Source organism: Ambystoma mexicanum, chromosome 2p, assembly GCF_040938575.1.
Source record: "Ambystoma mexicanum isolate Mex_15411 chromosome 2p, UKY_AmexF1_1, whole genome shotgun sequence".
In the NCBI taxonomy this organism is placed as follows: Eukaryota; Metazoa; Chordata; class Amphibia; order Caudata; family Ambystomatidae; genus Ambystoma; species Ambystoma mexicanum.
In genome coordinates, this window is record NC_090923.1 from 757,782,809 (window position 1) to 757,926,987 (window position 144,179).

Here is a 144,179-nt window from a genome sequence, read left to right on the forward strand (position 1 = left end):
GATTTAAAGACGCAGGTCGACGAGCTGAGGGATGGTGGAGGAACAGCACTCTTGCTCCTACTTGATCTCTCAGCAGCATTCGACTTGGTCGATCACAAGGTACTCTGCAAACACCTGGACTCTGCTGCCCATTTCTCTCCTGAGGCCATCAAATGGCTAGAATCCTTCCTCAGCGAAAGAACAATGAGAGTTTTTTCCCCATCGGCCGCAGCTGACCCTACCCCTATATTATGTGGCGTTCCCCAGGGTTCCTGTGTCTCGCCTACCCTATACAATATCTTCACCAAACCCTTGTTCGATGATCTAGACCTTCTGGGTATCACCTAACCTAACTAAGCAGATGATACACAGATTCTCCTCCCGCTTTCTGGGGATCATAGGAAGGACACGGAATTGGTGAACAGGTTATATCTCATCGTTCAAGCATGGATGGCCACACATGGCTTGTGCTTGAATGACGACAAAACGGAGCTGATAATCCTGGGAACACATATGAACACCAAAAAATTAGGTCAGGAATTCTCCTCCTTTAATATTGATGGAAATCCTATCACGGTCTCCAAGGAAGTAAAAACCCTCGGTTTCTACTTGGATTCCACACTATCATTCGACAAACAACTAAAATCCTTGGCCTCCACCACCGCATACACCTGCAAACTGATAAGAGCAGGCAAGCCTTTCCTCTCCAATGACAGTTGCATGATCCTGGCTAGAGCACTCATCCTCTCCAGGATCGACTACTGTAATGCCCTTTACAGTGGCGCCAACAAATCTACCATTCAGAAACTTCAAACGTTCCAAAACAATGCTTTGCGAGCAGCGCTTGGCATAAACAAAAGAACACACATCTCCACCATTAGACGTCAACACAAATGGCTATCTACAAACCACAAAACTCAATTAAAAATGATCTCCTTGACACATAAAGCTCTTAACAACGCCGCCCCAAGCTACCTTACGAACAAAATACAAAAAAAACCTCCATCAGACCTATCAGAGCTACCAATACTAACTGTCTGGTAGTACCGAGATTTAAACTTACCACGGTTGGTGGGAATAGTTTCCCTGTGAAGGCGGCCAAAACCTGGAATCTACTACCCAACAATCTAAGAGCAGATCAGCCGTACCCACTATTTAGAAGGAATGTTATCCAATATCTTATCTCCAACGACCACTAGATATAGGTTTATAACATTCCCAGACCTGACACTTGTCCTCTGACACTTGTCCTCTGTCTCACGATATGTTACTCGTACCATCCCCTATGTAATTCATCGACCTGCACGATGATGGTCCTGCACATTTGTATAATATTACTGTATCCTGTATAATCTGTATAACTTGTATAATATCTATAATATCCATTACTGCATCTTGTATAATATGTATAACTTTTACTGTATCCTGTATAATCTGTAACAATGTAAGTTTTGCATTATCCTACCTGCTGCGCCCTTCTACCTATGGGTCTGGAGCGCATTAGAAATAAAATAAACAAACAAACAAACAAACAATGGAGTAAGGAGACCCCTGATGCTGATTTGATTACAGCTCAGAAGGGGAATCCAATAATTGGTAAGTTTTACCAACACATTGAGGACCCTGAGAACTTTCCCCTGACGGATAACGATTATATTGGGAAAGAGGACCTAAGAGTGTTGATGAAATGTCCAAAAAGGTTCTGAATCCAAGACGGTTTTTTGGTAAGGAAATCCCAAGCTGGTTATGATCAGTGGGTGGTCCCTACCTCATTCCGAAGCCTGATGTTAAGTCACGCCCATGATGCGGCCACCGCCGGTCATAGGGGGTTTCACACAACACTTTAAATCTTAAGAGAGGTTTCATACTGGCCACACATGGGGCAGGACCTCGACCAATACTTGAAGGGGTGTCTTGTGTGTGCACAGTTTCAGCCATCATCCCTCACACACCGTGTGCCTCTCCAAAAGAGGGGGATGACACTGCCATGGTCAGATTTGCAAATCGACTTTGTAGGCCCTGTAATTTGCTCGTCTAGAGGAAACAAGTACATGTTGACCGTTACATGCTTGTTTACCAAGTGGGTGGAATGTCTCCCAGCCCCAAACTGCAAGACAGAAACAGCAGCTGCCCTGATGATTAACCACATCTTTTCCCGTTTTGGTCTACCTCAAAGGATTGAGTCAGACAGAGGTAGCCACTTCACCAGTGAAGTAATGACAAAGATGTGGGAGATACTGGGGGTTAAAAGGAAGCTACACATTGCTTACACGCCAGCTTCTTCTGGAGCAGTGGAGAGATATACCGAACCATTGTGAGCATCTTAAAAAAGTTTGTGGCAGATTCTGGGCCAAGTTGGGATATCCGATTACCTCTTGTCCTAATGGCCATCAGATCTACCCCTTCATCTGCAACTAAAATGTCACCATTTGAGTTGATCACTGGACGCAAGATGGTGCTTCCCCAGCATTTGCTCTACAGGACCCAAGAGCAGACACTGATAAATGCCTCCACAACTCATGAGTATGTGGAGAATTTAAGGAAACACCTTCAACATGCTTTTGCCTATGCTCAGCGGAATCTAGAAAGATCAGCCGAGAGCATGAAGACCCACTATGATTTGAAAACTACCCGAAAGGAATATAAGGTGGGTGATCGTATCTATCTATACAATTTCCAAAGGAACCAGGCCAAACAGCGAAAATTCTTGCCTACATGGAAGGGACCGTTTGAAATTATAGACAAGATCTCCCCTGTTGCATACAAGATCCGCATCCCCAAAGGCAGTTTGGCAGAAGGGGAAGACAAGTGGGTACATATAAATCAGCTAAAGTGTTGCCATCCCAGGCACACCCTGCAGCAACTGGAGGAGTCCTCTGCAATACCAGAGGGGGTCGCTCCAGAGTAAGTCAGTTCAAACTCTAAAATATTCCACATATCAAAAATATAGTAACGTAATGCAAATGTTCCCTGTTATATATTGTTTTTAAAATCAGACTGCAAAATGCATTCGGATGTATAAAATGTACATTTTCGCCACACCATTAATAGTGGTGGAAAAATGTCTAGGAATGTGTATTGCCGCTTTTGCTTTATCATCCTAGGAGAGAGGAAACCATGGAGACTGACCAAGGAGGACGACCGGGGACCGGGAGCAGAGACCCGAGGGGCCCGGGGTACCGCCCAATATTCCCATCAGGACCGGCGAGGAGAACCGATCGATCCAACTGGGTGGAGGAAAAGATGCTGAACTGTGCCATCCACAGAATTGGAAGAAGATAATGGGGACATACCAGCGCAAGGGCTCAAAACCTCCTTTGCACCCGACTTCCCCTCGACTTGAATCAAAGCGTAGTCGGGCGGGGGGGGTTTGTCGAGGGTTTTGACCCAGGTTGAATCAATAGACTGGGTAGATGTGGGGATGAGCTGTCGCCGCCCATTATTCTATCCCAGAACAAACTAAATCAATAGACTGGGTGGATGTGGGGATGAGCTATCGCCGCCCACATTCACGCCAGAATAGGAGAACTGCGCAGTTGGCACGAGATCACTCCAAAGATACAACCTTCTTGTGGGGGGTTCCACATCACCACTCTACTGTAAGGATGCCATCAAAACAATGTTAAGCAAGGGTCCTATACTATCAAGCAAAAGACCACTCTATTGAAATGCAGTAATTCAAGACAACTCAAAACTGGATGCAGTACCGACAAATTCCCCAAGGCTGCGCTAGCGGTCTAAACTCTGACAGGGAAACTGTATTTAGGAGTTGCAAGAGGGGCAGGGACTTCAAAGCATGTTGGTTAATTGAAAATCTTAGCCACCTGCTGTTCCCAGAGGCCAAGAGGCTGGGACACCTTAACACCTCAGAGATTCCCACACCAGGAGGCAGGATATCACATGACCCTGTTGATTGATTGAGGAGAGACTTCCAGGCAGCCTGCTGGAGCCCACACAAAAGGCTCTTTCTGTTGAATGGGGTATGTTAATTTTGAGTGTTTCCTGTCAACAGCCCTCTGCCAGCAAGGAGAGACATGTGATCACTGACCCACCCAGACTTCTGGAGGCGGACCCAAACACTTTGGGGAGTTGAATTGCAACAAATATATATTTTATAGAAACAGTGATAACTTATTGTAACCAAATGACAGGAATGTACAACTTTGAGAGTCTTAGTTTGAAAAATGCCCTCACGATTTGAGTCGAAACTCCAATTTGTACCATGTTCTGGGGCAACACCCCGCTAATTATGAATATTGTAGACAATGTACTTAAGCTAGAGACATGGAACGTTACTGGGATATATGTGGAAGGGAAATGTACCTTTGTATAATTTTTGATGAAAAACCAATGTTGCAAAACCCACTAAAATCGAAAATAAGTTGCCATTTTGGAATGCAAGCTCCTAGAAATGCCAAAGTCGGGACAGGGACTATCTTTAGTAATATATGATGTGTGTATGTGATGTCAAACAACTGTGTACCTGGGAAATATGTATTTGGATCAGGAATAGATTTGTGTGCACATTGACCAGGGGAGTGTCATTTCTGCAGGTTATAAAAATGACATCACTCTGACACACTATCCCTTCCCAAATCAGGGACCAAAGAATCTATTGACCTATCAAATCAAGAGAGGGGCAGGCTTAGTGATGCTAGCCTCTCCACCCACTTTTTAAAACACATAAAAAGAGACTGCTGGGACAGGTAGGGACATTCAATTCCATTTTCTGCGGGACGCTCTGCCAGGAGACTCTAGACGTCACATCCATCAATCTCCAAAGACCAGAACTTTACTTCAGAACTTAAAGCAAGGGCCTAAACCCACAAACTGAGAACTCTTCTCAGCAGGCCTCAGCATCCTTAAAATCATTTGCAAACTATTCCACAGCCGGGCGAGCTGTTTGAATTCTTTGCCAAGAACAATTGTCAGAGACCAGACCAGAGATCCAGAGAACCACAGGCCGCTGTATCCAGAGAGCTGACCCAGACCGCTGTGAGCAGGACCAGAGATCCGGATCGCTGTGAGCAGAACCGGTGCCTGATTGACCCGCCGAGCAGAGAGAACCGCCGCCGGACGTGTTGACCAGATCCGTGACGAGGCCTATTTCAAATTTATATTGTGAGTACGTAGCAGAACTGTGCAGAACCAATCTCTTAGTTAAAATAATCTAATGCAAACTATTTTAACCTAATTAGAACAGCCTCCTAGAAATCGTGTTATCTGTCATTTGTAAAGCTGCACAACTGTCACCTGTCAATTCTGAAGCTGCAAGCTGTCACCTGTCATTTTGAGTTTTACTTTAAATCCGAAAATCTACCTTTATTAAATCATCTGTATCCGACCGACTTATACTCCCTATATACTCCCTATACTTTTTCCGCAATTGCGATTTACGCACTCGCGAAATTTACTGCGATTTGCGAATTTGGCTCAATTTCTCCTCTTGTCAAAATAGCAGCTCCATTCTTTCCTTTGTTAAAATCCGTTTGCAACCTGGTAATAACTCATAGAGCATTGCTAAAGTGAGCCTGAACTAATACCAACAAGCATCTCTCACTCACCCTGAACCTCTACAAGGAATTAAAAGCAATTTTAGCACCTTTTCACTTCCTTGCAAACCACATTAAAGTAATTCGCCTGTGTTTAAAACTCATCCCTGTTTTCTCTAAGCTTGCTGGGGGAACTGGAACTGTGTATTGCATTATAAAGTGTGATTTGTTGGGATTCTTGAAGACTGTGTGCTCTCCTTCCATTTCTTGTATTGCATGGGGGGGAGTGAATTGTCAAAAGAAAAAGTGATCATATTACCTTTTGCTAAAATCATAACAAGTTATTTCTGTACTGCATTTTATTCCACCTTGCATTTCCTTGAAACCATCAAGCATTTTCAGCTACCTCATCCTCTACACTACTCCTAAGTAACCAAATCAGTGTACCCCTGTAACATTATCCATTGTTGATCACGGTCGTATTCTGAAGTGTGATATCAGTTATCAATTTATTTATAAAGTGTGATAGATATATATTGTTGAATTGTCCAAATAAACCTTTTAAATTTGCAAAACAAACCTACTTCTTGGCTCAGTGGGGTCAGGGGGATTCTAAGAGGGGTGTGTGATACAAGGTTTGTCATCCAGAGTACTGAACTGGACATAAAAATACATCAATAAGGGTTTTCCTCAGCATCCCAGACTAGGCATTGACTTAGCTGTAGTGTTGTTTGAATATTGCTTACACTGCTGACCTCCACAGCTCAGCCAGTTTTGTGGTGAACATTGTTTTGGGCTCTTTTTCTTTCCAGATTTTGTATGCACACAAAACTTCATTCTGCCAAATGTCTGCTGGTGTTCAGTGAGATTTTTGAATATCCTGCAATGTTTGACATAGGCATTTTTAGCTTGCATTCAGAGAAACCAAGGTGATTTCAAAGGGCTTTTTAAGCTAACAGGCACTGCTGTTTTTCCTTTGGCACACATTCCACTCATGGCACCCCTGGCCCATCACGCTCGCACTGGTGGGTGGAAGGTTAGGCGACCATTTTGGTGTGCGCACAAACTGCGCGGTTCTCCTGGATTCTGGCGCACATGTGGACTTTTTGGCCATCTTGGATTTTCTAAGCCCACAGCACCAAATGTTGCAGCTTAATGACTCAAACGTGGGTCAATACACCTGACAACTCGCCACTACCAGAAAGCCGGCGTTTTAAAACCACCAGTGTCTTTGTAAAGTTGGACATGGAGCCCAAACTACGCCAAAGGAAGACTTGCTAAGAAGTCGATACAATTTAAAACTATACTCTGAAATGAGAATTGTGGGGATGACAAACTCTGCATCAGTTGGGTGCTGGTAGGGTATGGTGGCCCAATGGTCGCTGTTGAATGATTTGATCAATTATAGGGTCCAGTATGGTCATAGTCATTAATTTGTTTATTTTTGGTTAGTTAGCACCAAAGAAAACATCATTGTAGAAATGAATGACAAGTTTTTTGACATGGTAACTCGCTACACAGCCGACGCGCGTTTCAACCGAAGTCTTTTTCAAGGCCAATTGAGTTAAAGGGTGGACTTCAAAACTGGTCCTCCCAGATAAGGGCGCCAGGGGGGTTGGATAGCCGATCGTTGGCCGGGTCCAGCGAGTTTGTTGCGTGCAAGCGTTCACGGAAATCCGTGTGCAATTCTCACAAATGGGAACCCCAGAGTTGGTTCCTCGACAAACCAGGATCCAGGCTGCTGGTCAGATTCGGAAACAAGAAAAGAGGAGGTGGGCTGGAGAAAGGGAGTCCCACCACGATTAACTCCACCCTTGCTAAAACTATATTCTGAAATGACTTGAAGGAAGCAATTGTTTAATGTATGTATTAAAAATGTGGGTTATATTGCAAGAAAAGACAATTTGTAGACATTGGTTGCAGAGTTAAAAAGTGTTCCCACACTGGGATCAAACAGATTCAACACCTCATCTCTAGACAAAGAAGCTTCCTTCTGCCTTTGGCCAAGAGATTAACAGATTGGTGTGAACAGGAATTGGCCAAGACACCCTGGTCTGCTGACCTCAGTCAAGACAATAGACTCTTTCAATTGAACAGAATATGCTGATTTGGGTGTGCCTGAACAACTGCTCTGGAGGAAGGCAAGACATCTGATCTCTCTGAGTCGCAGCCAAGTTTCTAGGGGCGGGGACAAACCAATGGGTGTACTGCAGTGGAGGCAAATGTATGTTTTATTAAATTGCTTATAAAATATTGTCTCAAGCTGACAGAAATGTACAATTTGGGGATTCTTAATATGAAAAATGCACCCACAATTTGAGACGAAGCTGGACACTGTCAGATGCTCTGAGACCAAACCCCATAATTATTAATATTGTCACTGCTGGGTTTATGCTAGAAAGTTAAGAACTTCCAGTAATTTGTGCAGAGAGGGTGTGTACCTCCGTGTAAGATTTCGTGAAAAACCATATGGCAAAACACACTAAAAGCGCAAAATGTTGTCATTTCTGAACCCAAGCTCGTAGAAACATGTGACTTGAACCGAACTGTACCTTAAGCAACCTGTCATGCAATTTAGGTAATATTAACAAGTGGTGTATATTGTAATTATGTGATTTATGAAAAAGAAGATATGCTGCACGGACACAAAGGGGAGTGTCCTTTCCTTGAGCCATAAAGATGACACCGGATGACGTCAGGTCACAGTAAATCTTTTAACCTATCAGGATCCTCAGAGGGTTGGGCATAGAAAGTCAGCCTTCCCACCCTCTTTCAAAAGACATAAAAAGAACCACTGAGACCCAGATAGGGACATTCATTTTCCACTCTTCAATCAATTTCTGCGCAGCACTTTGCCGGACGACTTCAAACCCAGATAGATCTCTGGATAGATCCAGAGACCAGACTCCAGAACTCAGCTCTAGAACCTTAAGCAGGGGCCAAGCCCAAAAGCTGAACTCTTTTCAGGGGCCCCAGAATCCAGCCCCAGAATCCAGCAACCTAAGCAAACTATTCAACAGCCGGGCAAGCTGTTTGATTCTGGCTAGAACCATATCCAGACCCAGAAAGCAGAGCTGTATCTAGACCCAGAAAGCAGAGCTGTATCCAGACCCAGACCAGACCGCTGTGCAGTGCCGATAGCAGACCAGAAGCCCCGCTGTGGGCAGAACCAGTGCCAGAGACCGTCCCATGGCCAGAGAACCGCAGCCCAAACCTGACCAGATCTGTGACGAGGTCCATTCCCTTCCAAAACTAGGAGTGAGTATCTAGAACTGTCCAGAACCCATCTCTTAGTTTAAAGTAATCTTATTCAAACCATTTCAACCTGTCCAGAACTGCATAGAAATTGTGTGTCCATTCTGTGATTTCAAAGCTGCAAAAGTGTCATCTGTCATTCTGAAATCTTGACTTCATTTCTGAAAATCTACCTCTACAAAAAAAAAAAAAGTTTTTCCGTAATCGCGGTTCACGTACTCGGAAAAAGTGCTGCAAATTGCAAGTTGGCTCAATTTCACCACTTGTAAAAATAGCTGCTTCTTGCCTTCCACTGCTGAAATTCGTTTTCACTCTGATAAATCATTCATGAATCATTGCTAGTGGTGACCTGAACTAATTCAAAGTAGCTGTCACCTACCCTGAATCTCCTATAGGGAATTAAAATTATTTTTAGCATATTTTTCACTTCATTGCAAATCACAATCAAAGTATTTTTGCCTGTTTAAATCATCCCTGTTTTCTCTAAGCATGCTGGGGGAACTGGAATTTGAACTGCATTTGATTGTAATCCTGAAAACTGTGTGCTCTTCTTTCCATCTCTTTCTATTGCATAAGGGGGGGAATGAATTGTCACAGGGGAAAAAGTGATCATCTTATCTATTGTTGAAACCATATCAGTTTATTTCTGTGCTGCATTCTTTCCATCGTTGCTTTTCATTGAAACCATACAAAGGGCCTCATTACACGTTACCGCCTTACTACGTTTTACCAGCCGTTAAAGTAGGGTGCCGCAAAGGGACCTTGGAGCTAACTACGGTACCGCAATTTGCGGTACCGTAATTAGCGCCTTCCCCATTCCCATTTTGCCCTATGGGGCAAAAATGGGAATGGGGAAGTGCCTTGGTGAATGGGGAATTACCGCCCCCGCTCACCTTGGATTAGTGCGGTAATTCCGCCATCCACCAAGGCGGACACTGTAAAATACCGGCGGCAACTATGGCGCTAACAGCATTGATACTATGCCTCAGGAATGAGATGACATCAAAGCCTGCACCGACCCAAATTTAGAATCTGCACTCACAACTCCAGTAATGGAAAAGGGGGTGGTGGAGCAACCATGTGGCAGATGTAGGCTGCCACCAGTTCTTGATTTATCTTGTATGCTACTTAATACAAGATCCTTGGTCAAACATGCACTTGAGGTGGGCACCTATATTGATGAAAATAACATTTATGTGTGTTCAATAACCAAAACATGGGAGCACAAAGCACATGGACCATCCCTCAACCTCGCTATTCCAGAAGGCTATGTTATGTTTCGGAAGGATAGAGGGGGGAGAGTTGCATTGATATGTAAATCCTCCCTCACCATTTGGGAACTAAGCGATCATATTATGAATGGTATAGAGTCGCACCATCCCTGACTGATGATTTTATTATGGCTCTAATTATTTACTATCTATTTAAAAGCCCAATTCCAGTTTTATACTATTGGGGGATTCAAATGATTGGCTCGGTCATAAGGATGACGCCTTGGCTTCCGATCTGGAGATGTTTTTATCCAATCTGGGCTTTGAGCAAATTATTTTATGCCTACCCATTCTTTAGGTCATACCTTAGACTGGGTGGCCACTACGAAGATCTCAACCAGGGATTTCCAGCTTTCAGCCTGTCCTTGGTCTAACCATGTTTTTGTTCTTTTTACTATTAAGGCTGATCTTCCATTGAAATTTAAGGGCAGGAGCGTGCAAGGCTCTGTGGGAAGAAATCTTAAGTTGCTTACACGTGAAAGAATTGAACCTTTGCTATGACATACAATACATTTTTCTCCCGCAGATTCTGCTGCCTTGATGTCTAAAACTCTCCTATCCAATCTGGACAATAGCGCTAATTCACTTGCACCACCTAAATACAGAAAGGCTAGGACGGAATGATAGATAAACCCTGGTTTTCACCTGAGCTGAGAAAACTTACATCCTCCTGCCTCAAACTCATTTACATTTGGAAATCTAATCCCTCCCCAGGAACTTTGGCTGCCTATAAAGCAGCCAAGTTATATAAATTAGCGATTATTGACACTAAAAATCTAGAATTGTGAATGCGCAATCTAAGGTTAAGGAACTGTTTAAAATACTTAAGGAACAGGGATCCACCAGCCCTTCCACTTCTGCTCAATTAGTCAAGAATGCGGCCTGGTGTCAGGAAATTCAGGAAGGCATGCAATACAAGTTGAATGGTATTAGAACGGATATAGGTCATAAAAAAGAACTTCTTGTTACAGCCCCCAGTAAGCTTAGGAATAGAAGGTTCGAGAGATATCCGACCATTACCCAATTCAACTTCTCTACTATCTCGGTTGATGAGCTGGCCATAGTAGTGGAACAGCTTAGGGCCACCAAATGAAAAGGCAATTCCAGATCGGCCGTGATAATTAAAATATGCCCTCTGACTTTGCTGGAAGATATCTGCAAATTTGTTTACTCTTCCCTTACAGAAGGGCTGGTCCTGGCAGATCTAAAAAAGCATGGGTCACCAAATTTTTTTTTTAAAACCTGGCCTTCCTATTGAGGAACCTCTCAACTACAGGCCCATCACTAACACAACATTCCTGTTGAAAATTCTGGATTGTGTTGCGTAGGGGCAGATTGCACAACATCTGAATGATTATCCAGTTCTAAATAGTCATCAATCTGAATTCAGAAAGGGTTATGGAATGGAAACTGCATTACTAGAACTTAAATCCAGGCTTTTGGAACGAGTCGATAAGGGTAAATCCTCCATGTTGATGTTACTTGACCTGTCAACAGCCTTCGACCTGGTTGACCATTCAACTCTGGTCACCGGGTTGGAGGAAGTGGCCAATTTTTCCCCTTCAGCGATGCGCTGGATCACCTCCTTTTTGGACAATAGAGAGAGCAGAGTCTTTCATGAGGAAGCCGTAGGCCCCGCATCCCCGGTTTTAGTGCAATTTGGTGTCCCGCAAGTTGCTTGTACTTCTCCCTGTCTTTACAACATATTTATGGCACCGTTTTTTGCCATGTTGGAACAGGAAGGGGTTGAGTTTACCAACTATGCAGATGATACGCAGTGTGTCATCCCCTTGGTTGTGACCCATGCTAAGGATGATGCCAAACTAAATAGAATTATTACCACAATTGAGTATTGGTTGATGTGGAATAATCTGGCATTGAACAAGAAGAAAACGGAACTGCTGATTGTTGGCACTCAGTCCATGCTAGTCAAGCTTGGTCCCTCTGATAAACTTTCATTTGGGAGATGTCAAGATAACCCCTCTAAAGAAGGTAAAGACCTTGGGTGTTATCTTTGACCAACAGCTTAATATGAAGGCCCATGTTGGGAGCTTTGTATCTGTGGCGTTCTACTATATTAAGCTCCTTGCACACCTCAAACCATTCATCTCTCAGCCCAACACAGAAACCAAAGCCAGAGCAATAGTTGGGTCAAAAATTGACTATAGCTGCAGCCCTCTTGTGGGGCTCAACAAAACAGATAGTAACAGACTACATGTTGTCCAGAATAGGGCATTTAGGGTGGTCATAGGACTATCCCATCAAGATTACGTCTCAGCTGCGAGACATGCTCTGCAGTGGCTTCCCGTGGAAGCTTGCATTCTTTTTCACCTGTTGGTTATCACCTTCAAATGCAGACAGAGCCTTATGTCCTCCTATCTGCAAGACCACATTATTGAAAAAGTTCAAAGGTCCCTTAGATCTAGCAATCAGGAATATTTGTTGCTTCCAAGGTGTAAAACCATGAAGGCAGAAAAAGGAGCTTTTTATATTACAGCTCCGAAAGCCTGGAACAATCTACCATTAGATCTCAGAAATCTGAAAAACATATATCCTTTCAAAAAAAGGTTGAGCACATGGTCACTTGATTACTTTCTGCCTGATTTTGATTATGACTTCTTCTTTCTTTAAGTCTGTTTTTATGTCTGTCTGCACCCTGATGCCCCCAGATCAATGGTTTGCGCATTACAAATGAATTGAAGAAAAGTACAGTAAAGTGTGTTATCTTTTCCTTCAAGTAGGCCGGGTGCCTGTCCGAATAGGCAGCGATGAGCCATCGTCATTGCCTTAAAGTTAATTCTGTTGTCAATTGCAAGCCAATGAAAGTCTTTCCTGTCTGCAGTTATGTGTTCCCTTCTTGTTTTCCTCCTGACTACTCTCACAGCGTTGTTTTGAATTGTTGGGCATCGCCTATTGCATCCCTTGCTTGCACCAATCAATAGGGTATATCCATAATCTAACCTGAACAAAATTGTAGCGCTTGCAATGGTGGCACGGTTCTTTTCATCAAGGTAGGGCATAATGTGCTTTAGTGGCAAATGTAGTACTGACAATTTCTATTCAGGTTAGTCACATGCGTCTCCACACTCATTTATGATTCTAGATATATCCTTAGTGTTTTAACTTTTTCAATGACTTGGACTTGGGATTCTTTGATCTGGAAGGTCTTGTATTGAGAACTAAGCTTGGCCGTGCCTGATGTGATCCAAAAATCATCAGCTCGGTTTTGCTCCTGTTTAAGCACATCCAGTTGGCTTTCATCCAGCTCTCAATTGTGTTATATATGGTAGCCACTCTCTTGTTGTCTGTGTCATATTGTTCAATTAGTTCGACGACTAGCTGTGTGTCGTCAGCATAGTTTGTAAAGTGGGCTCCGATGTTGTCAAGTACTGTGCACTGACTCCTAATATATTGGCTAAACAGTAGAGGGGACAAGCTAGCCCACTGTGTAACACCACTTTGGATTGGTATTGCTCTGGAAAATGTGTGTTTATTTTCAATTGTGGGTTGTTTTAAACATTTCCTTTCCCTTTTCCTTTTCTCTCTTTTTAGACTGTCCGAGTATTAAACCATTTCTGATGGTTATTAGCCCTTACCAGTTTGCATTTAATTGGCGCCTTCTGGTCTACGAATGTGCAACGTTTATCAGGGTTCCCCCCTCTTTAGGGTCCCCCCCCCCTTGTTCAATATGTTGAGGGATATTGGGGTGATGGGGACACAGGTAAGTCTCTAGAGAAATTCAGACAGAAGTGTCTTCTATCTCCCTCGCCACAGCTTACCACCACGCAATGCAATGTTTAACTAAATGACAGAGCAGGTGATTCAGCACTACGCGGCAGCTGCACACCTATGGCACAGGCAACTTTTCTAGTACAGAGGGGTGGAAGCAAACGAGGAAACACAGGTCTGATAGTTGCAGTTGGTGTTGCTGGCTGTAGTTTGGCCACTTTAAACAAAACCATGCTATCCACTGTGGTGGGGCATGGCCTGCAGCTTCGGGCATGGTGGCAGCTTCTTCCTCCGCACCGCTGTGGAGGTTACTGTGGCAACAGAAGTGGCAGGTGACACATGCCTATAATACATCAGTATTTGCCACAATCAAATGTGTTTACGCATAGTTTAGTTCAAAATAACCGAAAATATATGTCCGAATGCGTGATTTGGCCGAATTCCAAAAGGTTCGGCCAAATCATTCATTCAGTGCTGGGGGCTGCGAGGGTGCCCCCCACATCCATCCCCAAAATAAAAATAAAAAAGGGCTGTGGGGGCTGCGGCGGACAATCTTGCAGCTGTCCCGTAAAGATAAAAAAGACACTCAACCATAGCTGTCCCGAAAAAATAAAACCGGCTGCAGGGTTGTCCCCTGCAAACCCCGCTCCCTATGCTATACAGTATAGTGAGCGGGTGTTGCGGGGGACACCCCCAGAGATGTCCCAAAAAAAAGAAAAAAGGAAGGGACCCTGCAGCGCTGGTTCCCGATCACTGAAGTAAAAGGGTACAGGCGTTGCAGGGACCAGCGATTCGGAGGCAAGGTAAGTAGAGGTTTGGGTGTTGGGTGTGCAGGGTTGGACTGGCCCTTTCGGTCTTTCGGCCCGTGGCCGAACGAAGTTGGAGTCCTTGGGGGCCGGTTTTTCAGACAGGCACCCTGGGCCGGTTTTCTTTTTGGTAATAGTTTTTTTTTTTAATTTGTTTTACGAACTTACACACTTTGTGTACAGTGTGCAGCATCCGCGGCGGCGCTGCCTGCGGGCGAGGGGCCCTGCCCAGAGCGGAGCTGCTCGCCTGTGCCTCAGGAGAGGGGGGAGGGGTTGGGCTGGGCACGGCAGCACACTAGAATAGCTCAGGAATCGGATACAAAGGAACTGTCAGTCAGACAGTCACTGCAGCAATAATTCATCAAGCAAGGTAACAACAATGTTGTTGTTACGTTGCTTTGATGATTGCCTGGGCCTGGCCACCGGTGGCGGGCGTGCCGCCACCACTCTACTGCAGGGGCCGGTGCTGTGCAGTGATTGAATCGGTCCACGGGCGGCCCGGCTGAGGTGCTGATTGCGCACATAATGCCCCACGGCCCCCCAGGGTCAGGACCTGTTTTACATGATTTTTGCATTGCTTAATTGTGCAATGTGCTGCACGTTGCGCAATAAAGCAATGCAAAAATCATGTAACAACTCCTGAACCTGGGGATGGGGGGCCGTGGGGCAGCAGCCTGCCTCAGGGCTTGGATGAGAGCTTGCTGCTGGGAGCCGGGCGGATTTCACACTACACAGACAGTTGCTTTCAACTTTGCAGGAAGTAACAACACATTGTTGCACTTCTTTGCAAAGTTGAAAAGCAACTTGTGCTTGGGGCTGGGGGGTCCGGGCTGCCATGGAACAACAGGGCGAGGGCGGGGGCCAATGAAAATTGGCTGCAGGCACTTGTAGCCTGCCCCAATAGACTCACACGTGCGTCACCACGTGATGACTGCAGTCTCTCTCTCCACGGAATCGGATATTGGGCCTCTAACCCTTGCAGAGAGAGAGCCACACTGAGCCAGCCCAGGGAGGCCCAAGCTGAGCCACACACTACTGCACACCAGGTCCGGGAGAGGACTCCGAGCCAGAGAGAGCAGACGCACCAGCAGCCAGTAGCAGTAGTTCTGCTCACAGGAGGACTGTCTGTGTCGGTTGGCAGCAGCACCCCACCAAGTCAGGAGGCCGCCAGTGCCCAGTGCCCACAGGACCAGCCAGGAGGACCAGCCGAGTGGAGGCCGCCGCCACAGCCGGCCCGCCAGTGCCAAGCCTGAAGCCACAGCAGCAGTACTGCACAAACAGGTAAGGTGGTGGACACGTCACATGGGGGCATCAACGCAGTCAACGCAATCTCTTGAATGAAACCGTGGCCGTGCCCGTCTTTATGTGGTGGTGTATGTCCGCATGTCAGTGTGCAATGAGCCGCTCTGGGTTGAGAGATGAGAGGGTCTGTGTGTGATGGGCGACAGGCATGTGAGTGAGTGCTGCTGCTTGTGCCTGTGTGAACTCGTGGCTTAAGCGTGTTTTGGAGCAGACTCAGCCCTTTGACCCTCATCTTGCTTGAAAGACCGCTGTGTGGTGTTGTTGCTTATTAACAGGCAGTATGGTAATATGCACTCTGTAACCGTGTTTGTGCTGTTATAACTTATTTGCAAAAAAGGGGAACGGTTCCCAGAGAAATGAGTGCAGGTTGGGGGAGGGGTGGGGCAATAGTTTGTATCTCAGCGACATCAAATGCCTGTGGTGAACACGACATATAATGTGCATGATAACCCGTGTAAGGGAGGGGGGGGCGTGAGCCTCTCGCCTAAATCGGGAGGATTGGCATGTATGGGACCACCCCAAACCGCTCGAAGATTTCAATGGCACCATTGAGCCTGACATGCTACCCACGATCCATGTTTTGTTAGCATCTGCCATAGTTTCAGGAAGCCTGAAGCTGGCCACGGTGCTCATGACACTGAAAGCCCCTTCACTGGATCTCAATGCTTTTGGTAAAAAAATGCTCCAATGGCCACAATTATTTTTGCATCCCGATATAACATTCTCTAATGGATGGCCACCTGGGATAGATGGACTCCTAACATTTGGAGTAGTGCAACAATATATTTCCACCGTGGTTCCACAGACGAGGAGCAGAGAAATAAAATGTGCATACTAGATTATACGGACACATCATAAAATCTACAAAAGCACTCATTATCTAACCTCCCAGCATCACGTTTTAAAGCAAGCGGAAGTTAGCAAAAGCAGAGTTGAGCAATCCGCTTTCTTGCCAAACAGTTAGACACACAAGACATAGGTATCTTCCTTGAATGATGAATGCCCCTAAGAAAGCATACATATATATATAACATGCTTGATGGTGGATTCCAGCCTCTAAGCGTGTCACTGGGTATCAAACCCAGGCTGCTCGATGATGGCTTGCTTCCATGACTAGCGCGTTGCCCCTGAGCTATCGATCCATTATTCTGGGCAACTAGGTAAAGATAGCTGTTCCTGCCGCTGGAGAAAAGCGTGAAAAATTAAGTTCCCTGGTTCGTTATGAATACATCCAATGTTCTCGTAAAAGATGCACACACCTCGGTAGTCAGGACCAGATTTGACGGAGGCAGCCCCATGACCTACGAACCTCTTCCATGTTAACATATCTTGCAAGATAAGTCGGTGAGGTACTACTTTATCATTTGACCAATCCACCAAAGATAACATGGAGGGGCTAAATGGAGCTTTGGGATTGTCGGCTCTAAGCGAGTTTCATGGTATACAACCTGAAGAGGCAAAACACCTAATAAGGGTCTTAAAGATGTAATTTCAGTTTTCCAAGATGTACAGCTGGGTGAGGACCCATACTCCTGCTACATAGCAAGCTATAACCGGCCAGTCTGGAATAAAAGGATTGCCACCAAACCTAGCAGAGACCATTAAAATATCAAGGCTAGCCTCTTCATTAGTCCTGCAGCTCATTGGACGTACTCTTCCCACATATTGTCCACAGCGCCGCTTACTCCTAAGTAAATAAAGCTGACAACACTAATTAAATAATGGATTCTATATAATATGTAGTAACTTTTTACAACCCCTTTGCCAAGTCATGACTTTCGATTTAGCAGTGTTAGCAGACATATGACACTGTCCCATGAAAGCAACGTAACGCCTACTACTGGAGTACTACCCACATGGTCGGACTGGGCCATAAAATTGTCTTGGGTACCAATAAAAAAGTGGCCCATGGTTGCAAATGGCTATCCATTCCTTTTGTGACATTGTTGGAATAGTAACCAATGGGAAGTGTTTTGATAAAGTGTGATGCAATTTATGCAATTTAAAATGTTAAAGAATATTTATTCAGCATCGAACGACCTGACGCAAATAGATAGGTTGTATAGTGCCTTGAAACCTCGGGCTTCCAAAAGCGGAACTTTCAGTGCCCTATTGCATGCACGCAAAATATGATGCTTTTTCTTGGAATAATTGGAAGTATGTATGCGTCCTTTCTGATCCTGCTTTCTGATCCTGCTAACACACTATAACTGACACCCCTGCAGCCCAGAGGCGCCCACACTATTCGGGGCTCCAGATAAACATGAGAAGTGTGAATACCCATGGGTGGCGGCGGCTCGCATGGCGTCATCTGTTCACACAGTATAAAAAGCACACAATTTAACTTAACGCTGCCTAATGCCAGCCACTTGCAAAGCACAACTGTTTGTTTGGATTTAGTGTTCTTGTGCTCCCTTCAGCTGAGGGTGATGGGGACCCGAGTTTGAACCCCCATCCAACCATTCCAGGAGTCAGGTTTGTCTATCCATCGCGCAAACAATCTTTGCTTTTGAAACGAGAGCAAATCGCTTCCATGCCAGCAGCCGCCTCAACTTCAAGGTGAGCAAAGTCTGGGCCATGATTGGGATTAGGTGTCAACCTGGGGAATAGCCGTTGTCAACTGAATTAACAATTGAGATTATGTTTATGTACTGTGGAATGTCTATGTTACTTGCGTATGCATTGACAAGTATTGAGCCATATACTGGTTGCGTGTCCACTTGCCAGGCACAGTCATAGTGGTATACTGTATTAACTGCCCATTGATGGTAGCAAGTGCAAAATGGTGCGAGCGAGTACCTGGGCATATCATCGCAATGCCTGAGTGTTTGATATGTGCACTAATTGTAGCACTTTATTGCAGCATTTGAACAGCTACTATGACACATCCTGGCACAACGAAATCGCAGGAGACAAGGGACACTCTGGTGACAACTAACCTAAGCTAAGTGCTGCCCTACCTCATGTGTGTTTATTATGTTGCTGTGCCTTTGTATACTGCTATAGTGATTTTGTATTTGTGTGTGGAGTCAGAAGCTGAGACGTGTGTTTCTATGAGTGTAACAGCTAGCTGGAAGCATGCGCAGTGATCAAAACCTCACCCTAACATCCCCAACCTATCCATAACTTCTCCCTAAACCTCATTCCGGTTTCCCTACCCCCACTCCTATCCAACCATTGTCACCCTACCCTAACCCTTCTTCCATGCTGGGGTTGCGGAGCCCTGTATAAGCATTGACTTGCAGCAGGTCCCAAAACCGCAGTGGGGGTGGTTGGTTCATGCCACTCCTGCGTCTTGCAGCTGTGGACGGACCCTGTCACAGAACTGCATGCAAAGTAATGTTATTTTATGAGTTGTGTTGTAATGTAACAGACACATGAACCCTCAATATGTAGCATTTTCTGTAAAAGTCATGAATTGACGCGATTCACGGATGATGGTTTGAGGGCCACTTTTTTTGCGGCGAGGGGTGGGCCACTTTTTTGAGGCGAGGGGTGGGCCACTTCTTTTTGGTGTCCTGGCCTATTTCTTGTCCCAGTCCGACCCTGGGGGTGTGGCAGGGTTGTGTTGGGGGTGTGGGCAGGGGTGTGGGTGGGGGTGTGGGCAGGGGTTTGGGCAAGTCAGAAATGTTCAGGGGAGAAAAAACCGAAGGTTATTTAAGAAAGTGGTCTTCAGTCTTTTTTCCCTCGAACATTTGTCACTCGGTCTTTCAACCCCAATCTTTTATTTGTCACTCGGTCTTTCAACCCCAATCTTTTACGCATTTCAGTTGGGCCCAATGTGTAATGATCGTCACCCTGCCTTGACACAGCTTGAGCACAACTACTGCAAACTACTCTGCACCTTTCCCTAAAACAGGAGGAGGTACTGCCACGCAGGGGGGGTGATGGGGGCTGGACTAGAGGGTATAGGGCAGTAACCTTTTGTTAGACCCCTTCTGTTGTTGCCTAGCCCTCTTCACAGGACAGGTCCACCAACAACAGCTTTCTCATAGAATATTATGAGCAATTATTTGACGTCTATTTTGATTGGTGTTTTTACACTGAGGTGCGATTGTTTTAAATTGCAATCCTCTGTGGCACCCCCACAGTGGTCTGAGTATTTAATAAATGACCCTAAATTAAAAGATATATAAATAAACTCTAACATGTCAACACCTATGTGTGCTGGTTTTGGGGGATTATTCTGTAGTAAAATCTCATTAAACATTTGGAAAGCCCAGTTCCTAGGATAATTCCAGCAAGTGCGAAAGTCGCCAACAATAATGTTTATTTTTGTTGAATGCATGCCTCAGTAATACAAGAGTCAATGAACCGTTCTGTAAAATCCATATTATTTCCTAGCGGATGATAGATGAAAAGCGAACTATGCAGCCCGATGATGTAGGATGCTGCGTTAACAGATTAGCAAAAGGGAGCCGCTAGTCTCATACACAAATAAACATTCTTCATAATTACGCATCGCCCCCGCAGCACCTCATTTATCTTCCAGAGCAACACGATGACATCATAAACCCGAGGGGGAGGTGGGGCACGAGGTCAAACTTGAGAGCAGAGGCGCTTAATGCCTCTGCCTGTGGCGCAGTATAAAACACCAACATACATTCATGTACGAGGCCTATTCCTGTTGAAAGTCAACCTTATATTCTGAAAGTTAGGTGTCAGAATTCTATATAAAATGCAGTGGCATACGAAACTTTCAAATAATTCCCTACTTTTTCATAGCACTTTATGAAATGGGTGTTTCGGTTGCAGGCTTGATTTTTTTTCGCTATGTTTACGTTTCCCTTTTTTGTGTGAACTACATCTATGGTATGCGTGCCTTGAGTTGCACAAACCCAACATGTGTTTAACCTGTGACTTCTCACTGACTTGGCCTACCTGACCCGCCATGGGCCAGTAAAGATAAGTAAGAGATCACACTTTGCTTGGAAGCACAAACAGCAGCCATGCACAGAGTCCTGTGGATCTCAGCGGTTGCCACTGCCACTTGCTCAGTTGTACGGCTCGAGTGCTTCCATGCCAAGAAAGGTTTGGGGGCAGGGTAGAGTTCCAAAGGAGGCTCTGCTGGGGATGATGCAGATGGACATTGAAGGGGTAGCTTATAAAGGCCTACTTTTGTGTCCGCAGCTACACTAGCAGTCCAAACCTTGAATCTTTTTTTGCATCTATCTGCTGTTGCCGACGCAGAGATGCCGCTCTCATGTCAAACAGTCACTGCTGACAGCATCACTCAGGGACTTGTGACTGGGATGTCACTCCTGAAGCTCGACTCACTGCCCAGATTCTCTGAATGTGAATGGATCTTTTCAGCCAACTAGTAAACACATGTTTTTCAGTCTGTGCTGCGGAGAGACTTTTCTTAATTCGTTTTGTTGGTTTTTTTTTTCTTTGTTTTAAGAAATCCACCTGCCATCCTTTTACCCTATTTTCTTGTGGTTCATTTTCCCTTTGTTATTCACAGTCTTTGCCTGGAGTAAACACGAGACTCGAGTGAGAACTGGTGGGTTGAACATCCTGATCTCTCAGAAAAATTGTGTACTAGTCCCTGTAATACAGATTTCAATGTCTTTAACTAATGGCGCATAAGCCTTAGTTTAAATGGCAACAGAGAAAATGTTTTTTGCAAAAAAAACATTTTCAGTTTTATAAACTCCAATAGAGTATGCTCCACCGTAACAGTGGTTACAGGCTACATATTTTAAAAATGGGAAAACCTGCCTTCTTTGCTCACTTTGCAACATGGATATCACATACTGAGGATGTGTATTTGTGTTTATTGAATATTGGGGTGCCATTTAAAACAGAAACTGTATACCTATGAAGCAATTCATGCAGCCAAGTCTATCCCTGGCTAGGGTGCCTTTGCAAAGTTTGAGGATATCTGCATGTGAGACACCTGTTGATGAGTGTGGTTAGGGTAATGGACATGACCAACGGAAAAAGACTAGATAATCAACATATTTTAGATCAACTTTACAGGCCAAGTGCCATTGCACAAAGTAATGCACATATACGCATACAGAACATACATTTGGGGTCAATTAGAAAAAAACGCTAATGTCAGTGTTTGGTGAGTAGTGGGCGGTGGTGCAGGCCCTTTAATTGGCCAAGAAGTACAGCATAAATCTGTTCCTGAACCTTTCCATATGTAATGCATTTCTAAGGAATGTATATTTGCGTTTATAGTGGTAGGTTTGTTACAGAGGAATATCACCTATCTAATACACCAGACTGCAACTATCCCAGAAAACTAGCTGTTTTTATTCCGAATATTTTTGTTTTATATAAAATAATGAAACAAGGAAATATAGGTGGTCCCCGATCTCACACTGGGGATTTCCTCTCAAAATCTAAAAATGTATTCAGACTTGTAACGGATTTTATGGCACGATACACTCCAGCCAGAGACTTCTTCTACTGACACTGAAGTTGGTGCACAATAACACACGCCTTTTTATTTGAACCCTGGATTCTTTCTTGAAGGGGCACCCAACCTGTCTCACACCCACCCTAACAAATACCCTGGCCCTCATTCCGAGTTGGGCGCAAAGGGATACTGGGCACCGTTAAGTATATTGTTGCCGGTAATCCCTTTGTGCCCTATTCCGAGGTCCCTTAGCGGGTCCCTTCCTTAACGCCTGGATTTACCAGGCGTTATGGACGGGCCCGTTAAGGGACTTCAGAGCTAATAACGGTACGGCAATTTGCGGTACCGTTGTTAGCGCCTTCCCATTGAGCCCTATGGGGGCTTAAATGGGAATGGGGAATGGCTTTTTCAATGGGGATTTACCGGTCCTGCAAAGGTCGGAATAGAACGGTAAGTCCCCATTGAACCAGGGCGGACTCGGTACTGGTATTGGAGGTAGTCATGGTGCAAATAGCGCCATGACTACCTCCAAACTCGGAATGAGGGCCCCTGTGTCTTAGTGGACCATGAACCAGGTCGGTGTCTAAAAAAGAAATATTCATTTATTTTTAAAATTCAAATGAAAAATCAAAGTGAAGCAAATTTTAGGGCAGCAATCACCAGTGTGGTGACAATACAATGCAAAATGTGAGAATACAATTAATTCAACTTTCCGACACTTCTACACAAACCTTAAATAGAAATGGAAGCAAAATCACTTTTTTTCACGCTCATAGATGACACATACGTTATGCATTCCCCCTGCAACACTCCCCCAAACACCTGCTAACTAAATTCTGTGTGGCTGGAAAGCAGTGGCAAGAAGAGGGAAGAAACGTTTTTTTTAAAAGAATTCGACCCACCACCCCAGAATGGGAGGCCAAAAACAAAAAATTAAAACCTTAAAATTGAGCAAAATTTCATACTAGGATTGCACCTGTTACTTAGAGATCAGTTTACATTTGCGGTAGGATAGATAGGACTGAATTTCGTTTGGCTGCGCTAAATTTTATTTTTTTATTTTATTTATATATTTATAACGCGCCGCAGCTCGCAAGCATCAGGGCGCGACAAAAACACGAAGTAGAAGAGATCACGGGACTACATAAAACAGAGAATAAAAGGATTCAGTATGAGTCCAGAGCTGAATATGTAACAACTACCGAAAAAGTAAAGTTTTCAGCTGCTTTCTAAACAAAAAGTCGTTACTTTCCAATCTAAGGTGGCCTGGAAGCTCGTTCCAGAGAGCAATTGCCTTGGTGGGAAAAGCCCTCCCGAGTCCAGTGGCTTTTACTCTGGTATGGGCAGCTTTGAGTAGCCCTTTTTTAGCTGATCTTAGACATCGGCTTGGTTCGTACCAATTGAATTCCTTTTTGAGATATGATGGGGCCGTGCCGTATAGGCAGCGGTGAACCAGCGTCAAGGATTTATATTTGATGCGCTCCTCTATGGCGAGCCAATGACGGCCGATTCTGTCTTGGGTGATATGGTCGCGCTTGGGTTTCCCGGTGATGGACCTAACAGCGTTATTTTGAATTATTTGGCATTGTTTGATGCAGTTGTTACTAGACCCAAGCATCAATGCATTTCCATAATCGAGTCGGGACAGGACAGTGGCTCTAGCGATGGTGGCGCTATTTTTGGCGTTAAGGTAGGGCCTGATGCGGCATAATAATCTATAAATATAATATAATAATAATAATAATAATAATAATAATAATAATAATAATAATAATAAAGCTAAAGAGACAAAGAAGCTTGCAGGCAACTGATCAGAGCACTAAAGCAATGTGGACACAAGTGAGAAGATCAATTTTGGGAGAAAAACAATGCAACAAAAATCAAGAGTGGCTAAAAAAAGTCCTCTTTAACACAGGCGTTAAACTGGCAAACAGGTAGCAGGCAAAATTGGAAATCGGTTTTTGGGATGGGAACAAAGACACAGAACAGATAGGATGCTAAGGGAAAAGGATTACCCTTATGGGATCATGATATGGGTTTTATTATGGGAAGTGTAAATCGGATTTTTTAAGAAAGCAAACTACACAGGCAAAATCAGTTTTGTAGCACAGTGATTAGTTCTACTGAAACTATATTTGAAGGCTATAATGAGTAAAAACACTCGACAGAATTGGTACTTTCTAAGGGAAAACAATAATGAACGTGAATTTTCAGTGGGGAATTAATTAATTTATTCTAAATGATACTAGGGACTTACACAGGTAACTGAAGAAAATAAAGAACACATATGCTAACATATGCAGACTAAACAGATTCCTCTAGGGAAAGGGTGAACAGGGGCTACTGGCAATTTGGAAAATGTCTAGGGTTTTTATGGGATTTGAATGGGATTTTTATGCGTTTTGAATAGTGTTTGAACAGGATGCATAGTAAGATAGCTGGATATGCATTTTTGGGGTACTGGGTGATAGGATACTGAAAGCTGGCATTCCCCACAGTTACAGTGAAATAACCAAATAAGAAACACTAATGGACACATCCCAGTAGGGAATGAGACCAAGACCATGTGCAAGTGAGGTAAAAGAAAAGACTTTATATGCAGTTAAAAAGGGGGACGCAGAGGACTCTGCTACTCTGAGAGCGCTCTGCCCAAGAAACGAAAAATATACATTATATTACAAAAACACTTAATCTATGACGTGTGCTATAGGGGATACAGTCAGTAACATTCAATGAATGAAGGGGTCTGGCCAGTATGTTGCACATACGAATGATGCTCCTGGATTGGTCGGCTTCAGATTGTAACTTGGTGGAGCACATGGGTCAGCTGGGCTCAACTGGGAGGGGTGTGGGTTCAGGCGGTGTCCACGTTGCCGTAAATTCAGACTAACATTTTCCCTTTTGGCCACACATGTCTTAGCATTTTTCATAAATCTCAAAATGCAATATATAGATGATTAGACGTTTGACCTGAACAATAAAATGTAAGGGGACATGGGTCCAGGTGTCTTATCTAACACAATATGTCAGTAACACATTTATCAAGTATCTCCTTAGATGTATTGTGGGTGTTTTTACTGGTTGTTAGTACAAGAAGAATATATGGCCACATGGGATAAGTGATAGAGGGTAACCTGGAGTGGCACACATGCGAGGGGCATGCAACTGTTACATCAAAAGAGGTGTGGGGTTAGGGGGCTTGTGGTCTACATTTCTCTAGACAGGGTCTGCTAGTGCAGAGACAGATTTGTGGAGATGGATGGTTTTTTCCAGGACCAGGCTTCTGTCCGGTCACACACATGGCAGTGATGTAAAAGGAAGAAGAGAGATACAGTATTTTGCTTGTTACAATTCGCGTCCAAGCTTCTGTGAGAAGAGGAGAGCCATGGAGACGGCAGAGGGGAGGAGGGGGTGTGGCATGCTGACTGTGCGCAGAGAATGAAGGGGAGAGGTGAAGGCCTGCATTCAGCGTTTACATGCGGCCTACTAGAAAATGGAGATGGTAGTCAACAAAATGGAGTCACGTGGCTCATAGGCCCTGCATAATTATGGGTCATTCAATAGTGGGCCCACACTTTGGCCAGCGGTACACTGCAAACAGTGGAATGAGCATATCATGTGCATTTTAAGGATTAAAGGGGGGCCTGGGAGACCCTTCCTCAATTACAATACTTACAAAGCAAGCTTGGGTTTGGTAATTTGGACAACCAGCAGGGTCTCTAGATGGCGGGGCCATGGATCTGGTCACGGGCAGTGGGGTCAAGAGCTCTGGTTACTGGGTCAGCCGGGCTTCCCTGGTGGGGAACAGTTGGGCAAAGTCTGGTCACTGTGGACAGCGGAACAGGCCAACTATGCAAAAGGTCTGGTAATTGGATTCTCCTAAAGGGGATCAGTTGCCTTTCCTTCTTTCTCCCTGGATTATTGGGTATGCCTGGTTCTGGATAGGTGGTTCTGCCTGGATCTGGATCTGGAGTCTTGGAATCTTGAAGGGTGAATTTTTAATGTTGAATCTCCCTGTGTCTCCGGTCTACTCCTTATATAGCCAGAATGACATCAGAGAATTTTACAATCTGGGCAGAAATACTCTGGACCTACCCCTTGCCTGGGATAGGCCAGGCTATGGGTGTCTCCTCATCCCTGCATGCTGATTGGTCAGGAGAAGTGAACTCAGCTTAAGTGTGTGTACTTTTATGACTCCCTTTCTCTCACAAGCCTATTTTTCACAAAAGTGGGTTATGGAACAAAACTTCATATTTACAATAATCACCATCATTAAAATCAGATGGGCAGATCCCACATTTTACAAGGAATCTGTCGGTTTGAACACCAATTCTGTGTGATGTTGCCTCGTCCTTGGGCATAATTTTGCCATTTTCAGGAGAAACGTTTTATCTAAAATTCTGAAAATGGCTACACATATGCATAATAGTATTTGGCATATTTTCCCCAAGTTTAATATCTGTGCCAGTTACGCTTCCCCCAGAATTGCATATTTTCTGCCGTTCCAGTTCCCCAGGTGATAGGAACAAGTGCTTAGTTTTTTTGGTTATGTCCATAACTCAGATAAAATACTGGCATAATATAACATTACTGCTTATTCAAGGCATTGGGAGAAATGTCTTAACATGAAAAAGTCTTTAAATCAAATGGGCTAGATTTGCTCAAAATGTGGGTGGTCTTTCCAACCCCTACAACAACTCTCTCTGCCAAGCTTGGGTGGCAACAAAGAGTTTTTTTATGATGTATTTTGAAGTTTTTGACAGTTCCCCCTTCAGAGGGGTACTTGAGGAATTTGCACCTTATTGTTATGCCCAGCCCAACTTGGCCTCCTTTGTTCATTCTAGCAGAGCAGCCAGTCAGTCTGACGAGGGTGCGAACTTCCACACTTTGGCACTTTCATATGCTCATGGGGGCTGGTCCATTTGTGGAAGGATTTATTTTCCCATGGTGAGCGGAGCACCTTGGATGTACCTGCATAGGCCAAACCTGTTCTGCTGCTTTCAACAGATTTTTCCCTTTCTTTCAACAGAAACCAAGTCTTTTTGGGATTACATATAATATACATTTCAGAGCCAACCCCATCCCCACATATAAAATACTGTTTCTGTGTGAGTAATGGTATTATTTAACATTTACTTTTCAAAATGTCATTTTCCTGCAAAAGCAGATTTACACAAGTTCTTTTTCTTTCCAGTTCGTTTCACGAAATGTGTTTCCCCCCCACCCCCCTCGCACACAGCTTCCTTTGCATTTACTTTCTGAAGTGCTTTTTATAGATCTGGTCAGTTTCTGGACACAGAGATATGCGTGAAAATGGTTTCTTGGTAATTGACACAGGCAAGAGAGAGTATCTTTGAAGTACTTTGCATGTGTTGATTTATTTCAAAAAGGTAAATTCAGGCCTTGCGGACTGGAAGCAGCAATCATTTGCTTTTCATGGACTTTACTGAAGAAACAATGCAATTATGGGAGGGATTGCCTTATTTGATGGTGGTCAAAATGAAATACATAGACATGGATGTGTTTTTAATAGAACCAAACTGTGTGATGTTAAAAATAAAAGTAGCACCAGTGTGATGCCGTTTTAAATGCAAGTCATTTTCCTGTGCATCCTTGAATATTTAAATGACAGAACTGCAATGCACAGCCATTCTGTTTTCTGTTTTTTGTTTTCTCTGGATTCATTTGAATGACAACGAAATGCAGCTATTCTTGGGGTGGCTGTGTTCAGCACTCACCCCATATGTGCTCATCAGAGCAAAGCACAGCCATTTTTGGGTGACTGCTGAAATGCATTTTTTGTTGTAGGGGGGTTCTGCCTCAGACCTTAAATGTATCCCACAGATCCCCCTCCCGCTCTGCTGCGACCTCTTGTTGAGGGAGAGTAGGGCAGAGTGGGGTTCATTTGACAGAGTTCTCTTTCATCAGAGAGCGGCACACCAAGATTTCCTTCTGTCTTTTGTTTGTATGGTATAGAGCGGCACACCCTTTCCTTCCTTCCATTTACAGATCCCCTGGGAGGTCCTCACTGGGCTAGGAGGGTAATGAAGTTAATTATTTAATAAGAGATAGAGAAAAACAGGTTTTAGGATATTTAAATGACAGTCTTCCAGGAAGGGTTACACAGTTTGTTTGCTTGTTTGTTTGTTTGTTTGTTTATTAGTTTGTAGGGCGCACCGAACACGTAGGAAACTGGGCGCAGTGGGAGAATAATTACAATTTACGCTTTCTAGGACATAAATATTTCTCAGCATTACCATCACACCAAGTATATTACTCAACCGGACAAAACAACCATTTGATTTTTAAAACACATTTTTTTTTATTATTACAGTAACACTAAGAAAAATAATCCCTGTTATATAGATATACCTATACACCTATATATATGTCCTTCTGCTTTTTATATTTCTTTCTTCTCATTCATCCAATGGTTCCTCTGTTTGATTTTCCTTTTGCTCATCAATCAGCTGCAAAGTGTGTCTGGGGTGACAACTTTTTTAACTGACTGATGTGGATCCATTTCTCTTCTGACATCTCTCCTTTGGGAATGCGGATCCTGTAGGGTCAGACCTGGGATGGTGACCTCCTCTCCACTTTTGAACTTCAACTGCCAACTGTAGCAATGGGGCGAACCGGAAGGCTTTCTTTAGGATTGCGAAGGCCCTTAGGGTGATCCTACAATGGGGACTGGGCTTGGAAGTTACTGGGATCCAAATTCATTTCGAGTCAGTTGAGAATGTTACTGCCTAAGTAGAAGGCCGAGGGAACACCTCGCACAACCCAACAATTATGCTATATGCTTTTACCAGGGATAGACATTTTTAGCATACAACTGCTAAGCAGAAGATATTTGGAATAGGGAATTTGCAGGCCCCATACCCACTGATAAACCGACTCAACAGTGCGAAGGGTCGGGTCTTTTGGGAGTTTCCTGAGTAATGCTTTGCTGATGAAGATTTCAGGCCAACTATGGCGAGAACAAGCTCCCTCCCCTCATTTAACTGAATAGGGAGGAACAGCTGTTCACCCTTCTTCTGAATCTCAGCCAGGCTTTGAGCTGGTTTTTCATCACTTTTGACTACAGGCCTTGGAATTTCAGATTGGGGATTCATATAAAATGTCAAGGTATTTCCTTCCAGTGTGGAATGCCACTTGAAACTGGAAGGAAGGTTGATTTTCAGTATTGGAGCGAAGTTCCCACCACCAGTTTGTTGTCCTACAGCAATTACTGTAATGTCAGATATTTGATTGTTTTGGAAATGGAACTCAATTTCGTCAGATTTTTTTTCAACCATGTGGCATGTGCGATTTAAACTGACAAAGTTGATGCTTTGTTTTAATTTTATTGGCCGGTTAGTCCAGGATCTTGTTCACACAGTCTATCAGAGGAGACAACCTCCAAAGGAGGTAATTTCCTAATAGACATGGGGTTCCCTCTGGTGTCATGACTATGACAGAGTGCTTCATCTTGTGTCACCCAATTTTAATTTCCAGATCTGCAGTCCCCTTGACAGGAATTTCATTCCTGTCGTAGTTCTGGAGTTGTCCAGGAAGAAGGGTGAGAGGGATCTGGTGTCTCTCCCCACTTCCTAAATTTAGCTGCTCAAAGGCCTTTTTGGACAGAAGACTGGCTTGGGATCCAGTGTCCACAAGTGCTAAAAATGCACATAGTCCTTGCACTCGGATGGGGGCATAGAACCTTCCTTCTTTCTCCTCCAAGGGGCAAAGGAAATGGGCATTTTGGGCAAGCTGGGTGGTTAGTTTCTTGATTTTGGACTTCGACACTATGGGATTTTGAACAGTTTTCTGTGTCAGAGTTTGGGAATCGGGAAAACACAATTTGACATTCTGATATTTGGGGAGTTTCAGCCTCACCTTTCTCTCTTGATTCTGTGCTGTCCCCCCTTTCTTGGAGACAGTCACCAGAATTAATTTGGGGAATTTGGGAATCCCCATTTCCTCCGATCCTGGGCTGCCCCCCATCCTTCTTGGAGGCAGTCACCAGAATTGGTTTGCGAAATATGGAAATCCCCTTTTTACTCAGATCCTGGGCTGCAACCCCCATCCCCCTTCTTGGAGGCAGTCACCAGAATTGGTTTGTCGGGAGGATCCCTCAGTTACTGTTACATTCATAGGATGACCTTTCTGGGGTTCAGGGATGGGAAATTCTGAATCAGTCCCCGCCTATACCCAGTGGGGTTATGGTCTATTTGGACCCACTTCTCCTTGGGAGGAATTCCCCCATCCTTGAAGGAGAAGACGTTCTTCCCAGAATCCTCCAAGGATTCTTCCCCTTCAAACTGGAGGACACTGACTTGCTCCACAAAATGGGCCTTTTTGGTCTCTTTGTTTCTCCTACCTACCCTCTGTTCCCTGGGTTGCAGATTTTCAGGGGCAGGAGATTTTAGCTCCAGTTCTGGGGTGTCCAGGGGCTTTTCATGGGTGAGTAAGGAAGCCTCCTCTAGGGCTTTGCATCCCCCTTTCTCCCATGCCTCCTCCTCAGGAACCAGTGGGTTATCAGGTTTCTTTCCCCATCATTGTTGCGGGGTGCCATACCCTTGGTTAGAGTTATTCTGAGCCGTCATGTTCATCTGAGGGTTCTGCTGAGCCCTCAACATGCAATCCAGATCTTGAGTGAAGCTCTGGACCTGGCGATCCAGTTGGGACACCCGCTCTGGCTGGTACGGGGGTCTTAGATCAACTCTGGGTTGCTCTCAGAAAGGGTAACTATCCCTTCTCACGGAGTAGCCTGGGTACTGGGGGTTCCCCTGTTAACCCTCCACCCGTGGCCTCCCCTCTCCCGGATTTGGTGGTCTGGACTCCTGAAAGTGGGGAGAGTAAGGAGGGTTGTCCTGCATGTTGGGGTTTGGAAGGTACTGGGGGAAGAAACTTAAACCAGGATTTGGAGGATTACTGCCCTCCTGTGGGAAGTTTGGAGGGAAGTTTCTTGGGGCTGTACTCGCCTGATTGGATACGTCCCCAGGCCAGGGGAGTCCACCCGTACCCCAAGATGGGTCTGTTGCCCTTATACCTAGGGCCGATGTAATTGGCTGAGTTAGGGGGCACATTTGTTGGGTACCCTACCTGACTACCACCTGATTGTGATTGATCAGTCTTCTTTGCCTCTTATTGGGTTGGCTTTGGGAAGGTGTATTTTTAGGCCCCCCCATTTCTAGGTCCAAAATGGGGGCATCCTTCACCTCCGCCACCTTGGCAGCAGCTGGGGTGTTGGTTGGTTTGGGGTTTTTGGTTGGATTTTTGTTTTCTACCAGCTTTTGGACCTCATAGATCTGGGTAGCTTGCTCTATTACACAGTGCAGGGTCCTGTCATCATGGAAATCTCTTACCAGCTGTGTCATGATATATTTTGGGGATGCATGAAAATAGGTATTTATGTATTCCCTACTATTCGTGCGCACTCGCCTAGTAGTTTGCGCAAATGTCCGTTTTAGCTCCTGAACACATTTTGTTGGGGCCTGATCCTCTCCACACTGCAGATTGTAGGCCACTTTGCGGGCCTCCTGGGGGTTTCTGTGTGTGGGGAAGTGCTTCAAGATGGCTGTCTTATAGGTGGACCACCTTGAATGGTTCTGGTCTTCCAGTCCAGCAAAGAAGCTGGAGTACTCTGGAGAGAACGTCCATTTGGCAAATTCTATGCAATTCTGATTATTTTTAACATCAAAAGAGGGCATCATCTGTTCATGTAGCTCCAGAATATTTGGCATTCTTGTGGTACAAGGTCATGAAACTCTTAATAGCTTTAATCGGTTTAATGGGGTCTTTCACCAGAGCTCTCTTTTGTTTATTAGCCTTCTCTTGCCACTGTACCTGAGTCCATTCGTTATCCCAGAGGCGCTCCCCTAATTCTTTGAGCTTGTGAGTTTCTCCCAGAATGATGGGGCCCCTGTTGTGCCTTGGGCTCTCTGTGTTATTCCCCTTGGACTCCCTCTTCTGCACAGGAGAGTAGTCATCTGACTCCTCCCTGATACCAGGGTTGGTGGAGAATCCCCCCCCCCACTGCCCTGATTAGGTGGAGGTTTTTAGTATACTCTTTTGAGGCCTCAACTCATATTCCTTTTTCTTTGCAAAGCGAACCAAGTGTTTCCTTTGTAGGTGAAGTTGCTGCAGGTCTAGCTCCCTGGATTTCTCCTCATAGGAGCTTTCATAGTCAGATGCCTCAGACATAATATTTTTGTACCTAAACATGGACGCCCATCCAGCAGACTCTGATGGACGCTGACCCATCAGCTCAATCATGCTAGGCCTATTTAAGTCTGGCTGCCTCATGGTTTCTGTCTCATGTGAACCTGTAGACATGAAGTGAGCAGTGTCTTGGGTATACAAAGTGGTAAATGGGTTTGAGTCCCTTGGTACAGAGGGCGTCACACTGTGATCATGGGTTGCCCTGACACTCTCTACTTGGGGTCGCTCAAGTTTTGATTCAGTCTAGCACTCTCTTTTTCTAACTTCCCAAGTTTCTCTTTGTCAGCCTCTACCTCTTGATAGTATGCAAAGACCTGAGTGTGTTGCTCTGCTGTACGGGCTTGGCTGACCTCTAGTACCTTCTCCTGTGTGGCTACCTGACTTGTGAGTCCACTGTTCTCCTCACAGAGGGCCTCATTCTCTTTGTGCTGCCTGTATTGCCTGGGAACACTGAGATCATTTATGTTGCAGGAGACACATATCCTGACTCTGCACATTTTCAGCTTGGGTGGTCTCTTCTAGAGCACATTCTACTTGCCTCATGTACCCCAATACATTTTCATATTCAGTTTTTAGGTCAGTCAGTTCCAGAAGGTCCAAACAACACCACAGTGCAAACTAGAAACAAAAAGAATATCACAGTGGACAAATTGATCCCCGCGATTCTCCCCCCTCTAAACTCATTGTCTGACAACTTAGACCCTAGCACACTGGTGCATGAATATAACAAAATCATGCTCACTACATTGGCCCCACTCAAACTGAGAGCAAGCTAACCTAAAGCCCATTTAAACAAGTTGTTCACTCCACAACTAAAGGACTTACGTCTTATGAAAAGGAAGTGTGAAACTGCCTGCAGACTGTGCCCTTCCAATGAGAACAAAGACAAGCTAACTACTATCTCTAGGCACTGCAAAAATGAAGTCTGCCTGGCAAAGCAGAATTCTTATGACAAACGTATTGCCAAATCCAACTCAAGTATGAATGAACTATTCACCATACTAAAAGAACTAGAGTCTCTGATTCCCATACCTGACATACCTTGAAACACTTGTATATAGGCACGTTACAAATGCCATATCATATCATATCATATCATATGTACCAAAAATAAGACCTGATGTTCAGATATTCAACACTTGTTAACCAATAAAATAAACACACGCCAAAACAAAATAAAAATAAAAAAGACACTTTGAACCTACAACATCCTTCTAATACCTCTCCTCCCAGTGATATACCCACTGCCCAGACTAACAGATTCCGCTTTACCAAAACATCTATTTTAGAGGTAGAGAAAATTATCTTATCTCTCAAACCTTCTAATTGCAAAGGCGACATCTGCCCAGCACAGATTATAAAAGATGCGGCTAGAGTCTGTCACCATTTTTTTCCAAATTGATCAATGCCTCCTTCTCCTCTGGCACCATTCCTGCCAACCTAAAACAATCATGGGTTCTCCCACTCCTCAAGAAGCAAACCTAAGACCCACTTATTCCCACTAATTACTGTCCCATCATGACGGTACCATTCTTACTCAAAATACTTGACAAAGTCACATATACCCAGATTCAAAAACACCTTGAACTGCATATGCTTCTAGGAGCTAGACAATCTGGCTTTCGCCCACTACACGGGACATAAACTGCCTTGATCGATTTAAAGACACAGATTGATGAGCTGAGAGACACAGGGAAGACAGCACTTCTCCTATTACTTGATCTCTCAGCTGCATTCAACCTAGTGGATCATAAGGTCCTATGCAGACACCTGAACTCAGCAGCTCATTTTTCCACAGAGACTATCAGACAGATATATTCATTCCTGAGCGAGAGAACCATGAGGGTGTTTTCCCCATCGCCCACAGTGGACCCAACCCTCATCCTGTGTGGCATACTTCAGGGCTCCTGTGTCTCCCCTACCCTATACAACATATTCACCAAACCCTTGTTAGATGATTTGGACCTTCTGGGGATCACCTACACTAACTATGCAGATCATACACAGATTCTCCTCCCTCTTTCTGGGGATCATGGCAAGGACCTGGCGCTGGTGAATGGGGTTTTCCTCATGATCCAGGCATGGATGGCCACCTACGATCTATGCCTGAATGATGATAAGACAGAGTTGATAATCCAGGGTACCCACTCGAACCTCAACAAACTAGGCTATGAATATTCCTCATTTACTATTGATGGAAACATCATTAGGGTAGCTAAGGAGGTAAAAACCCTTGACTTCTACCTTGACTCGACTATGTCCTTTGATAAACAAGTGAAATCCCTGGCTTCTACCACCACTTACACTTTTAAGCTTTTAAGAGCTGGTAAGCCTTTCCTGTCAAATGACAGTTGCATGATCATGGCTAGAGCATAAATACTCTCTAGGCTAGACTATTGCAATGCTCTTTACAGCCGTGCTAACAAAGCCATTATCCAGAGTTTACAAAACCTTAAAAATAATGCTTTAAGAGCTGCACTAGGTATGAATAAAAGAGTTCACATCTCCTCTACCAGTTGCCAACATGAATGGCTTTCCACTCACAATAAAATACAGCTAAAAATGGTCTCCCTGACCTACAAAACACTAAACAATACTGCCCCTAGTCACCTAATAGACAGTCTAAATAGAAGATTGTCTAGCAGACCAACAAGAGCCGGTAACGCTAACTGCCTCATGGTACCGAGATTCAAACTTGCCAAGACTGGCGGTAACAGTTTTCCCGTAAAGGCTGCCACACTCTGGAACTCCCTGCCTCATGAGATCAGAGTAGACCAACCATATCTACACCTTAGAAAGAACTATATAAACTATATCAACTCTATTGATCTCTAGTTACACTGTCGTAATGGCCTCACCTAGGCTGCCTTAGCCCATCACTGTAATCTAGTGAAATATGGAACCCAACTGTATATAACCTGTACATTTATATCTATACTGTGAGATACTGTTATACTGCCTTTGTAATTTTACCTGTAAATACATCTGTGTCGTACTGTGAACTATTTGTAACAATGTAAGCCTTGTACCTTTGTATTGCTGCGCCCTGTTACCTCTGGGTCTGGTGTGCATTAGAAATAAATAAACAAACAAACAAACAAACAATAACCACCATGTCGGGCTATATGTAGGCAGTGAGCCGGACCATTTTAAGCTGCTCCTCTTTAATATTTGGAGTCATATACAACTCAGTCAAGGCTTGATGTAACAGGTCTCTGTCCTTACACACATCCATGTTCATGGAGGTGACCTGTTGCATCATGTTGGCTAGCCAGGCTCCCTGCTCCCGTTCCACCCATTGCCCTCTAACAAATAGTTTGGACAGAAGGTGCCACCTAGCTATATTAATCTCTACAGTGCTCATTATGAAGAGTGCTGTTCCTTTATTTAATTATGTATGCAAGGAAAGATCTATACTCTGCCTTTATCTAGTTTAGTGTTAAGTTTAATTTTTTTGTACACACAAGCCTTATACCTAGGGTATACGTTTTGGGATGGTGCTTTTACAGTGTAACACAGTTTTCTAACCACTAAAAGTATCACTACATTCAATGAGTTAGTCTGCTGTGTTAAGGTGTCACTGGTGGAAACACTTATTTCAATCACGGCACGGGGCCCCAACGTGTAATGGATTTTATGGCATGGCACACTCCAGCCAGATACTTCTTCTACTGACACTGAAGGTGGCACACAATAACACACGCCTTTTTATTTCTATTTGTACCCTGGATTCTTTCTTGAAGAGTCACCCAACCCGTCTCACACTAACCTTAACAAATACCCGTGTCCTAGTGGACCATGAACCAGGCTGGTGTGTAACAAAGAAAACATTATTTTTAAAATTCAAATGAAAAATCAAAGCGAAACAAATTTCAGGGCAGCAATCAAAAGTGTGCTGACGATATAATGCAAAATCTTATAATACAATTATTTAAACTTTCTGACACTTCTACATAAACCTTAAATAGAAATAGAAGCAAAAATCACTTTTTTTCACACTCATAATTATATGTTATTTATATAGTGCCTTAATCCAAAGCGCTTTACAGAGCACATATTTACATACAAGATCACCCAACCGAAATTGGTACTCATTTATCGACCACGGAAGGATCAAAGGCTGAGTTTGGCTTGCCGGGTTTCGAACCTGTGACTTGCAGATCACTCTAAGATCACAGCAGTGAGCGCTCAACCCGCTGATCTATTTTACCGGCATAGATGGCACATATGTTATGCAGTACCTCTGCAAATCTCCCCAAACACCGGCTTACTAAATTCTGTGTGGATGGAAGTGACAAGCAGTCAGCAAGAAGAGGGGAAAATCCATTTTTAAATTTGACCCACCACCCCAGAATGGGAGGCCAAAAACAATAAATGAAACCTTAAAATTGAGCAAAATAGCATACTCAGATTGCACTTGTTACTTAGAGATCAGTTTACATTTGCGGTAGGATATATAGGACTGAATTTCATGTGGCTGCGCTAAAGAGACAAGGAAGCTTGCAGACTACTGATGAGAGTACTAAAGCAACATGGACACAGGTGAGAAGATCAATTTTGGGAGGAAATCAATGCAACAAAAATCAGAAGTGGCAAAATTGCAATTTCTTATTTCACACGGGCTATAAACTGGCAAACAGCTAAGAAGCTTAGCAGGCAAAATCGGAAATCGGTTTTTGGGATGGGAACAAAGACACAGAACAGATAGGATGCTAAGGGAAAGGGATTACTCTTATGGGATGATGATATGGGTTTTATTATGGGAAGTGTAAATCAGATTTTTTTAAGAAAGCAAACTAAACGGGTAAAATCGGTTTTGTTAGCACAATGATTAGTTTTACTGAAACTATACTTTAAGGCGATAATTAGTAAAAACACTTGACAGAATTTTTACTTTCAAAGTGCAACAATAATGAACGTGAGTTTTCAATGGGAAATTAATTAATTTATTCCAAATGATACCAGGGACTTACACAGGTAACTGAAGAAAATAAAGAACAAATATGCTAACATATATATATAATGACTAGGGTTTTTATGAGACTTGTATAGGATTTTTATGGCATTTGAATAGGGTTTGAGCAGGATGCAAAGTAAGATAGAGGGATATGCAGTTTTGGGATACTGGTTGATAGGATACCTTCAAGGCAAGCATGGGTTTGGTCATTTGGACAGCCAGCAGGGTCTCTATACGGCATGGCCATGGATCTGGTCATGGGCAGCGGGGTCAAGAGCTCTGGTTACTGGGTAAACTGGGCTCTCCTGGTGGGGAACAGCTTGGCCAAGTCTGGTCACTGTGGACAGCATAATGGGCCAGCTGGGCAAAAGGTCTGGTAATTGGATTCTCCTAAAGGGGATCAGTTGCCTATCCTTCTTTCTCCCTGGGTTATTGGGTATGCCTGGGTTTGAATAGGTGGTTCTGCCTGGATCTGAATCTGGAGTCGTGGAATCTTGAAGGGTGAATTTTGAATCACCCTGTTTTTCCCAGTCTACCCCTTATATAGCCAGAATAACATCAGAGAATTGTACAATCTGAGCGGAAATAATCTGGACCTACCCCTTGCATGGGATAGGCCAGGCTACGGGTGTCCCCTCCTCCCTGAGGGCTGATTGGTCAGGAGAAGTGACCTCACCTTGAGTGTGTGTACTTTTATGACTCCCTTTGTCTCACAAGCCTATTTTTCACAAAAGTGGGTTATGGAACAAAACTTCATATTTACAATAGTCACCATCATAAAAATCAGATGGGCAGATCCCATATTTTACAAGGAATATGCCGGTTTCAACACCAATTCTGTGCGATGTTGCCTTGTCCTTGGGCACAATTTTGCTGTTTTCAGGAGAAAAGTTTTATCTAAAATTCTGCAAATGGCTGCACATATGCATAACAGTATTTGGCATATTTTCCCCAAGTTTAATATCTGTGCCATTTATGCTCCCCCAGAATTGCATTTTTTCTGCTGTTCCAGTTCCCCAGGTGATAGGAACAAGTGCTTAGTCTGTTTGGGTTTGTACATAACTTACATAAAATACTGGCATGATAACATTGCTGCTTATTCAGGGCATTGGGAGAAATGTCTTAATATGAAAAGGTCTTTAAATCAAATGGGCTAGATTTGTCCCAAATGTGGGCGGTCTTTCCAACCCCCACAGCAACTGTCTCTTCCAAGCTTGGCTGGCAACAAAGAGTTTTTTTATGATGTCTTTTGAAGTTTTTGTCAGTTCCCCCTTCAGAGGGGTGCTTAAGGAAATTGCACCTTTCTGTTATGCCAATCCCAACCTGCCCTCCTTTGTTCATTCTGGCAGGGCAGCCAGTCAGTCTGTCGAGGGCACGAACTTCCACACTTTGGCCCTTTCATATGCTCATGGGGGCTGGTCCATTTGTGGGGGGAATTATTTTCCCATGGGGGGCAAAGCACCTTTGAAGTGCCTTCCTAGGCCAAACCTGTTCTGCTGGTTTCAAAAGTTTTTCAACAGAAACCAAGTCTTTTTGGGAATACATATAATATAGATTTCAGAACCATCCCCATCACCACATATATAATACTGTTTAAGTGCGAGTAATGGTATTATTTCACATTTTGTGTTTCCTAATGTCATTTTCCTGCAAAAGCAGATTTACACAAGTTCTTTTTCTCTCCTGTTCATTTCACAAAATGCATTTTTTCCTGCACACAGCTTCCTTGGCATTTACTTTCTGAAGTGCTTTGTATAGATCTGGTCAGTTTCTAGACACAGAGATATGCTTGAAAATGGTTTCTTGGTAATTGACACAGACAAGAGAGAGCATCTTTTCTTTGAAGTACTTTGCGTGTGTTGATTTATTTCAAAAAGTAAATCCAGGCCATGCTTAATGGGAGCAGCAATCATTTGCTTTTCATGGACTTTACTGAAGAAACAATACTGTTCTGGGAGAGATGGCCTTATTTGATGGTGTTCAAAATGAAAAACATGGACAAGGCTGTGTTTTTAATAGAACCAAACTATGTGATGTATGCAGGTTATGTACACAATATACATTGCAAATGCAGACTGAAAATAATTGTTATCTCTCATGTTCCTTATCGAAAAGTCAACTTTTACCATACATTAACTATGTTTTAACTGTGTGGGCTGATTAGTATAAATATAAAGAGTTTGTTACTTAGAAGTCCACTTAACTTGACACATGCACATTTTAATGATCTATTCTCAAATAAATAATGTAATGGAACAGGAGCGCATTATTTGTCAAACCTAATGCTCTCCAAGGAGAAGGATCAATTGACTTCTATATGCATTTGTTTAAAAAAATACACTTAGACATTCATTAATCAAAGTATTTGTGGCCTCTCAGATTAGGTTAGACAAATAATACCAGTAAAATGTGATTTTCAGGGCAAAATACTTACATTGAGATTTATTTTTTAATTTTGAATCCAGGCCGGTTTCTTAAATAAGCACAGCTGTTCCATCTTCGTTGCATTGATCTAAGTGGCATGTTAGCAGAGGAATACCTCCATTCATTTTCTTGATTTTAGGGTTATCTATGTATGCAGACATTTTTGTTTGTAGTTTATATGAATGTTTTATATTGTGTATAACATTTGAGATGTATTATTTTTTTATATTGATTCATCATGTATTAAAATGGTTGATGTATAGTTAGCAAATCGAGGGTCTGTTATTTTTGAGGACTCTAGAGTTTCCCTGGGGTCCTGGAACGTATTGATTGGGGACACACATTGAGATACCTTCCTTTCTGGTTATAGAATTGAAAAGTACACAAAAGGTACACACCGTACCTTACTTACATATTTCTCTGTTCATAAACGAGGGCTTAAAAAATACACACACCATTGTAAGGTATGCATACAAATAGATACATGCTTGCATAGATTTATATATTTACTTGCTCACTTTACTATGGTTTGTGCACTTTTCAGGCCATGCCCACCACAGAAGCACCGCCCCCAAATGATCCTCCCCTCAATTTCTTACCCCACTTAAACCACTGGTCCTCAGTGACAATCACAACTTGGAAAACCAGTTCTACCAACTGTAGTCCTAAAAAGCTTGTACTTTCCAAGCTCCCAAATGAAGATTCTTCGACTTTTAGTAAGTCTCGAAGGTCTAATGTTGACATCATTGGCACACTAAAGCATGTCAAAACTCTCATATAAGCTGTCCTTCCTTCAAATCTCCCTTGAAACACACCCTCACCCCTTACATACCTTGCTCTGCAGAGTCAGGCTGGACACAACAATGTGTTAGGTTTCCTTCACCTAAGGACCTAAAAAGGGACCAACTCTATTGTACCATGAGTATCAAACTTGTGTGCAATCACCCTCCTTTCAACCTCTACCCTTCAAAAGACATTTGCAACCCCAGTATCACATATTTCATCCATTAACATACGGTGCTTGTGTTCTACTTCATGGTTTGGCCCTGTTCTACAGCAATCCGGTCAGGGTAAGCAACCATTTACAGGGGGTGTAAATTGAACCCTATCGTCCATGAAAATGTTCCCTGTGTATCGCTCTTTCTAAAACACTTCACAGAGAAACATTACCATCATCTTGCTATGTGCCACCATAAAACTGAACTCTATCCTTTTAGAGTAAAAATGCATAAGTACCAAGACAAACATCTTCCACCCTTTTTCTCCATCCAGTGGTCAGAAGACATCCATGTCAATGAAGCCCCATTGAAGGTTGCCAGTTCCTGTGGTCTTAATGGATGGGTATGCACACTAGTAACTTTATCACTGTCCTGACCATTCTTAACAGTGTTCAAAGTCTCTATCTACTCCTGGCCAACAGCACTCATCCATCAGCCTTCATTTGGTTTTACTCATGCCAAAGTGGAGCTCATGATACAACTTCGGAATCCTGGTTTTGACACCCCTTTGGCGTATCAACTTAGTCCCTTTGCAAGGGAACCCAGTCATCTGAACTAGCTCATCCTTTACTCTGACACACTTCCCTCAGCCCTTTGATGTATTGTAGGATCCTCTTCAGCCAGTCTCCATCAGCCTAATGACTTCCCATATAACTGTATTACTTTCTATCTCCTTTTTTGACTCCTCCTTAGCTACAATATCTTCCTGTATTACAAATACTGCCTCATCATCCAATAGATGTCCTTCGTTTTTTCCATGTCTGTATACACAAAAATATTCCATGACAAAACATCAGCTACAACATTTTGCCTGCCAGACACAAGTTTAACATCAAACTCCAATCCTAGTAGATCAGTCACCCATCCATTTATACTGCTACAAAAGCCAGCCAAACCCTTGCCAGCAAAGAAGGCCATCAACAATGTATTGTCTTTTCTGACCAAGAACTTCCAACCACACAGGAACGTGCAAAAGTAGGTAACAACACACACACAGCTTAGAGATTTATTTTCAGTCACAAATATGTATACCCCTTCTCCCCCCATCAATGTACATGAAGCAAATTCAAAAGGCCTTTTCACACCACTCTGCACTTACAACAGGACCGCACCCAACCCAGTATCAATAGCGTTGGTCAGTACCGCTGTCAGAGTACTAGTGCTGAGAAATGTAAGTGCCAAGGCCGAGACAATTTTCACTTTAACATCATCAAATTCTAAATCGAAGTCTCTGCACCAAAGAAATTAGGCCTTTTATTTGCAGAGGCTCTTAATGGCCTTTGTCGTATCAGCCAGGTATGGTGCAAACTTGGAATAGAATTTCTACAAGGACAAGGAACAACATAACTTCCTGGTGTAGGTTTCTGCCATGTCCTTGACAGCCTTCATCAGGACACTTTTAGATCAATTCACTTTTTACCCCAAATAATCTTATATGCCAACTATCAAACTTCGCCTTGCCCTGAAACCTTCCAGTAATATCCATGGCAGCATCACTATATGCCTTAGGATAAACATTAGTGTAGGTCAGCTTTGTTCCTATCTAATACCCGTGGGTGCTTAGCCCTGGTGGGTGCTGATGTGCCGACTGCAAGGGGATGTTGCGAACCTGTCCCTATCCTCTCTAAACCACTTTCCTATTAGCTAAAACAAAGTGCACACATTTGGGGGTCGATATCTGTATTTTAATGTTTTCGCCTCCCAGCCGTGTGGCTTATTAAATTACAAATCAAAAAAACACAAGGTTTTATAAAAAGAGATTTCTATGTCCTACTTGTCACATAGAACTCTATTAAAAAAGCTCCCTTTGCTCTGTACAGTGTCAGGACTGTGGGATGCAAGGGGAGTTATGATAACAGTGAATTTCTTTTTGTAAGCCCTTTACTTAATATGTAGGGGTATTGGGGTCTGGGTTATCCACCAGATCCTGCTAGACAACAGTCAACCGGTTTCAGCGGGATTCATCAGTGGCCGCTTTCTTCAGGACGAATATTATTAAATGAAATATTCTCTTATGGATTCTTCACTGTTAGGAAGAATGCGGAGGATGTCTTCAGGTCTCAGACCAGCTTAGTTGCGTCGATCCCTAAGTCCTACAGGACAAACAACAAAAAGAGATAGATGGACTATCATCAGTCTCCGAGTACTATTAGAGACTGTTGGACATGTATTTACGTCATCATTCTGGGGTGAGGTGCATCTTACCTCTTATTCTGGCATTTGTTGGTTGTTCTCTATTGGAACACAGGTATAGATGTCTTGAATCTTCCTGTCAGATAGCCTGCGTCTCTCAATATTAATTCCTAAAAAGAGGAAGGAGAGAACGGGACGTTACAGGGCTTTGTATTTCCGAAAATGTACTATACGCTACAGCTTACAGTCTATATGGGCTTGTCTCCATTCTTAAACAGGTTGGTTTTCAACGTCCATATATATACCTGTGTTCCAATAGAGAACAACCAACAAATGCCAGAATAAGAGGTAAGATGCACCTCACCCCAGAATGATGACGTAAATACATGTCCAACAGTCTCTAATAGTACTCGGAGACTGATGATAGTCCATCTATCTCTTTTTGTTGTTTGTCCTGTAGGACTTAGGGATCGACGCAACTAAGCTGGTCTGAGACCTGAAGACATCCTCCGCATTCTTCCTAACAGTGAAGAATCCATAAGAGAATATTTCATTTAATAATATTCGTCCTGAAGAAAGCGGCCACTGATGAATCCCGCTGAAACCGGTTGACTGTTGTCTAGCAGGATCTGGTGGATAACCCAGACCCCAATACCCCTACATATTAAGTAAAGGGCTTACAAAAAGAAATTCACTGTTATCATAACTCCCCTTGCATCCCACAGTCCTGACACTGTACAGAGCAAAGGGAGCTTTTTTAATAGAGTTCTATGTGACAAGTAGGACATAGAAATCTCTTTTTATAAAACCTTGTGTTTTTTTGATTTGTAATTTAATAAGCCACACGGCTGGGAGGCGAAAACATTAAAATACAGATATCGACCCCCAAATGTGTGCACTTTGTTTTAGCTAATAGGAAAGTGGTTTAGAGAGGATAGGGACAGGTTCGCAACATCCCCTTGCAGTCGGCACATCAGCACCCACCAGGGCTAAGCACCCACGGGTATTAGATTGTCAACACATAGGGCGAAAAAGGTTTTTTATTAGGGACCTAGTGTTAGGAATAACTTTGTAAAATAAAATAGCCTTCTGTCACATATGTGTTGAAATACTGAGGTATAGATAGGAGGCGTACACCTATCGACTCCATTTCTGTAGTTACTTCAGCTTTGTTCCTAATCTCACAAAAACAATATCATGTGTATGTTTGTCAATGATAATGATAATGATGTGATATTTATCTAGCACTTATGCCTAAGCGCTTTACATAGAAATGTAATGTACAATAATTGTATAATATGAACCACAGTTGATGAGCATGTTTATAGGTATACCATTCAAACTTATCAATGCATACGGCTTGCACCTCTTTGGCTTCCAAACCCCTAACTCTCTCACCAAATACACATCTTCTTCTTCGTTCTCCTCTCACTCATTAGTGTGGCTTCCTTCCACTAGGCCATTGATCTCTCTGACACTATCCGTTGTAATGTTCCCCCAACAGCTGGCACAGTGTCCTTTTTTGTTGCAACTCTTGCCATCTTCACTCAACACTAGACATTCTGTGGCATTGGTGAGATGGTACCCACTGCCACACCTGAAACGTCTGTGGCTGTCCTGCAACGCCATTTTATGAGGGCCAGAAATGGCTACATTTTGTATTTTCCTCAGACCATTCTGTTCCTTCTTGCCACCAATCTAAGGGTCTGATTTCTCCATCTTATCCTCCTCCTTCCTCCTCCCCTGTCTTCTCCTGTTGGGCGACATTCAACACTCGTCACTGCAACCACTCTCTTCTCCCCATCACACCAATGTTTACCTAGTTCCTTCAGACACTGCAGCGTGTGCTCCAGTCAGTTGGTATTGGCAATGACCACTTCCAATGAGGTACAATGCTTGCTTCAAATTCCCACCCTCATCTTTTGCTCTCAACTTTTAGCAGAAATGTGTCACTTATCGGTTCATCATTGTCCCACACTGCAGATCTCCCCTCCAAGGACACTGGTGTGCCCCCACAGCAGCAGCACATATCCTGTGCAGAAGCTGCCACAGGCCCAGGCCCTGCCAATATGGCCACCGCAAAAGACACCACCATTCCAATGTCCCGCACTAGCACCATCCAGGCACTGGATTCGCTGATTGGCCACTAGCCAATAAAAAGCTCCAGCACCAGCCGACAGGTGAAGCCGAGCTGCGAAGGCGACCTGCAAAGGCACAAGAGCCTCTCTCCAGCACTGCTGCATTCCGCACTGCAGATACCCCCTCCAAGGACACCGGAGTGACCCCCACAGCAGCAGCACATATCCTGTGCAGAAGCTGCCGCAGGCCCAGGCCCTGCCAATATGGCCGATGCAAAAGACACCACCATTCCGACGACCTGCACCAGCTACATCCAGCCACTAGATTTGCTGATCGCCCACCAGCCAATATGAAGCTTCAGCACCAGCCGGCAGGCAAAGCCGAGCTGCGAAGGCAGCCTGCAAAGGTACAAGGGCCTCTCTGCAACTCCGCTGTGTCCTGCACTGCATATCTCCCCTCCAAGGACAGCGGAGTGCCGCCACAGCAGCAGCTGCCGCAGGCCCAGGCCCTGCCAATATGGCCGCTGCAAAAGACACCACCATTCCGACAGTCCGCACCAACAACATCCAGCCACTGGATTCGCCGATCGCCCACCAGCCAATAAGAATCTCCAGCACCAGCTGGCAGGTGAAGCGGAGCTGCAAAAGGCGGCCTGCATAGGCACAAGAGCCTCTCTGCAGCTCTCCGCTGCTCACCAATGCTGTCTTGCTCGTGCAACACCCTCCAACACCAGCAGTCACCAAGCAAAGGTAAGCCACTTGCTTCCCGGCAAGACCCTGACTCTACCCCTGCTGTCTTCGCAGACGCCTGTATGCTACCCAGCAGAGTGAGCACCACCGCTGCACAGAGCACACTCACGCCCAATGTCACTTATCAATAGACTCGGCCGCTGCAGCGCACATACGCATCCCCAGTTCTACGCCTCCAGGCCCAGCAACATCACAGCATGCAACTGCCTGGTAGGCAACCGCACATCACAATCACACTCGATCCCCATGAGGCACGTGAAAGCACCCAAGCCCACAGCACCTGCATGCAGGGAGCCTCCAATGCCTGTATTTGAGCAGGCCTGACATGCCAATTACACTGTAGTGACCTACAGAACCAATCCACGCACATACGCAGACACCCGTGCAGCTGCCGCATCTGTAACAAACTTTGACGCCACCAATTGCTTGCTCACCACCCCGCCTTATACTGCTGATTGCCCCAGATCTAAGGTTGCTTCTATACCAAAATTTGCCAATTGTAGCATTTCCAATGTCGTTTCTATTAAAAAAGCTGCAAAGTGTAGCATTTCCAATGTTGTTTCTATGCCAAAAGCAGAAAATTGTAGCATTTACAATGTTGTTTTTATGCCAAAAGTTGCCAAATGTACCATATCCAATGCTAGCCCCATGCTATATGTTGCTATCTACACTAACACCCTGCCTACACAGACCACACCCATGCCCTATGCTACACAGAGCACCTCCCCTAGGACCACCGACGGTGACAGTCCTAACAAGGCCCTTGCCTTCACCCAGACCTTATCTTAAGACGTGACCCTAGCTGTTACTACACTCACGGATACTGGTGTCCCCAACTTCCCATACACCACACTAAGCTGCGGCCTCATTAACGCATCTGCCCTCCCAGCACACGCCCTAGACATACATGACTTGCTCACCATCCACAATCTGTGCCTCCTAGCCATTTCGTAAACCTGGCTACATCAAGCTTCAGGCCCGCCATCGCACTAGCTCTGCCCCAAGGATAGACCATATTCAGACAAGACCACCAGCAGATCAAAGGGGTGGGGTATCCCTCCCCGTGGGGTATCCCTCCCCCATAGCAAAAGAATCAATCCCCATCAGAAAGATTGAAACGTCCTCAGAAGGCAACAGCAATTTCCTAGTCCTTAAACTTAACACATCCCACAACTATACTATTACTCTCTACATTGTCTACCGCCCTCCTGGCCTCATGACAGACTTTCAAGATGTCCTCACCCACATCCTCTCAGACAATCTGAAGACATTCTCCAAGGCCATACTTGCAGGTGACCTTAAACTGTGCTCAATGACCTAGGAGACTCACATGCTAAATCCCTTGCCAAAGCGTTACAACTCCTAAGCTTCAAACACTCCATCACCGACCCCACACACATCAAAGACGCACCATAGACTGGCTAGCTCACCACAACTGCCATCTGTCCCTCAGTGCCAACGCCCCCGCACCATGAACAGATCACCATGTCATCATTTTCTCCATCTCTCCCCCCGAGAAAGAGAAACTCTTCACTGTGCCTCTCCCACCAACATTTGCGAGGAGCTCCAGCAAGCTCACCAAATAATGGCTCCTACCACACATACAAATCCCAGCCCTTGAGCCTCCCTTCTCCAATGGCCCAGAGATACTTGCACAAATCTATAATTCCACAATGAACAGGCAGTAGAGGCTGTTGCCCCACTAACTGCGTGGAAAGCCAAGCCCCGGAAACCCTTGAACGCATGGTTCACTCCCTAGCTACTAGATCTCCGCTTGAAAAAATGGGCAGCCCTCACCCAGTGTCAAGCAAATCACCTAAACTCAGCTAAACCTAAGTTCTGCAAACTCACCAAGGAATACAAAAAAACAGTCGTCCTAGCCAAAGCTGCATCCTTCAACACTAGGATTGCCAATGCTAAGTCCGGCAGTAAAGAAATATTTTACATTTTCAGAGAAGTGGAAACTCTGCCCCCCACAGACCCTAATTAAAGATGAAACTTGGTTTGCTGACAATCAGCCATGCTTAACAAACTGGACTCCCTTCACAACATAATCCAGACTAACCAAGACACCCTGAAACCCCCCAACAAGCCCCTCAGAACTACCTCCACGTGTAGCTCTAATGACACACCACTCTTTGCATTCAAATAAGTCATTGAGCTAGAAGTCATTTCCCATATAAAGACCATCTAACCCTCCAACTGTAAAGGCAAAATATGGCCTGCCTCAATCATTTAAGACTGTGCATGCACACTTGCTCCATTCCTCACTGCCTTCATAAAAGCCTCCTTCACCTCTGGGCTCATCCCCTCCAGCCTCAAGGAAGCTTGGGTACGCCCCTTGCAAATAAAATAAAAAACCTTCTCTCGACCCTACCTCCCAAACAACTACAGACCTGCTACAAACACTATACAAAGAAGCATATCTACATGTCCAACAATTGCTTGAGTCAAACAGTATCCTTGTCCTGAGACAGTCTGGCTTCTGCACTGGTCACGGAACGGAGTCAGCATTGCTCAAACTCAAAAATCAGATGGACGATATCAAGGACACAGGTAAAACGGCGTTACTCCTCCTCTGAGACCTATCAGCAGCTTTTGACCCAATAGATCCCAAAATACTCTGCCACCATCTTTCATCATCGGCACACTTCTCCCCTAACGCAACTGCCTGGATCACCTCTTTCTTCCAAGGTAGAGCAAGGAGAGTATTCTCTTACCAGGCATGCGCCACCCCACCCACCATTCTGTGCGGCATTCTGCAAGGATCCTGCATTTCCCCCACACTCTATAACATCTTCACCAGACCACTGTTCACCATTCTGAACTCACTCGGCATAGCCTACACCAACTATGCCGACGATACACAAGTCCTCATCCCCTTATCTGGTAATGATGAGGCGGATGCCAAGACCCTTAACTCAGTCTACTCCACCATCGAGGCCTAGATGGCACAGAACTGGCTCTGACCTCAACGGGGACAAGACCAAGCTACTACTGATAAGACCCAAGGATACCTTGGAGAAACTGAATAACCAATACTCTGCCTTCACCTTTGACAACATCCAAATCCCAGTCTCACAGACCATAAAAACCCTTGGAGTATACCTCGATTCTACCCTCTTCATGTCCCGGCAAGTTAACGCCATCGCCTCCTCTGCAGCCTACTATACTAAATTGCTACACACAGCCAGACCATTCCTCACTACAGAAAACTGCCTGTCCATTGCACAAGCCATAATCGGGTCTAGACTGGATTACTGCAATGTCCTCTTCACTGGTACATCAGAAAGAAACATACTGCAACTCCAAACCATTAAAAATAATGCTCTCTGTGCAGCCTTAGGCATTCCCAAAAGGGATCACACCTCTTCCGCTAGAAGCCAGGCCCATCGGCTACCCGTTAGAGAATGTATCCTCTTCAAAGCACTTGCCATCACACACAAATGCATCAACCACACCGCCCCACCCTACCTCACACAGAGACTAAGCAGAACCTGCTCTTCCTGGCCCACTAGGACACCGTACTCCAACCAACTCACAGTGCCTAGAATCAAACGAGCCAGAGCAGGCGCGGCAAGTTTTCCATTTATTGCTCCTAGGGAATGGAACACTCTGCCGCTTAATCTCAGAGCAGAACCATCACACCTGGCCTTTCGAAAAGCTCTCAAAACCTGTTTGTTTGATCTTGCATTCTGTAATATTTTCAATATGCAAGCAAGTTCTCTAAGATTCATGTAACTAAGTCGCCACCATCTGAAACAGTGCCTCGATGCCCACGGGCTGCATGTGTGCTTCATAAATGTAAAAAAAAAAAAGCATTGCATAACATGTTCTCTCTGGCCCATGACAAAATCCTATGTCTATTCCCTAATGCTCTGTAAAACAAAGCCACGTTTCTGGAGGTAAAGGCTTGCATCTGTCCGAGTTTGCATACACAGCTTGGTTAGCTCAAATGGCTCTGAACAGGAGAGAGACATCCGCGGATGGCTACTGGGTGATGCTGTGACATATGTGACTTGGCTCTAATGGCCTATTCTGCTTTCACACAAGGCTTTCTTTTCAAACCTTTTTAAGTCCACCATGCCTTTACTGGTGTTTTCTACACAAGCTCCAATGCTCCAGCAACAAGACTGCCAGACTGCTCTGTTCTGATGATCCCCAATAGGGGTGAATCAGAATACAGTTATCTGCAGCCTTTAGAACTGTCTGCCTTGGGGTGAAGAAGCTATGTATAAAATAGCTCTACCCTTTAAGAACAAGACAGTTTTCTTGAGCTAAAGGCTTGTATTTTGAGCTCATTTACGCACCCACGTTGCTTTCCTTATGTGGTTCTGGTGATCTTTCAGTGATGGTTCTTGTTGGTGGTGTGGCATGTGTGATTTGGCTGAAATGGTTTATTCTGCTTCCCCTAATCCCAAAATAATATTGTTCCATAGTATTATTGAACTTCGATGTATGGTGCAGGTCCATCTTCTTAATCTAGGTTTTACGCAGGATTCATTTTTCACCCGTCATTCTTCAGGAATGACACACCCACCATGTCATAATTTAAGGTGCGCTTTTCAAAATTCTGTGTCCTTCAAGATCTAATCGATGCATCAAAAAGGCTCTTTTTCCGTTGCACACTACACGCTAACCCATGTACAGGAAAAACATATCCTGGAAGGCTGGAAGTCTTTTTTTCAGATAGACCACTAAACTTCAGAGTTCATGGCAACATTAAAAATGATGGGAATCCTGCGACATTGGCCATGGTGAGTTCAGGGGAAGCAGACGTGCACACAAATACTACCAAACTACTACAAAAAGTTAATTTAAAGAATTAAAATACGAGACAAACCCAGTAAGCTAACATGACTATATAAGCAAGGCAGATGTCAGTCCTTGTGATGGAGTGTGATGCCCAGTACATGAACAGTATTGAAGAAAAGTAAACGTCCTACATAATTCTCATTCCAGCTCTGCTCATGTGCAGAAAGCGTGTCCTAAGGCACGCAGATGACACAATGCCAGTGTGGTGTTGTCCCCTAAGAAGCGGGTCATGGCTCTGTCTTGACGTGGCTCCCCAATAAAAGGAGCCTCAGCCGGTATGTGCAGTAGTGCCCATCACAGCATAGACCCTGTGAAACCAGTCCTAGTGTGAAAAGTCCACGTAGACCAAGAAGAATCCTAACCCACGACTACAAACTGAATCCTAGAAGAGGGAGTAATGAGGCTCAAGCCTTGCTATCCAAAAATCACAGCTGATGGATAAAATCTATCAGCAAGAAGAAGACAGACAGATGTGCATTAGCACAGCGGCATGCTCCCTGCATGGCAAACTGGCGTCTGTGTCCTGTTATTGTGGGTATGCCATGTGATCATGACCTGTATGTGATCCAGGTCTGCGTGATCACAGACCGGAGAGTCTGAGCAGGGTGCCCCGTGCATCTAGTGTGGCTGCGTGACCCTGGCCATAGTGGTACTTGCTGAGTGCCCCCAGGAACTGTGTGGCTGGCTTGTGTGCCCACGGGCCAAACACAACATTGGCGACAGGAGCAGCAGAGACCCGCTCTTCATGTTTGAAGGCGCCCACCCGCGCCTTCATCCGCTGGTGTGTCACTTGCAGGTGCGGCTATGCTGAGAGCTCTGTTGTCGGAGGTGGAGTGAGGAGACCCCACTGGGTGATGAAGCCGGCCCGGGCCTCAGGCGGTGTCCGGTCCTTTGCTGTGGACCCTGGTCGTGAGGCGGTGAATATTGAACTGCTCTCTCATTGGAGCTTGATGAGCAGCGCAGGAGGGAAGAAGATCGCACTGCTGCCCACGCTTTTTGCTAGATCCTGGCGGCAGGGCATGCTTGCACTGTGCTGTGCCGGCGAGTTGTGAGTTGAGATTCAGGGCCCGATTCTCAACTGGTGTTAAGTACCGAAAAGGTCATTAAAAGCATTAACAACCTTTTCGTTACTTAAGACCTATTCTGAAGGTGGCACATTCTTCTGAAGGTGGTAGGAATGCGCCACTTTCGGAATACATGTGGTGGTTGCTAGGATGAGGTGTAAACCAACCTAGCAAACACCACATTCGTTACCTGCCTCTTTAGACTGGTATTCTTGTGGCACTCCTCCAGTTTAATATGTGCGCTAAAGTGGCGCACATATACAGTGCCATTTTGGTGCCGTTATTCTGGAGGAGTGTCACAAGAAGGCTTGTTGCAAAGCAGCTTCAACGTTGCAGGGTACAACATTGAAGCTTCTTACTTTGGTGTTTATGAAAATGTTCATATACACCACACCAGTGTATACCACACCAGTGTATATGAATACTTTCATATACAAAGTAAGCAGCTTCAACGTTGTATCCTGCAATCTTGAAGCTGCTTTCTTTGATGTGTATGAAAGTGTTCATATACACCCATGTTCTCGGCAGCAGTTTTGTAAAATAGCGAATATGTCGGTATCTTACAAAAATGTTGCTGAGATTTCAGGATGCGCTTGTTAAGCCAAAAACAGGTGCAATGCTCAAGGTGCACTGTCGTGCACTACGAGGACGCCCAGGCCCACCTGAGAATAGTGGTGGAGCCTGGGCGTCCTGATTTGGCGCAGTGTTTAGGATGAATCGCATTGTGCTCTGTGCACCAAGCTGAGGTGGAGGGAAGTGCTGCTGGTCTGTGTTCAGAATAAAAGAAGACAAAAATAAGAAACTGAACATGAGGCACTTTTGCAGGTTGATCCCAGTGCTCCATGTTCAGGAGTTTAGTAACAGCAAGGGGAAGGACAAGGTGTGTGCTCCGTGCATGGGGCAGTGTATAAGAGCTCTTCTCAGATATGGGTGAAAGAAAAGACAGTGTTTATTCACACTACATACTCAAGAGCTCAGCAATTGAACAGGGGAAGGACAAGGTGTGTGCTCCGTGCATGGGGCAGTGTATAAGAGCTCTTCTCAGATAGGGGTGAAAGAAAAGACAGTGTTTATTCACACTACATACTCAAGAGCTCAGCAATTGAACAGGGGAAAGGGATGGTGTGTGCTACGTGACTGGGGCAGTGTGAACATACGTAAAGAACAATTGTCTGGAAACTCACATCTGTGCTAAAGCCCGGGGAAGGAACACAGTGCACCTTTGCACCTTACGGGCTGGTGGTCAATTGTGCATATGGTGGGGTACCAAAGCTCATCAGGCAGGTGTGATGGTAAGGACACTATTGGGTTGCAGCTCCTCATTCGCCATCTTGTCAACACACATGGAAATACTGTGACAGAACACATTAGCACTAGCATGGCCACATTAGTATCAGATAATACACCATTGGAGCCGACGGGAGTAACGCAGAGGCGGGTGGCGGTGCGCACCGTCAACAAGGATAGCCGGCACCACTGAGTGGGAGCACCAGCCAGCCCTGAGCCTCTGTGGACCGAATGTCGAAAATCTTGAACTCTACTTTAAGGTTGTTGCTATTGGTGAGCAGGCGAAATGGCCAACCTTGCTGTACTCAGCGGGCCCCGCAGTTAAAAAACCGTTCAAGACGCTGCAGACTAGGCATTTGTAGTATGCAGCTACCATTGAGGCGCTGAATGACTATTTAGGCCCATGATCATCAATGACTATGAGCAGTTCAGGTTGAAGTCAGCAAGGCACGAAGATGGAGGCAGCTTGGATGCATTCCATGGAAGGCTGCAGCACATTGCTCTATCCTGTGCTTTGGGCAACAACGAGGATGAGATTAGACAACACTTCATCTTTGCCTGCAGCTTGGCCAAATTGAGCATGCAGGTCCTCAGAGAGCCTGGTATAACACTGGCCAGGATCTTAGACATGGGCCGGTCCCATGAACTAGCTGAAGTAAGAGCATCTGCCATGGACATGACAATGCAGAGTGTGAAGCTGGAGGATGTATGTGCCATAGGGTAATGGCAGGGAAGCAAGACCTTCAAGAAAGGGGAGTGGACTCAGAAGGATGCTGGCGTGAGTGGGGCAACACTATGGCCACAGTGTGGATTGGGTCTGCCGCACGCATGTGAGTGCCCAGCCAAGGGATACACGTGTGGGATGTGCAGAAAGGTGGACCACTTTGCGAGGGTCTATCCGGACCCATCACCAGCAGCCTCAGTCGCCTCGTTACCAGCCACAGCCACCAGGGAGGATACCCGACAAGCAGTGGGTAGGAGACCACCCAGAACCTCTGTGGCTCGTCTGGCATCACCAGTAGGAAGAGGGCCAGCATGGGAAGAAGATGAAGATGAGAATGTGTTCTTCCTATTTTGTGTTCAGGAAGATAATCAGGGGCGTCACCAGCAAGTGTGGAAGGGCTGCAGCCAGGGACATCATTTAGGGGGTCGCCAGAGGTCGCAGCTGCGACCTCTGAGGTTTCCCTTGCGACCTCTGTGGTCTCCCTTGTGACCTCTAAAAAAGAAAAAAAAAAACCTTTTTTTTTTTTGTTGGGAATGCAAGCTCCAGGTCTGTGGCCAGCATCATATGGCTCTTTACTGCTGGAGTGGCTGGCTTTCTTGTTCAGGCCCCTTAAAAAAAAGAAGAAAAATAAGAACAGGAGTGCCACAATTGATTGATTGATTGTTTATTTATATAGCGCCTATACACAATGGCCCTCATTACAACTGAGGTGCTAAGTGCACCAACTTTACCACCATGGTGTAAACTACGTTTACACCATGGTGGATGGCGGATTTACCGCCCCATTACAAGGTGAGTGGGGCGGTAAATCCCCATTCCCATTTTTGCCCCATAGGGCATAATGGGAGTGGGGAAGGCGCTAATTACGGCACCGTAAATTACGGTGACGTAATTAGCACCAAGGTGCCTTAGCACCATGGAACTTAACGCCTGCAAAAAGCAGGCGTTAAGGTGGGAATCAGGCGTTAAGGGTTAACGGTGGCGTTAACCCTTAACGCCTGAGTTGTAATGAGGGCCAATGTGTTTCAAAGCGCTTCAAGGAGGGAGGGAACATAGGAAAAATACATTAACATTCAATAAAAGTCCTTGAAACAATACAGAATGTGAAAAATAACTATCGTAATAGGCCTGACAACATTTCTGATAGTGCAAGTGCATAGACAAATAAGGCAAGAGGGAAAGGAAAAGGAAGGAGAACAAAACAAGCAGTAACATTACTATGCCTGACGGCAATTGATGTAGTGCAGGAGGTGAACAAGAGGAGGGGTGGGAGGGGGAGGTGCGGGGGGGATAAGAGAGGGGAGAAAGGGAATAACAGACACGCTATGATGCAAATTTGTCAGCGACAAATTAATAGAGTAGAGGAGGGGGAGGAAGGAGAAGACAAGGAGGGGAGGAGGGGAGACAGACAAGCTGATATCAAAGTCAGGGGAACAATGATAAGAGTAAGTGCTAAGTGGGGGGAGTAAGAGAGGAGTGAGAAAGATAGTGGGCTGAGGTGTAAGAAGGTGGTGAAAAGAAGAAAGAGATGGGTGGGGGGTAAGGGGTAGAAGGAGGTTATGGGGGGTAGGGGGGCACACAGACACTCACGGGGGGTTTACGGGGCACACAGACACTCACGGGGGGTTTAGGGGGCACACAGACACTCACGGGGGTCGGCGATCCGGCGTACCGCGGTGGACAGGGCCTTAGGAGTGGGGCTTGTGAGGAGGGCCGGCCAAGCCTGCCGGCCTCCCCATTGGGCCAGATGATCAGGGCAGCAACCAATCCCACATCCCCAGCACCACCACGCCTAACACTCCGGAGCAGGCACTGAAGACAGCCATCTTGGGATGGCGGAATCCAACAAAGGAACAAGTATGGCAATTGACTACACATGAAAAACGGAGCATTATGTGGGCTCCCAATGCATTTAAATACATACTGGTGCAAAGAGCCAATGCAGGCTGAGTCCAAAACACAATTTAGGTCCAGTTTCAGGCGTCGCCGCTTGTTTAAGCCCAAAAGTGTGGGGCTTACCTTAGATTAGTGTCCGCACTGCGAGTGCAAGTGAAAGTCATGGCAGGTGAAGGTGAAAAGAGCTGCAACCGCTCCAGCGGCCACAGCAGTGAAGGGAAAGCAGAGGGAGAGTGCAGGATGGAGGGGGCCAGGAGTGGGTCTTGTGAGGAGGGTCGGCCAAGCCTGCCGGCCTCCCCATTGGCCCAGATGATCAGGGCAGCAACCAATCCCACATCCCCAGCAGCATCATGCCTAGCACTCCGGTGCAGGCACTGAAGACAGCCATCTTGGAATGGCGGAATCCAACAAAGGAACAAGTATGGCAATTGACTACACATGAAAAACGGAGCATTATGTGGGCTCCCAATGCATTTAAATACATACTGGTGCAAAGAGCCAATGCAGGCTGAGTCCAAAACACAATTTAGGTCCAGTTTCAGGCGTCGCCGCTCGCCGCTTGTTTAAGCCCAAAAGTGTGGGGCTTACCTTAGATTAGTGTCCGCACTGCGAGTGCAAATGAAAGTCATGGCAGGAGAAGGTGAAAAGCGCTGCAACCGCTCCGGCGGCCACAGCAGTGAAGGCTGCTAACACTTTCAGCACTGAGCCTAAATAATAAAGAATAGGAATACCAAATAATGTGTCCTTCTGGAATTCTATACAATAATTGATAGATTCATTTAAGGTTTATTTCAGGCACACTTCAGTGGGTGAGTCAATGATTTAGTCTGTTCTTAAACGCTTCAACTCATCCTTTCATCGTTCTGAGGTCGATAAATGAGTACCAACACAGGTTTGGTGATATTGGGTGTATATTTTTTCTATATAAAGCGCTTAAGCATAAGTGCTATATAATAACACATCATTACCATTTGGTCATGGACGTCTGCTTGCATTCACAGTAATTTGGTAATATGGGCCTATACACACTGATCTTAACAATACAAATGGCGATCCATTCTTGTATGAAATGTACATCACATTATAGTGATATCGTAACCATATTTTTCGTAGTGTTCAATGCTATGTGATCCCACTTCCTGTTTTGTCAACGGGTGAAAGATCGTGTTCCATCGCTTCCCGTGATATCACTTCGAGATGGGGTCAAATGACATCACTTCCTGTGATGTCATCATGTTACACTTCAGGCTTCCTCAGCGAGCCTCCTTGCAGGGTACGACTTCTTTACAAGCTCCTCTATGGACCAGATACAGGCTACCATGGCGTCTGTACAAACTTCGACGGACTCCGGGTCAGCTGACTCTTGTACGTGGAAGACGTACGGTAAGATACGCCCCTTTTACGACTATTAAACCACCGTCTTCCAAGGGGCTCGTTGCTGCTAATTAGCGTTACAAGCTACACGCGGTTTCGTCCGTTTCCTCTTCGTGTCTTCCTACACGATTCCTCATCTGAACTCCTGGTTTTGACCTTTGCCTGACTACTGGATTGCCTCGTCTCCTCCTTTATTCCTGCCGTGCTCGTCTGGTTGTTTGACTCGGAACGTTACTGGATCCGGCTCCCTTCTGCGGTACTTCATTCCTGGTTGCCGCCTCTGCACTCAGAACCAAATTGCTGTCTACTATCCAGATCTTATCTACAGCTACTCAGGATACATGTGTGCTCAGGTACATACTTAATTGGCTATCCCCATCTCTGCAACTGTTTATCTCCACAACTTGTCTGGATATGTGTCTTCTGTTGGATTCTGGGACATTGAGTGACTTTCATGTGAGATTGTCCTTAAGTGCATAAACGCTCTCCTGAAACTGCACCAACCCGGTACTAGTGCGACCCTCATGCCGTCCGGGGCTACTTCCATATACTAACATCCCTGTTTGTTATTTTCTCCTGTCGTTGTCTTCTGTTTCCTGGATTCCTTTCCTCAATATATCCTTATTCAGGTTAGTTGTTATCGATTCTATATATAGTTGGGACCGATATTGAATTAGACCATTTCCACTCATTTTGTGTTATTCCTTGTAGATCCACCACGGGGAAGCTCCACTCCAATATCTATCTAGGTAGTTGCCCATTTAATTCAACTGTTCTAATCACTTGCATTAACCTCATCACTGTCTAATATCTTTGTATTCCTTTGCAGCATTGGTATTGGCAGTGTGTGTTCTCCCCGCTCTTTTATTCAATTGACACCTCTGTCTGTCCCAACTGAAACAGCAGAGAGGTACATTGTGGAAAAGAGCCCCTCTTTGAGGAAGCCTGAGTCTTGTACTCAGGGGAGCTGGAATGGAAGGCTGAATATCGATTCATCTCCAAGGTCACTTCTCTGCATCTTCGGCCTATTTCGGAGTGGTGAGTAACACATCAGGGGTCAAGGGGCGTATGATGTCACTTCCGCTACCGCTGGCATTTTGGTGAAATTACATCCCTGGCTGGAGTAAGATTGCACAAAGTCAGGAGTTCGATACAGGGATCTAGGATCACCAGACAAGGAGAGGACTGGTTGCCTCCTCTAATGGAATGGGTGCCTGGATTAGAATGTGCCCAAGTAGTAATGTTAGTTCACATGTTATGCTGTTTACAGTTCTTGTTTTTTTTTTATTATGGAAAAAGAGGTGTGTGGTGTTGTCCCCTTTAAGAAAGCGGGTCATAACTCTCTCATGATGTGGCTCCGCAATAAAAGGATTCTTAGCCAGCACGTGCAGTAGTATGGCAGCAGACTCCCTGCGTGGCAAACTGGTGTCAGTCCCCTGGGATTGTGCGTTTGCTGTGTGATCATGGCCTGTGCGCGATCCTTGTCTGAGTGTATGCTGGAGCCAGTGACTGTATTGTGGGTGATCCCAGAGTAGACCCCCGGCCGTGTGATCATGGGGTAGAGAGTCTGTGCAGGGTGCCCCCTGTATCTAGCGTGGCCACGTCGTGGTGGCCATAGTGGTACTTGCTGGGTGCCCCCAGCAAGTGTGTGGCTGGCCAATGTGCCCATAAGCCAGACACAACCGCCAGTAGAGCAAAGAATGTGCAAAAGTTCTTCCTGGCTTTCTGCTCAATCATTGGCAAGCAGTGTTTGCAGTACATTTGTGCCTATTAGTGGTCCATACACACACCAGAGTCACTGTTCACTGGCTGTTCCGAGCAGAGAGTTTTCTTTGGGCGCCACTATAAGGAATTCGACCATCAGCACGGGAGGTTTGCATTAACCTGGGCTTTTTTGATATTTTTTAAAGAAATTGAATGACAGGAGAACTGCACACATTTTCCTATGCTCACTGCACAACAAACACATCTATCTGTGAACTCTGGGAGCACACAGCCTAGAAGCGCAGCACTTTCTGTCACATTTAGTGGAATGTGACAGCCAGGAGTACATGCAAGCATATCAAGAGGAGGAGGGCAACACCCTCCTCCAGCCTTGGCCAGCCAAATTAACTATCAAAGGCTCCATGGATCCGCCCTGCCTATTGTCCATCTGCTGGTGGCAGCGCATACTAATGAGAGTTAATTGAATCAGGCTTGCAAGAGACCTGGTTGCAGAGTTAACAAAGGGGAAAGGAATGGATGGAGACAGAAAGTCTGCTCTCACCATAATTTCAAGGGAGAATTGCACTTTGATCAGGGACCACAGAGAGCTCAATTAACCAGAGAGACCCTTTGATCCTAAACAGACAGGAAGATGGGTGGGACTTAGTAGTACATGTTTTCAATCCTTTACCTTTTCTGTTGCAAAGAACCCTGGTTATGACCTCACGCATAACAGAAGATTATTGGAGGGGACCCAGGATTGGTTCATTGAAGTAGGCTTAGCCTGCACCAATCACTGGGCCCCATGTGGTTTTAAAAGAGGGCTTAGCCCCTCTCTTAGCAGATCATCTGAAGACTTTGCAAGGAGTAACACGAATGACTCATTTGGACCCTGGCTGAAGGTACAGTCTGCTTTACAGCTTCCGCCAGGTAAGGGAGGCCAGGAAATCCAGAGGGAAGCATGATCCCACCCCTAAACATCTCCCAGGGAACAGAGGGAGATACTGAATCCAGAGGACCCAGCAGCAGCTCAGGAACCTGTACCCAGCCAGCACACAGTGTGCCCTGCTAGGCTCTGCAAGTAGGCTTCCTAGGTGGGAAGTGCCAGAGAGTGTCTGAACCACACCATCAGCTTTGGCCCATCCACCTTAAAGAGCGACACAAACCCAGCAAAGAAACTAGGAGGAGTGCACCAACAAGCATCAGCCAGCGTGCGCCATAAGGACATTATCGAGCAAGTCGAGCCCGTCGAGATGCAACTGACTGCACCCCTGACTGTTGTCATGACACAATCGCTAACAACGTCAGAGATGCCTCGACCAGTGCATCAGACCCACCAACCAGCACTGAGACAATGATTCCTGACCCCGAGCTGCTGTGTACGCCAGCCTGCAGCCATCCATCCATCCTCGCTCCCCGAACTGCCTGTCGCTTGATACTCGCAGCTGTCTCCCATATTGAACTCTGTTGCAGAAGCTGCGAAGTCCCCTGAAACCTACTCTACACTGTCGAGCACCAAGAACTTCGACAAGCACAAGTTACAATGTGGTTCTGTCCCCCTGGTCCTACTCCGTAGGCCCCTATTGACATTTTACGGCCTTTTGCTCCCTTGGTGCTGAAACCAAGTATCCTTAAAATATTGAGATTAATTACTGACTACCCTCCGGTCAGTATCCAGAATGCATCCCCTTTCATTCTTGAAACTGTCTGTCCTCTACATTCCTTTTCAGGGTGGGTGGTATTTTGTAGTGTGCTAGAACTGTCTGTTGTGATAATAGTCAAGTAGATATTGTTATACAACCTTAACTGGACAGTCCCTTTTATCATTGGGTAAAAATTGTATTTTCGCTGTGTTGCAACTAACCAACGATCCAAAACCTTGCAGAGATAAGCCTGCAGTTCCGTCCACGTTACCAAAATTGGGCAAGGAGGTTTATAATTGACTTGTGTTTCCAATCTGTTTGGATCCCTTCTGGTGTAGTAAAGGTGTGGAGCTGATTGATGGTTTAGAAACGGATTTTTATCCCTGGACCACTGGTGCTCCAGAAGTCGATTTCTCACAGCTGTGCAGGAAGAGTTGCACTCTTGAAGATAGCAACATCACATCCTTGGCCTTCAAACAGTGCCGCCATTACAACAGCTAGTAGGAATTACATGCACCATGTTGCACCACATCCACACACCCAAAACTTAGGAGTGTGACCAGGGATGGGCTGGGAACCAAAAGAGGCCCAGGTAATCATTTTCAAAGTGCCCCTATATTACATATTTTCGAAGGCTAAAACAGGGCAGCTGCTCTGGGATCTCGCCCACCCCACCCCCCAGGGCCATTAAACTAAAAAAGTTTAAAGGCCCCGAGGCTGTCCGTCACTGCCTGGGTGGTGAACATCACGCAGGAGAAACTGGTTAATCCCTTTTGGGGTTCCCTGGTATCAGTATGGCAGTTGCAGATGTAAGGCAAAAGGCTCTGTGGGAAGGATTGACATGGCGTTCTGGGTGGACTGTGGTGTGGCGGTAATGCTCAGGGTGGGACGGTTTAATGGTTTTCGCAAGTGTGGGGACAAAGTCATGTTGTTTAAGTTGTGTTTTATTACTTCCTGAGTTGTTGTTACGAGTGCGCCTATGCTGGAAATCTTCCACCAATCACATTTTTGTTGGTTATGGTCTGCTTGGAAACAGCCTGGTCGCCACAACAGTGGTTTGCCCAAAATGACTCAATTTATTTCAATGGGAAATCCACTCACCCCTTCCATCTGCTCACCCCTTACAAAAAGGCGCGGTCTCTCCTTCCAAATGCTTCTGCTCGCCTATTCCGTCTACTCCCCCTCTTGTTTTTATTTGGTATCATCCTACCCTAGGGGAAACTGCTTTAGCCACAGCTTGAAAATAGCGTGCACGCCACAGTCACCTGAACCAAGAGTCCTAGGGGTTAATCCCAATGAATCATGCCATAAATAAGATGTATGTACCTTTTATTCACCACACACGGATTCATTGAGATAGCAAAAGGTGTGAACCCACAGCAGAAGAGGGCTACTGAGAAGCACAAAAGCCAGTGTGGGAACCTCAATATACTGATCTCCCCTTCCTCTTGCATCCGCACACCCATTCAGCCCTAATCCGCTCCGCCTTACTACCATTCCCTCGCAGCTGCCCACCACCATACGATCTTGCCCTGGCTGGGGAGGATTCCAGCAGCACATTCCATCAATGCCAGCGCATTCCATCACTGCCAGCACATCCTGAAAACTGCAACCCCACAGAGGAGTAGTGTGGGGGCTTGCCATCATGTTGTGAACAATTGCTTTCCCCGCCTGCCTTGAGTATTGCGGCATAGAATGGGACCTTTTGCAGCTGAAAATAGTTTTTTGCTGCACATTTTTAATTGAGTGGAGGATGTGATGGAGTTTAAGGATGCAGGAGAACCAACGTGCAAGAGCAACAGCAGCTGGAAATGTAACAAAAGACCCCAGCAACACAAAAAGCAAATGATTCTTTGAGTGGTGAATGTAAATGCAATTATATTGAGCAACACTAATCTACTAGACCATGATTGATGCTTTTGGGAATAGTGTACACTGCAAACCGATTGACTTCTGGGGACTCCTAATTTGGCTGATAAGGCAAAGGGCGCATTGAGATTGAATGACTTGCCCAGGTGACACATTTTGTTTAAGTGGTAAAAGAGGATTTAAATGTGGGCCTCATTACGAGATTGGAGGTAAGTGGTAAAGTTGGCGGTAACTGTGTTACCGCCAACTTTACCACTACACCAAATTACGAGTTAGGCCCTCGAGTGGAGGATTTGCCTTCAGAAAAATCCTGGAGGTAAATCCTCCAACTCACTGCTGATAAATCAACAGAATCAGCAGAATTACTGCGGCAGAATTACTGCTGTGGTAATTCTGTTCAAAAAGCCCCACAGAGTCCTGTGGACTCCAAAAAAATGGGGATTTACACCGCCACTTATAATCCAGTGATAACCCCGCCGGACAAAGTGGCGGTAATGGAAATTCAGTTCGGTGGTATCTGGCCAGATTTACCAGCCAGATACCACCAAACTCGCAATGAGGCCATCGTCTCCTGGGACATGTCGGTAAATGACTTACCAGCTCAAGGTGGTAGACATTTGTTTGCTTGGGTTGGAAGACCTGCTATAGTACTGAATTTAAAAGTACACAAGTCACGAAATAAATCAAATTTGCAACATATAAAATATAAATCATTGTAGGAACGCATTGAGGGTTGCAGAATGCAAGCCACTCAAGTTACTGCATGCAAAGTAATGTAAATAGACATAAAATCTCCTACAAAGTGAAATACAATTCACCGACAAGGCCAAATGCCAATTCACACAGCTTGCAGCCATACATGTACTCCCATTTCGAATCACCCAACAATAACAGATAATAGGCCCTTGCATCCACCACTAAACGCTTCCACTTTGTAGATGGCTTCCGAAAAGTGTGTTGAACAAAATTGAGACCTCATGGCGAAGTCGCGAGCAGCTGCTTCTCTTTGTCTTTGTATAGAGAGGGCAGGGATTTGGGATCAGGATTCACATTGCAGTCGCTGCACTACGTCCATCGGCCCCGGCTCATATGTCAACGACAGCTTCCTGTGCGGGTGCCTGTTGTTTACTTGCACCTCATCCCCGGGAGCAAACTGCGGAGGCCTGAGTCCCCTCCGAAGGTTCCCCTGTTCCATCTGTAGCCTCCTGTCCCTTTCCACTTGCTGGTCATTGATCACCGCCGGGTCCTTCTCTCCCATCTCGGGCAACATACCTCTTGGGCACCGCTTGAATAGAGCTTCTGCCGGCGCCACCCCGTAGATGTGTGCAGGTGGCCCAATATTCTCACAGAAACTGATATAAAGCCCTCTGCAAATACTGGCCTTGTCCCTGTGCGATGCGGAGGACTTTGTCGAGGGTCCTCATCTTTCTCTCCGCCTCACCGTTCGCCCTGGGCCATAGTGGAGTGACCTTCCTGTGGTGGATGCCATATTCCTCCATCAGCTTGGAAAAGCTCTCACCTCGGAAGGGCGCTCCGTTGTCCGAGCACAGTACCCTGGGGAGTCCATGAGTGGCAAAGATCTTCTCTATGGCCATCACCACATTTTCAAAAGCCACTTACTCGATGAACTCCACCTCAGGGTACCTGGACCACTCGGCCACCATGACCAGAAAATGCGTGCCTCGGGTCGTGGAGCCAAAGTCTGCATGGATCACCTCCTACGGCCTCGTGCCATGGGGCATGGTTTTGATGACTGGCTCCCTTTGGGCTGGTGATGCAACCTGACACCAAACACATGATGCGACAAACTCTTCCACTCGCCTCTCCAACTTGGGAAACCAGACCTTCTGGCACAGCCAGGCCTTTGTTTTGGCCACACCCTAGTGTCTCTGGTGGGCCAGCTCAATGACCTGCTGTATCTTCACCTGCAGGACGATGATCTGGTAGCCCGTGAGCAGAAGGCCAGCTTCAGAAAATGTCAGCTCATCTCTCACCTTCCACAGCTGTTCAAGGGTGACCTTGGCCTCCTGCGTCCGCACTGCAAGAGTGTCTAACATGGTCTTCCACGACCCTTGCTGAATCATGACTTCAGGATGAGGAAGCACTAGTCTTGGCCGCCGCCCCCTACAGATCTTCAAGCAGCACTGAGTTGCGAGTCGCCGCCTCCACCACCAGTTGAACATGCACATCAGCCTCCTCTGCACAGACGTCCACCCGATCTTCCAGGGCTCCTCTTGGATGGCGAGACAGATAATCAGCCGCATTGTAACTCCCAGGCCAGTATACAAGTGAGACCCCATACTCCAGTAATGCTAACATCCGCTGCCCATTCCTCGCAGGGGGCTTTGAGGATGAGCCTGCCAAGATGGGCAGAAGGGGCTTATGGTCGGTGACCACAGTTACTGGCCACCCCAGGACGTATAGCCGGAAGTGCAAAAAGCCTCACAGGACCGCCAGGGCCTCCCGCTCGATCTGGGAGTATCGTTGTTCAGTCTCCGGGAGAGTCTTACTGGTGTATGCCACCGGCCGGACACTTAGCTCTGCATTCACTTGGGTTAGCACCGCCCCCAGGCCAAAAAGGCAGGCGTCCACCACAATTTCTGACTGCAGAGCTGGGTCAAAGAAGGCCATGGTGTCATCAGCATTTAGGGCACTTTTGATGTCTTCAAATGCCGACTGCTCCAGTGGTCCGAGAGGCCAAGATCTTAATTAAACGGCCAGAGTAAGTGACCATGCCGAGAAAACTCTGCATCTCGGATACATTCTCTGATGGTCGTGCCTCCATAATGTTTTAAACTTGCGGGGGTCAGATGACACGCCTCCCTCCTTAAACACGATCCCGGAGAATTCGATGAGTGTTTTGAGAAACTCACACTTGTCACAGTGCAGGTTCAGGCCCAGCGACTGGATCCGCTCAAACGTCTTGGCCAACTTGTGTAGAAGTTCATTTTCTGATTTAGCAAAGACTAAAATGTCATCACTTATGTTTAGGCCACCATCCAGGTCTGCAATGGCTCCATGTATGATGTTTTCAAACACCTCCGCCACAAAGGACACCCCGAAACTCAGTCTTTTGTACTGCTACAACCCATGATGTGTGGTGAATGTGGTGATGTACCGTGAGTCAGGGTCTAATACCACCTGGTGGTACCCTGCTCTCAGGCACCTTGAAGCTCTTTGATGATATCATCAATGGTTTGCGTCAAATACCACTCTCTCTTGATGGCCTTGTTGGGGAGCCGCATATCAACACAAATCCTCACCAAATCTGGCTGCTTTGGCTTCCTGGCAATGACGATGGGGGACGATGGGGGACACCAACAGGGTTGGGCCTTCAACTTTCTCAATGATGTTGAGTCTGACCAGATTGTCTAGCTCTTGGTCGACCAAGTCCCACAAATGGAAGGGCACAGTCAATGTTTTAGAGCAATAGGTTGAATCGACTCATCAATGTGCAGTCTTACAGGGTCCCCTGCTATCTGCCCAATCCCCTTAAACAGCCAGGAGTACTTGTCCAGTAACATTTGACTGTGTTCTACATACACCGATTATGCAAAACGGACAATTCCCAGGGCCTCCGCTGCCGTGCAGCTCAGCAGGGTGTTGCTGCTCACGTTGTTGTGACGTAGAAGCAGGCTCTTATCCGAGAATCCCCATGTCCCACGTCAGCCACGACCAAACAAAGAAACAGCAGGCCTCCCCAGCACCTCACTTTAACTCGATGAAATTTTGCACTCCAAAATTCGAAAAATGAACTCTTGACGTACAGTGTGGGCATAGACAGCTGCCCGCTGCTGGATTATCCAAAAATGAGGGCGGATGGCACACAAGCACCCGCCACAGTGCAACATCACTCCGCCGCGTGCTAAATCCTTAAAGGGGCAGCACCACAAGCACCACATTGGGTTCCACTATACTTCAAACAGCTCCATGGAAAGAGTCTTGCAATAAATGCCACCATGTGTCCTGGGCAAAACACGCTTTGCCCCATTTTGGGGAAACGGCTACTGCCCACTGGAACCAGTATTGAGCTCGAGCACAGCGCACAGCTCATGCTCTATAGCAGATCTCTGCCACCCATGTGCTCTCTATTTGGGCGCTTTAGTTTTGTATTTGAATGCAAGACGCATGGTGGAATCTCCATTACCACATGTTGGCAGACGAGTCATGCAAACATTGGCTAGTTTCAGAGAACACACAGACCCCCACTCCCTCAGACGTTTAAGCTTTCGTGATGTTAAGACATTTGGAACGCGAAAATCGTTGCCAACTACCTCCCTACACCTAGCCACAGACACGTAGAGGGCTGCAGTGAAAGCAAAGGATAAAGTGGGTGATCCCATCCTAGCGGACTGGGTTGTGCGATGCAACCAGCACTGCTGTAGGTCTGCTTGTTTTGTGTAAGCAAATGGCAGATGTGCACGAAGTTGCCTATTCATTGAATGGATGATCTGCTGGTGGTTGGTTGGTTCGCACTTGTGATGCCACCAGGTACATATTCTTCGCGCCAATCATGGGCTGCTCTACAGAATGGGGGTTGGGTTCCTATTATAAGACTCTGCCTGACTTAATTTTCAGTAACAATCATTGAATGTTGCTCCGTGGGGAAAAAATATTGAACTTTTGAGGGTGCCCCCTTTCAGTAATGTTGGTTTTGTTCGAGGTGAATAACACTGAAAACAATGGCATGATCTGAACTCTGCCTCACATCCAAAAAGGCAAGTTGTGCGGTCCTGTGCACTCTCTCTCTCTACCCGTGGTCTGACACAAATAAGTAAGGTTCTAATTGTACAATCAGTCAATCATACATCATCACCACTTTCCGAAAGTTAAAATAAATACAGCGCTAAGTGGATACATACATCCCGTCAGACTTCCAGACAAACTGTCCCAAGCTCACTCGCCACTCCTGGTCCTGCATGACGAGAGGCACCAGACACCTCAGGCCTCACATCTCCGCCCACCACTGCCTCGCAGAAGCCAGATCACTTGTGCTGAATGCAGCTTAGAGTCGTTGCCGGAGCATGGGTGATCCGGACCTGTGCATTTGAGAGCATTGTAGTCTAGGGCATGTGTGTTTTCTTACTTTCCTATGATGCCCCCCCAAACTCCCACAATGCGCAGGAACGTGGCAAGCCTCAAATCCACAAGCAGAAAGCACTTGCAAACCACACCCGTCCCTGTCACAGGGGGCCTGCTATGGACATCCAGCGGGCCCCCGCAGTGCTACGGACACCAGCACTAGACAGGCACAGTGCCTGTGGGGTTGGGGGGCTGCCCTGGACATCCAGCAGGTCCAATGGTGCTATAGGACTCCAGCACAATTGGGGTGGGGGCACAGCCAGCCATGCTCATGACTATGCAGACCTCTGCCACCGTCCTGGCACAAGTGTCCCACGGCATCAGGGCATGCTGGCCTGTGCCTCCACGTGTAGGCCTGCAGGACTACATAAATGAGACACAGACTCAGTTTTTCCTCTTGGGAGTCTGCAGCGATTCTGGCGGGCATGTTTGTAGAGGCTCCTTTTATTAGCTTGGGCCATGACAGAGTCATGGCCGATGTTAAAAGGGAAACACACAGGGGAGAGACACATTCCCTTAAACGCGCAACACACTGGTCGGGTCCCACACCACACTCTTCCTTTTTGATAACAAACCAACACAAGTTACTAAAACCATAAACAATGCCCTCCCTCCTTAAAGAACAACATTACTTAGACTACTTCAAAATTCCAAACTCGACAGCAAATGAGATATGCCACCACTACACACACAGACTCACCTAATCATAGACATACTACACACATTAACACACTCTAAACATCACCAGCGGGTGACAGTTGCGGTTAGCGAACCGCCGGTGGAATGTAGGCAATTCGATCATATTTTACAACAACCCGTTATTAACCTGGGGCCAGTGGAACTTTCACCACTGAATGATGCCCTTGCCAACCACTGGCACCATTTAGAGCATGACTGGGACCACTTTAAGTACATAATTTGCATGCAGGCCTTGAGCATCGAAACACACAACCACTGATTCTCTTCCACACAATTGCAAGATTGCAAGATTGCAAGAGACCAGTTCAGTTGGTTCCAGCGTCCGTTCAGGATAGTCACTTCCACAGGTCCAGGTCTGTTGATGTTCCAGTTCAGAGGCCAGTAAATATGCACCTGGGGGCACCAGGGGCTACATTGGCTTAGTCCCTTGATGTGGGCAGGCAGCGAGACGTAGATAGCAGGGCGTCCAAGCTGTGCCACAGGATGTCCACAGGGCAGGGGTGTCAGCATGTTACTCACCCACCCTCTTTTTGGCTAACCTCCGCCAGGCAGGAGTGGCTCTTCGCTGTGGTGGACAGGAGGGCGCACAAGCACTCATACAGAGCTGCAACCCTCCATTGCCTCACAGCACTTCATCTCAGTTGGTGGACTTGAGGGTTGCAAGATATTGGTTTGCCTGACATAGATGACAGGGTATCTGGGCCATTTCTCCCTTCTCCCCATGCAGGAGTCACTGCTGCTGACGGGGAAAGTGATGCCCCAGTTCGGGGTTTGTAGAAATTGTACCCAGGGCCCAGTCAGCCTGGTCCATGGATAGCGGCCCCGGCAGGGCTCACACCAGTAGCAGGGCGATGAAACCACTCACACAGTTCTCCTCCCAGGTGGGAGTCTAGGCAGGACACTGCCCTCTGTGGTGTAAGGGCCACCGCTTTCTTCAGCTCCCTCTGAAGGGGCCCCTGAGGGACCCTCAGATGTGGAAACAAGGCACAATCACCACACACAAACTGATACGCTAGACACGAGGTTGTATTCCCAAAATCTAGGGTTTATTGCAAAACAAATAGTCCCAGTTGGCCAAATGGTCCCACGCCCTGTGACGTGTGTCTAACAGACCTCGGGGGACGCAAGAGAGCGAAAATTGTACATCAGTTACATATATAGAAAATGAGCATCTTACAATCAGTAATGACACATTCAATGCTGCCCCTAATAGATTCCCTTTGAATTGGAAGCGATGATTGACCATTGTGACGAATATGACACCTAGACCACCTTATTTAGTAACAGCTTGCAATCTCGAATTTACAGACACCATTCTTTATTTAAGAGAACACAGCGCTTCTGTTTTCATGAGCAAGCTGTGCGTAGGGGACTGGCAAATTCCAGGCCTCACTATCTCCTGGTTTCGATTCACGCTCTAGAGGACAGCTTGCTCTCTGGGGTCTCACAGTGCTCACAGAGAGGGGGGCCATAAAGAAGAACATAATTCAAACCTTTTAATATTAGTTTTGTACATTGCTATTCTTTTTAGGAGACTCGCTGGCATCCGTGTACTGATTAAAATGCCTTGCTCCCTGCCTTCAAGGATATGTGAGGGAGGGAACTGGGCATTTCTGTCTGGCTCTCCAGCGTAATGTTTCAACATGTTTTTAGTAACCTTGGACCATTGAAGCGAAATAATATCTACAGCAAAGCAGTTTTACATGAGGCAAAATTGCAATGTTAGAGAGAGCAGAGAGAAAACAAAATGGCGATTCTGGTCATCTTAAAATGGCTGCACTCTAGTTGAGCTAATAGCTACATAATGACTAAAGAGCATATATTCGTAACACTTTATATGAGGCGGTTGGTCTTCGGCCAACCAATTATCATGTATTACCTTCCGTCGGAGGGGTGTCCAGGTTTTCTAGACTGACACCTCGTCCAGGCAGGAGTAGGCGGCATCGCACTGCCCGTAGCTGAGCAACATTGGTGGTAAACTGTCACGTCCTTGCCATTTCCTTCGTTTCAGCACCGCCGACTTGTGTATTTGCATAGTACGCCATGCAGGTGTGAGGCACACCATGCTGTGTTTGCCATGAGTGCTCTCGAGGCAGCACATCTACATGCAGACTTGCACTTACCTGTTGCCATGCTGAGTGCTGGAGGACCACCCACGATTCTGTGCAGTGCCATCACTCCTTCTCTGCAGTCCTTAGCCCTTGACCTCCCAGCCTTCATTACTGTAGGCCTCTTTGATTGTTGTACATGCTCCAGTCCTGGTGTTCTGCTTTTGTCTTGCATGCCACCATGTGCCCAGTATTGTACTGGCCCCCACTACATTTCTTTGTCCATGCTCTGATGTGAAACCGCTGGGCACGTCACTGCCGATGTTTCCCCGGACCTGGATAGGGCCTTCTGCCTGTTTAGTGTGTGGGTCTAGAGCGCACATGTTCTCACCGCTGGTGTGCCCTGGGATCATTGTGGGTTCATGGGCTGCCATTGTGTTTTCTGCCACCGACATGGAGGCACTACCCCTTTCCATCAGATGGCAGCCGGGATCTCTGCGCTGCGGGCTGGCACATTCTTGGTGATATTACGCCGGAACAAACTTATGCAGCATTCACATGTGAGGGCGTTGGAATGACACTCTGACGCTTTATCGCCGCAGACCACACACATAGCTCCTCCTGCCCCTTCATCCATGCCCTTCACCCAAACCGAGGAACGGATCAGTCTTGGCCCTCTCATTCTGGGGTAGGCTTCTTCCCCATTGGGGACCACCATGCCAGTTTGTGTAGTGAGCTCACAAATGCTCATGGACCATCAGTTGCTGTACCATGGGCCCACCTCGTAAGCATTGCACTGTGATTGGGAGGGCCCAGGTGGCAGTACAGGGGAATGTTGCCCATTGGAATAATGGCAATATGACGGCATTGCCTGGAGGTCGGGGTCCTGCAGCTGGTAGCCAATATGGTCTTGGCGGACATGGTAGTACTGGACAGGTTCCGACAGACAGTATGCATCTGGTATAGGTAAATGGTTAACCATGGTCTGCTCAGATTCCACTGTTGAAATGTCTCTATTCTGTGACAGATTAAGCAGAGGGATAATTTGACTGCCTGTTTGATGACAATTTCTTTTGGACTGACCAAGTTCTAGAGCAAGGCGGGGTTTCCTCCAGCACCAGTGCAACTTCAGTACCGCACTTCTCCATTTTGCACCTCGGAGCACCTTGCACTTATGCCCTGACCTGTAGCACTTCCTTTGTGCTTTTGTCCCCAGCCCCCTCACCACCAATGGCCCGAGATTGATTGGGGCCAGTTGCCTGGATGGCCTGGGTTGTCAGTGGGGGGCACTAATCTCAAAACGGCTAAATCCACACTAAGGGATTTGGAAACTTCTTACTGCATGGAGAAAGACTTGTATTCTACAAAAAGAAGTTATGTAACACAAATGCCTATATAAATGGGTATCCAATTAAGCAATTCAATAATTCCACGTACCAAAAATACACATTTTTATTAATCACACTAAAGAAAATCACACTTTCAAGAACAATCATAAAAATGATCATGTCATATAAAACATTTATATACCTAAAAAAGCAACAACACAAGTAAACCAATATAAGTGGGTCCTAATCATATAGTATAACTGAGGTCAGACGTGTGACTTATTTACACTATGATCCTTTTGCCGTGACAATTCTGGCTACTGCATATTATCTTTTATACTCTATAATTTCCCAACTTGTACAAGTTGCTGTCCATTGAACACAAAGATGTGGGACATTCTTCAGGGGTATATGTTGTCTTTTGTCAGTTCTATTCGTGAAAGAGCTGAACTCTGTCTTTTTAAAACGAATAAGGTACCCTGTAGATCAAAAAAAGCACTACATTAGTTCTGAGTATAACACTAGAGGTCTCTCACTTTGACCTTTATTTTTATCAACCCCCATCCCCATAAGGGTATGAATCATGCGGTAAATCACATACCTCTTCGACTCATCAGATGAATATCCCTAAGTTTTTTATCAACCTTGACTGGTTATGATAGGCAGGTTCCAATTGCTTTGGAGGTTCTTGCCTTTTTCCTCTTCTCCCATTCTAGTACACAACATACAGTCCCAAATTACACTATTCGAAAAACATAGATTGTCCAATACCACTGCCCTGTTGGAGCCACAATCTTACCCAAAGTCACTAAATCTTTGGCAATTTCATCCACGTCAATGCAGTCACTGGTAAAATGATGTATCCATCATCCTGTATGATAATGGTATAATTATCTGCAAATAGGCAAAAAACAAAGCCCAAAAAAGTGTCCACTGTGCCCTACTTCAAAATTTATACTAACATCCATCTTAGAGAGTACACATCACCACTACTTTGACTTACTTGTGGGTCTGTATCTCTAGGTCGTCCTGGGCACTGAATTTGTATAATCTGTACTCCAGATTTCAGGGAAATACAGTCTCTGAGTCTCAGCCTCAAAATTTCTTTTAGACTGCCAAGATATGGAGACAAGATAAGGTCCATTGAGAAAAATCATAGGATTGTCCATGAATAGATCTCAGTATGTGGATCATTATCATCTAAGTATACTCAACTAATTCTTTCTTTTGTTATATCCACCAAAAATCCACTGTTGGGCACCAAAAAATGAGTGGCCTGTTTGCAAAATGGCCGTAATTGTATATGCATCCGCCGGCATCATGACGTCATCATGTAAGCACGCGATGACGTCATCGCGCGGTCGCAGATGCGTTCAAAAACCTGCAAGTGTTGGGTATGCTGGGTAATGTAGTGTCTATTCCGATTTTTTTTTCTCAGTCTTATCTACCGTGTAGATCAGTATTTCCAACCAGTATACATATAAAAAAAATCTGTACTCTGTATCTGTAAAGATATTTTTATATTTATATATGCAGTTGAAACATCGTTTTCCTTATTTAGATGTGACTCAAGTCCCCAATCAAAGGACTCTATAGGTGAGGAGACCTCTGCACACCATGCATGGCCGCCACAGGGCTGTACACAAATAGAAGGAAAAAGCTAAACCATGTTAAATGATAGATTAAACAATGCTTTTGGAATGAATCATCTAGATTGCACAATACTATTGTCTCCTCTAGTTTTACAGGACCATACCTCCATATAACCGATCTTAAATCGGGTTCGTTAAATATCACAAGCATATATCCATTCCATTTGTGCTAATAAAACCCCAAGTGTATAGTCGCTTTTCATAAGTCGCATCTTGACATTGTACATTATGTCATGCTTAGAATGTTTTTATTATTTCAAAGATTAGCCCATTATCAGTATAATAAAACATCTGTTAGTAATGGCTCGGTTCAACAAGAAATAGGTTCTAATGTTGCCCAAAGGAAGATACACAAATTGGTTCAGAACAATGGTGAACCCTTTTTACCAACGGCGATCGAACCTGCAAATGTTATTTAGGCATTGTGCCATTCTACACCCTCGTTAAGCCATGAATATGGCTTTTTGTCAATAAGTTTAATTTCTGTTCCATTTGTAATAATTTTTTATTGATCATGTCTTGTAATTCTCCCTTAATCTGTTTGAGAATTAACCATTCAAAGTCATTATAAGTATGTTTCTTTTCCAGGAAGTGTTTAACCAACGGAACCTGTTCAATTCCTTTCCTAATACAACTTTTGTGTTCGATCATCCTTTTTGTACATTTTCTGTTCATCTTCCCTATATAGTTATGCTGGCATGGGCATTTGATTAAATAAATCACGCTGTTCATGTGACAATTGGTATGTTCTGTGATTCTCCACACTTTTTCTAGTCCCAAGTCTACAGTAAGGTTTTTTTTTGTTTGAATACACATTACACAATTCCCACAGGGATAATGTCCTGATACAGGAGGAAGGTGTCACGACCACTGGCCCGAGGACACAGGTCCGAAACCTACAAGTAGTGGTTGCCATGGGTCGCTACCAAAGAATGGCCCATTTATGTCCTTTCAGGTCACACAAACACAGGGGGCCCGGCTGGACTCTGTCCTGGCGCTGCTCATGTGAAGAAGTAACAAGGGACTACTTTTATTCTATTCAGGCTGCTTCATTCCAGGCCCAGTTCCACATGTAAGCTGTTGGGTGTGGCAGGCAGGCCAGGCTAATGGGCATGGCTCAGAAGCACAGCTATAGAAGCTGCTCTGCCCTCGAGGCCCGTGCTTCGCATTACTTCGCACTCAGATGCAACGTGACGCTCACCGCCGCATGAACCTGCAGATACCCACCTCCTGGAATCCAACGATCCAGATTCTGACATTGCTCCATGGCAGTCTTCTTACTGCAAATCATCTCCTGGAATCCGACGATCCTGATTCTGACATCGATCCACAGCAGTCTTCTTTCACAAACTCACTTGCTGCAAAGGAAGAGAAAAGACAAGGTTAGAACATTTCACCATTGGAAGTCCGCGCTGCATTTACAACACGCACGCATTCCTATGAGTCAACCTACCTGCTACCGGCAGCCACTGGTCTCATTCTTCATCACTCCGGCTGCCGCCATCGTACTCCGCAGCTACACAGGTCCGTACCGCCACCTGCACGGAAAGAGAACAAGAGAACAGGGTTAAGGAAGGAGCGGCCAATAACACACAGAACGAACATCATTAAGAGGAAACCACAGTAACAGGAAAATGAATAATACGGAAGACAAACAAGTACATTGCTTACTTACCTAAGAGGAGTGGTTAGTCCGCCCGCAAAGGACCAGTGATGGAACTTTGTCCTCGACAATGAAGCGCCCCTGCCAGAAGCAGCAGGATGGAGAGCCCACAGACATAGGACCAGTGAAGGAACTCGGTCCTCGACAATCAAGTGCCCCTGCCAGTAGCAGGACGGAGAGCCCACAAACATTATAAACCAGGTGAGCCTTCCAAAGCAGAGCATCTACGGGGAATCACGCCTCGGGAAGGGACGGGAAGTGGGGGAAGGGCCTTAAACTAGCATACTCAAGCTCATTAAATCCACGCAGGAGCGGCCCTAAGAAGCACCTTCCTGTCATCGCAGCCATCAGTTCAGAAGGGAAAGCAATTCCAGGACCAACCAAGTCCCTGGTAGGGCTGCAACCATGCCCCAACGCCCCCGTAGAGACCAGGTGAGCGTAACAGAATGCAAAGCCTCCCAAGAACCTTTTCCTGGGCAGTTATGGAAACTTCGGAAACTGACCAGTTGGCCAAATTGCTAGGGGAGCTACGGGCTGAAGTGCGTGCTTCAAGACAAGAAAGCAATACTCTGAGGTGGGAATTAATCGTGAATCAGGAGCGTACAGATGATCTAGCAAGACAGGTTCTCCAGGCACAGGCCGGCCAGCCCCCGCTGCCATGTTCCGCACCGCCTGTTTCAGCCTCGCAATCCACACTAGTACAGGTTGTCCTTCCAGGGGCGGCTCCTCTGGCCCCTCCAGAACGCTTCACGGGCGACCCCAATAAATACGCCATTTATATGAACCTATGTCACCTAATTTCTTGTGCAAACCTGGGGCATTCCCCAATAAACAATCAAGAGTGGCGTTTGTGCTCTCCTATCTGGGAGGAAGTGCAGCAGACTGGTCAATACCCTTGGTGAACCGGGATGATCCATTGCTTCAAGACTTCGGGGTTTTCAGCAGGAAATGGAGAAGCTGTTTGCTCGACACACTCGAGATCAGGCCCTGGAGAATGAGCTGTTGTCACTCCTGCAGGGCAATCAAGACTTATTGACATATATCGCCTCCTTCAATCGCCTCAAAGCCAAAATAAACTGGCCAGAGGAGAAGAGGACTACGCTATTCTACCGGGGTTTGCGAGGAGAACTAAAGTATGTGTTAGCCCAAGTTGTGAATCCTCCTGAAGGATGTGCAGTATACATCGACTTAACAGTGCAACTAGACCAGAGGCTGCAGAACCAGAAACCTGACTGAGTGAAGTCGGAGGGACGATCTGTCTACGTATTGCCCTGTGAAGCTCATACTAAACCACACGATCAGCCTGAACGAATGCAAATCGGAGGCTTGCGAAGCCTTCTCACCAAGGCAGAAAGGAAGAAAAGGAGACAGAAATGACTTTGTTTGTACTGTGGTAAGGCTGGACATTTTCTCTGGGATTGCCCGGTGAAAACACCTAGAAAGACAGTTGGGGCAACTGACAAATCTGAAGAAGAACACACCTCGGAAAATTCCAGCACCCAGCAAGCGTAGCGGTCCACTTGTTGAGCGGTGAGAAGGAACCTTTACAGACCTCACACCTAGTCATTCCTGTGCTCTTGGTCAACCATAAGCAACCATCAAAGATACATGCCTTGGAGGCGTGCATAGACAGTGGAGGTGTGGGCAATTACATCGACCAAGATCTGGCCAACCGGATTGGTCTCCCTCTTCGACAGTAGCGGATATCAGAAAGCATCACATCAGTTGATGGATCTCAGCTGTCTTCCGGCCCGTGATGCACCACACCAAGAAAATCACCCTTCTGTGTCAGGACGGCCACCGGGAGGACCTCACCTTTGATCTCATCAGCGCCTCTCAGTTCCGGATGATCCTGGGGATGCCCTGGCTAGAGACCCACAACCCTAAGATTGATGGGCATACAGAAGTTCTGACCTTCCCTCAAGACAGAGCAGGGACCTGTTATGGCAAAGAATCCCCTTCAAAAGGCTTAATGGAACCAGGACCAAAGGAAGGAACCATACTGGGCTTAACCGAATCACTACCACCTGAATACATGGACTACCTAGATGTTTTCCAGAAGGAGCAGGTGAACACTCTACCCCCACACAGGCCATATGACTGCCAGATAGTCGGATCTATGCCCTACCTGAACAGGAGAATCAGCATTTATACGCCCATCCAAGTCACCTGCAGCCTCGCCCCTCTTTTTAGTATCCAAGAAAGAGGGGGACTTGAGAACTTGTATTGACTACCGATCACTCAACCAAATCACGGTTAAAAACCGGTACCCGTTGCCGCTCATCCCTGAACTCCTGGATCAAATTAAAGATGCCCAAATTTACACAAAACTGGACCTAAGAGAGTTTTATTTATTTTATTTATTTGTGCTTCTCGGCTCCGCACTTTCCACTCTCCCCCTTCCATGCACTTTTTCCCTTTTCCCTTTCCCATGCACTTGCGCATTCTCAATCTCACTGGGCCTAGTAAGATCATTTTTATGTTGTGCTGTGTTCTCCCCTGTTCCCCTCCCTTGCCTAGTCGCGCTCTGAAACACTTGTGTACGAGCGCGATACAAATAAAATATCATATCATATCATATCATACCATATAGTAAGAGTTAAAAAAGGGGATAAATGGAAGACTGCTTTTCGCACAAAATATGGCCTGTTTGAATACCAGGTAATGCCCTTTGGGCGCTTTAATGCCCCTGCAGAGTTTCAATTCTTCATGAATGACGTGCTCCGCGAGCTGCTGGACATCTGCGCACTAGTATACATTGATGACATTCTGATTTACTCAGCAACAAAAAAGGACCACATCAACCACGTAGGAGCAGTCCTGGAAAAACTCTGGCAACATCGGCTATAAGCCAAATTGGAAATTTTTTTTTTCCATGAAGCAGAAGTAGAATTCCTCGGATTCGTGCTCACCCCACGAGGCGTACGCATGGACACACACAAGGTAGACGCTATCCTCAACTGGCCCTCACCAACATCCACAAAAGGGGTCCAGAGTGTGCTCGGGTTCACCAATTTTTACCACTGTTTTATCCCAGGGTTCTTCCAAATCGTCCACCCAATCACCTACCTGTTGATGAAGAATAAACATTTCAACTGGTCTGCAGAGGCAGAAGACACCTTCAAGAAATTGAAACAGGCATTCACTACAGCGCCGATTCTGCGACACCCCCGACCATAACTACCGTACATGGTCGAAACTGGTGCCTCCAACATAGAAATGGGAGCATTTCTGTCACAACGGGATCCCGACACCGGGCAACTGCATCCCGTGGTATTCTGGTCATGCAAGTTCTCCGCCCCTGAGTTAAACTACGCGATCACAGACAAAGAGTTACTGGCAATCAAGGCGCATTCAAGGCCTGGAGGCATTACCTTTTAGGAGCATGACACACAGTCACCGTAATCACAGATCACCGCAATCTACAATACCTGAAAACTGCCAAGGCGCAATCCTCCCGCCAAGTCTGCTGGGCTCTTTGTTTTGCCGAATACGACTTAATTATCACCTACAGACCCGGGGTACGCAAAGGGAAAGCAGACGCTATATCCTGAATGAGTGAGGATGAAAATGCGTTTGCCGCACCAGACCCAGTGGCCATCATACCAGAAGGACAGATTTTAGGTTCAATTGGCGCAACCTCCACTCTAGACAACTTGAAATCTGACCTGCTATACCGTATGGATCCATCAACACAGCAAAAATGGGTAGCAAAAGGGAACAAAAAACTTCCAAGAAGCAAAGTGAAACCACTTTGCTAAGAAAGGCGCCTCTCAGTTAGCCCCAAATAGGTTGCTAATCTTTGATATATTAGAGATTAGGTATCCAATTCATGTTATACAGGTAATGAATTTTAAAGAAATATTTTTCAATGAAATATTTTAGCAGGAATTGTTTAATTCACATTCCTGTAGTATTTGCCGCCAAACTTTGTTCATGTAAATCACACAATGAGTTTGCATCTCAAATTGTCCATAATGCTCTAGTGCCAATGCATTTCGGAATTAATCCTTCTTCAGGGCGGTATTATAGCAACAAACAATTAATATAGCATGACTTATTACATTGTTAATAGTATATGTACATACAACAGCCATTGTTTAAAGGTTATTTCAAAAATCACATACCAATCCGCGAATCACGTCCATTTGTAGAGATAATGAGAAAAGCAAAACGGAATACCAATTAGTTAACTGGAGTAAATGTGTATATTCTCTATTTTAACTATGCGTACGTGTCATACCTTGGTCATGCCGAACGCTGCAATCGTGGTGTTGTGCGAAGATACAACACGATCTACAAAAAAGTTTAACAAAAACACTATATCATCCTCAAGTCTTTCCGTGGGTAGAGCCTGTATAATCTAATTGTTACTGTTGTACTTACTAAGCTTCTGTTGTGCACAAGGCGTGACCACAGAGTGAGCCGCTTGCAACGCGCTAGCGTTATTTTCCTTTCGTTTTAAAGGTTACCATGGAGACGGTGTGAGGCGTCGTGGTTCAGAGCACGTACGCCTCGCGCCCCACCCTCGGGCGCCAGCCAGGGGGCGGGGATGTCTCCATGGTGACCAACCCATTCAAAGTAGACGCGCGTAATTGTGATCTCATGTCTACTGAGCCAGAGCAATTAGGGGACTGGCAGTGTGTATTCATTTAGCGGATCATTTAGCGGATCCTAATAATGTATGCAAGGCTAAAGGTTCAATTGTAACAACATCTGTTTTACCATCGATGTTAAAAGCCTCTACACATCGATCCCCCACGACCTAGGGGGTGAGGCGGTGGAATGGATACTACTCAATGCTGAAGAGATACCAGCTCAGAAAGAATTTATAATGGTACTAGAGAATATACACATTTACTCCAGTTAACTAATTGGTATTCCGTTTTGCTTTTCTCATTATCTCTACAAATGGACGTGATTCGCGGATTGGTATGTGATTTTTGAAATAACCTTTAAACAATGGCTGTTGTATGTACATATACTATTAACAATGTAATAAGTCATGCTATATTAATTGTTTGTTGCTATAATACCGCCCTGAAGAAGGATTAATTCCGAAATGCATTGGCACTAGAGCATTATGGACAATTTGAGATGCAAACTCATTGTGTGATTTACATGAACAAAGTTTGGCGGCAAATACTACAGGAATGTGAATTAAACAATTCCTGCTAAAATATTTCATTGAAAAATATTTCTTTAAAATTCATTACCTGTATAACATGAATTGGATACCTAATCTCTAATATATCAAAGATTAGCAACCTATTTGGGGCTAACTGAGAGGCGCCTTTCTTAGCAAAGTGGTTTCACTTTGCTTCTTGGAAGTTTTTTGTTTGATTAGGTCCTAGTGCCACAGGACCATTTTTGAATTGGCAGCTCCAGGCGAGAACATTATGATCGACTTACCGTATAGTGAATTTAGTATTTTTTTAGTATAAGCAACTATAATATGTGGTGCCCTCCTCACCCTCTTCTTCTAGCAAAAGGAAACAAACATACTATTGTGAACAATCTGCCGTACTATCAAGGACGACTCTACATCCCAGACAAGGAACAACAGAATCAGATCATCACAAGTTATCAGGAAGCATTAGTGGAAGGCCATCCGGGAATAGCCAAGACCATGGCCAAAATTAAGAAAAACTACTGGTGGCCAACCTGGTGGAAGGACGTTGTCCAGTTTATTGCAACATGTGGTGTCTGCACACAAAACAAATCTCAAAAACAAAGTCCTGCAGGTCTTCTACGTCCTCTAGTGGTACCACCCGCACCATGGCACACTCTGTCAATGGACTTTATTACAGACCTTCCTTCCTGCAACGGGTACAACACCATCTTAGTTATTGTGGATCTAGTTTCAAAAATGGCCTATTTTATTCCTCTGAAAGGCCTTCCCACTGCATCCACTCTGGCTACCGTGTTTCTAGAACAGATTGCCCGGTTACATGGGTTCCCATCAGTGTTGATTTCAGTCCGAGGAACTCAGTTTGTTTCCGCATTTTGGAAGAGGTGTTATAAAATCGCTAAAATTGACCTTCGTTTATCCACAAGCATCATCCCCAGACCGACGGCCAGATGGAACGGACAAACGAGACCCTGGAGCAATAAGTGAGATGTATGCTGCAACAAACTGAGGACACCTGGAAGGACGTACTTTGGTTGCGGAGTACGCATACAACAACTCCGCTCACACCAGTACTGGTCAAAGCCTGTTCTATATTATGTATGGACGACAACCACGGACATCCGATTTTGACCCACCCGAATCATTGGAAATGCCAGCAGTAACAAAATTACAAAAGAACATCACCTGGGTCCTCAAAGAAGCGACAGAACACCTAACCAGGGCCAAAGAGAAACAAAAGCGATTTGTGGATCAACATCGGAGAAAGGCCCCAAACAATCAAGTCGGGGACAAGGTTTGGTTGGGCTCAAATACATTCCTCTGAAAGGACCACAGGCATTCCTTCCCAGACACTTGGGACCCTACACCATCAAGACTGTGATCAACCCCGTCGCCATGAAGATAGTTACCATCCCGCACACGGATCCATCCTGTATGTCATGTTTCTTTATAAAGCCAGTGCAACCGGGTACACAGATCAATACTCTGCCAGATCCTGTGATAGAAGATGGAGAACCAGAATTCGAAGGTAGGAATATCTTAGACTCCAAAGTGGTTTGATCCAAGCTCTACTATCTCATAGACTGGAATGGTTACAGACCCCAAGACCGGAACTGGCAACCTAGTGAGTGTGTCCACGCCCCCCGGTTAATCGATGCTTTCATCTCAATAATCGAACCAAACCGGGTCCAGATCTAGCAAGAGAACCACCCTTGAGAGGGGCCTTGAGGGGGAGTGCTGTCATGACCACTGGCCCAAGCACAAAGGTGCGACACCCCCAAGTAGTGGGTGCCATGGGTCACTATCATAGAATGGCCCATTTATGTACTTTCAGGATAAACAAACACAGAGGGAGCTGGCTGGACACTGTCCTGGCGCCTCTGGAGCCAGGCTCAATTGAAGAAGTAACAAAGGACTACTTTTATTCTATTCAGGCCACTTTATTCCAGGCCCAGTTCCACATGTAAGCTGCTGGGTGTGGCTGGGTGTGGCAGGCAGGCCAGGCTAATGTGCATGGCCCAGAAGCTCAGCTACATAAGCTGCTCTACCCTCGAGGCCCGTGCTTCACGTTACCTTGCACTCAGATGCAACGTGATGCTCACCGATGCATGAACATGCAGATACTCACCTCCTGGAATCCGACGATCCTGCTTCTGACATCAATCCACGGCAGCCTTCTTACTGCAATCCATCTCCTGGAATCAAATGATCCTGATTCTGACATCGCTCCACAGCAGTTTTCTTTCACGAACTTGCTCGCTGTAAAGAAAGACAAAAGACAAGGTTAGAACATTTCACCATCGGAAATCTGCGCTGCATTTACAAAATGCGTGCATTCCAACCTACCTGCTACCGGTAAGCCCTGGTCTCATTCTTCATCACTCCGGCTGCCACCATCAAAATAGGCAGCTACACAGGTCCACACTGCCACCTGCACGGAAAGAGAACAAAAGAACAGGGTTAAGGAAGGAGCAGACAATAACACACAGAACGAACACCATTATGAGGAAACAACAGTAACAGGAAAACGAATAATACGGAAGACAAACAAGAACCTTGGTTACTTACCAAAGAGGAATATTTAGTACACCCGCAAAGGACCAGTGAAGGAACTCGCTCCTCGACAATCAAGTGCCCCTTCCAGAATTAGCAGGACAGAGAGCCCACAGACATAGGACCATTGAAGGAACCTAGCCCTCGACAATCAAGAGTCCCTGGCAGAAGTAGTAGGACGGAGAGCCCACAGACATTATAAACCAGGTGAGGCTTCCAAAGCGGGCATCTAAGGGGAATCACGCCTCGGGAAGGGACGGGAAGTGGGGGCAAGGGCCTTAAACACTCACACTCTCACTCATTAAATCCACGCAGGAGCGGCCCTAAGAAGCACATTCCCGTCATCGCAGCCATCAGTTCAGAAGCGGAATGCAATTCCAGGACCAACCACGTCCCTGGAAGGGCGGCAACCATGCCCCAAAGCCCCTGCAGAGACCAGGTGAGTGTAACAGAAGGCCCCATAAGTTTGTCTGTTGGCAAATCCTCTTCTTACTGTCAACATCATTTCTCATAACTAAGTTACGCACAGTGGTGCTCTTTTTAAACGCTATGAGTGGTGTTCCACTTTCTTTGATCTTCTTCCAGAGCTGCATGTTGCTTCACGGCAGGGCAGCAAAGCGGACTCCCTTCTGAACAGCTCCGGGCTGGAGCAGGGCTTCACCACCGTCCTCCACCCATATCAAAGCGGCGCTGACGCGTGCCACTACGGGCCTCACTCGGGTTGGGCCGCTCCTGATGAGAGTAGCAGATGTAGTGTGCTGTAGGCACTGTGTGGGGGCACTGGGACATCTTTCCTTTTGTCACTGGAGGCAGGAGCCCTTTCTCCTCTCCACTGCCAGCAGCAGGGGCCTAATGGCATCTTTCCTTGCAGTGGAAGTTTTATTTTTTTTCTCTCTGCTCCTAACCGGAACAGCACCCTTTGCCACTAGCAGCCCAGTATGAGTGCAGCTGGGACTGCAGATCCAGCAGAGTGCTGCCCGCTTTGCTTGTTGAGGCGGGCAGCCTCTGTTCACTCCATTCACCACCCGGCCCAAGACAGTTTGGGGCAGTCACTCACCCTCGGGGTACCTTTTGTTATGTTGCAGCTGCTCTGTTCTTTCTTGGAGCTGCAGCGCAACATTTCTTCCTAGGTCGGGGCGGGTGCTGCACTACTGACAGCTCCTGGCCGGAGCATATGTTTATTGCAGCTTTGGCTGCTTCCTTTCCCTGATGACAGCTCTGGGCCGGAGCACATATTTATTACGTCTGTGGCCGCTTTCGCTCCGTCATTGCGTGAGAGCAATTGGTTCTCCTCTCTGGGGTTTGGGGGGCAGGCACTCCCCTCCCCATTCCAGATGGCGGGTGCCGCCTGTCCAGCCACAGACAGCCACTCCAATGCCACTGCCTCGGTACGGGGTCCGGCGCTCTACTTCCTTTTTTTTTATATTTCTCGCTCCGGACCAGAGCATCTGATCATCACCCTCTCTTCATGGTGGATGCCGCAGAGGGGTTTGTGGGGCAACTCCCACCCCAGCCGCACGAGCACCCTACTCAGAGGATTGCGGCCGGAGGAAAACTCACCGGCAGGACACCCACATGGTCTCTCTCCACCACAGTCGGGGAGAGACTGACACTGGTCTTCTTCTTTTCCTCATGGCTGTGGATGCTGCAGGGTTTGCGGACATCGCAGAGGTGCCAACACTCTCCAATCCCGGCCGCACGAGCACCCTCATGAATGAGGGCTGCGGCCGGGGCGAAGCATGCCAGGGCTCCCAACACTTCTTCCACCACAGCAATGGTCTTCCGCACCTCCTCCCCTGTCCCTCCTCCTCCTCCTCCTTCTTCTTAAGGAAGAACAAAGAAAACAACCACGAGGGACAGCAGGGGAATGGCACATTACAGGGGTCACTCCTTGTCGCCATTGTTACAGAAGGCCTGCTATGGACATCCAGCAGGCCCTGCAGTGCTACAGACACCAGCACTGTACAGGCTTGGTGCCTGTGGGGGTGAGGGCCTGCCCTGGACATCCGGCAGGCCCTGTGGTGCTATAGGACTCCAGCACCATTGGGGGTGGGGCCACAGCCAGACATGCCCATGACCATGCAGACCTCTGCCGTCATCCTGGCACGAGGGTCCCATGGCATCAGGGCATGCTGGCCTGTGCCTCCATGTGTAGGCTTGCAGGCCAACATAAATGAGACACAGACTCAGTCATTCCACTTGGGAGTCTGCAGCCGCTCTGGTGGGCGAGTCTGCAGAGGTTCCTTTTATTAGCTTAGACCATGACTCAGTCATGGACCATGTTAAAAGGGCAACACACAGGGGAGGGACACATCCCTTAAAAGGGGCAACACACTGGGGCGGGTCCCACACCACAGTCCCCAGGCTGTCCTGGCTGTGACATTTCCCATCCCCTACACGGGCACCAACACTGTTTAGGAGCAAGACACACAGTCACCGGTTTTTTAATACGCCATACTCCAGCCTGGGACCCCTTCCACTGACAATGAATGTGGTGCACATTAAAAACGCTTTTTATCTTTAATGACCAACTGGTTCTTTATTTGAGTAGGCGCCCAACCCATCTTGCATCAACCTTAACAAACACCCTGTGTCGCAATGGACCAAAAACCAGGCCAGTGTGTAACAATATGATATTTATTAATGTTATGGTCAAATGAAAAATCAAGCAAAATCACACAATTGGGCAGCAACCAAAAATGTGGTGGCAATGCAAATGCAAAGATTCCCACAATATAGTTAATTCAAACTCCTAGCACAATATACAGAAACCTTTAATAGCAAGCAAAAGAGAAATCGTTTTTAAAAGCAACAGATGGCTTTCAGGTTAAACACTCCCCCAGCAACACTCACCCCCAAGCTTTTGCTAACTAAATTCTTTCTTGATGGAAGGAAGTGGAAAAGAGTCAGTATAAAGAGGGAAACATCAGATTAAGGATTTAGCCCACCACCCCAAGATGGGAGGCCGGAAAAGAAAATGAAAACCTGATTTACGAGCAAAATGGCATAATCGTACTTCACTTGTTACTCGCACAGCAGTTTGCAACCACGGTGGGATAGCTAGGACAGACATTCATGTTGCTACACTTGAGAAATAAGGAAGCTGACAGACTACTATGCAGGGCACCAAGGCAATGTGAACACAAGGTAAGAAAATCGATTTTTGGGAAAAGGGACAAATGCAAAATAAAACACATGCAGCAGAATGGAAATTTGTTTCTACACGGGCCTCGGGATGACAGGCAGCCACAGAAAGGGCTTAGCTGCCAAAATCGGAAATCGGTTTTCAGGACAAGGAACAGAGGCACATAACGGATGGGGTTCTGATAGAAAGGGGTTACTCTTAATGGGACTACCGTTTGGGATTTTCTATTGGACAAATGCACAGTAGGTATTCAGAATTGGTAGGAAAGCACACACAATACACAGAGACTAATTTTCTTTAGGCTATATTTTAATGACTTTAGTTATTTAAAGAAAGACACTGAACGCAAGGGGTTAATTTCGAATTTCAACCAGCTCGCACTGTCAATTTCCTTATAGGGGAATTTATTAATTTACTTCAAAATGGTATTAAGGATTTATACTGACTTTTGAAAGATTTATGAAAAGAAATTCACTAACATGCACAAGCTAATAGAGATTAGTATATGGAAAGGTGAACAGATTATACTAGCAATTAGGGATTTGAAGGGGGTGCAAGGGTCAAAAGAGCAGGATATGCAGTTTGGGGAACTGGGGTAATGTGGTACTTACAATGTAAGCTTGAGCTTTGGGATTCTGGAAAGCCAGCAAGGTCTCTGGACAGCTAGGTCAAGGGATCTGATCACTGGGACAGCTGGGCCAAGGGATCTGGTCACTGGGCTCTCCTGGGTACGATGCTGGACAACTAGGCAAGGTCTGGTCACTGGGCTCTCTAGGATGGGATCAGCTGCCTCCTCTCCTTTCTCCCTGGATTCTTGGGTGTGTCTGGATCTGGGTGAATGGATGGATCTGCCTGGATGGATATATCTGACTTACTAGATCTTGAATGGATTTTGATTCTTGAGTGAGTAAATCCTGAGTATTTCTCTGTCTCCCTCTTATGTAACCAAAATGACATCATCGAATTTACAACCTGGGGGGAAGTACTCTGGAATTATACCACTCCAAGGTTAGAACAGCCTACCAGTCCTCCCTCCTCCCCCTGAGCTGATTGGTTCAGGTGAAATGACATAATTTATGTTTTTGCATTTATGACATTTCTTTGTCTCTCCAACCTACTTTTTTACCAAAAATGAGTTATAGATCCAAACTTCAAACGTATCGTAGCCACCGACATAAGAAGTGGATATGCAGATTCAAAAGGTCACAGGGAATTGAACAATCTGATCACTGACTCTGTGCGAGGTTGCATCACCCTTTGACACATTTTCACCATTTTTATGAAATACATTATATTTAAAATTCTGCCAATAACTACACATATTCCCAATCACAATTAGCATAATCCCACCTAGTTTCATATTTGTCCCATTTATAATTCACCCCGAAATGTGTCTTTCAGGGCCATTTCAGTTCACCAAGTGCTAGAAACATGTACTTGATCTCTTTACATGTGCCTAAAAATCACATGGAAATCTGCGATAGTACAAAATTATTACTTATTCAGGGTGCTGGTAAAAATGTCTTAAAATACAGGAGCCCTTTCATGTAAATGAGGTGGATTTGTCACATGTGTGGGCAGTGCTGCAGACCCCCACAGCAAACCGTCTCTGCAGGATCGGCTTACACCAAAGGACTTTTATGATGCCCTTTGAAGTTTGACAGTTCCTCTTTCAGAGCGGGTGCTGGAGGAAATCACACCTCTTGGTCATGCATCAGCCCCATTGTTCCTTCTTCCAGGTCTGCCTGCTAGTCTAGCAGGGCAGTGAATCCTCACACCCTCTGCCTTTTCATATGTCATTGTGGGCCGGTTCACTTATGGATGTGACTTTTCTCAGTGGCAGGTAGGGCTGATCATTGAATTCCGTGCCTGGGCCAAAAACCCAGTTTTACTGGTTTCTGAGTCTTTTCTAAGTAACCAAGTCTTGTGGGGACAAATATAATATACATTATGTAGGAAAACCCGCACCCACCTATTCAATCACATTTCTGTGCGGGCAAAAGGTGTCATTTGACATTTAACTTTTAAACAGCATTTTCCTTATTTTCAAAAGGGCAGATTAACACTTGTGTTCATTTCCTTTCATTTCAAGTTTACAAATGCGGTTTATGCAGACCACAGGATGGTTTTAAATAATCTTCTAGGGAGGTTTGCATATACTGTTGGTTCATGGACACAAAGAATGCTGCACAGAATGTCTTTGATAACGACATGGAAAAAGAGACGCCAAATTATTTCTTTCATTTACTGCCATTTAAGTGCGATGGTTCACATAACAAGGAAACAAAAGCCTTTTTGAATGAAAAGTAGAACTCTCTGCCCCTCATGTGATTTCTCAGTAGACAATGCCGTTCTTGGGAGGTATTGCCTAACTTTTTGGCAATCATATGAAATAAAGCCCATAGGGGTATTTTTGAATGGAGTGCACAACTTTGTGATGTTTTAAATGAGAGAAAGAACAAATGCAGGGCCGTCTTGAATGCTGTGCGCTACTTTAATATTCAGAGGACAGAACAGAAAATGTGGTGCCATTCTGAATGCAGGTCATTTCCTTATGATTCAATTTGAAGTAAAGCACATGCAGAGCCATTCTTTGGGTGGCAGTGTTCAATGCTCGTCACACATGTGCCAGGAAGACACAAACACGGGCATTTATGTCATACTGTTTCAATGCGGTTTTTGTTTGAAGGGGACTTCTGCCCGGCCTTAAATGTACCCCACAACACCTCCTAGCCCCAGTCAGTGTACCACCACACAGCCTACATGCGCTTAACGGCAAACCCATTGACAGTGACAGAAGAACATGTACAACATCGATGATGACTCTCTCAGGCTCAGAGAGAGAGTCATTTTTAAGTAAAATTAAACTAACAAAAAATGTAAATTGACAGAATTGAAGCATTATTCACAGGCATTATTCTTCAACATTCTGATCTATGTATCCTTCCCCTAAGAAAAGAGGCCGTATGTGCCTGAGGCCTACGGGTAAACTACTGGTGTACTCCTGGCAGTCCAGTCCAGGCCTGAGTACCACGTGCACAGGAGGCAGCTGTGAAGCTTGGGGAAATGCTAACATGTAGAAAATGAGTCCATAATTTAGATAAATCAACCTTCCTGATGTACAGCAACTGCAGGCAGACACAAGCACTATGCAGAAAAATCCTAGGGTCACTCCAATTTTACAGTGGGGTAAAGAGGGGCAATTGTGCTGCCCCCCTATTTGGTGCTCCCCCTCCTAATTGGTACTTGCCCCCATCTCTTGTCAAAGAACCCTTTCAAGGTGTTGAAAAGGTGCTTCTTTGAGCAGTCTGTCACGCAGTTACAGGGCTTTGTTTTCTTAGCTCTCCTTTCATATGGCCCGAATCAGACACCACGGGAATAGATGGGCTGTGAATACCATTGGGGTGGGGCCATCTATGCTGAAAGCAGGCTCAACACATGCCCATCACACTGTTGTTTTATAAATGTGAAGCTTACATTTTCATTCAAATATAAATAAATTGTAATATTTACAAAGTGAAACATGCTTCTTCAAATTAAATGTACCTGTTTTCTTTAAACTAGGCTTACTTTTTTTCTGACTACTACCACAAATACCCTACAATGCTTGTGCCATTTCCTTTGGGTTTTATCACAGGTAATACATCTAATGAAGTTATTTGCTTGTCAAACTGCTCAATCGAAAGTAAATGTGTCTATTGTGCCGACAGCAGTTATGAGGAAACTGCACAATGGGTTCATGATTGGCAACATTGATTTTCACTATGAGAGCAGACATTCCCAGCCCCCTTAATATGTTCAAGCACCAGCCAATCCATAAACTGGCCAAAAGCTGCATATTACAGCACCTATTTTATATCAGGAATTTAAAAAAGCCATAAGATTTGCATCCAGCTTCAAACATTATACATCACAGCAACAGCCACTGAACCTGCTGAGTCACCTTGGTAGCTAGGATGTGTTGCTCTACCTTCAAAAATTGATTATCGGATATAGATCCCTGATTGTGGTCAAAATCACTGCATTAATAATACTGCATTAATAAACCGCACATTATTTGCTTGTTTGTTTGTTTTATTATTTCTATAGCGCACCTGACCCTGACGTATCTGGGTCGGCTTTAAAGCCAAGTTTCTTCATCGTCAGCCACACTGACACTGCCCATATTCTTATTTAGGACTTACAGCCAGAAACTGAAAATTGTAAGCATCTCTACGGGGACAAAGAAAGATTCCTGTCCTCATTGCTAAAGAACTAAGGGGGCAGATGCCCTTTTGCTTCTTGTACTTGCTGGCTTTGGCTGATAACTGTTAAGCACACTGTCTTTACTACCTATTATTTGAAACTGAGCTATGAGTGATTTTCCTCTATTAAACTGAATGTTTATGAAAGCATTTTATTTTATTTTAAGTTGAACTGGAAGTGATGCATCTTTTGCTAAACACCATATCTTACTACATATTATTTGAAGCTGAACTGGGAGTGATTTTTGTTTTAAATAAAAGCATGCAGATTCTTACTGAGTGAATGCTATTAGGTGATCAATGAGTGTTGTCTTCTCATTAAAGGTCTGGTGTCTCGTGCTTGTATTCACATTGTGCATAGCAACAAGTTGCATGCCTTTATCACATAAAAACTACATTCAGGACACTATCACATGTAGAAACCAGTGGGAAGATTAAAGGCATCACAAATGAGAGCAGAGATGATACAGAATAAACATGATTTCACATTCATAAGTGTGAGAGCAGGCATCCCCACATTTTGCACATGTATTGAAAATACAACCTATGAAGATTTGGTGGGTTAATTCTCTGGCAGTTTTCAACTATTGAGCAAGTCAATGGAAACATTTGAGCAATCAAAACATGTGATATCTTAATGACAAACATGGGAGTATTACCCATAATAAAAAAGGAAGCATACAAGGAAAATGAGGAACTAGGATTTTGAATGATGCCTAGAAGGCTAAAACCTGTTCCAAATGTATGTTTTTCTGAACTTGGATACAATCTGGGTATGTCAGGGCCTATTCCCAAAAGGAGCCTGAGGCAGATTTTCTTTTCTGGAAAAGGAAGAAATGGACCAGGAGAGGCCAGCTGACTAGAAGTTCCTTTGAAATCTCATGCAGGCTCTGGGCCTTATAGAATTATTTTAAAGAGACAATAAAAGCATTCTCCAGTCCAATTATGTAAGTCCTCTAGAATTATTGCCCTGCTAAATCCCTGTAGTATTGGAGTAAGAGGTGGGTTACACTAGGGGAGCTCATTACAAGCATAATCCATTGATATTCTATCGTGAAATATACATTGACACTGTATTCAATGCCAAGCGAGATTTCACTACAATAAGAACCAATAGGACTTTTCAGTACTGTGTGAGCAGTGTAGAACTAATAGCAAATCTGAGCAGTAGAAGCACAGTTGTCAATTAAATCCAATCAAACTGTACCCATAATGTTCTCACAGGCACAGTCAACCAATGAAGCTGCTATTGGAATGTCCTCATTCTATAGCCTAACAGCCTAACCTACCACCTCTGAAAGCCATACATATTTAAAAAGAGACTTTCGGAGATAAAAGCAATTTAGTTTTGTCACTTCGATTCCAATAGTAAATTGTGCCAATGTAAATTACATTCTCTACTCTCTCTTGACATCTTGACATTGTGCAGTAGGAGAAGGGTTTTGCACCTGTGGGACCCGATGTGAAAAGTGAAGCGGTAGGGGTATTCATCCCTGTACTAGAAAATCATAAAACCATTATTCTTTTTTTCATAGTAGTATTCATTGTTTTAAAGATAACACAAAGAAGCAATAAGAGAACATTTGCATCTTAATACGTAAGTGTAAAATGTACATGAATTCATCTCAGTGATCATGTTTATGAAATCAAAGAAGAGGCGAAAGAGAAAAGAGAAAGAAAGAAGAAAGGGGAAAACACACGGGGTCTAATAAACCACAGGTGGAAACAACTAAGCATAGAGATCATAAAACACACCTTGGATCGCCTCATACTTAAGATGCTGATCCTTAGCATGGAAAGACACTCTCTCCCTCCTAGATAGAACAGAGAAACTCAGCAGCCAATCATCTACACAGGGGTCAGCATTACTCTTACAGAATTCAGAATATGCTTCTTAGCAACCATGAAAGCCCTATAAGATCAAAGGAGTTTATCACTAGTCAATACAATACCAGAAGGAAATAAGCCAAGCACACCAGTAAGTGGGTCTTGGATAGAGATAGGCCCAAGATCAAATCCATTATTTGGAAAACACCATCCCAATACAATTGAATCTTCCTGCATGACAACAGCATCTGGAAGGTGGTACCTACATCACTCCTACAATGCCAGCAAACATTGTCAAAACACAACTTGCATGACCACATCCTACAAGGAGACCAATACAAATAGTAGATTAATCTGCTGTTGTAGATATCACAGCTCCAAATCAACCTTGTACCTAACCAGACCTGCACATATGCGGTTTCACTCAATGGGCCTCATTAAGAGTCTGCCGGTCTGGGAACTACAGTACCGGTAAGCTTGCCGGTACCGTAGTTCCTGGACCGGCAGACTACGAGTTGTGCTTGCGGGTGCCTTTCTGCCCACCAGGTCTGACCTGGCGGGCACGCAGGCACCTGTGAGCACAACAAGTCGGATGCACAGGCACCACCCTGGAATGGGCTATTACTGGGTCAGCCGGGTTGTAATACCCCGGTAATTGCCCATTCCAGGGCACCAGAAAAAAAATCACTCCGGCGGCAGACGTGCCTGTAATAGAGGCACGGCTATCGCCAGGGTTGTAATGAGGCCCAATGTCTGACAACAAACAACCTAAGTCTGAATTCCAATTGCCTCTACAACATTGGGATGCCAGAGCAAACTCATTAGGAGTAATACATTTGTATAAGGTGGATGCAGAGAGAGGCATGTTCTTAGATAGGAGCAAGACCACGGTTGGGGCATGCAATGCAGCGTTCAGTGGAGAAAAAATGTCAGCAAAAAGGTCACTCAATATGCAATAATAATGTAATTTTGATGCCCTCAGTTTGTACTTGAAACAAAAGAATTAAAAGTCAAGCATGTTCTGACCATCAAGGACCTGTCCAATTCTCTAAATGCAAGCCTTCTGCCATAAAATACACAATAAAGTGCAGTTATCCTTTTTCACAGCAGGGTTCCTCCACAAACTAGAGTTCGCACTGAGCAAGTATTTCTCACCAAGACTCTCATTGGACCTCTTCCATTCTTTCATAACATGTTTGGTGGAGTCGAGCTTTATACACAAATAAAAGGATATCAAGAGGCATTGTCTCAACGGCCCCTCTCTCAATGCAAATCCAGCCGGCACAATCATCTTGATCAAGCATAAACCAGTGATGTAAAGTACATATGGCAAATGCAGTATGGTAGCATCTCATATTGGGATATCCAAAACCACCTAGATGTACAGGTCTCTGAAGAACATCTTCTGGAATTCGAGCACAGCTTCCCTCCACAGGAACTTATTCAAGGATTTTTAAGGATTTATAAATACTCAAGAGCTGTTTATTTGAGAGCAGTAGAGGAAGAATACTGAAAACATATAATAACTTGGGAAGAAGAGTCATTTTTATCACGCTAACCTTGCCTCAAAGAGTCAGTTTCAGCTTCTTCCACCTGCAAAAAAGGCCATCTATCTCCTTAAACTTTAGTCAAATGTTATCCACAAGCAGCGATTCAACATCCCTGTTAACATGAATACCTAAATCCTTAAAACCTCAGTCAGCCCATACCCCACATTCCACATTAAATAACCTGCTATGACACAAAAGGGAGATGGGAAAAATTAAGGTCTTGGAGACATTTACTTCATTGTTACAGACATTTCCAAACCTCTGCAATGACAGTAAAAGCTCCCGAAACCAGCACTCAGGATCAGAGATCAGCACCAAAAGATCATCTGCATACAAAAGGTCCTTTGAAGTGTAATTCCCAAATGGAATACCCTTTATATCGGCTTTATCTCTGAGCACAACTGCAAGTGGCTCTATGAGCAAGTTGAATAACAATGGAGACAAGGGGCAGCCTTGACAAGTCCCTTTCTGGATTTGAAAATAGCCCGAGAAGCAGCCGTAAACAGTCACAGCCGCCCTTGCACCACTATACAGAGCTTTAAAAAGTTGCAGGAAACGTGGTCCACAATTCACTTTGAGCAAGACTTGATGAAGGAAAACCCAACTCACCCTGTCAAAAGCAGTTTCCGCATCAATACTGACAGCTGCATATGCATCAGTAGAATACCTCTTGAGGTAAATGACATTAAGCAATTTGCGCAAATTGTCATAACTTTTCCTACTGAATACGAACCCTCTCTGGTTTATATGAATCAATCTAGGAATTAAGCCATTCAGTATTCTAGCAAAGACTTTCACTAACAACATCAACATTCAGAAGCAAGATAGGCCGATAATTCCCACAAACACAGTGATCATTACTTGGCTTGGGGATAACTGTGATTAATGTTGTCTGCATCGATTCAGCAACCATCTCAGTATGCATGATCTCCATATACAGCAGTACAAAGAACAGCATTTATTTATAAGGTAAAGGTTTTTACACTGATTATTAAACCACCTTTAGGTCTACTCTTGTTTCCTTGTGCGGCCATCTCTGAATAGTATTTCTATCAGAAAAAAACAATAGGTTCTATTAGCCACATTTCCTGTAGTGCAACGATGTCTCATTGTGCCATCTCATCATTTAGTCCTCCATCATCAGTGTAGTGTGAATGGCCACATATTCCATGATAGCAACTGGAAAAGAATAACGACCTAAGTTGTAGAACAGCAGGTAGCCAACTGCAATCAAAATTATCAAGACAAAGATGTTGCTTATATCTACTTGTTGTTCATGATGGGAAATCCTGTCTCCCCACACCTCTCACCCCACGTAATTCCTACAATGTTTTTTTTTTCCTTTAGCACAGATGACATTTTTTTAAACTTTTTTGTGGCGTTATTTGTATTGGGTCTTTTTCAGAACAATCATACCCTGATTTTACACAGCTCCTCAATATATAAAAGCACATATTTTAACACAGATTCATAAACAAAGTAAAGTATATATGTACTAAATTGGTCATCTTCAAGTAAATCTACAATCAAGATGTCTTCCCTGCTGATAATGCATAATTGTGGTATCCGTGAAATAATTGAAGAATGGCAGAACTTTTTAGATTACATTGTCTGGAATGTCAAAACACGCTTTGTATTTGAAATATTGTTTTCTGTATATGCTCCCATTTGTAATATCGTCTGTCCTTCTCTGTAATATGAGATGGCTGTTTATTTCAAGCAGCCCTGTGGTGTTTTCTTTGCATTTTGGTACCTATATTTATGCATATATATGGTAAAGCATACTTTACGGGTACAACCATACAAAGAAACAAACACGTTATGGCCATGGAATGGGTAAAAATATATCTCTGCTTCAAAACCACCACATAGATTAATTATATAGGGGTGGGAAAGTAACTATACATCAGAGAATGGAAACCGCTCTTCTGACATGTAATGGGGACACTAGCAATACTTAAATCTGTGTTGCAATGTAGCCTCCCCGCTGAAGATGTCATATTTCTCAACCAATGCCAAGGCAGGTTAATCATATTTCCTTGACGGATGAGAGCCCATTGATATATATGGAGGAGTATGGGGTTTGGGGAGTGTGGACTGAGTTCAGAGTGGGTGATTACTGCACAACACAGGCCAGTTAAGAGGTGGGTTAAGAGGTGTGATATATATCAGGTTATCCCAATGTCAAGCATTAAGAAACTGCACCAATCCTGACCTCCAGGCCTGCTTCAGAGTATACATCTGCTACTTGTAAATCAGCATTTATATTGGAAAAGTTCAACTTCGCTATTGTGTAATGGAAGCAAAATGGTACAAGGTAAAAGTAAAACACACACAAACAAGTTACTGCCACTTTACCGCCACATTACTGCACCACCATACTATCTTGCAACACCTGAAAAGGAAAACAGCCTCCCTGATGATTGTTTGAGGGCTCAATGGGAATGGGGATGTACCGGGTCCAGGTTCCCTGAATGGGGAAATACCGGGCCCTCCAAGGTCAGAATGGCCCAGCATTTCCCCATTCAGGGAACCCGGACCCGAACCCGGATCCAAACTCGTAATGAGGCCCTATGTGCCCCTTTCCCTCATGCAGTGGGACACCAGTGTGCAGAGACATGAGTTTGAGATGCAGAAAGCTCAATCCTAGGAAGTCTTTGGATGGTGAAGAAGAAGAACTGGGCTGCTGTGGGTGATGATGCTGTATATGTTACTCAGCATGTGACACATGTTTGCCTGGGCTTTGGAGACAAAATGGAAAAGATTAGACCATTGGTCAAAACTCCTGAAGAGATGAACATAGAGGGTGAGTTTTATGGCAGCATGGAAAACGTGTTCCTCCTGAGAGTGTGAGAGAGACATTCTCGGCTATTTGTCATGAAGGACTCGATTTAATTACAAAATACAACGGGAAGAGAGAATCAACTACTGGTGTTCAGGAGTAAAGACACACATGTACCGTATGCTGAGGAAGTGTGTGTTTCACGCTGACAGCATTATGTTTTTGAGAACACCTGTTCATTCTGTCAAACTTGTAGATTTTTCACACTACCGTGGGAATTTGTGGCTTGAGACCTTTAGGTTCACTGAAAGTTAGTGATGATGGGAGAAGGTTTATTTTTGTTTGAGTATACTTTTTTTCAAAGCGTTCAGAGATAAATCCCTAGTGTGGCAATTGGTTTTCTAGATGCTGTATTCCAACGCCTGGAGTACCCCAGTAAAATGTTCAAAGAAAGTTGGGTGTGGTTAACATGCAGGATGATGGAAGCTTTTCTGCATAGGGGTGATATAGATCAACATCTCTTTACCTCCGTTCGAACAATAGAAATATAGATTCACTGCTAACTCCTGGATGCTATTCACATGGCAGTTGTTGCTGGTGTTATGTAATAACAGGCAGTCCATGAACACATAGTAGCATATCATTATGCATCCTACGACACAGCTGCGTTGGTGGCCATTGAAGTCATAAGGCGGCACAAGACAATGTGCAATGGGAGATGCATGCCCTAAAACATGTAGGGTGGTGAAGGACAAAATCAAGATGAACGAATGACATGCTTGCCTGCATTTGGACACGGAGATGGAGGTGAACACTCAGGTAAAGAATCCTTGCTTTGTGAAAAAAATTAATCTAGGTTTTGATGGCCTCAGAGTGTGCAGGAGATAATAGCTGATGCTGTCATGACTGAGTATCCCAAAACATGGATCAAGAGTCAAGTGGGTGTGATGAAATGGATTTTGTGGGTTCACAGTACCTGCCTTCTGTCAACCGTGATGGAGGAATGGAAGGTATGTCTGTAAATACTCCATTTACAGAGGACTCTCTCTTGCTTATTCTCTGCTCATTTTGTCATGAGATCATGGAACCCCTTAACATTATGATGGGTTGATGATGAGAGGGTTCAAGAGTGTCAGTTGATTATGGGCTGTGTGATGGGAGGTCCCATTCGGGCCTGTAAAGAATATGTTTTCTTTATTCTGAGAAATTGTGTGATAAGTCTGCACATTATTCCAGATGGCTGGTGCATGTGGTGCTTCTGTTCCTCATGTCTAGACAGATATATTACAATCCTGTGCATTCCATTCCTCCTACTGATGTCCATGCCTATTTGTTGTCGCCATAACTGTCATTACCTTCTAATTTTTGGAAGTTGTAGCATTGAGGCCATCACCCTCGGGCACATGTTAGCATGTTAGCATGACACTGTTATCTAACTCTTGCAGCTTGAAAAACAAAGTAACACAGAATTGAAGGGCCAGTGGTCATGTGATTGGCTAGTGCATTGCAGAAGAAGGTGAACGATTTCTAAATTTCTTTGTGGTATTACTGGAACCAGTGGTCAGCAACACCTGGGTGTCTTGAACACTGGCCTCATTTTCCACAACAACATCTGCACCCCAGCCCATCCCTATCCCATGCACCATCATGGTTGAAAAAACTAAATCACAAACGGTTGAAGGGCCGGTGGTCATGTGACTGGTCTGTTATATGCATTGTAGTTAGAGTTGTCACCAGTGATGGCATCAGTGATGTGATTTGTAATGTCATCAGTGTTCTCATACAACATGTAATCACTGAGGCCATTAGTGATGTGTTCTGTGATGTTATAATTGTGGTCATAAGCTGTGCAACAGGGGATGCAAAGTTAAGGTGGCTTTAGCTGAATTTCAGGGATTTTTTTCTGTTACGTTCTCACCTTAACGTCCCTGCAACTAAAGGAGTTGTTATGTCATACATAATTGACATTAATAATACAGACAATTGGGCTAATGCAAACAATATGTAATGTGTAGAATGTAAACATAAGCACGGCTATAATAAAATACATAATGATATGTAGTTTTCTTTGACACACACTGTATTAAAAGGATCAATCAAAGGTCTGTGATCCATATTTACAATATGTGTTTTTATGGTCTATTTTAATAACATAAAAGTTGGCCCTGAAAAGGACTGTTTTGGGGGATAAAGAAAAAAGAAAAAGGAAATGGGAAGGGAAAAACACTAGGATTAATACATATAACAAAAGGAAAAAAAAATATTTTTGCATTTTATATTTTGTATATTTCTTTGAGTTTTTTTCTTTAAAGAATGGGGAAGAAAAAAATTGACAATTAAAACTATATATAGTGTTGGTAATTGGCCGTATGTTCCAAAAGAGCCTTGCCCAAAGTATCCAATGTGCCACCTCCCACCTCAATCGAACTGTGACATGTTTTGCACATCACGATAAAATTAGAAAGATCAGGGGCAGGCAGGGTGGACTGATGTTGAGAGTTACTTGGTGGAAATTAGTTGATAATCAAATTGAAGTCTGTGGCACAGATGCCAAATACTGCTATGCTAATCTTGTTCCATGTGCTTTCACCTTATGTTTTACATAAGCCTTCCTATAGGATTCATCCACTTCATCCCAATGAACACCGACAAGATGATGAATTAACGTGGATGTCCCCAAACATTGCGATGGCTTGTGTGTAGGTCGCCTCAGCAAAAACCTTACTGCAGAAATGACATATGACCTCCTCAATCTCCTTTTTGGTGTGTTGTTCCTTTATGCTTAAATATCACCAACTGTCAGCTATGTTTTTTGTGCACATTGCTTCTTCTGCGATGGTAAAGCTGAAGCCACCCACACCACATCATTATCACTGCTGGTCGTAGTCATATTTAAATGTAGGAGCATGGAGGAAAAATCAAAAACTGTAAAAAACGGACTCATGTGACTCCACGGACTGAAGTGCCATTGGTTTGTGGCATGACGTGCTGTCGGAGAACTTTGGACGCGGCTGGTGGTTAGCTGAAGGGAAGCATGCTGTGAGTCAACATTTTTTGGGAAACGACACCATGGTGTATCGGAGGACAGTTCAGCAACGTAAGGGATGGAAAATGTACCGTACGCCATGTGTTGGCGGCAAGAAGGGAGGGAACGGGTGGGGGAATGAGAAGTGGTTCATGTGACATATGTACATAGGTGGAAGAAGACGGAGGAGTGCCTGCAGTATTTGTGCGTATTGTGCCAAATCGTGGGTACCTAGAGAGGCGATTATTTTTTGTGGTGATTGGAGGCAGCTGTCGTAATGGGCTGATAGCTTCTGTCGTGACCTCTTTTCGTGGTGAGTGGTGGCAGGTGAATTTTAGAAGGAGAGTGAATTGCACATGACATAGGTTGGGTGGGAGCGTGGGTGGCTGTACTCTGGTAATGGAATGCAGTAGTTGGGCACATGGTGGCATGCATGGGTGAATGAAATAGCGGTGCGTCTGTGGAAGGATTAGACTATTGGGTGATTTGCCAAAGGCCGTACGCTGTAGGGCATGCACTCAAGAGCGTGGGGCTTCAGCATATCCACGGCAGCAATGCATATCTGACTCTGCATCCGGTAGAGGGTGGTGCTTGCATAGTGTGGTGTGTGCAGATTGGTGGGAGTAGGACCAGTGTTGTGAACAGAATGTGGGTAAGTTGCCAGTGACATGATACTTTGTGAATGGAAGCGGGTACGCCCATAGTATGTGAATGAAAGTGCACAGGGGTGCAGAAGAGAGTGTTTTCTTTCTAGATTATGGTAACTATTGCTATCCACGGTAGTAATGTATTTTTGACTTTGCATCAGTTAGAGGGTGGTGACCTGTAAGGAAAGGTTGTCGAGCACATTTCAGACGCCATAGAGCAGCTGACATGAACTGGCATGTGTGTATGTTTGGTTTCGCAAGGTGAGGTCACTGTTACAACATGGTAAAGTTTTTGATGTGTGGTTGGAGATGGTGCAGTGAAAAGTCATGCAGTGTAGGCACTAGGTGCAGTGTTTGCATACTGTCAGTATGGAAGAGGGTATGGTTGAAGAGCAGCTTCTATGTGCTTGGTTACTATGCTGTGTGCAGTTTAGTTGAAGTAGGCCCAATGTTGTGAAAATGTTGTGGTTAGGTTGGCAGTGACTCAAAACTTTGTGAATGGCTGTGGGTAGGGGTGGTGGAGGCCGTGGTATGTTTGTGGATTCTGCTAATTGCGACCTGTTTTCGTGAATGGGTGTTGTATGGTGTGAGGGAGTTGGGGTGAAGTGCTGCTACCTACGCATGGTACGTTTGTGCATAATGTTAGCTGCCCACATGGTTGCATGCATGGATACATAGTGTTATGCTGGGTGTGGGCAAGGGTGGACTGTTGTGTGCATGGCCAAAGGTGTGCTGGGTGCGCCTCAGGATGTTTGTGAATGCTGAAATAGTGCATCCTTTAGCAGAAGTTTCTGGTCGAGGGGCTTTGGAAGCAAAGGGACAATGCACTGAGAGTGTTTAATGGTAAATATGGTGTGGTCTACAGAAATGATAGTGTGCAATGCAGAGGTTCAGTATGCAATTGGTGCATGCGTATTTGAAAATTTCACAGCAGCCAATGAAGGAGTGTTGGAAAAATGCCAGTGCCAAGGGAAGAAGTATTGTGTCTTCTTTACTGGGGCATGGCCCTCGCTGAAGCTGGGAAAGCGCACGTGTCACACCCTGCCCTTCTGAGCATGGAGCCTTTGCGAATGGAACTGTGGGGATTCTCCAATGAGGTGTCGAGAGTGTGATTCACAGGAAGGGTCATCACATATTTACCCAAACTTCTATGCAGTGAGGTTGGCACAGATGGACAAACGGCGAGTGCTGATAGTGGGTGATACCTTTGTGCGCGATCTGCACAGGTATGCCGTGGAAAGAGGTTTTGATAGTGACTTTCAGATGGAAGACGTGCAGGCTTTTTCGGGCACAGTGTATGAGTGGAGTTTCGGGTGCATGGATTTTCTTTGCACTTGTGTGGCCTCTGTCGGTACTGTTGATGTGGTGGTCATGCATTTTGGAGCACAACATTTGGGGTACATGTCGTGCTCACGTTTTCTCACGCACCTAAAGAAGTTGATGACAGCAGTAACGCAGATGTTTCCCACTGCCAAGGTGATTTTCTGATCGATAACACCAAGAGGAGTATGGGACCATGCCGGTGTAATTTGTCCACAGCCAGAGGTCGCGAGATGTTGGATAAACAGAAGCATGTCTGACTTTATGTGCAGTGCTGCGACGTTCTGCACTGACTATGAAACTATTAATAACCAGCAAGATTTCCAGTGGTTCCAAGGAAATGATATTTTTTTAACCTCCATTGGCAATGGTGTTTTGCACGAAGCGTTGCAGAGAATCCTGTAGAAATGTAAGAGAAGCATTCATCTTCAGTCAAGAGAAATGTCAGGAGGAGAAGCAAACAGAAAGTAGGCAAAAGAGAGAACACAAAAAAATGTATGCACACATGTACATAATAAAAATACTACAAAAAAATGTGTTTTTAGAGACAGTACTAAAGACACAATCCCGTACCCTGTTTTCAATGACATTTGTGATGTCATTTTTGAGGTCATGGGTGTTAGTCCTTGCAGTGCACTGTGGTAGCACGAGTTATGGTTGCGTACCTTACCATAACTGGCGAATTTCTCTTTTTTTTTGGTTTTACCTGTAACCATAACGTCCCTGTAGCAATGTTTTTCTATTGAATTTCATAGGATTTTTAAGTAGTGCAATTTAACCATAACATCCCTTTAACAAGGTTTTTTGTTAGTGAATACATATATACACAAAAGATCATTCTTAGAAAGGACTCTTTCGGGTGCAACCAGCTTACTTTTTTGCACATTGAGGCCTATAGCTGTTGGGTATGTTCCAACGAACCCGCGGTTATGACCCTCCCCAATTGGTTTTTATGACCCTCATATCCTGTATGCAGTGCACCACATACACTATACAAGATACAACATTTGTGTGTACAACAATGTTGTTCTCTTTTCACATACTAATAATTGGGTCACTGTTAAAAAATATCCAACTTGGATTAAAAACAACATACAATAATATTAAAAAGTATAAGAAAATACCACTACAATGAACAAACAGGATACATAAACTGGATAACAAAAAATAAAGGACGTTATACTGGATGGTTGCAGGACACAGGATGGGGAAGGTTAAGTAAACTTGGAGAACAAAAGAGAACAAGGTGGGATAAGTAAGCGTGTAGAACATGAGATAAAAAACACACAAAAAGGTACTTTAAAAAAAATGTTTTTCATATTTTGTGGCTTAAAAGAAGTGGAGAAAGTCCAATGTACCTTGTACAAATAAAACACCAAGAGGTTGACTGTGAGGGATTCAACCATCTACACGGGAAGAGTGTGCTCTCCTGGGCTTTTTGTATTTGTTTAAAAGAATGAATGATGGGACAGCAGAAAAATAGTCATGTTCTCTGGGAGGACCCAGATTACCAGCGCCACCCTCCCCTGTTATGTGTAGGTGACATCTGACAGCCACAGGTACATCACAAGACTTTGGCCATGGGCAGCCTGATTAGAATTTCAAGGCCCCCTGGATTTGCATCTCCATATTCAAACCTTGCTGGTTGTGGCGAATACTGAAGAATGATAATTAGCAGGCCTCAGGGAAGGACTGGGTGCAGGAAGTGACAATGGAGACCAGACGCCAAGCCCTCTTTGTAATGCAATGTGTCAACGTGGTACTTAAACCCCTCCTCAGTATGAAAGGGCAGTGAATTTCCAGCCTGGAACCAATCCTTTCAGAGCAGGGAAGTATGTCAATTGTAGGAGACAAAAGTCTGCCTGCAACCCCCTACTTCAAAGAAAACCCATGATGTGATCAAGCGCCGCATAGGGCTCAGTTAATTAGGGAGACACTTTGATGTACAGCAGACAAGAAGATGGGTGGGACTTAGAAGTATATTTTGTCATCCTTCCCCTGTCTGTTGCCAAGCACTCTAATTCTGACCTGAAGCATCACTGAAGATTGTTGGTGGAGACCCAGGATTGGCTCACTTAAGTTAGGCTTGGCCTACACCAATCTCTGGGCCCAGTTTTGCTTTAAAAGAGGGCTGAGCCCCTCACTGATCAGATCATATGAAGACCTTGAAAGGAGTAAGAATAACGACTCATTTGGAGCCGAGCAGAAGGTACAGTCTACCTTACATCTCCCGCCAGTGAAGGAAGGCCAGGAGTTCCAAGAGAGAAGCAAGATCCCTTCTCCTAAACATCTGCGAGGCAACAGAGGGAGATAGCGGACTCAGAGGATCATTCCAGAATCTCCAGCACCCAGCCAGCACACAGAGTGCCCTGCTAGGTTCTGATAGCAAGCTTACTAGGTGGGAAGTGCCGGAGAGTCTCTCAACAAAGGACAGGGCTGTTGGCTGCTACCACCCTCCTGAGCTATGGGCCATTCACTTTGAAAGGACATGAGCCCTGAAAAGAAGTTAGGAGGAGTCCCACACAAGCATCATCCTCCGTCCATCTTTTTTAGGACATTTTCAAGACAGTTGAGTCCTCAAAACGCATCCGGCTAGTCTCCAGATCCATCCAAGAAGCGTCAACCATCATTTCAGATCTGCCAACCAGCACAGAGACAATGATTCTTGGCCCCCAGCTGCCGCGCCGGACAGCCTACAGATGTCCATCCAGCCTTGCTTGCCAAACTGCCTGCCACCTGCTAGCTACAGCTGTCTCCCACCACTAACTGATGCTGATGAGCACCAAGAACTTCTTCAGCACCAGGTACATTGTGTTTCTGTCCCCCTGGTCCTTCTCCGAAGGCCCCTAGAGACAGTTAAAACCCTTTGCCCCTTTGGTTTTGAAACCAATGACTTTGGATTGTAAGACTATTTACTTTAGCAACTACCCTCCTGTAAATATCCAGAGTGCATCCCGTTCCTTTGTGAAACTGCCTGTCCGCTGTGTTCCTTTACAGTGTGGGTTGTAATTGTAGTTTGCTAGAAATGTCTGTTGTAGTAATAATAAAGTAGATATTTGCATACAACCTTGACTGGACAGTCCCTTTTATCATTGCGTGATAATTGTATGTTCACTGTACTGCAACTAACCAACGATCCACAACCTTGCAGAGATCAGCCTGCTGTTCCGTCCACATTACCAAAATTGGACAAGGAGGTTTTATAATTCACTTATATTATTTCGCTTATATCCCAATCTGTTTGGATCCTTTCTGGTGAACTAAAGGTGTGGGGTTGATTGATGGTTTAGAAACCGATATTCATCCCTGGACCACTGGTGCCCTGGAAGTTGATTTGTCACATTGACCTTCAAATGTTTCTGGCTTGGTCTGCCATGTACCAGGCTGCAGCCTTTTTTTACCTACATGTGGTCTTCCCTCATCACTGGAGCTGTGAGTGGCGGTTGTGCACAACCAACCTACACACGTTGGAGGTGCTACCACCAACAGCCAGAGTCTTAAAACACCTACAGCACTAGAGCATTCCTTTTAAAAAATCATCAGCAATGCTAACAATGTTCACAAAGGAAGCTTTTCATTAACTCACTACAGATGTATTGCTCCCATCTCCAGGAGTACCACTATGTTTTGAATATAGGTTGACCTTTCACAGGAGTTAACTATACAACATCTGGTGCAAATACACTGGGATAATGACAACGATGCACCTAAAACAAAACAGAAAAATAAAAGAATTACTAAAATGAACTTGCAAAATACCATCATTGTACTACCTCAGAGAAAACTCAAAACAGCTAAGAGTACTTCATAGCTGAAAGTGCATTTAACTGACAACAAACACAATCAAATAAACCTTCATTATAACTAACATGAATATAAAAACTAGATGCCATTGATTTACAAATCTAATTGTGTAGGTCCATGTTAGTGAAACTTAAAAAATACATTAAATATATTTACCAGACAATCAGAGCAGATGAAAAAATGATAGAAAACACCAGCTGATAGCAGTGCTTAAAGGCATGGTCTAGTAAAAATGTTTTTGTCCCTACGGGTCGGCCATGTTTTTTTAAGCCTAAGTGGCTCGATTTTAGAAAACTTTCCTATGGACCTTACCCGAGTTTTCGTCCATTAAACGCACGCGAAAACAGGCACCAGGGAGCCGCCATTTTGCGATAATCCTATCATTTCCCCCATCGCCCTGGCTGACCTGCTTTTGCGGCACTAAATCATATCCCCCGCCCCTGAGCCTGTCATCAGCAGACTCGTACCGCCCATTTCCCAACGCCAAAGCACATCTTGTGTCAACATTCGCTGCGCTTCAGCTAATGACGTGTCGCCATGGAAATGGCAGGACACCTCTTTCCTCAATAAGTATAAACAGACCGTTTCACAACACACAGCAGCAGATTTTCGATTCCATTCCTCACTCTGTGTTAGAGTATTTTGTGACTCGTTTCTGTGCTCTGGTCAGCTACCTTTGCCGATTGTAGACCGTGTGAACACCTGTACCATCTCGGTAAATTATTTTACTTTGTTTACCACACAATGGCTACAATAATGCCCTACATGTACGAGCCCGAGTATACCGAGGAGGAGCTACTCGAAATGGAAGCATGCAAAAACGATGGGGATTCGGACGGCAGTTGGCAGGACGAATCAACAGATGAAGAGCCTGGGCCTAGTCGCATGGACGGCGTCTCCACCTGGTGCACATGCAACCGGTGCGAGCTAATGCCAACCGAGTAGGAGAACTGCTGCTGCCAAGAAAACTCGGGATGCCTGGCCTACATTTCGGAAGGCGAGCCACGACCGCAATGCATCACCGAGCTGCCAGACTTCAGGGCAGCCTGCCTCACACGGGCCGTGTTGAGGATAATGATGGTGCTTATGCATGAACTTCGCGCAACTGTTCGTCCTCGTAATCCGAGTAACGAGTAAGTATACTCTGCTTGTCATGCCACTCCGATTTCATGTTCTTCTACTATATCCAAAATTACATCTACATATCATTGTAACGCATGTAAGTCGTTCAATAGTGTGCATTGTCTAGATAGCATTTGTCCGTGCAGAATGCCATTAGTTACAAGAATTGTCATTGACAACAAACGTTTATTAAACTTATCTTGGTCATTTAAAAACAGTTTGTTTCTTTCCTTTTCACAGGTGGTACAGGCTGGTGGCCTATCGTTCCTTTACATGGTGGCTCCACGGGAGGCTTGGACACCGCGTTCGAAGAGTGATACCCGCCAGTGCTGTTCGTGCCATTAGAGAAACGTTCCCGAGTAACATCGGTCAATACAGGGGATTTTCTCTCGCTGTGCTGCAACCTGACCTGTATAATCTTTAAAGTCGTGTATTTTTGTATCATGAAAATAAGATACAAAATAAAACACCACATATATTTTAACAACGGTTGTTTCGATTTTTTAAATGAATCAAGTGTGTCTCGATTCAAGGATGGACGTCAGACATCTGTGCTCCGAATGGATGAAGGTCTGGTCGCTGTGAAGCAGGGTGGTCACTATCTATCTAAGCTAACATAACATATTCTCGATAATGCATGCACTAAACAACAATTGTTCAAAGTCTTTCAGTAGGTTATGTCTCTATAAAAGTCACACACATATCTATACTAACAATTACCATTGGATTATACAGGCCTCTATAATACACCGGTTGAAGTGTGGGTCTGTGCTCACAAGAATCTCCGGTATGTGGCATTTGTTATTGATAAGCAACGATATACTATCAAAGGCGGTTCGCGCCAGTGGATGAGCGCTGGCATGGGGGGGCTGTCAGGGGCGCGAAAGGCAAAGGTGCCAAACTGCATGTACACTTCAAAAGGTATCCCACGCCAAGGGGCCATCGGTCACATGGCCTCCTCAGACACCGTGTCTCCAGCCAGGCCTCCCCTTCAAACAGGCCGCCCCCCTAAAACCATGACATACATACGTCATTCATTCACAAACGCACCCCTGTTTCTAATACTTGATAAACCACTTGATATGTCTCATGAGAACATCTTTGTGCTTTGCAAGTCAACTCCTGAACTGTCATGATCTCTGCTTCCAAAAGGTCAGGGTTTTCCCAACTCCCTTGGAAGCAGATCCATAACCCAGGTTCCGAGTGCCAACCAGTCCCAATTGGGACCTTTTGGACCCAGTCCTAGCGCCAGTGGCACCAGGCTCATAAATATGCCCAGTCCCTGCGCTGGAAGCGCCGGGCTCATAATGCTTGGGTGGACTTACCTGCAGCAGACCATGCTGCTTACTTGCCTGCCAGTTGAGCCTCTGATCCTCTTCTGTTTGGAACTACTTTTCCTGTTGGGTGGGGCAGGAGCCACTCCCTAGGTTCAGAACACTGGAACTCTTCTGGAAAGCAGGAACTCTTTTCTTACCTAGGCGTGGCTGTGGAAGGAGACAACTAAGCACTACAGGAGGCTATTTAAACCACACCCGATGGATGAATCTTGCTTTGCGTTATTCTGCATCCTCTGCAGCAGAACGCTCATCGTGTCTTCTGCATCTGATCCTGGGCCTAAGGAAAAAGGCTTACCATCCTGAATCCAGTCTTCAGCAACACCTATAAAGACAAGAAAGAACAGGTTAGCATGTCACCAACGCCTCGTGCTGCATTCTGAAAGACAAAGGCTTACCTACTCTTCGTGCGCTCCGGAGGTCTTCACACTGCATTCCGGCATCTGAAAGACAAAAGCTTACCAACTCTTCGCACGCTCCGGAGGCCTTCGGCGCTGCATCCCGCATCTGAAAGACAAAACAAGGTGCGTGTAAAGACATTGGGGAACTTTAATACTCACGTGCCATTACTCCTTTCCACATCTAACCCAGTGGGTATTCCGGCACCCTGCAGCCGCTCCGAACTTGTACCTGCAAAATAAAAAGACAGTTAGAGCGCCTCGTGAAGCAGGCAACAAGCGCTTACTTACGTGCTTCCAGGCGCTTCTATTCATCACACGGGCTCCATCTTCAACTCACTTCAGCCCGTCACCCACCATCGCCGGAACCCTGCAAAACAAGAGACATCATTACTAAAGACTTTAAAGACATTAGAATTACTCGAAACTTACCGTTCGTGCAGTAAACGATGGACAGCAGTCCTCTGAAGTCAAGAGGCCTGCTCCCCTTATCCAGTGAAGAAACTGGTTACAGCACCCTGCCCCGAGGCAGATGGAGAGCACGGCGTTCACTTACCTAAGGTGAGAGCGTTAACCTTCGGGGTTCTAGAGGAGGAGAGAAAGGGAAGAAGAGAGAGACATTCAATAACCCAGTTCATTAATCCCATATTTTCTATCTGCAGACATCTTACCCTTCGAGTCAAACATACAGTGCGCAGAGGTCCAGCCCAAAGAGCCAGCCGTGTGTTACACATCACCTTTGAAGATACGGTATACGCCCAGTCAAGACCGGCACCTCTACGGGAATCAGGTGAGCGTTACAGAACGCAAAGCCTACCACAAAACTCCCGTCCAGGCGCTATGGAAACCTCGGATACCGACCAACTAGCCCAGTTACTTGGGGAACTAAGGGCAGAAATGCATGCAGCCCGTCAGGAAACGAACGCTCTAAGAAGGGAACTGATTATTTCCAAGGAGCGAACAGATGATCTCGCTAGACAATTGCTACAGTCACAAGCCGGACAGACCCCGTTACCCGCATCTGGGGGAAATCTTCCTTCTACATCCTCTATGAATCCAGTGCAGATCAACCTACCTGGGAATGTACCTCTGGCTCCGCCCGAACGATTTTCTGGTGACCCAAAGAGGTTTGCAGTATTTATCAATCAGTGCCGGTTGCATTTCTTATGCCGGCCAGCAGCCTTTCCAACTGATCAAGCTAAAGTAGCTTTCGTGCTTTCGTACCTTAGTGGCAATGCGGCAGACTGGTCGATCCCTCTAGTAAATCAAGATGATCCGGTCCTCCATGATTTTCAAGCTTTTCAACTCAGTATGAAAAAACTGTTCGCAAGACATTCACAGGGGCAGGCCTTGGACAATGAGCTTCTTTCGTTGCGACAAGGTAATCAAGACTTTTGGCTTATATTGCGTCTTTCAACAGACTGATAGTGGAAACTCAATGGCCTGAGGACAAAAGGATTACGCTGTTTTATAGAGGTCTACGTGGAGAGCTCAAAGATGTGTTAGCCCAAGTAGTGAATCCCCCACAAGATTGTTCGGACTATATAGACTTAGTCGTTCAAATAGATCACAGACTGCAGAACAGGAAGGCCGATCGTTCCAAGTTTGATGCTCGAGTATTTTCCAAACCGCCAACTCCTTCCAAAGGAGTAGACTCCGGGGAACCCATGCAAATAGGGGGTCTGAAAGGTCCTCTAACACAAAAGGAGCGGGAAAGGAGAAAACAGTTGCAATTATGCCTCTATTGCGGAAACTCAGGGCACTTTCTTCGAGACTGTCCGGTGAAACCTGCTAAGAAGGCAGTAGGAGCTGCAGTTACCAAAGTTACAAACTCTGAGCAGGGAAACGACCTCACCCGACAAGAATAGAGGTCCTCTTGCCGAGCGTGAAAACCAGTTCCGTGACCTCCCATTTCGTGATACCTATGGTCCTCATTAGCCCTGATAATCCGGATCGATTACATGCAATTGAAGCTTACGTCGACAGCGGTGCCATCGGCAATTATGTGGATCATGAAATGGTTTTGAGAATGAATCTAACTCTTTGTCCCAAGGCTGTAAAGGACGTCATTACTACGGTGGATGGTACGGAGATAGCCTCCAGGCCAGTAACGCATACCACTCAAGAAGTGACGCTAGTAAGTCAAGATGGACACCATGAGAAGATCGTGTTCGATGTGATCAAGGCCCCTCAGTTTCAGATTATTCTAGGAATACCTTGGTTAGAGAAACACAATCCTGTGATCGATTGGCGAGCAAGAACGGTCCAGTTTCCAGAATGTGTCTCTACTTGTCACCCTCCAACTGGTGTTGCACTGGCAGCAATTTCTTCAGAGACTCCCCAGTTACCTCCCGAATACCTAGAATACCAAGATGTTTTCCGGAAGGATCAGGCTAACTCTCTACCTCCTCATAGGTCTTATGACTGCCAGATAGACCTGATACCTGGATCTACTCCGCCTTGTAGTAGAATTTATGCCCTCACCGAGCCTGAGAACCTTCACCTTCGACAATACCTGGATCAATACCTGGCAAATGGGTTTATTCGTCCTTCCAAGTCCCCTGTTTCTTCAGCTTTGTTCTTCGTTCCAAAAAAGGAAGGAGACCTTAGAACTTGTATAGATTATCGCTCCCTGAACCAGATCACCGTTAAGAATAGATATCCGTTACCTTTGATCCCTGAACTCCTGGACCAAGTCAGAAAAGCATGCATATATACAAAGCTGGATCTTAGAGGAGCTTACCACTTGGTACGAGTAAAAGAGGGCGATGAATGGAAGACGGCCTTCCGCACCAAGTATGGGCTATTTGAATATCAGGTCATGCCCTTCGGACTTTGCAATGCCCCGGCCGCCTTTCAATATTTTATGAACGATGTCCTCAGAGAGCTCATAGATGTGTGTGTTGTTGTTTACATTGACGACATCCTCGTTTATTCTTTATCGGAATCTGAACATCGGAAACACGTGAAAATGGTCCTCGAAAGATTGCGTCAACACAAACTTTTCGCTAAGTTGGAAAAATGTGTTTTCAACGTGACTGAAGTTGAATTCTTGGGATTCATATTATCACCTGGCGGAGTGCGTATGGATTCAAAGAAGGTCGATGCAGTTCTCAAATGGCCATCACCATCCTCCGTAAAAGGTGTGCAAAGCATGTTAGGCTTCGCTAACTTTTACCGCAGGTTTATCCCCGAATTCTCTCGAATAGTCCAGCCCATCACTGCCTTGTTAAAGAAAAACAAACGTTTTGAATGGTCTACCGAGGCGGAACAAGCTTTCCAGGATTTGAAGACTAAATTTATCTCTGCACCAATCTTAAAACACCCTCGCCCCGAACTCCCCTACATCGTGGAAACTGATGCTTCAAGCCTTGCCATGGGGGCAGTTCTATCACAAAAGGACCCGGCAACCAATCAGTTGCATCCCGTGGCATTTTGGTCCCGCAAATTCTCGCCTCCTGAAATCAATTACACGATTACTGACAAGGAACTTCTGGCTATCAAGTCTGCCTTTAAGGCTTGGCGGCATTATCTGCTGGGGGCCCGACACACCGTTACTGTGATTACGGATCACCGAAACCTGCAATATTTAAAAACCGCAAAAGCCCAATCCTCTAGACAACTCTGTTGAGCATTATTCTTTGCCGAGTTTGACTTCATAATTACCTATCGACCTGGTACAAAAAACGGTAAAGCTGATGCCCTTTCTCGGATGGGAGTGGAAGAACACTTGATCAACCCTAAACCTGTACCAATCATTCCCGAACAAAGAATTCTGGGTGTAATCGCCACACAATCCATAGAGGAAGTTAAGGATAAAGCCAGGCAACTTGTAACTCCAGCAGACATACAGAATTGGCATCTGCAAGGAAAGGACTTTGCAGTAAAGGACAACTTATTGTATTTCCAAGAACGATTATACCTACCCAGCACAGATTTACAGAAATAAGTAATCTCTTGCTATCACGATTCTTTAATGGAAGGACATCCCGGTATAGCCAAGACCTCAGAAAAGATCAAGCGCTACTTCTGGTGGCCGTCTTGGAAAAAAGATATCAGAGACTTTATAATGTCCTGTGGAGTATGCGCCCAAAACAAGAGTCAAAAGGAAAGACCAGCAGGCCTCTTACGCCCTATTGACATCCCACCTCGCCCTTGGCATACGCTTTCTATGGACTTCATCACCGATCTACCTCCATGCTCCGGATACAATACGATTCTAGTAATCGTGGACTTATTCTCCAAGATGGCGCATTTCATTCCGCTCAAAGGCTTGCCAACAGCAGCAACTCTGGCCCGAGAATTTCTCGAAAACATCGTCCGACTGCACGGTTTTCCTTCGGTTCTAATTTCGGATCGAGGTAGTCAATTTATTTCTCATTTTTGGCGAAGTTGCTGTCGGTCGGCTCAAATTGATGTGAGACTATCGACCAGTCACCACCCTCAGACCGACGGACAAACCGAGAGGACCAATCAAACTCTGGAACAGTATTTACGCTGCATGCTGCAACAAACTGAAAAAACTTGGAAAGACATCCTTTGGATAGCCGAATATGCCTACAATAACTCTGTCCATTCGGGAACTGGGAAAACCCCGTTTTTTCTTTTGTACGGCAGTCACCCTCGAACCTCGGAGTTGGATCCCCTCCAAGATCTTGAAACACCAGCAGTAGACTACCTGCATTCTACAATCACCCAAGCCTTTAAGGAAGCTGTTTCTCACCTTCAAAGGGCTAAAGAACAATACAAGAAAGGAGCAGATCAACATCGGAAAGAAGCCCCTCAATATCGAGTAGGGGATCAAGTCTGGTTATCCAGCAAATATCTACCTCTAAAAGGGCCACGCACATTCAACCCAAGATACCTTGGTCCCTATTCCATCACTACCATAGTAAACCCAGTAGCGGTCAAGTTGGACTTGCCCCCGCACATGAAGATACATCCGGTATTCCACGTCTCTCTATTAAAACCCGTGCAACCTCAAACCCGACTAACTAAATCTCCAAAACCTATCCTAGTTGATGGGGAACTCGAGTTTGAAGTCAAAAGCATTCTGGACTCCAAGATCTCCAAATCTAAACTATTTTACCTAATTGACTGGAAAGGCTACGGCCCCCAAGAGAGATCCTGGGAACCTGCTGAATATGTCCACGCTCCTCGCCTAATCAAAAGATTTCACCGAACATTTCCTGACAAGCCAAAACCCCCGGAGAAGCCCGGTTTGGGAGGGGCCTTGAGGGGGGGTACTGTCATGATCTCTGCTTCCAAAAGGTCAGGGTTTTCCCAACTCCCTTGGAAGCAGATCCATAACCCAGGTTCCGAGTGCCAACCAGTCCCAATTGGGACCTTTTGGACCCAGTCCTGGCGCCAGTGGCACCAGGCTCATAAATATGCCCAGTCCCAGCGCTGGAAGCGCCGGGCTCATAATGCTTGGGTGGACTTACCTGCAGCAGACCATGCTGCTTACTTGCCTGCCAGTTGAGCCTCTGATCCTCTTCTGTTTGGAACTACTTTTCCTGTTGGGTGGGGCAGGAGCCACTCCCTAGGTTCAGAACACTGGAACTCTTCTGGAAAGCAGGAACTCTTTTCTTACCTAGGCATGGCTGTGGAAGGAGACACCTAAGCACTACAGGAGGCTATTTAAACCACACCCGATGGATGAATCTTGCTTTGCGTTATTCTGCATCCTCTGCAGCAGAACGCTCATCGTGTCTTCTGCATCTGATCCTGGGCCTAAGGAAAAAGGCTTACCATCCTGAATCCAGTCTTCAGCAACACCTATAAAGACAAGAAAGAACAGGTTAGCATTACGGTCTTCAGTGACAGCTCTTCACTTACCTGGGCCATCGGCTGTCACCAACGCCTCGCGCTGCATTCTGAAAGACAAAGGCTTACCTACTCTTCGTGCGCTCCGGAGGTCTTCACACTGCATTCCGGCATCTGAAAGACAAAAGCTTACCAACTCTTCGCACGCTCCGGAGGCCTTCGGCGCTGCATCCCGCATCTGAAAGACAAAACAATGTGCGTGTAAAGACATTGGGGAACTTTAATACTCACGTGCCATTACTCCTTTCCACATCTAACCCAGTGGGTATTCCGGCACCCTGCAGCCGCTCCGAACTTGTACCTGCAAAATAAAAAGACAGTTAGAGCGCATCGTGAAGCAGGCAACAAGCGCTTACTTACGTGCTTCCAGGCGCTTCTATTCATCACACGGGCTCCATCTTCAACTCACTTCAGCCCGTCACCCACCATCGCCGGAACCCTGCAAAACAAGAGACATCATTACTAAAGACTTTAAAGACATTAGAATTACTCGAAACTTACCGTTCGTGCAGTAAACGACGGACAGCAGTCCTCTGAAGTCAAGAGGCCTGCTCCCCTTATCCAGTGAAGAAACTGGCTACAGCTCCCTGCCCCGAGGCAGATGGAGAGCACGGCGTTCACTTACCTAAGGTGAGAGCGTTAACCTTCGGGGTTCTACAGGAGGAGAGAAAGGGAAGAAGAGAGAGACATTCAATAACCCAGTTCATTAATCCCATATTTTCTATCTGCAGACATCTTACCCTTCGAGTCAAACATACAGTGCACAGAGGTCCAGCCCAAAGAGCCAGCCGTGTGTTACACATCACCTTTGAAGATACGGTATACGCCCAGTCAAGACCGGCGCCTCTACGGGAATCAGGTGAGCGTTACATGAACGTGCTACCTGGCAACCACTGAGATCTACGCTAATCTGCTGGTCGTCGTGCTATCCGTGAACTTCTGTGACCGCTTAGAGCAAACACATCAGTGTACTACCTGTGGCCACCCACCTATTCTCCTGCAACATACTGCTATGCTTGCTGAATCCAACTGTTTGTTGGTCAAGGTAAGGCCATGTATCCTAGTCATATTTCGCAGATTTTTAAATTTCTATCTATTTGCGAGTAGAGTACACAATAGTGCTATGTTCATTGGTCTCATTGCTATTGACTTGAGTTTCCATTGCTATGCTATCAATAGATGTATTTATTTTCATCTGTGTCTATTGTCATCGAATTGCATCCTTCGGTGGTCCAGTCTATAATGTAAGCATGTTTCCTTCTCGTGCAAGACAGAACATCCAAGGGACGAGTCACATGTTCAGATTTTAGTCACATCATTTATACATTTCTGCAACTTATGCAAATACTAAGCCACATATAATGAACTGGCATAGTTCCTGCGACCAAAACAAACCTTGCATTGATAATTGTATGATTCATTTACTTTTGTATCAAATCTTTATTCTTGAAGATTGTGTAATAATGTTGAAATTTACTTTTCAGATTTATCAACAATGCCTGCCTGTTCGATTAGCGGTTGCCCTTCGAAGACCCATGCGAAATCTGAAGGCACTACAATGCATGTATTCCCGAAAACTGTTGATCGAATAAGAGAATGGGTCAGACATTGCGGATATCCACTGGATGAGCTGGAAAGTAGAGTCCAACAAGTCTTACAGGACAAGAGGGGTAATCGATACCGCATCTGCAGCCGGCACTTTTCCTTGGACATGTACACAACATCTTGGGTAACAAAGAAGAATAAACGGCGAACGACACAGAAATTGCTCGAAAACGCTATTCCCACTCTATTCGTCCACATTCCGCCACCGGTGAGTCAAGTGTCCGGATTTAGCTTTATGCCTTGCGGTAGTGTGTAGGTAGCCGAATGGGTTAATTGATATTGTAGGTGTTCTATCCCTTGTAATAATTTCGATATTGATATGTGTGTATAGTTTTTTGAATAATGACATTTGTCAATATATTCCTTTTCGATTTCACAACCCACAAATGCAATGTATATATATATGGGAACAGGGAACTGTGCTGTATTGAACATTTTTCAAGTACAGTTCAAGTTTCAACCCCTGCACTTGATACAGAGCCTGACATTCAAGTAATTCCAGGGAAAGTGGAAGCGGGACCATGCATATACGAATCAGCGCAACAGCTTTCGGAAGTGCGCACTACATTTGCAACATCCATAGATATTCTTCAGCAGCACGAGGTATGGATACTGACAGCTCCATCATGCGTGATCATATAACGTGATTCCATTTGCTACACTTTCTTCACTATTAACGCAAGTGCTGTGTTTCAGGGAGACGACGAAGCTTCCACTACAATCACAACATCCAATTTAGATATTTAGATTTTCCTTGATTCTTTTAGACAATGCATCATTTGTGGTTATCTCTTTATATGTACCTGTGCGTTCGACCCCAAGTGCGTGTTATGTTTCCAATATTGAAAACCATACTAATGCAAGCACTGTGTTTCAGGGAGATGACGGAGCTTCCACTACAATCACACCATCACATTTTGATGATGCAGATGTAAAGGAATCAGAGAAATAAGTCGATGAAATCTGCATACTTATATTTTCCTTGATTGTTTTAGACAATGCATCATTTGTGGTTATCTCTTTATATGTACCTGTGCCGTCGACCCCAAGTGTGTGTTATGTTTCCAATATTGAAAAACTATTTTATGTTTTTTTCCAGTCAATTGGACTACACTTTATCTTGTGTTTAAACTGAACATCCCTTTTCCATTCTCTCCTCCAGTTACCCGTGGGTGTCAGAACTATACATACACAGACATTGAAGCGAATGAGAGATGTTGCTTGCCAGAACATGTACACTATGGAGGAACTATTAATTGAGGCGAGGCGTGTTCAGGCTCGAGATGCTCATGTCCAATGGCCAGAACATTAATTAACTGTGTTTGGAGACTACAGCAAAGTTGCATTGGACCATTGCTACTGTGCGACCGCACCACCACAAGAAGATGTTATTGAATGTATTGAAGATAGCTCTGAAGTATTCTGAAGCCTTCCCGATTCACTGAGGTCAGAAGCAAACCACCTTGTATTTAGGAAACAGATGAAGACACTCCTCTTCAGATAAGATCTCTAACGCTAGTGGCTGTCAGGTCTTCCATGCCAACTGTTTCGCGTCTCTTTATGCCTGCTTTCTTCTCTTCTATGTTGTAATGTTCAAGCGCCCTGATGCCCTCGGGCTACCGGCGCTTTATAAAAATATATACATACATACATACATACATACATACATACATAAGTAGTTGCAGATCAATTCACACAATCTACACCCGCCAAAAATTTGCCACCCAAAAACCTGTCGACATTGTTGTGTTCTCCCATCAATGTTGAAGTAATAGATGTCGAAATGACAGAGAATGAACCAGCCGCAGCATCCATAGAGCAATCAGAACTTGATATCAGGGATATTACTTTCCAATGTGTTGAAATCTCCACAACGTGACAGGCCGAAACAACGTTGATGCAGGATGACAGTCTAATGAAAGAGAGCAAATACATTGTATTTGACAGTTGTTTGATAGAAATTATAAGTATGCTGAAATGTGTGCATTCCATTAGAGGGAAAGTATGTGGGAAGCCATTGATTAATGTGACTCATCAAATAAAAGGCAGTAACGTCAAAATAAATGCCGCCTGTAGATTAAATCATAGGTTCTCATGGTCTGCACATCCGATGCTGAGGAAACTGCCAGCAGGCAATCTACTGTGTGCAGCTGCATCACTTTTTAGTGGCTCCAGTTTTAGAAAGTTATAGGCTTGGTTGATTCCATCTTCACCGACACACAAAGCCATTGAGAAGATTGTTTTCGACAAAACTCCATCAAGAGATTTGAGAGGACTGACAGAATTCTGTCACACAGAAGATTTGGAGGTGTTCCACAATATGTGCCTAAAGTACAGGCCAAAGCGCTTGCATTTTAGCTTTCGGGGCATGAAAGATCGCACTCTACTAGCGGTCTTGGCCCATAACAGCAATGTCGGACGTGAACAATCTAGGACTAGGGGTCAAGTAAGGATGCCTCGCTACACTAAGGTGTTTTCAAAACGAAGTAAGCAATGGGTGATCAAACCAGTCTATGATGAAATGCAGTTCGAGTTTGTGAAAGGCCTTATTGTTGCTGTGTTAGAGAAGCACAGATATGGAATTTTGGACGTTTCTGTGCAGAGCAGTGATCCATTGCCACCGAACATTGCGACTGTGCCATGCCCACCCGAAGCACAGCTGGTTGTGCAGTACAAATCCCGGTTTAAATAATTGCAATACGATTGTCTTTTTGTAAATAAATGTTATTGTACAGTGTACCTGTAACCCTAACCCCTACCTTCACCATCATGGGTGGCGAACAAGCTGGGTGTCTTCTTTGAATTCTCTATATTCACCTCATATATGTGTATGTATATATTTTTCTCATCTCTCATCTCATGTAAATGTAAATGCTGCGCACTGTTAATGGAGGGGAGGATTGCGTATTGCAAATAATAAAACAAACAAACAAACAATAAATCTCACTTTTAACTCAACTCCTGTGGTACTTTATACTTTCCCTGACCTTCCGCCAAAAATTAAATGTCTCAATTTGGGCTGCAAAGCTCGCAGACAACAGGGACAAAATTGGGGCACTTAGAACGCGCCAAGCGGGCCGTGGCATTTGGGAGAGAAGCCAGTTCGCATTTGCACATTGAGGCGTACTACATAGAGGGATTCTAAACTTCAAGTTCTCAGAGATGCCTATATGACGTGATGTTGCAAATAAAGAATGCGAAGGACAGCGGCTTTGATTTTCAGCTCACGCCTAGATGAGGCCCACAAGTCTCACTGGAAGTATAAGGGTCTATTGTTTTTTTACCTTGAGACAGGGATCATGCCGAAAGAACTACATTTGAAGGGGGTGCGCAATAACGTAAGAGACGATAAGGCAGAAAATTCAGAAACTAGACCGAGTTTCATTTTAGTTCAGTATACGAAAAATCGTTGTCAAGAGCACAGTCCGTTTTACAGACTGCATTACGAAGAGACACAATGGAAATTTCAAATATAATGTAAGTAAATCTTTACATGCTTTTATACCGGAATGAAGATTTAATGAATTGATGCATGAATAAATGAATGAATGAAGAGCTAGGAAAAGCAAGGAAAACGTGTTTGTAGTGGGCACATGGGCATGCAGGTCCACTGGTCTCACCGATCTCGGTCCTTGGCCCAGCCACTTTTCCCTGCACTGCCTACCTGCACTACGGGACTGTCTCTGTATCCTTCAGCCCCTTTACCAGGCATTTACCTTGCACTTGCCACCAGCTGGCCCTATTATTTAATTTGTATTCAACTAACCATGTACAGCACTTTTACCCCCCCCCCACACCCCTTCCTCATGCGCGATCAGAAAGACACCTGGCCAGTAGGTTCGTTGTCTGTCTGCCCTTGTTCCCCACCTGCCTCGTCACGCCTTGAAACACTTGAGTATAGGCGCGTTACAAATGCCATATCATATATCATATCATTCCTCACGCATGTAGACTAACTGTCGTTTCTCATTGTGTGTTGGCCTCGATTTATTTCGTTACTTTTCGCATTGATTTTAGAGCCGAACATACTCCATTGAACTATCCTTGCAAGCAAATAGTTTCTGATCGGCTGTAATAAATAAAATGAGTAATATTAATGAAGATCGGCTGGCGAGACTAATTATAATTTTTTTGTTTTCATAACAGGTATTTGCTCCCCTTCTGCTACTGCCATCGGTTTGAGACACCAGCAGATGGCTTTTACAGTAGACACCTGCAGCTTCGTGTGAGCAACTGGAGCACACTGACAATTTTATGGGACGATCGCCAAGGGCCCACATGCCCTTACGGTGTGCTAGTGGCTAGAAGCAACATATCAACCTTTACGATGGACTAGTGCCTTGTTGATGGAACAGCCTTGCAGTTCACCGTGCTTCCAAAGTGCTTCTTTTAACGAAAAGCAACACCCTGTGTACCATGGCGGATACAGATAAAAGAAAATAAATGGCTTTCAGAGTTCATATGGCAAATGCTGAATATTCTCTAAACATTTAATGTCAAATAAATGTACTTTACCAAATGTACCCTGTTGCTGTTTCATTTTAAAGTACAGTTTCATATTCCGAATTGTGGCGCGCTGTGTTGTGAAATGGTCTGTGTTGGTTTCTGGGTTCTGTGTGGAGTCGCGTAGAAGACGACTGGGCGCGTTTGCCTACGCAGCACAGTAACGTCACGGAGAGAGGCAGGCAATATGAATGTTTGGATAATGTCAGGCTCAGGGGCGGGGGAATTGATTTAGTGCCGCAGAAGCAGATCAGCCAGGTCGATGCGGCAAGTGATAGGATTATCACAAAATGGCGGCGCCCCACTGCCTGTTTTCACGTGCGTTTAATGGACGAAAACTCGGGTAAGGTCCATAGGAAAGTTTTCTAAAATCGAGCCACTTAGGCTTAAAAAAACATGGCCGACCCGTAGGGACAATAAACATTTTTACTAGACCATGCCTTTAATATAACTAACACACACATCAATGCAAATAAACCTTCAAATATATAAATTTGTATTAACACTTACTTTCACATCAGCCAGAAACACACCTGCCACGCACTGTGTGGGTGCTGGATAGCCGCGGATAATTACAACAGTACAATCAATCAATTACAATCTCGAAAACACACACATCATACATTCCCTGCTCATACAAACTACTAAAAATTCAAACTAGGAATAATTTCCCTGGAAATAGAGAAAGACGGCAGATATCATGACTGGTTTGAAAACTGTGCGGCTGATCAGAGACAATTGGCTGTTTTGGTTACTGCCTTTTTGTGAAAAACTAAATATTGACATGAACCTAGGTTTGAACGATTTTACAATTAAATGGTTTGGATTGCGGGGAATGCATTGTTTCCAAAATTGTTACATCTGAGAAGTACAGGGTATCCAGACGTCATACTAATTCATTGTGGAGTCAATGATTTGGGGAATGTACGAGGTCTGTCTTTTACTTTACTGATCAAACAAGATATGGGAAAAATGTAACTATTTCCTCACACCATCTTTATCTTTTCCAATTTGACTCAGAGAAACAAATGGAGATGGACCACCACATTTATTAGTAAAATTGAGAAATCACAGAGAAATGTTAATAATGTAGTTTCAGCATGCATGAGAGACCTCAACCAATTATGGATTTCAAATAACAACATACAGTTCTAAATGCCCAATTTCTATAAACATGATGGAGTATACCTAACCGATGAAGGAAATGCGCTGTTCCTTCATACCATGAAAACAGTGCTCCAAATATACTAAAATACTACACTCAGTTTACCCCAATGCAGTCCTTTTAAAGATTACTTATCACATATAAATACACAAATACAATAAAATAATAAACAAAAATATGGCTTTATAATATCTGCGGCTTCAGTTCATTGACTTTTATTAAATCAGTGGTTTCCATTTCTTAAAGGTGAAGTGGCTCACTTTTGGTTTTATACTACAATAGACGCATTGGTTCAGGCTTTGCCTGACGATTATAAAATCATTCAAGAAGACCGCCTGCCCCCCCCCCGGGCAGGGGGTGGTGTAGCAATAATATTCAAATACACCATGGCGGTCTCACAGCTCTGCTGTCTCCATTCTCTGTCAATCGAAGTGCTTCTGCTTAGATGGGTGCTATCCCCCATCTTCACGTGTCATTTCTTATTGATCTATTGCCCTCCAGGAGCGTATACTGGGTGACTTGAATCTTTAGCAGACCTAGTGACGAATCTCCATCTGAAATACACCCATCTGGTGGTTTTAGGGGATCTTAATCTTACATTTAACAAACCGAGAACTTCCGCTCTCAACTTTTTCTTTATGGGACTGTTGGATCTTGATCTGCCCCAACTACATTCACTGGGAAACAACACTCTGGATCTGGTGTTGGCCAGTGATACATCCCTGGACCACTGGTGCCTTGGAAGTTGATTCGTCACATTGGCCTTCAAATGTTTCTGGCTGGTCTGCCACATACTAGGCTGCAGCTTTGCTTACCTACATGTGATATTCCCTCATCACTGGAGCTGTGAGTGGTGGTTGCGCACAACCAAACTACACACATTAGAGTTGCTCCCATCCCCAGCAGTACCACTATGTTTTGAATATAGGTTGACCTTTCACAGGAGTTAACTATACAACATCTGGTGCAAATATACTGGGATAATGACAAGGATGCACCTAAAACAAAACACAAAAATAAAAAAAAATACTAAATGAACTTGCAAAATACCATCATTGTACTACCTCTTAGAAAACTCAAAACAGCTAAGAGTACTTCGTAGCTGAAAGTGCATTTATATTACAACAAACATAATCAAATAAACCTTCATCATAACTAACATGAATACAAAAACTACATTCCTGCATAGAAATTCCACTGATTGAGAAATCTAATTGTGTAGGTCCATGTTAGTGAAACTTAAAAAATACATTAAATATACTTGCCACCCAATCAGAGCAGATGCAAAAATGATAATAAACACCAGTTGATAGCAGTGCTTAATATAACTAACACACACATCAATGCAAATAAACCTTCAAATATATAAATGTGTATTAACACTTTCACATCAGCCAGCCACACACCTGCCATGTACACAGTGTCATGTACACAGTGAGAATTCTGAAATCAAAAGGATAAAACTGCAGAAAATGGTAGCTTTTATACTTTCCAAATGAATACCAAAAAAGAGGACTATATGCCAATAACACTACATTTTCACTACAATCAATCACAAAGAGCTCCACAAATAGAAGAGTAACAACAACCAATAACAAACAATAAAACGTACAGACTTCTTTTTTTCCCCCACCCAGCCTCTTTCGTAGCCGCAACTATTTGACGTGGCTGTAGACCTTGCTTTGTATCCGGGGCTACACGTATATATTTCTACAAGCTCAAAATCAAACTAAATCGGCCTTCACATTGTATAAGAGAACACCTAAGCAGATAGAAAACACACACAAATAAAGTTCTCCTCTGTATCATCCACATAGAAGTATGATTATTGCACAGTTTATAGTTAATAAACACGGCTTTAAATATAACTGTGCCTCCGTGTACAACCAATAGAGTGAAGTAAAGCATTGACGCGCTTTCGCACATGCTTTTCAATACATGTGGTTATTGGATATCCCTTCATGGCTTTGCTATTAGCCGTGCATATACAAAAAAGAAACATATGTATTTCGACCCCCCAAACTGAAAACAAGTGTCCCAACATGCTTACCGGCCCCCCCTCCACTCCCCATGGTGCTCCTCCACTCCCCTGGTCTCACCCAATCCCCCAAAACACTTTATGCATCTATGATGCTACTCCACCCAAAATGCCAGATAGCCACGGATACCACATGTCCACAAACACACGACATGCCATTTGTAGCAATATAGCCACTGCTGCACAGTGTGACACATCTACCCACGGGTAGCAGTGACACGCACTGTGTGGCTGCTGGATAGCCATGGATAATTACAACAGTACAATCAATCAATTACAATCTTGAAAACACACACATCATACATACCCTGCTCATACAAACTACTAGAATTTCAAACTAGGAATCAATTCCCTGGAAATAGAGAAAGACTGCAGATATCATGACCGGTTTGAAAACTGTGTGGCTGATCAGAGACAATTGGCTGTTTTGGTTACTGCCTTTTTGTGAAAAACTAAATATTGACATGAACCTAGATTTGAAAGATTTTACAATTCAATAGTTTGGATTGCGGGGAATGCCTTGGTTCCAATTTTTTTCCAAAATTGTTATGTCTGAGAAGTACAGGGTATCCAGACGTCATACTAATTCATTGTGGAGGCAATGATTTGGGGAATGTATGAGGTCTGTCCCTTATTTTAATGATCAAACAAGATATGGGAAAAATGTAACTATTTCCTCACACCATCTTTATCTTTTGCTATCTGTATTAGCTACGAAACCTGTGCTCTGGTCTGACCACTTTTTAGTGACCTGTTAAATAAATCTGCCTTGGCACCCGCTCATCACTGCCCCACTTGAATTTTGTCGAGATGTTGGCGATCGGTTAACCTAGCAGAACTAGTTGGACTAGTCAAAGCCAAGTGTCCACTGACGGACATTATCTCTTTGGCTACTTTATCCGATCTACTACTTCTTGAGGCAACAGATGTTATCCCCCCTCAATGGCTTATTCCACCCCGCCGGTTCCCCTCGGCACTCTGGTTTACTGACCACCTTAGAGCTGCTCGCCTTAGGCTTAAACAATTTGAGCGCAAGTGACGCAAATCATATGACGTCACCTCCAAGGAGCAGTATAGAGCCTACTCTGCCACTTATTTTATGGTTTATAACTGCTGCTGAGAAACTCTATTTTGCCCATAAAATTGAGTCGGCCCTATGTCAACCTAAGGCCTTTTTCGTGGTAGTAAAATCTCTATCACAGTCAGATAATTCCTCTCTCATGCTCAGTCATTCCCAGGCCCACTGTGATGCCCTGTCTCAGTATTTCATCTCTGAAATAGAGACGATTTGCACCAACATCCAGACATCTGTCTCCCTATTCCTTCCTAAAAGCTCCAGCTCGGTCATCTATAATTCCCCTTCCACGGTACAATGGTCCTCGCTCCTGCTCTTCACTGAAGAGACAGTATCCTTGGTGATACAACATATTAAATCCTGTTTGTCCAGTGATGTGGTGCCCCTAGTCATTATGAAAGTCATCTCCCACGATCTCCTCCCTGAACTCACCCAGGCCGTCAATGTTTCATGTCAATCTGGGGACATTCCTGCAGCTCTGAAAATAAATACAGTTATTCCACTTCTAAAAAAACTTCCCTGAACCCATCCCTTCATTCCAATTTACGCCCTATTTCCTTACTTCCTTTTCCTATGAAACTGCTGGAATCTCTGGTCTCCCCTCTTCTGTCTTCTTTTGTGAAATCATCCAGACTGCTCGATCCGGCTCAATCAGGTTTTAGGCCCGGGAGAGGCACCAAAAGTGTATTGATCTTTTTGATGACATGGTCAGACTGGTTGACACTGGTGGGGTTGGTGCGTTGATTCTTTTAGATCTATCAGCAGCATTTGACACTATTGACCACCCCATCCTGCTGCCCGTCTATCTGACATGGGCATATCAGGCCATGCACTTTCTTGGTTCTCCTCCTTCCTGGCTGACCGTTCTGAGGTACTTGCTTTGTCTTTCTTCCTTTCGAGCCCTTGTTCCTTATCGTACAGTGTTCCACAGTGATCCGCCTTGTCTGCCATTCTTTTCAGCATCTGATCTGGCCACTGATCTGTCTCATTCGCTCCCTCGGCATCAGGTGTTATTCTTATGCCGGCGACACCCAGATCCTGATACGCCTAGATCTCGATTGGATTGAGGTGTTGGCGTGCCTAGATATGTGCCTGACAGCCGTTGGTGAGTGGATGAAACTACATAGGGACAAGATGGAGGTGCTGGTGGTGGGTGCTCCTCCCGATCCCACTCTTTCCGTATCCTCTTTCTGGCCTTCTTCACTTGGTGTTCTTCCTACACTGGTGTCCAAGGTAACGGATCTTGGAGTAATTCTTTCATCCTCTCTCTCTATCAATGACTAGGTGTCTGCAATCTGTACAGCGGGTCATTTTCATCTGAAAATTCTTAGAAAGGTCCTCCCACCGATCCCTGCAATGTTCCATCCACCGGTGGTAGCTGTCTTAGTGTTGAGCAGACTCGACTATTGTAATGCTCTTTATCTTGCTCAGCCTAAAGGCACCATCCAACGATTGCAGCATCTGCAGAACTTTGCTGCCAGGGTGGCCACGGGCACCCCGTTTGGGGCTCACATCTCGCCTGTGCTTCGCACCATTCACTGGCTTCCTGTGATGCAGCGGATTAGGTCTAAAGCTTTGTGCATTGTGCACAAAGCATTGCACGGGCATGGTGCTGAATACCTTCAAGCAAAATTCATCTTCTATTTTCCTGCCCGACACATCCACTCGGCTGAGACTGGCCTTTTGGTCGTCCCTAAGTTCCACAGATCTCGCTAAGGAGGTTGCACATTTTCAGTTGATGCTGCCCAGCTGTGGAATTACCTTCCTAGGACAGTCAAAGCCCTGTCTAACCATCTACAGTTTAGGAAAGCACTCAAACCCATTTTTTTCTAGTGCCTGCCTTTTTGCCTTATCTATTTTTTAGTCTCTACCCTCTCTAGCACCAAGATACCTTTGGGTGAACGTTGCGCTTTACAAGTTACCATAACATAACGTAACAGAACTTAAAAGATCAATACAGTTCAACACTACTCATGCACTTTTGTAAAGTAGCTGAAGATAAAGAAAGCAGAGAATCATACATAACAGTAAACTGGGTAGGAAAACATTTTACAGCTACAAAATATAATACTATAAGTCAGAATACACACACCAAAATACAGTGTATGGGGCATCTAAAACTAGAGTATGATGCTCCTGTTGATATTCATTTTGTTAAACTATTTTCTTCTGTTTTTTCCAAAGTCTCGCACGTATGAAAGTAAAAAAGACTTCCAAATACCTACTGTGTCACTGACCTTTGCTTTTGGAAAGTATGAAAACTTAAAGAACGAAAGTGCTGTGTTAAAAAGAAATGCTAATAAGAAGTATAACCTGTGATCAACAGTATCGGGACTATCTACTATTCCTTTAAGAATACTATAGAATCTTGTAAGAGTGCGATCATTTTTATACCATGGGGGTATAGAAGATGAATGCAATAAAACATGAAAAAGTTTTGTCCTGAAGAATGTCAGTATAACAAGTTGGAAATGACGCTAGGGATGGTGTCTCATTAAGAAATGTGGTGGAATATGTCAAAGATCTTGTAAGACTGGAATAATAACAAGTCTTGTTTTTATGCTTGATGGACAGAAATTGATGATGAAATTTGGAGAAAGAAGGATTTTTGCAACAGTGCTAGATTAATACAATAGACACTGATGCCTTTCTGAGAAATGAGAAAACAGAGACAATGGGCCTCATTATGAATGTGGCGGAAAGGCAACTACGGCGCCGGTAGTGCTACCAGCGCCGTTGTTACCTCTCCGCCACATAACGAGTTCTGCTTGCTGATGCCGGACTGCACGCATGCAGACCGGCACCCGCGAGCAGAACTCGTGATTGCACTGGCACCGTTATTAACGGTGCCAGTGCAATCATGCTCCCGACCCCCATTCTGCCCTCTTGGCAGAATGGTATCGGGAGGCCGGCCATGCAGCACCCGCAAATGGGCAATTACCGGTCCATTCAACTCGTGATGGGCCGGTAATGGCCGATTCGCGGGTGCCGGGGCCGGTAGCGAGTTTGGCGGTAGCCGTGCCCTTAATAAAGGCACGGCTACGTCCAAACTCGTAATGAGCCCAATTTAGTTTTTCCCTTTGTTTACCGCAATTTTGTTTTCTGTTCCCTCCACCCCATTGAATGGTTTGTTTTTTATCCCTTGATTGCCTGTCTTAATCTGTGAATTTCCTAAAATTGTGACAACTGTTTCTTATATCAGTGTTTTAATTATTGGTACTTTAAAACCGTACTGTTTGTGTTGGTACAAAAAAATGTAAAAATTATTTATGTGAAAAATAAAATGTAAATGTTTTGAATACACAATATCATTTCACTTATGCTTCATGGCGGAGAAATGTGAAAGAAATGTGTTCGGCTAATCAGTTAACATAACATAGACAGAGAGAGGGGTAATCAATTTTTCTGTTTGTGTGTATAATTTGAAATTTTCCCGGTCTAAAACTGATCCCCCGAAAAAAATAGGGAAAATACCCAATTCTCAATTCCCGGCACTCCATTCAATCCAATTCATGACAGACAATGCTACATTGACCAGAATACAACATGAACATGTATTTGGATCAAGGAGGAAGTGGTGACATTAATATCAGTGGTTGCTGGCACATGTTTTATCAGATAAAGAGTTGGTGCATGTGTGCCATGTAAGCACCAATTTATGGCGTTGGCCACTCTGATGCATGCCAAAACACATCATTAATCATTGTTATTGATGCTTTTTGGAGACTCGCCTTCCGCTTGCACCTCACATAGCCACAGCTTCATGGCCTCATGGGTGGTGGTGGAGAAAGGCCTCCCATGGACAGGAGTTCTTTGTGGTATGCAATGACCAGCTTCCACAAACACCTCTTTTGGTCCTGCCGCGCTTCTGGATTTTCTCCATGCTGATAGGGGTGGATCCCACAGTACTGAACTCATTTCTGATGGCCTAACACAGCTTGGAGTGCTGACAATTGGAAATTCTTGGCATAATCGTATGGAGATTTCTTTGATTATCTAACTGGTGCATGTGGTGAACTACCAGACGCCTTGCAAATAGCATTAGCTGATCTACGACAAGACCCAGTATCATAGCAGAACATAATGGAACAGGGGCATTCCTTTCCTGTGAGCTGCAGCAATACATTATAGATGTAAGTACTGGTAAGAGGAAGGCTAGTTGAAATATTGAGAAATCCCAGCAAGTAGTCCACAAGAAGCAGCCACTCTTAAACACTGTTTTGAATTGAATGAGGGCAAAACTCAACATCCCCATTGGTCCGAACGTACCCATTGACTTCAAGGGCAACATCCTGCACAATGAATAGATTCAATCGCTGGACTGACGACTGGCAAAAAGAAACCAGCGACAAAAGGGTTATATCAATGTGCCATCACTTAAGCAACCCAAAATGGACTTTCTTTGTGATTCCCAAAAAAAGATGTACTGGGAAGCGGTGAAAGCTCGCTATTTGGAGACACGTAGTTAAAAACAAAACCGTGAAGAAGATAAACACATTCTGAGGGTGAAAAAAAAAAGACACAACCTAAAAACAGAACTCTGTCAAATATAATTACTTGGTAGACACTCCTCACTTCTGGGAAAAGAAAAATGCGACCGCAGAGGGCATCATTTTGGAAACCACGAGGTTTCTATGACAACAGTAACAAACAGTGCTATCTCCTCGGACACCTGGTGCCTTCATGCACAAGGATGAGCGACTGCTTGCCCTGGCCATAGGTTTCCTGTTGTCCGGAATAACTGCACGATTAGTTTCGTTTTTAGGGTCAGACTGGAACGCCAAATAGGCCCTTAGAGTAATCAAAATGTGGGCCACATTTGTCATTGTTCTTCGTGATATTTCAACACAAACTGATTCAGTACTATCTGCCAACAGCTTTTTCTGAATATGTTCGTAATATTTCTACCAAATGGCGTATTTTAAGGCACTTTAAAAACGTCACATTGCTCACTTTGCAGCTGGTTGTCTTATCCAAACTGGTCAGATGTTCCACATTGGAGCACACACGCCTGCTGGGCTGGCCCTTTACTCATTGCCATATTGCCCTGTTTACCAGTCCGAACCAGAGATGTCCATTTACCAAAATGCAAGGGGTAGCGTAATGGCATCACACGCACGATGACATCACAGGAAGTGATGTTATAGGACCATTGACCCTGGTCACATCACATGAAATGATATTTAACCCTGATGTCATCATCTGAAGTGACTGGAGCGTGAAAAAACATAAGAAAGCTTACATTTCATAAAATACCATAACTAAAGCAGACATTAGACTTTTTAGATACCAAGCACCTTTTTTTGCTAGGGTGCGGCCTTGACATGCCATGGAGCGGGTCATGTTATCCCAGAGGCAGACCAAGTAGAACCAACCTGGGGCATGCAAATGCCACTAAAGCCTCATCTGACCATTAGAACATATGGCAATTATTGCTGCACATGTCAGGTCTAGTAATCGTAAAACCTCAGATTTGCAGGTGCTGCCATAATACAATGTGGCTAATGTAGCCTATGATGATACAGCCATCTCATGTCTGTAATAGCCTTGCAGCCTATATGTAAGTTACAGCTTTGAATATCCAGTTACTTCTTTCATATGCCAAGTGCATCCTCAAGTGTCCAGTAATGCCATCCAATGTGAATGAATGCCATTTACCTGGTATGGGATAAAGTAAGAGGAAAAGCCAACTGACACAAAACCCAAATACTGTATTAATTAACAACAAAAAATATGTTTCTTCTTTGTACCACAGAAAGACTTTCATCATAATGCAAGTTTATAGAAAAAATATCTACCAATCACATTTTAATCTAAAGGTTCATAACAAACAAACTGAAAGGATTCCCATGACACGTCAACATGTTTCAATCCGTACATGGTTCATCAGGAGGGCAAAGAGGCTGAGCGCACAGCGTTGTCATCTTACATGGCGCTGACCATAAATGTCATTGACCATATATTCCTGAGCTATATGGTGAGTGGTATGTATGGTGGAGTAGACCTTGCTATGATTCACACCTTTAACCTGCAGAAAACACACAAATACCAGCAGTGAGCACATAACGTGCTGAGCTATCTTACCAGCTATTTCCTCTTAAATGTAAATACCACATCATCTGGTAATGCATTGGCTCTGGTGGTTATGTGTCTTATTAACATAAAACTTATATTCCTACTGCTTCGAAGTACTGTAATGATGAGCGGCATGACATTTCTGACTAGGCATCTATGAGACACAGTAAAAATGTCATGCCACAGTAAGAAATGGCTAGTCTGATTGCATCAAAATCCCAGTCTAGCCACGTAATAGCACTTATCATGCAAGCTTTATCATGCTTTTAAAGCAAGCATGATAATTGTTATTACATGCCTAGAGTGACGTTTTGGTGTAATAAATCTAGCAAATGCTTACTGTGGCATCACATGTTTTACTGGCCATTTATGCCCAGTAAAAATGTCATGCCACAATACGAAACGGTTAGACTGATTTAATTAAAATGCCTTCTAGCCACTTAATAACACTTATAATGCTTGCTTTATGAGTCTTATTATGTGCCTAGACTGGCATTTTGGTGTAATACGTCTAGCCATTTCTAACTGTGTCATGACGTTTTTTTACTGACCATCAATGATACTCTAGATGGGCAGTAAAAAAGCGTAATGGCACAGTAAGAAATTGCTTGACGGTTTGCATCAAAACAGCAGTCTAGCCACGTAATAACACTCATCATGCTATGCTTATTAAGCATGGTACACTTTATTACGTGGCTAATATGCATTTTCATGCAAATTAATGATTTTTTAAAATAGAACATCATAGATCATCTTAGAATATAGTTGTATCGCCCTGTGTGTTATTACGTGGCTAGAATGCATTTAAATGCAATCAGTCTTGCCATTTCTTACCGTGGTGTGACTTTCTTTTACTGGGCATCTATGATACAATATAATAGATGCCCAGTAAAATAATCTCCCCTCCACCTCCTCCTATACCTCTTTCCTTCCTTCCCAAATCAGCCTTCCAGGCTGGCACAACCCCAACACAAGCTAACCCATATGCATTCCCTCATTCAAATGCACATTCGTGCAGTAGTCAAACAGAATATATCACAAAAAGCATTCACACAGCATTTACTCGCTCATTCAAACACACTTTTCATGCATCCAAACAGAATTATCACATAATTTACTTGCTCATTCAATCACACATTCAAACAGCATTCACACAGCATTTATTTGCTCATTCAAACATACATTCACCCATTCGAACAGCATTCACACAACATTTACTCACTTACTCAAACACATTTTCACGCATTCAAAAAGCATTTACACAGCACATAGTCATTCATTCAAACTCACATTCAAGCATTTAAACAGCATTTATTTGCTCATTCAAACCCACACTGCATGCATTGAAACAGTAATTACAGAGTACACACTCACTCATTCACACATGCATACATACATACACACAACATATACATACAAAATTGCATTTTCCTTTCACTTCCCTCCGAGTCAGCGCCTGTCCAGATTCTGGCCCTGAGGTCCTTTCAGCTCCCACCCTCAAGAAGAGAACCCAGGAAGCACAGGGCACTTCCTGTTTTCTGCACATATACACAGGAGCCGTGTCTCTGCACTCCTTCAGCAGTGGTCACAGACGTAGTGGCAGGGGTTGCAGGGAAGTCACTGTTCAAGAAACTCATCAATAGCAAATCCAACTGTTCGGGCTTTCGTTTAGGTTTGGGATCGAGATTTGTTAGGTACTGATGTAATGGTAATAGTAAAATTGGAATACCGGGACAATGGAGTGGTTACCTGGGCATCAATGGCAATACCTGCAAAATGTCTCAAGCCAAAACTGTTGGCTTTGTCATTACTTGTTTTTAACAGCACACCAGTGCATAGAAAAGATATAAATCAAGTAGCTGAAGGCACACTTGGTTTAGATATTTGTACTACACCAGTAGCCATTTACAAGTGCAATTAAGCTGTTAACTCTCATCAGACTGCTTAGAACAAGCTCTGGCAGGTCAACATTAGATGTGACTTCTTGATAGAGCAAACTCAAAGAGATCCCAGGAGGGTGAGTTTTGGGTGAGGAGGGGCAGGTAGTCGGCAGAATGGCCATAAAGATTAGCATGGCCATAGGCAGTCAATGGGTGGGTAAATAGCCAAACAACACCCACAAACTTTGTGTCCCTACTCAGATGTCCTTTCCCTCTGACCTGAAATCCAATCCCATAGTGTTGGCTTATAGGTGGTGCTTAGGCACCACCTAATAGTCCAAATTAAAAATGGCATCTGAGCCCATCCCAGAGCAGCCATTCATTAATTTTAAATAATCTAGGGACACCAGAAGCATGGCAGATAAGAGAGCAGATATAACATGAATCTGTCTCTCCCCACCCTCTTCATTATAATTATTTACTAAATCTATTTGTTGTGCTTCTAATACTTTTTTTCTGCCACAGCCATAATGCTTAATAACTCAGATCCATTTGCATTCCAACTATTAAAAACATTTACCACAGAAATCAAGAGAATACACTCTCATATATTCTTTTCATCCATTCTTTTGTTTTATAGTCTGAAATATAATTCTCGATCTTTGTGTGATCCCCCCTTTCCACTGGCATGAACTGGGATTCCCAGGGCACAGTTACCTTTCAATTACTGCTCTTCCCAAGGTGTCAGTGAAGGAGCTTTGGTGTCTCTTTGCACATCATGGACGTGGATCAATTTGTGTTGCCCTCTACTTTGACTGTTGTCAGTGTAGCAAAAATCACTCTATGTGGCCCATGGCAACTCTGTTCATTCCAGCGGGGAAGAACGGAACTCACATAGATGGAATTTCTGGGGAGTAGCAATGGCTGCTGTTGATCTTCTTGTTCCTTGCCGTCTTTTGCAGTTGCTTGCTGATGTGATGCTCTAACTTGTGAAGACACAAGTCTGACGCTCTTAATTAAGGCCCTAAGATATTCCCGAAACTCTTCTCCAAGAATCTCTGCTGACTTATGTTCATCTGAACCTGTGTGTGTGGGTGAGACTGGTGTATACAATATATGGCCTGTCACCATCTCATGAGGGCTGAGGTGGTGATCTTTCACTGGCTTATTTTGTAAGTAAAACAGTGTCAACGGAAGACAATGAGGCCAACGGTTTAGCAATTCACTACCTAGTTTATACAACTGCATTTTAAGCAAAACAGTATGGGCCTGATTCACAGAAGTGTTTTATAATGGTGCAATCCCATAGGAAAATGTTCTTTGAATAAGGCCCTAAGTCTTTCCACTATCCCATTCGCATGTGGGTGATACACTGAGCACAACCTGTGCTTGATCCCCAGAAGTGATGTAATCTCAACAAATAATGCATAACAAAAATGGGTCCCTTTATCTGATCTCATGACTGTCAGGTTGACATATCCTTACATACTCTGGGTCAGGTGTTACATACGTACATTGGTCAGGTGTTACATACATTGACATTACATACATTGACATATTTTCATATACATTGGGTCAGGTGTGACACATATATAGTATGGAAGGGTTTGGGTGAGTTATGATGGGTTTTTATTATGAAACAGACAATTTGGCCTTAACCTTAATTGCAGACTATGGAAAATGCCCCAAGCAAAGATGGAAGTTCTCAGCCTAAGTTCTGATTGGCTGGTGATTGGACAGTGAACATTCTAAACTGCCTTTCATTGTCGTAGTCCAGCTGAGAGGACGTGTGCTAAGCTGCTCCTGCTTAACTTGATCAGGGGCTTCAAGTTTCAAGAGGTCGAGCGGCTTCTTTGAGAAAATAACAGGAATTGAGTTTGGAGTTGATTGGGACACAGGGCAGGAGTGCGAAAATTCCATTTTTGAGAGAAGAACTTATTCAAGACTCTTTCAAGAGATAAGTGCCTTTAAATTATTTCAAAGTGGAAGATTACTTTAGTTCTGAACTCTCTTTCTACAAATTTTTTGTAAAAAGGTTCAATTGTTTTTTAAAGGTTCAAGAGTGCGAACACAATCTTCGTACGAATGCATAAACTGAAGCACGAGCGCATGTTTTCTTAAGCTACGTGACTTTTCAACGCTAGCGCATGTTCAAGCCATTAATAAGCTTCAGCGTGTGTGTGTGTTAGCGCGAGCGTGAACTTTGAGCTACGTGAACTAACCGCGTGTGCGTGAGTATATTGCTATGTGGATTCTTCCGCGCGTGTGCGAGAACATTGCTACGTGAATTAACTGCGCGCGCACGAGTATCTTGCTACGTGAATTAACTGCGCGTGTGCGAGAACATTGCTACGTGAACTAACCACGTGTGCGCGAGTATATTGCTACGTGGATTCTACTGCGTGTGTGCGTGTTTTCCGCGTCTTGGAATAATAGCTTGTGTGCGTGTTTTTTCACGACTTAATTTTAACACTTGTTCGTGAATTTCACCACGTGAATTTTTCATCGCAAGTTTCAAGCTCTTCATTTTTTAAAGACTATCTTAACATTAAAAAAAAGAAGAAACTACAAAATTGGTTTTCATTGGAACTTCCTTTACTTCATAGATAACTTTAAGACTTTGTTTAAGTAAATTGAAGATTAAGAAGTTACTGGAAAAGACTTCTAATGCATTCAAGGACCTAACAAAGAAGGCAGAATGATCATTGAGTTTCTTGGCAACTAGTAAGGAAGTCTATTCTACTAAATCACTTTGCTGGGCATTTTGAAGAGAAGTACCAGGTATGGTCTTTACAACTTTTTAGTAAAGGATATAGTATTTTAAGGTCAGTGACTCAATGAGAAATTGAGGTGTTTTTATATGCTTATGTTTCAACTACAGGTGATGAACCAGCGAGTTGATAGCTTCCAGCCTGGTGTTTGTTAATTTGTCCCTTTCCCCCTTTCCCCTTGAAGTGTGGCAAACTGAGCAGTAATTTGTCCAGAGCTCTGAGTGCTACATTTTAGGTGGATTGTCAGGGGTTCAGCAGCTTCCGCAGATGCAAGACCAGAATCTCAGCCTGACAGTATGAAAGGCCAATAAAATGAGTCTGCCTGAGCTGTTATGAACCCCGACGAGACAACCATGGAAGCGTTGGGAGAAATGGTTCGAGAAATACGTGAAGAGTTACGGGTAGCTCATAAGGAATATTCAAAACTTAGTCTAAGAATGGATGAGTTAAACTTAAAGGTAGCTCAAAGGCAAGATTTTGAAGTTAGAAGAGAAGTTGAAGTTTCAGGGGGTGCTGGGTCTCCTCCTGAGTTGGTGATAGTGGGTGAAGAACAAGAACCTAGACTTCCAAAAAGAGTGGAGGGGGTGGGGGGGTTCAGTAACTTTAGTTATGCCTGTTCCTTTGGCCGCCCCCGAGCGCTTTTTGGGAGATTCTAAAAAGTTTAAAATATTCCAGACACAGTGTGAATTGCATTTCTTAAGTCGTCCTGAGTTATTCTCCACGGATGCTTTAAAGGTAACATTTACTTTATCCTATTTATCTGGAGAAGCTTCTGCGTGGGGAAGTCTTTTGGTGACTCAAAAGAGTTTGGCGTTGAATAATTATTCTCTTTTCCTGGCTGAATTTAAGAAAATGTTTGATAAGAGACAGGTTTCTTTAGAGGTTGATGGAGAACTACTGGAGCTTTGTCAGGGAGGGAAGGAGTTGATTTCTTATATCACCCAATTTAGATCTCTAATTCTTGACAGGGGATTGGCAAAGACTCTATGTGTACCCTTGGTGGCAAAGAAGGAAGTGGAGCAGGTCAGAGCAGTTGACGGGACATATCTTTCTTCAGGTCCGATCACTCTAACTACAGTGTTACTTGTGATGGAGTTGACTGGAGGTCATAAGTGTGATGCTGGAAATGCGTCGGAGGGACAGGGCCTCCGTATCCTTGTCCTTTACTGCTTTTTATCGTGTGTTCTGTCATGTTTTCCGCATAGGAGTTCATGAGGGGCTCCTGGCGGTGCAGCTCTCTTTCTTTTGGTTTGGTGAACGGACCCGTGGGATACCCTTATGGCACCGATGGGTGGGGGTACAACCCTGTGCCCCTAGTGTATGTTTTTGGGCACCTGTGGGTGGCCCGCAGAGCAGGGTATGGGCTGGTGGCAGCTCCATGCTGAATTTGACAGGCGCACGGAGTATCCTCCATTTTGGGGATACCCCGGCCCTGCCATTGGGATCAGTTGATTCCTGATGGAAAACAAGATGGCCCCTGTGGCCTCTTGCTTTCTATTACCTATTACCTTGTTTTCCCAAAGTCCTGGGAAGCCCTGACTCTGTCCCTTCCCCCTGACTGGCTGTTGGATGGAAGTGCCATATATGGTGTTGTTGTGAAAGCCCAGTCAGACTAGCTGGAGCCTTCCCGGTGATGTATGTTGTGGGTACCTCCTGTGGGTGGGACCTGGGTGAATAGAGTGTGTGACGAATATGCATTCTGTGTTGTGGGTGTCTAGTATCTGGTGGTTGACACAATGACTGAGACAACCCTGCCCGAAATCGGTATGATTGCAGCTTGGAGCTTGGAGTGTTGAATGGCTCGGTACTTGTCCCAATACACATCACTTGTTGTGAGTGTCTGTAGAGAAGTGAATGGCCTGAATACCTCGTGTGCCTGATTGGCTGCCTGCCCGCATGAATGCCCGTAGTCGTGATTGGATGCTTGAGTGTGACCCAGCGGAATGAATGGGAGATCAACAGTATGTCTGGGGACCTCTCACTGCTAGGAATCGTGTTCAGAAGCTGAAGTCCACTACGACTAGTAACTGGATTAACTGACGCTTGACCTTGAAGCCCTGCTGGACGAGAAGAATTGCTGTTGCTTTACTTCACAATCTGAAACGCTCTGTCGTCGACGAGCATCGCTAGGAGCAAAGCTGCCACTTCCCTGCCATAGTTCACCCTGTTCACCGTCGGACGTTCGACGACCCGTGACTCCTGCCTTAAAGGGAGGGCACTCAAGAAGGGCCGTCGATTCCCCGACACCGAACGCCAAGTTCCCCGACACCTCTCGACGATCCGTGGCTCCCGCCTGAAAGGGAGGTTCTCAAGAAGGATCGGTCGGCGCATCGTCGGAGAACTCTACTCCACCAGGTACATTGGGGGGGTAAAACCTTAACAGGAAGAAGTAAGACTATTGAACATTTGGACTAGGCTTGTACTATATATCTTTACTTACAGATTGCCCAGGTGGGGGGATCTCCACACAGAACTGTGTCTAGGTAACGGGGCCAGCATTCTGCCTATTGTTTCAACCATCTTATGTTCCTGCCTATCTCTATTGCTGGTTTACTCGTTATTGATCTGTGTGACATTTTAACCGTACAGTTGAAGCACTTTAATGCGATTTGATAACATTAGTGGTACCACTCTAGACGTGTATATATTTATCATTATTGACTCCCAAGTACAAAGTGCGTTATTGTGATCGTGAACATACCTTTGAATATTAATTATATAAAGACTGTGTTTTCAGTAATACAGTGTGTGGACATTCCTTTGTGGGGGTTTGGGGACTACACTGTACTTAAGAACTAGCCCGCATCACCTCCTGAGAAGCTAGGCCTTGATTGCTCATCCATTGCTACCATATAGAGAATCTTGGCTGGGGTCCGCTGTGCCTCTCCTCTATCATATAGAGAGCAGAAGTACAGACACCCCCTACCAGTCTTTACACTGGTGGCAGCTGTGGGATGCTTATGGTTTTAAGAATCAGTGTATAACCGTGCCACCTACAAAATATCTGCACTTTATTCGATTAAGGTTTGGGTGTGTGCAAAATAACTGCATTACAAGCAATGGAGTCTATTGCGAATGGTAAATTGACTCGGATGAGCTTAGAGGCTCTCCAGAGTGCTTGTGAAGCCAGGGAGTTAGACTTTGTGGATAAGTCTAGGGCTGAGCTGATAGCTGCCCTGGTGGACTACCAGACCGATGGTGAAACTCTTGATGAGGGGGGGAATGCAACCAATGAGGACTCTGCCCCTGGGGTATCTACTGAATCTGTTTCTGGGAATGCCGCCATTCCTGCTGCCTTTGTTCCGAACCCCAGCAATTCCTTGGAACTTGAGTTATTAAGGATGAAATTAGCCTTTGAATATCGCAAGTTGGAAATAGATGCTGAGCTTAAGAAAGAGGAGCTGGTGCAGCAAGTAGAACTCAAGAATAGGGATCTTGAACTCAAAGACAAGGACACTGAATGTCAGAGAATCCAGTTAGAGAAAGCTCAAGTGGAGACTTCAGCGAAACCAGGTGAGAGTGCCAGGTCCCCAGCCACTAAATTTATGAAGGATTTGGTTGGTGTGTTTTCGGAGGGTTCTGATATCCTCCAATGGATTGAAGCATTTGAAATGGCTTGTGCAATTCATGATGTTGACAAAAGAGATTGGGCTAAGTGTTTGCTAAGCATAGTGCCTCAAACTGGATATGACTGTATTCTGAAGCTGAGTGTGGAAGAACGGGGTCAGTATGAGTGTATGAAATCTGCTTTGATTGCCAAGTTTGGCAAGACACCTACCCAATACCTTAAAAGGTTCAGAGATTTTAAGAAAAAAGAAAATGTGTCTTGGGTTTACTGGGTGAGTGCTGTGCACATGAATATGATGGGGTGGATTGATGGTTACAAGGTGAAAACTTTTGTTGAATTGTCCCACCTGTTGTTTTTTGAGCATTTTTCTGAAGCCTGTTAACCGGAGCTGCGTCAGTATGGTGTTGACCAGAACATTTTGGATCCCTTTAAGCTGGCTAGGTTGGCTGACAAGTGGGTCTCTCACCGGGTGTCCCCTAAGGACTCCAGTGGGAAGGACAAGGACAAAGAAAAGGGGGCCTCTCAGAAAGCTGAGGAGTCCCAGAAGCAGTCACAGTCGAATAAACCTAAACCCTCCTCTCCTCAGACCCAAAGATCTAGTGGGGATAAGTCATCTGTGGGTGGGAATAAGAGTAGTGGTCCACCTGCTGCAAAGCAGGCTCCCGGTGGTTCCAGTACCGTACCCCGCACTCCCGGCACTTGTTGGGACTGTGGGGCTCTGGATCACAAAAGGGGTGGCTCCAAGTGTAAAGGTAAGGCACTCAGAGTACATGCTGTCAGCCTGACCTACCCTTACCCCATGTCTGAGGTGGAGGCCACTGTCCTCCCCTCCTCTACCGGGATCACTTTTGGTGCTCCCGTAGAGATTTCCTTAGTGTCCCTTGGGGCCTGGGACCAGTACGCGGAAGTGCTGGCGACTCTCCCACAGAACACCCGTAGATTTTTGAGAATTGTCCTCCTGAATGACCAGCCTTCTACTGGTTTGAGAGACACTGGGGCTAGCATGACAGTGGTGGACAGGACCCTGCTCAAGCCAGAGGACTATGTAGATGCTCCTCTGAGAACCACCAGGTTAGCTGGTGGGCCTCCCAAATTATCGCCTGTAGCCCGAGTCACACTCGTAATTGGAGACAAGACAGCAAAGCTTCCTGTCCTGGTTCAGGACAACATCCCTGCTAACATTCTGTTAGGTAACGATCTAGTCGAGTTGGGGTTGATCACGGATGGTCTCCCCATGACTGCTGCTGCGGTCACTAGGTCACAGGTGACACCGGGTCTGGCTGTGAGTCAGGTACCCGAGCCGAAGGCGCGGCCTAAGACACTACGAAGAAAGAGCAAGAAGGCCACCTCTGTGGAGGGAGCCCCTTCTCTTCCTGCGTTCCTACAGCACCCATTGGGATCCATGATCCGGACGGGCTGGGTCCAGTGGTAAACCCCAACTCAACTCCTGTGGGAGAAGAGCCAGAAGACTCTCCTGTGGCAGAGGTTCTCAACCTGGGGGAGCATCCCGATCTTCAATGCTTGTTAGCTGAAGGGGGACCCTCCCGGGTAGACTTCTGTTAAGGACAGAGAGAGTGTACCTCTCTCTCGAGGGTCTGAGGAAACAGGCCCTGTCCCAGGCACAAGGCGAGGTGGCTAGGACTTTCCGGATTTATTGGGAGGGTGAGCTCCTTGTTAGTGAGCCCACTAAGCCTGAACCTGGTGCCCTCAAGAGGTTGGTGGTACCCCAGGTTTACAGGCCCTTCCTACTGCAGTTGGCGCATGAGGTGCCCTTGGCTGGTCATCTTGGTACCAAGAAGACTAAGCAGAGGCTCTCTGCCCATTTCTACTGGCCTCGGATGGGAATAGAAGTGGAGTCCCACTGCAGGACCTGCCCAACTTGCCAGTTGTCTGGCAAGACTGGAGGCAGTGTCATTGCCCCACTGCAGCCATTGCCAGTGGTTGGCACACCGTTTGAGAGGGTGGGCATCGACATCGTCGGTTCCCTTGATCCTCCCACATCAGGTGTACATCGGTTCATCCTGGTTTTGGTATATCATGCCACCAGGTACCCTGAGGCTATACCCTTTCGGACTGTTACTGCCAAGGTGGTTGTCGGGCCATCCTGGGCATTTTTACCCGTGTTGGATTCCCCAAGGAGGTTGTCTCTGACCGAGGATCCAACTTCATGTCTAGTTACATGAGAACCATCTGGAAAGAATGCGGGGTAACCTACAAGTTCTCCACTTCTTACCACCCCCAGACCAATGGTCTGGTTGAGAGATTTAATAAAACTCTCAAGGGCATGCTAGGTGCTTTGGAAGAGCCCCTACAGAGGAAATGGGATCTCCTCCTACCATGCCTGTTGTTTGCTTACAGAGAGGTACCTCAAGAGGGTGTTGGTTTCAGCCCCTTTGAGTTGCTCTTTGGATATCCCATGAGGGGGCCCCTCGCCTTGATCAGAGAAGGCTTGGAAGCCACCCCTCCTGGTCCCGCCAAGCAAGTGGGGGACTATGTGTTAGGCCCCAGACGGAGGATGACACAGATGATGGGACAAGCAACGGCGAATCTCAAGGCCAGCCAGGAATTGTATAAATACTGGCATGACCTTGAAGCATCGTAAGTGGAGTGGACTCCGGGACAGGAGGTCCTCGTGATGGAGCCTACCAAGCCTCGAGCATTGGCAGATAAATGGACTGTACCCTTCAGGATAATCTCCAAGATGGGCGAGGTCAATTATCTGGCTGACATGGGAATCCCAGGGGTAGCCCCTCAGGTATTCCATGTTAATAGACTCAAGCCGTTCCACCGGCGAGCAGAAGTCTCATGTCTCTTGCTGGCTTCAGAGCAAGAAGAGGATGAGAGTGAGCCCCTTCCTGATTTGCTGCATAGCAACCCTCAAGATGGCTCAGTGGAGGGAGTGCAGCTCTCTCCAGGTTTGAAAACCGAGCAGCAGAGGGCCTGCAGGACTTTGCTCCAGCAGTATGCCTCTCTGTTTTCGCTGACGCCAGGCCTTACACCGTGGTGTAAGCACGAGATTGACACTGGTGACAGCGTGCCTGTCAAGAGCAGGAGCTACCGAATGTCAAATACGGTTAAGAACCACATCCAGGCTGAGGTCGCCAAGATGTTGGATCTGGGTGTTATTGAACCCTCAACCAGTCCCTGGTCCACTCCCGTGGTCCTTGTCCCCCAGGCAAGTTCCCAGGCAGGTACCAAGGATTGGAGGTTCTGTGTGGACTACCGAGGAGTCAATGCCGTCACCAAAACTGACGCGCACCCATTACCCAGGGCTGATGAGCTCGTGGATACCATAGGTGCTGCGAAATTTGTGAGCACCTTTGACCTCACCTCAGCCTATTGGCAAATAGCTCTGACGGACCATGCCAAGGAAAAGACGGCGTTCTCAACACCAGAAGGACTCTACCAGTTTAGGGTCATGCCTTTTGGGTTGAAGAATGCCCCTGCCACCTTCGAGAGATTGGTCAATCATGCTCTCAGTGGGCTGGAAGCCTTTTGTGTGGCTTCTTTAGACGAAATTGCCGTCTACAGTTCCACTTGGGAAGAGCACTTGACACATATGCGTAGAGTGTTGCAGGCCTTGAAAAGGGCTAACCTCACTATCAAGGCCACCAAGTGCCAGATAGCTCAGGGGAAAGTCACGTATCTTGGTCATGAGGTAGGAGGGGGTCAAATCCAACCTCTCCCCAGTAAGGTACAGGATGTAGAGGACTGGGAGACTCCCACTATTCAAACCCAGGTGAGAGCCTTTTGGGCCTCACCGGGTACTATCGCAATTTCATGGCAGACTATGGAACCATAGCTGCACCACTGACAGCTCTGACTTCACCCAAACAGCCTAGGAAGGTTAATTGGACTGAAGACTGTCAGAGGGCCTTTGATGGCTTGAAAGAAAGTCTGTGTCGGGCACCCGTGTTGTGTGCGCCTGACTACAGCCGACCCTTTATCGTCCAGACGGATGCCTGTGACACCGGAATTGGAGCTGTCTTGTCCCAGTTAGACGACAAAGGCAGAGAACATCCTATCATATTCATCAGTAGGCAACTCAAGGGTAGAGAACTCAGGTGGGCTACTGTTGAAAAGGAATGTTTTAGTATAGTTTGGAGCCTTAGGCGTTTTAGGCCCTACCTTACGGGGTCTACCTTCAAGGTCCAAACAGATCATAAGCCCCTAAAGTGGCTTATGCAGATGAAGGGTGAGAACCAGAAACAGCTCAGGTGGTCCATTAGCCTGCAAGGGCTAGACTTCACCATAGAGCACAGACCGGGGAAGAGTCACGATAATGCAGATGGCCTTTCCAGAAGGTATGTTGACCGTCTGGATGAGAGTGTCTATCCCGTGGGAGATTAGGCACCCTCCACCTCAGTCTGGGGGGGGCGACTGTGATGCCGGAAATGCGTCGGAGGGACAGGGCCTCCGTATCCTTGTCCTTTACTGCTTTTTATCGTGTGTTCTGTCGTGTTTTCCGCACAGGAGTTCATGTGGGACTCCTGGCGGTGCAGCTCTCTTTCTTTTGGTTTGGTGAACGGACCTGTGGGATACCCTAATGGCACCCATGGGTGGGCGTACAACCCTGAGCCCCAGTGTACGTTTTTTGGGCACCTGTGGGTGGCCCACAGAGCAGGGTATGGGCTGGTGGCAGCTCCATGCTGAATGTGACAGGTGCGCGGAGTATCCTCCATTTTGGGATACCCCAGCCCTGCCATTGGGATCAGTTGATTCCTGATGGAAAACAAGATGGCCCCGGTGGCCTCTTGCTTTCTATTACCCATTACCTTGTTTTCCCAAAGTCCTGGGAAGTCCTGACTCTGTCCCTTCCCCCTGACTGGCTGTTGGATGGAAGTGCCATATATGGTGTTGTTGTGAAGGCCCAGTCAGACTAGCTGGAGCCTTCCCAGTGATGTATGTTGTGGGTACCTCCTGTGGGTGGGACCTGGGTGAATAGAGTGTGTGACGAATATGCATTCTGTGTTGTGGGTGTCTAGTATCTGGTGGTTGACACAATGACTGAGACAACCCTGCCCGGTTGAAAACCGGTATGAATGCAGCTTGGAGTGTTGAATGGCTCGGTACTTGTCCCAATACACATAACTTGTTGTGAGTGTCTGGAGAGAAGTGAATGGCCTGAATACCTCGTGTGCCTGATTGGCTGCCTGCCTGCATGAATGACCGTAGTCGTGATTGGATGATTGAGTGTGACCCAGCGGAATGAATGGGAGATCAACAGTATATCTGGGGACCTCTCACTGCTAGGAATCGTGTTCAGAAGCTGAAGTCCACTACGACGAGTAACTGGATTAACTGACGCTTGACCTTGAAGCCCTGCTGGACGAGAAGAATTGCTGTTGCTCTACTTCACAATCTGAAAGCTGCTGTGCCCCCAAGGACTGACCCAGAGAGGACCTGGTAAGGCGCCCTCTTCCCGAGCTACGAGGGACCATCGTGCACAGCTGATCTTTGCCAATGCTCCCTGGTAGACAGACCTTCGACAGGCTGCCGACCCGATACGGGGACTGCTGCAGAACTCCAAGGAGAAGCACCCAGACTGTTGTCGGCCACTGTCGACGACCACCGTCGCCGACCGGAGCCGCTGTGCTCCCGTTTGCCTAAGAACTTCCATTGATCATCGGACGCTCTCGTCTGCATCGGCATCCGCTTGTCTCCCGCTGGAGAAGGCCCGACCGTTGACGCACCGACGAGCATCAACCGGTTGCTTTCCCGCCACCTACAGACCGCAGAGACGCCAACGACTCGACGCCCTTGCTGGGCCACAGTTCTTCATCATCTCTTTGCGGTCCAGAACTATTGTCACCGAGGTGCCCCGGACGCCTCCTCCTTGCAGGACGCCAATGCTCTGTCGTCGACGAGCACCGCTAGGAGCAAAGCTGCCACTTCCCTGCCATAGTTCACCCTGTTCACCGTTGGACGTTCGACGACCCGTGACTCCTGCCTTAAAGGGAGGGCACTCAAGAAGGGCAGTTGATTCCCCGACACCGAACGCCAAGTTCCCCGACACCTCTCGACGATCCGTGGCTCCCACCTGAAAGGGAGGCACTCAAGAAGGATCGGTCGGCGCATCATCTGAGAACTCTACTCCACCAGGTACATTGGGGGGGGGGTAAAACCTTAACAGCAAGAAGTAAGACTATTGAACATTTGGACTGGGCTTGTGCTATATATCTTTATTTACAGG